Source organism: Anastrepha obliqua, chromosome 1 (genome assembly GCF_027943255.1).
Source record: "Anastrepha obliqua isolate idAnaObli1 chromosome 1, idAnaObli1_1.0, whole genome shotgun sequence".
NCBI classification, from domain to species: Eukaryota; Metazoa; Arthropoda; class Insecta; order Diptera; family Tephritidae; genus Anastrepha; species Anastrepha obliqua.
The window spans coordinates 27,666,266-27,791,237 of record NC_072892.1 but is presented as its reverse complement, the minus strand read 5'-3'; the positions used below and the strand labels follow the sequence as shown (position 1 = coordinate 27,791,237).

Below are 124,972 nucleotides of genomic sequence, written 5' to 3'. Positions count from 1 at the left end.
AACAAATTACTATTATACTTAGTTTTCATCAGTCATCGTTAAATGGCAGTCTTAAAATTTTTCCTGCAAATATTGCGCGACTTTTATGCAGAAATGACATTTAAGAACGCGTTGCACTTACAGTGCTGACATATTTGCGTTTTTGAACGCTATGCTCATACTGCAAACGTATGTTGCGCATTAAAATGCGTTTCTGAATATACCCCAGTATTCGACCAATAACGATTCTCAGTTGTAGTTGCGACTATATAATAATATTTTGATTTACATATAATTATCTTGACATATGCCAAAAAACTCTGTATAGAAGAGTTTGTTTGGGATTCGTAAGCATTTTTTTTTTTGAATTTTCCTGTAATAAATTATGCTAATATTTTTTCAAACTCTGGTAGCGATCCATAAAAATTGTTTTAAGATTTTGAAATTTGATTCATTTATTTTGCCCGCACGATATGAGATTAGAGTTTGTGTGGGAGGTCCCGCGCCCCTTTTTCCAATAACTAATATTTTTCGCTAAAGTATGACATTCGTATTTCATGTATGATAACTGTATGAAATTTAAGTACTCACATAAAAGGTTTCAGAGAAAAGCTATATGAAATTTCAGTTTATACGGGAGGTGCCACAACCCCTTTTCCAATACCTATTGCGTTTCACCATAAGAAGCTTATTGACAATTTGTGCAACTGTATCAAAAGTTCGATTATCTTAGCTGTTGTAGCTCCGAAGAAAAGTGATTAGGAAATTTCAGTTTATATGGGAGGGGCCACGGTCCCTTTTCCAACACCTACCTTTTTTCACCATAAGTGCGGTATGCGATATACAATTTCAAAATTCGTGCCCAGTTTCAGTTTCCTAGCTTGTCAGATGCCACGTCTTCTATGCATCGAGGTTAATATTTAACTTAAAGAAGTTATTTCCATCAAATCGGTGCCTAATTCGAGGGAACGGTGCACTTAAAAAAGGGGTTTAAATATTTTTATGTATATAATGATGCATTTTGTGGAAGACATTCTTAAGAAATTACGTGATATAAAAAATCGTACAGGTGTAGCTGAAATATTAATTGTGGTATTTGATTTTAATTTCCTGTTTTTTATGTACTTTTTGGATTTTTTCGGTATCTCGGTAGTGTTGGCTTCCAATGCCTCATACGAAGCTGGTTTAACCACAAAGCATTCAGACTTAACATGCCCCGACAAATAAAAGTCCAAAGTCCCACGATATTGGTGGCCAATCCACTGGTCGCAGACGAGAGATAAATTGCTCGGAGAAACGACAACGCAATAAACCGATTGGCTCACGGGCTGTATGGCAAGTAGCGCCACAGGAACCACAGGAGATGTTGTGAAGATCACGGGCTCCAATTTCCGGCATCAAAAAGTCGTTTATCATGGCGCCATGGCGTTCGCCATTCACTACATATTACATTGGCGCCAGCCTGGTGTTTGAAGAAATATGGGTCGATGATTCCTCCAACCAATAGGCCGCTGTTCTTGAATGGCTTCGGGTTGCTCTTCAGTCCAAATACGGAAATTTTGCTTACTGACGTAGCCATTAGTGGGCCTAATCGCTGAACGGTTATGTACACCATAAGTTGACCTGAATGCGTGATGAAGAGTTTTCACAGAACGTCGATTTTCGTAATTCAATTGTACAATTTGTAAACATTGTTGAGGCGCAATTCTTTCCATGATGAAATGTGAATGAATGCTGAAATAATTGTGTATTTAGTTTGGAAATAGTCACGCTTGATCTGCTAAAAACCCCCTATTGGAAAAAGGACCTCCAATCTGTACATATTTCATGTCAGACATTGCAGGTGTGGTTCGACCGCGGTGAGTTCAACGAAATTACGAAAAATTATTCCCTGTCAATACTAAATCAAAACATTTTAAAATAAAAAACTCACAAGAAGTTTGGCGCACATACTTCAGCTTTTTTTTCTTGCGTCCATAAATATTTTTTGGAGTTTTTGGAGTTTACTCCTTAAGGGGTAACACCACTGTAGAAATTTCAAAAAATTGATTTTTTTTTATAAGCTTAAAAATTTCTTTGAACCTTTTAAAATACAGAACAAAAAGTTTTATACGTTACCGAAGTCTATTTCATAAATATTTTAAGCTTTTAACCAAGCGCTAGTGACTGCTACCTAACGACTTCTCCAAATTTCCAAACTTTAAACGCGTTTTTCTCAAAACACGTTTTCTGAAATTGGCACGCAGCATAACTCAAACAATTTTAAATATTTTTAATCAGGTTTTTCACTACGTCTGTATAATAACCTTCTTAAGAGAAGAGCGTAGGGGATTTTCGATAGATTAATTTAAACGATTGTTATAATTATTTAAGTGCCGTTTTTTTAGTCCAAAATAGAGTTTTTTCCTTCAAATGCTTGCTAATTCCACAAAAATAAATATTTTTTAAATCCCCTACGTGTTTCTCTAGCTATTCTTATCTAGATTAAGAAAAAAAATGTTTCTTTGTTCCAGATTAAAATTTGCACCCTCTGTGATGCGTGCCGCGGAGCTCCTTCAAGAGAAACCACATTACAAAAATGTCTCCAATGCCGCCATTTTGTAAAATTTTTCGATCAAACTTTGTAGTTTTGTATTTTAGTATATATAATAAGTAATAACTTCCCAAATCAGAGGGATTGTTTCCCCTTTCCTTCTATACAAAAAAATTCTTTAAAAATCGTGTTTATTTTACGCGTGTACAGTGGTGTTACCCCTTAAGAAACGATATATAAGGCCCACGGTATGAAAAAAATATGAGTAGTAAAATCGTGTGAATCACTGGCGTACGCTGACGGAAGTGACGCATTGCCCTTTTTCTATATTCTAGTGAGAAAAAGCACTGCCTACCTTGTGGCGCTACTTTGTTGGTGCAAATTTGTAGTAAATATATTTTCCTTGTGGGTGCAGATTTCTCGTGAGAAAAAGCACTGCATACCTTGTGGCGCTGGTTTGTTGGTGCAAACTTGTAGGAAATATATATTTCTTGTGGTTCCTAATTTTCAGTGAGAAATAGCACTGCCTGCCATGTAGCGCTTGGTTGTTGGTGCAAACTTGTAGGAAATATATATTTCCTTGTGGTTGCTAATTTCTAGTCAGAAATAACACTGCCCACATTTTGGTGCCTATTTCCGTTTCCTATCTAGTGCTTGGGCGTTCGTTGAGAACCTACATATACCAGTGATATCGTCTGAACCTTTGGAGGAGATTGTCTTCAAAAACCCTTACAATGTTTCATCTGCCAATTACACGCCAATGAACTACCGCTTAGACATTTGTTTGAATACATTGATGGCTCTACGTCTGAAAGCTTTAACGGTGAAATAGAGAAAAAATTGAAGGATTGTGAGAAGCTTTCTTTCGTCAATTATAAACCAATTATATTCACACTACCAGATATATCCAGTGAAAAAGATTTAAGTACGGATCAAAAATACCTATTTGATATTTGTAGTGCTATTATAAGTGGACATTGCAACGACAGCTTAAAAAAGAAAAACCCCCAAAAAATTGTTCATTCCAGGTGGCTTACTATAGCGAATAGAATAAATAAATTTATATTTTTCCAGTAATATAGAAAAGGTCTTCATTTACTCCTTTTGCATATTAAATATATTTTTAAATATCACGGTAATCGTTCTTAAGGAGCAAACTCCAGTCGCGTGTCGGAGCTGACACACACACCTCTTTTTATTTTTTGTTTTCTCTTACGTAGTAGTGCAGTGTTTTTAAAACAAAGAATAAGTTATTGTGGCAGGGTGGGGGTAGTTGAAACAGGGTGGGGAATATCGATGGTGCCAGAAAATATCCTGCTTCAAACAATATTAACGCAACCAATAGCAGGCAAAAATTCAGAACCACTACAAAAGAAGCAACCAAAACCGTAATCAGAAACAACAGGAATTACAACGTGCTTGCCGATACGTATCCGATACTCCTTAATTTCCAAGGCGAAATTTTTGCCTTAGTAGACACAACCAGCCAAATACAAGACTTAAAAATAAAAGACATAATTTCAATTCATACGTCAGAAAAATTCTCTATAAAATTATTTTTAAAACCACAATAGCGGCAAACAACTTTCTGTCCGATCACACAATCACTCAAGGTTTGTTCTTAGGATGGCCTTGGAAGTCCATGGTTAGAAGAGTTTCACGGTACTTTGGCAAGGAAAGCTTCTTGAAAAACGCCCTATGAACCATTCCTTTATATTCATTAGATGCATTACGCTATTTGACAGGGAAACGAAGAGAGTGGTTGGACGTAGGGAACGAATTCCCATATACTATTATGCAGAGTGCAGCAATACGGGTTGTACGAAAATAGATGGTATAATACATACAATTATGTGCAGTACAAATGCCTACTTACCGAGGAAACAAAATATATGCTCCTACTTGGAAAAGGAGGACCGGTTAACCGTATCAAAACCGTGAAAAAAATTATAAGGAAAGAAATTCTAGACAATCATCATTCAAAATAACATTGACTTATTGATACTTACTACGTAACAAAAAATGAAGGAATTTTTTCACGACAAATTTTCTTTCTCTTTATTGTCTATTATTTTGTAAAAAAATTAGGAGTAACAATTTAGACAGTTTTCTTAGAGATTGATTGTTGTCCCAGGCTTTGAAACTCGCTCGCTTTGCACGGATGTAGCTGGAACAGCCAAAAACATTTGCGCCAGTTTAAATAATTTCGGAAATAACGCTTTAAAATAAAAAACATTTTAGTAGGTTTGTGCTTATTACAATATATACTCAATTTTTAATAAAAGTACACTTTACTCTTTGCCAAAACCCGAAACATCTTGATGAATTTCCGATAAAATTGTAGCTGACAAATCGATTGAATGAGAGTTTTCCAAAACATATGTATGTATTCAATGTAACAGTATCACATCAATACTATATACATAAATACTGTAGGTATACATTGCATCAGTAAAATATTGATACTTTGGAAAGCTATGCCTTGCGACAATGTTGACGTTTTGTAACATTTTATTTGCTTTGAATATTTTTAGAATATTAAAAACTAAATGTTAAATAAAAATATCTTATAATTATGAAAGCAATTTCATTAACACTTACCTCTCTTCGTTTTCCGGGATTTTTTCCTTTGTACATGTCCACATATTGCATCAGCTTAGTGATACTTTGGTTCCTTTTTGTTGCGTATCAAGAAAATTAACGATACTTTTAGGAACACGATACAGCGCCCAAGATTTCAAAGCTGCGATTAGGAATGTGATACTTTGTTCGAACACAAAGCAACTGTCGTTTTGGAAAACGCCCAATGAATGCAATTACAATTTAGAATTTTGTGAAATTGAGTATTTATTAGAGTTGCTAAAACAATATCGATGCTCGATACATCGGTTTCTGAGAGCATCGATGTTCGATACATCACTGCCTGTAACATCGAAATCCATCTCTAATTGCATAACTTCGATTGATTTGCGACGGTTTTCGCCTTAATTTCATTGTTTAAAGATCGCAAAATGCAAGGCCTGGGACTTTCAAGTTTAAAAAAAAATCCAGCAGTAAGTTACAAGTTTTATCTTTCTGAGTTAATATTAACCAGCATTTAGTTAATTCCGTTATATATTTGTGTCGGAGCTGGAGCACTTGGTGCAGTGTACTACACATTACGTTTAGCTACACGTAACCCTGATGTCACATGGAATCGTTCATCAAACCCTGAGCCTTGGCAAGAATACAGGGAGAAGCAATACAAGGTACTTTTATCCAAGATAAAGCGCTAATTCTAATTATAATTTCATTTTCAGTTCTATTCGCCAATAAGGGATTACAGCACCATTAAATCTCCTGCTCCTAAATATGAGGAATAAATTGTGTAACAAATGAATATAGAGTTGTATAACTTACATCTACAGTTCCGAAAGGAGGAACATTAAATAACTGTGTTTTATTGCTACGTTAGAATATTACGTCATTGAAAATGAATTAAAGCGTTCTACTTCAATATTAAATGGTCTAAATTGTTAGTTATTTCCCGGAACGACTTGGGGGAACTCGCATATAATTGATGTCAACAGATAAATGTTTTAAATAAACACAACTTCGCTGTTTCTAAGGCAGGCGGTTATAGATTTTCCCTACGTATAAAAACAGTGTACTCCAAATTTCAATGAACTATTTCTGTAATTATTTGATGCAAAACATATTCTTAATCCATGAATCCAAAAATAGAAGCAATTACAAACACAGATAGCAAGAACTTTCACGTGAGAAGACAATTCTGATATGGAAGCATTCATATCCTCGCATCCTGGATAAATGACCAACCACGGATTCAAAACCCTAATAATTTTAGTTAAAATCATCGAAATGGTGAAATTGGTAAAAAAGGGGTTTGCACAAGTAGTTAAACAAGGACTCACCGGATGTATACAAAAATTGTAATTATGCGATATGGAAGAAAATTGTTTTAGAAAATAATTTGTTGTTGGCATTCCATCAAAATTTTAACAATGTATAATAGTTAAATTTCTTTTAACTATATTTTTATAAAATATATATATTTAAAACGATATTGCTATGTAAAATACTAAATTTCCTTTCACATCGCATTACAGAACACATTAAATATCTCAAATGTAAGGATTAAATAGTTAACTATACTGATTCAACATAAAAATTTGCAAGAATTAAAACCTAGGCCCCCTAAACTTGCGTCGGTGCACGTATATTTTTATTTGCCGCCTTTACTAGAGTTCATTGAGGAAATCTTGCTATAATGAACGCCGTGGGAACGAAAGCTTTATATTGAAAAATCGCCAAATTATGTATAACAAAGTTAGTAAAATTTATTATTTACTATAAAATTTGCAGTTATTAAATTTATGCTTCTTTAAAATTAACTAGGACTTACATTTTTGTAATAATTGTATTTATTTAGACGGACCTTAATTCATGCCGTTCTGAAAAAAAGTAATTATTTTATTTTTCACAATCATCAAAGTTTAACCTAACTGAAATAGCAAACTGCAAACCGTCACAAAAAATAAGTTTTTTTTTATAAAAATCACAATGAGGTCATATTTTCGTAATGGATACGTTTTGTTTGAAATTCGTGGTTTAATAACAAGATTTTGTTCAGAATGTAAACATTCAAACGACACAAAAAAAAAGAAAATCACTTCTACATTCAAACCGCCAAATCGTAAGAAAAAAAGAAAACAGCTGTTCTACTTATACCACCTTGCGCGAATGAGCTTTTGTTTTATGCATCCAGCAGTTTTACGTTTAGCTAGAATTTCCCAGCAGGCCGGGTATTTTTTAAGTATATTTCACTCAAACCGGGTACATCACCTCGACTAGCAAGAAAGTGTGACGACACAGCGAATTTGGAAGACGCAACCTTGTATTCTATCATCCTAGTTTATTGTGTGTAGCTGCTTTCCACGTTATTGAATGACCTACTTAGCGCCTGCACGGCTGGATGCAAAAGATTACAGCTTATTAAATTTTGTGTTATCGAACGCAACTAAATATAAATTAACATAACGAAGGCTTGATTTGAAATCAGTACATTATATTTTCTGTTTTTATATATTTTATTCTATTCTGTTATTGTATTAAATAGATTATGTATAATTCCATATTTCATTAAAATTTATTAGTTTCCTCATTATTTTTGAAGACAATTCGCGCTCCCATATTCTTCATAGTATTAGGTTGGCTTCCGGGAGAGTACTTTTTACTTTTCATTCCGACCTTTGAATATAGCTTTCCAAACATTATGCTCTGTTACGGTACTTAATTCTATTGTTGATTGCTAGCTTTGATTTGACCGTTAACAATTGGTAAAAAGTATGGATGCCCCATTGCCTCACGTGCAGTCAAACGTTCAACGTGATCATAACGCAAGAGCTTGTCAAGAAAATCAAGGGCCTCTGGTGAAACAAGATGTTGATTATCCGAGTGAACAAATCTTTCCCACCTCTTACGTGAGTGTCGCTGTAAAATATCGTGGAACCGAGGGTCCAACTCAATATTGTATTTATCTAGATAGGCATATAGTTCTTCAGTGCCCAGCACCTTGGCGATACGCACTAGTTGGTCATAGTTATCGTGTCCGTGAAAAAATGGCTCTTTACGAAAAATCATAGAGGCTAACATACAGCCCAAAGACCACATATCTAACGAATAATCATACATTTGGTAGTCAACAAGCAACTCCGGGCCTTTAAAATAGCGCGAGGCTACGCGTACGTTGTACTCTTGACCTGGGTGATAAAATTCTGCTAAACCCCAATCGATCAATCGCAATTTGCGATTTTCGTGGTCAATCATAACGTTATGAGGTTTTACATCGCGATGCATAATACCCATACTATGGCAATAGTCTAGAGCCTTTAACAGTTCAAACAAATAATAGCGAATCTCATAATCCGTTAGCGTTTGATATAATTGCTTAAAATCAGTGTTGTTTACGTGTTCGAAAATCAAAGCCGGTGTACGTGAAACTGGGTCTTTCACAACCGCCAGTAACGTGATAATGTTAGTGCCACCACGCAAATTTTCCAAAATTTTTATTTCACGCTTAATTTTCTTCTTCTTCACTGGTTTCAGGATTTTAACCACACACTTTTCAGTAGATGTAATATTTATAGCTTCAAATACTTCTGAATATTTGCCGCGACCCAACTTTCGAACGAGCTGATAGTCATCTTGGTTAGCCCAATCTACTACATAATTCTCATAATCCCAATACTCGTCTGGCTTGTGTGCGTTCACATCTGTATAGACTCGGGCAGCGCTTGGTAGGGTCATTTTTGAAGTACAGAGAAGTCTTTTTCGAATTTTTGTGATTTGATTATAGCCGATGCGTGATTTATAATGTTTTTCTTTAATAATACCTACGAAATAATCAGAAGTTAAATGTTTCCAAAAACAAGGAGATTTTCGTCCTAAGCCCCTGGAAAGAAAGAAACAAATACAGGTTAATTTATATTATATTAATACGAGCTCTGAATATACAGTCCGGCTCACTTGATAGAAGCAGTTATTTTATAAAATTAACGGCAAATTGGAGTAGTATTTAACCTTGCAACAAATAGTTTTCTAATAATAGACTGTACTTAACACGAAACTTGTAAACATTAAAATATTATTTCAGCCAGTGTAGCAGCAAAATTATTGCGACCTTTTTTTTTAGTTTTCAGTATATTTCGTGTGAAGTACAGCCTAGTTGCTAATTACTTGTAAACCATTTGTGGTTAAGTCAATTACATATTTTTTAATTTGCATCTAGTTTCATAAAAATAAGTGCCTCTAGTCAAGTGATCCGGGTTGCGAAATAGACTTAATATAATTTAAAACATAATAAACGACAATTCATAAAAAAACCACTGTGGATACATTTATGAGCATGAAACTAACAGAAAGACATCGCGAAAGATGTCGCCGAAAGACACCACCGGAAGAAAACATTTTTTCTATAATTTAACAAATTTATGTACCAAAGAGGCCTCGAACCCGGACTCACCTAATCATAGCATATAACAAAGTGCAGAAAAATTCGATTGCGATCGCTCGCAATACGCTCCTCCGATAAGCGCTGGTACGAAAGATCTTTGCAAGCGGTCTCTCACAGACGTAATTAATAGCGATCGTTCGCCATTCGCTTTCTTAATATAATATAAAAATAGGCAAAATACGAAATATTTTTATTATCTACTTATTTAGTATTTGCAGTGGCTCAAAGTTATAATGGAACAGTAGGGATTTATAAATTTATAACATAGTGTTAGAATAATAAAATTATATTTAACTCAAATAATCTACGATTTATAAAGTAAAATTGATTTACACTTAATAATGACAAATTATAAAATATTTAAAAAAATTAAGTTCAATATTATCCGCTTAAATTGCAATCAATTTTATTTTCAGTTCGAATCCATTATTTTGAGTTGCGGGACTCCATGAAAGTTCATGTCGAATCGAGCACCGACTACGGTTTTAATATCATTAAGCGATACAAATATTCGACGAACTTTGAAAATAAGTTTAAACCAAGTCGCCGGAAAATCTTTTCTGAGTCGGATGAACAATGGATACCACAAATAATTAAAAAAAATCCACGTAAAAGTACTCTAAAGCGTCAGACGCAAAGAAATATCTTGGAAAACAAGTTAAAACAAATATGAAGGAAAGCGCTAGAAAACTTGATATACATAGAAAGTCATTTTAATTTACAGCAAGATAATGATCCGAAGTATAAAGCTCACGTTGTGCGATCTTGATTGCTTTACAATTTCCCTCATGTGATGAAACGCCATCACAATCGTCTGTCTTTGAACACGTCTGGACTCATTTGGAGCAAAAGTTTAAAAATTACAGCGTACATAATAAAACGCGAGTTGCTGGCAGCTTTTAAAGATGAATGGAGCCAAATCCTGTCCCTATTCTGTCAAAAGTTGGTGGTGTCGATGCCAATCCGGCCGAGAGCTGTCATTTAACAAAAAGGACTTCCAACTAAATGTAATATTAACACCATCCTTAATAAAAGCTTTTTTTTTATCATTTTTGTTTGTGTTCGATTATAACATTTGGTCTGAATTGTGGTTTTGTTGTAAAAATATTGTTTTATTTAATGTAAATATGATTTCTGTTTTTGGTTTGCAGATAATTAATGTACATTAAATATAATTCTAAAGATAAATATTTTGGTTAATAGAATCTTTGTTGGTGAATTAATGATGAACTGTATGATTTCATATTGTTTCATTAATAATTTGAGCCACTTTAAAAGAATTGTGCTTATATCATAGTATTATTTTTTCATTATTTAATAACTAACACTTAGTTTTAAAATTTTGACCATCATTTTATAAAACTTATATATGTATACACATGTGCACATGTATGTATTTCTTTGCTACGCATCAGGATTATAGTTAACTGATTTGGTTTACTTATCACGAAAGTGAAACAAATTAACATACGTATGTATATTAAGGGAAACCCCAATCATAATGCGTTTTTATTAGGACAGGTAGGCTACATGTGGCCATACATACATACATACATATGTAGATACGTCCTTACAAACGGAAGAATTGAAATATAGGGAAAAAAACTAAATTCGGAAAATTGAGGTATAGTAACGTATTTTTAAACTAATATGAGAATCCGGACATTGCCGACATCTTCCCCATATAGTTGAGAACAACGATGTTGCATGGCAGATATTTTTTCGCGTTTGTTTGGGTTATGAATTTTGTTATATAGCATACATATACCCTTATATATAATATATGCCCACTGATTAAGTCACTTCTTTATTTTTCATCCTCATTTTTTATAGAAACACTGTTTCATATTTGGCATATTTATACGGGAAAGGTTTTTTATAGCTTTCGGAGTCCACTTTGGAAAACAGACTTCAGAAATCAAAACTTGAATATAGATGCAATGAAAGTTACCAGTTAAATGTACCTGGAAGATCAGTTAAGTGTTAACACACACCAGTGACAAAAAAACTCACACTAAGGATGGAAAAGTAAGTGGTGAAACAAATTGACCAAAAACTGCAGAGCAGCTATAGAATGTTAGTCACATATCTGGGCCACAACGCCAGGGTGTGAAAGTAGGTCACGAAACAAGAAAAAAGCCATTACTATCGCAAGCTAACGATGACAAACGACATTATTTAGCTCTAACTCACATTCCGTACTCAGTGGAATATTGAGACGATGTTTTTTTTTTGTTATGAGACAAAAATAATGCTATGGACACAACAAAATTCGGAGAAAGCCGCTAAAAGCCCTAAAAATCAAGATCAATCAATGGTATGGGGTTATATTTGTAGCAAATGTGTTGGTGCAATTAAGATTATTGCACACAACATGACAAAAGAAAGTATGTAAACATTCTACAAACAATTTGAATCGATGTGTGCAAAAATTGGGTTCACTGGCCCAAAAAATCCAAATAAATTGTTATTCAAATTATAACAACATAATGATCCCAATTAAATGTCATACATATGCAGGTCTTGGTTACTATAAAGTTGCTCAAAAGTACTAGATACTTTTGCCCAAATCCCAGATATCAACCCTATTGAAAATTTATGGTCGCATTTGAAAAATAAGTGCCAAAAAGATGTCCTACAAACAAAAACGCAACAAAGATTCCACAAGAATATGACCTAAAAGCCTAATTTCATCAATACTCAGGAGGTTACAATCGATAATAGGTACTGCAGGCGGCATATCAAATATTAACATAAAAATAGAGTTAATAGTTTTGTTTTTCTAAATCGACAAAAAGTGACGGGCGACGTTCCCGAGTCAGTCGGTTCTATGTAACCGGAACGAGCCGGGTTTATATCCGGCCAAGCACTGTCACTTCAGCAGCATTCCTCGTATGTGTATGGGGAAATTTTATGCTAAAACAACAAGTCATCCGACGTGGTCACCAATAGGGAGAAGAGCTTTATAATCCACTGGACCCTGCTGGTTTTGAGGACTAGTAGTTTGACTTGTTAAAATGAAAGTTAACCACTATACAAAATTATCTCACGAAAAAACTATTTGGGTTACAACGGGAATTACAAGTAACATGGGCTCCTTTGCGCTCCACTTGAGAATTCCAAACAAAAGAACGCTACTACCGGGGCAGAAAGAAATTCTAATGAACAACGAAAGCATACAACAATATTCTAATATCTTGATTTGGGCTCCGGGTTTGAGGGAAAAATAGAACTGGTAAGACGTATTGATGTGCTATCATTTGTCTCGAGCTGTACGTTCAATAATAGCGTAACCAGAGTGGGACTGACGCGATCCAACTTTTCGAAACATTTTGAAACGGGTGCATACCACCGAAAAACGCAAAAATACTAAGGATAGCGTATAATCGAGTTGGACTAATGAGAGTTAGATCTTTATTGTGTGGTAAAAAGGAAATTAAACATACCCTATTATTATATTTACTTCATGTTATTTCGACAATTTTCGAAAAAACCACTTTATGTATTACAAGATATGGATTTTCAATCTGAATTTTTAATCAGCGCATAAAAACTTTAGTACCGTTATGATCAGCATAGAAAATTCTACCATTATTCTCTGAATTTTGTTTGGTAAATCTTTCTGAATTTTTTAAACGAACATAGATTTGGAGTTGTGTGAACTCGCCCTTTCCTTTATACAAAGACCCACGAGGCTCCACAAACTCAGCCACATCTAAAAATTAAAACAAACATAATTCCCTCCTTAAATGACTCGACACCAAACAGCGTCGATCGTTCCCACACCACCTAAACTAAACACGTTCCTCCAACCACCCTCTCACAGTTTGCGGAACAATATTTAACCAAGAATGTGCAACTATTCATTTAGTGGAAACACGTACCTGAATATTGATAGTATAAATTTTCCCAAATACAGCCTTTGCTTTTGATTTGTTATTAGAATAAGCAGAGCTTTGGGATTTCCACAACACAAAACCACTGATATGACGCCTTTCAGCAACGTAATCACATCCGTACAAAATTAAATACTTGCACAAGTTACAATATGACGAAAATTTGTCGATAACAATATTTCGCAAAACGATATAAAACGTGCCACTTCCTTTTACAACTTTAAGGAGACACCAAAAATAATAAAGTAACGCAACTCCGACTCTTCTGAAAAAAAATACAAGGTAATACCGTCGTTCAGAAGCAATAAATGCATTACTCACCCGTCAATATATTCAGATTTGTCTGCTACACACTTGGAATTATAACTTCAACCTGAAAGTTGCGTATGAGCACAAAATGTATTAGACACTATTTCTTTTTTACTAAATTATCAAATTTGAAAACTATATGGTGTTACCACATGTAATAAAGGAAAAATAGAATATTAATACGTAATTTAGCAACGTTTTAACCTTTCATTTGGAATATCTGCAAAAAAGAAGTACGAGCTGGAAAAAACGATACCTTCGGTAATGCCGATTACACTAATCTTGCATTGTTATCGCTGTGTTTTACGTGGAGCTTACACTATTGTGTATATAATCTATAATCAGTAATAGGTGCGTTCCAGCGGAAGTTAAGCTAAAGGTATATATATACTCTAATTGGAGCAGTATTACGTTCATCCGTTTTTGTGCTAACACCGTTAACAAAATTGGAGTTAAGCCAATAAACCAACCGATTTGCCGCACATTCTCAAACAAAAAAAAACTCTGTTAAGAACAAACAGAACACTTTGATTTAAAAAAAATACTGAAAATTAATTGAATGGATGAATTTATTTTTCAATTAAACTTTTCTCCGTTATTCTGATTTTCATCTCAAAATTCGTGTTGTTGCTTGATTGATTATATTTTTCATTGAGGATTCCAAATATTAACCTTTCAATACACATAAACGTCAAAGAAAAATAGCTAGTTGGCTTACATTCGGTGGCAGATGTCTTAACGAATTAGGAACGTCGCGGCGGTAACAGCCGCCCAAAAAAATATACGTATTATACGACATAGACGGTTTTGCAAGTTTTGTAGATTTTAGTCAGAAGTTAAAAGAAAAGCATTGCAGTTTCGTAACAGTATTATATCCGTTGCTGCAACCGACACAATGGATTCCTTCTGAAGGGCCTATGACAAGTAAACTGAGCAGAGTTGCATTTCCAAACTGTTTACACGGCTACGTTTTCTTTTTTCAAACTGATATATTCTCACCAGGCGAAAGAAGGTTCTATTGTTACAAACAAATCTAGGTAAATTACTCTATTTCATTATATTTAATATACATTTTATTTCATGAAATGTATGATGTGAGGGTATGCTGAATTTTTCTGGTTCAATTTTGACGTGAAAAAACCAAAATTTGGATAGCACATGAATATGGGTATATATAACGAAGTAAGAAATCAAAAAGGTTTTAAGAAATTGTCTCATTTCACACACACTTTTTTAATTTTCTCACATAACATATATTACAAATATAAATTTGAAACTAATGAATTCTCATATTTCTGAAGACTGCAAGAACGATGACATTCCTGCAAAACGGGTACTTGTTAGTAACTGCCTAATAGAATTACGCACAGAAGTCGATATTCAGCGCTCGGTGTTAGTTTATCTATATGTACATAGGTACGTCTCTATTTTAATTTATGTATGCGCATTCCTTTTTTTTGTTCTTGTTGTTTTCCCCATAAGTAAGATCTTCGAATCATAGAAATGATCTCTTATAAAATATTATATAACTTGATGTACTTTACTTACCCAATAGTGCAATTAAAAATTCTCCAGGCGAACATGGGATATGAAAAGATAGACTATTTGTTGTTTGCTTGCTGCTGCATGGAAAATTAAAGAAAAGTTAGTTGAAATGTGCAATGTTCCATGAAGTTAGATCAACAGCTTAATGCTAAGTTTCCACCGCAGCCGCTATCGTGTTCTCTGCCGCTATCGTGTTCTTAGCGCAAACACGAAACAAAACTCCTGTCAAATCCCATACAAAATTAAAACACAACTCCATACCTAAACTCACTTTCAAAGCGTGTTTTGTGGGTTTGCGTCTAATTTAAAGCGTGTTTTGTTGGGTTTGCGTCTAATTTAATTATTAAGTGGTGGCAATGTTGCTCATTTTCCTCATTTATTATTGCATTCTTATCGAAACATGGCAACAATGATTGCAATTTGTCAATATGACATTTGATTGACGGCCGCCGTAGCCGAGTGGGTTGGTGCGTGATCACCATTCGGAATTCACAGAGAGGTCGTTGGTTCGAATCTCGGTGAAAGCAAAATTAATAAAAACATTTTTCTAATAGCGGTCGCCCCTCGGCAGGCAATGGCAAACCTCCGAGTGTATTTCTGCCATGAAAAAAATCTGCTCATAAACATATCATAAAACAAAATGAAATAAATGTATAAAAAAAAAAAAATTTTTTTGTGATTCGAACCAAGGATTTCGGATCGGAAGCCCACATTGCTAGCCGCTGGGCTATCGCGCTGTGCTGTCGCCGCAAAATAATGTATCATAAATCTGCTTACCATACCAAAGACCATACACTTTGCAAACACATTTCGGTGGAAACAGTTGACAGTTCTCCCAAACACAACTCCTGCAAACACGGTGTTTGCTTTTGGTGGAAACGTAATATAACTCCATAGTACTTAATAAACTAGCGGGAAAACTATTAGGATATCACATCTCTTCCAGCACATCGATGTATCGATATCGATAGTTACTACTCCTGTTGCGTATGCTCCGATATTAGGCATTTCTCCTAAAATACTTGAAAGTAATATGACATTGGGTTAGTAAATATCAGAAAATTCATTAATGGAGTCGTGAAGTGAAGTGATATTTCACATAATTTTGGAAGAACTTTAGGACGCGTCAGATAAATTCGATGATGACTGTGTCATATATATAAGTAAAGAACACAAACCAATTGTATTAAAAAATACTTTCTGATTGTAGTGGACACATATGTATATAGATCAACGATGAATTAGCAAACATTTTACGATTTCTTAGGGGCTTTTTACCAAATATGCGTTGAGATATTTAAAGATAATGGACATTTAATAGGCGATCAGAAATGTGTTTACTTACTACTAAACAATGGCCGGATTACGAGGGGTGGATGGAGTGTTAAGAGACTATTCGATCAATGCTGCCACTCATCATATGGTGCGATGCGAACACGTACAGGGAGGATCATGGATCACATGGATCTTGTTTTACATGGGAAGGTTGCCTCCGAATCTTCGTTACCAACCCACAGGTTTAAGTAGCGTGAGTAGTGGTCACGAAAGAAAATAATGTTCTATAAGAAAATCTAGGAACGCGGAGGAATTGCGCTAGGAAAAACTTGCCCAGTATGGGCTTTTATTCCAGGATAACTAATTGTATGGCAATAGATCATACCGGGCAACATAATAAATAACAGTCCCACTGTTACCTTTTGATTGCACCTCAGGCAATTTAATGAACCCTTATGCATCGGGTGTTGAAAATAAGGAAGTCGTCTTAAGGAGATTAGGCAATCGATAAGAGGAAACTTTAGAAAATTTTGTGAGAAATGCATCTCTACCGCAAATTAGGCGTTATTGAGGTAAATTATCTAGGGTTTATCGTGGACGTTAAGCTAAAATGAAAAGCCAAGCTTGCGCATAAGAAAATCTTGAGGCTGTATCCCGAAAGCCAATGATAACAATCGAGAACTGCTCTAACAACTGTGTGGCCAGTCCTGACTAAACTTGAGCGCTTAACGCGTGAGTATATATAGCATACACCGCGTCATATAGTTATTGAATAGCCTAAGCAAGGCTATTGAAAATCTAAAGTTACGAATAAATATAGAAACCTTGAGTTCGCCGTTCCTGTTTATCTAATTCCCTAGAGACGAAAACTCGAAAACCGCGAAGGGATGGGCTGTAGGTTATGATTGGGCATGGGAATAAGTTTCCGTCCTTTCTTAGCTAAAGTTACGAATTATTTAAGCAATTAAATAATGCATGATATTATGTGAAGTATTTGTTATTGGAATCTACAACTTTACTTCATCTTCCAGGTAGCATACGGATTCCTCTGACGAAAAATTCGAGCTCTTTTTACTTGATCCATTCATTGAGCCAGTTTGCGATGCTCTCGTAAAAAGTGAACCGCTCTCCAATAAGGGCGGGCTACATCGATCGGAACAGATGATAGTCCGAAGGTGCAGTGTCTGGCGGCGGTGGGTAAGATTTCCTAATTCACTCTCTCTAAATATTTCTGGACCGATTTAGCAACGTGTGGCGTGGCGTTGTCATGCAACAAAATAAGTTTGTCATGTCTACCGTCCATTCCGGCCGCTTTTCTTTGAGAGCTCGATACAAGCGCATTTGCTGCAGTCTGTAAGTATCGCCAGCAAGGCCGTAGAGAGCATATCCGGGCTCCGGGGGAAAATTGCAAATGCGGGCCCTTTCCAATTATGTCTAATTCATATAATTCAAATTACTCTCGAGTCCGGGCCTCCATGAGAACTCCGGGTGAAGCATAGGCCAGTAGCGTGGCTGACTGTATCGAAAGCCTTGTTTAGATCCATCATCAAGGGTTCGACACGCGTAGTCGAGTATCTTCGAATTTTTTCGGTGCCCCTTCGCTCTTTGCCGCATTTGCACGTGAGTGATAAACGTTAGAATTACCACATTGGAAGCGTCGACACCACTATTTACAAGTTGCATTTGATGGAGCGTGATTACCGTAAATATTGATCAATATACGACACGTTTGAGCTGCACTTTACTTTAAAAGGTAATAATGAAGCATGTCAACTGCGATTAAGACCTCACATATACACTTTCAAATCATCAGTATATTACTAACGCGAACACAAAAATAGTATCAGCAGCGACACCTCTTATAAGGGCTAAAACTTGGGTATTCGGAATAGATTTCGATCCAGCAGCGACCACAAACACAAGTCGAATATTGTTCAATTATGGCTCATCTGCAGGCTTATCCTGTGGTTAAAACGATCTCAATGTAATAGAGAGTTTATGGAGTGTTCTTGGGCGAAATGTAAGAGAGCATCACATAAGCGACCAACAGCACTTAAAAGGGCGTTACAAGAAGAGTTGGAGAAAATAATACTCGAATATATGTATAAAAACACTTGTAGGCTCTACACAGACTAGGCTAAGATACGTTTTAAAACAAAAAGGTTATCCTACAAAATATTATTTAGTAAAAATCGTCATAAATTTTGAAGATTATAAAAACTCACGAAATGAACGTGGTGTTGTTTACTGCTGTGTTTTGTTTTTGTTGTAAATATTGATGTATTTTTGAATGTACTTATATATAGAATTAACGTTTTTTTTTTAAATATAGCTTGTATAAAAAATGTTATGCAATTTTTTTGAAATAAATGAATGCACGAACTGGCTATTAGCCACTGTATGTTCTTGGCGGTTCTTTATGACCAGTTATTTTTAATCCGTTACTTTCCAGTTTTTTTTCCAAATCTGAGCGCCATTACTGGGTTGCTGTTTTTCTCAATTCGCCCACATTCACAGAAAACTTGTAGTCTGAGTCGACTGAGGTGGGCAGCACTTTGGATTGTTCCATTTTTGAAAGAAACTCGCCTTCAGCGTTCGTTCATCTAATTTCAAACTCTGTGGACATGACGGTTTTTGACAAAATATGCCATAATGCACTATTGTGTATGGTTTTGAAAGACTGGCCATTAGCAAGGATCTGAAACAATCAAAACATAAAATTAAAAACAACAACATTAACGTAACGTAGTAATCATTTTATTTATATCACTATATCGTGTTCACGGGGCTGATAATTCTATACTATATAACGTACGCAAATCTTAAGCATCTCATAATTTCTTATGAAAGAATACAGTGACAAAGCTGGCAGTTTCTGCTGCAAAAATTTTTATCAGCCGGAAAAACAAACTTTATTTCTGAAACTGTAGTAGGTTTCGAAAACTCTTGGATTGCAACTACTTGTTTATGCTAAATTTCTGCATTTCTACCGCTTCAAAAAGATGTCTTAGAAACCTCAGCTCGCTTTTGCCAAACTCACATTTCGTTGGGTTAATAGCGAGGTAATTTTCGAGAAGACGTTGAAATAGTCCACTCAAACCATGTAGACGTAGATAAAACAGAAATGTATATTCTGCTTAACGAAGGCGGCAGTTAGCGAGAGTTTGAGCATAGTTGACAGCCCTTGCTGTGCATATGAAAACAAATTTTGTTGTGCAGGCATTTGAGATGTTACCAATAAAATTCGCTACATTATATCGATATCGCCTCCATTTGTAAGTAGTGCATACTAATTTTAATACCACTATAATAATTATACAAAGTTCTATCCTTGTTCCTCACCAATTACACTTGTATTGCCTTTTTGCAATTTGTTCGTTCGAATGTCGAAATTTCAATGAGAGTGGAAACGAACAAAAAAAAAAAAAAATAACGAAGAAGAAGGGCTCTTTAATATTCCAACCAGCAAATCACAAACAAAATAAAAAATAAGTGGTTTTGTGATAGGTGTATCTAATATTTTTTTTTATATGTGGTTAAATTGAGTATACCATACACAAACATACTGTCATAGATAATCATACTGTTTTCGAAATAAAATTATTTGATCGACCATGGTGTTATCTCGGTTGAAAAAGTGGCTGTCTACTGAACTGGAAGCTCATTGCAAGAAATATATGGCATAACATATAATTTATATATTGCTCTGCTAGAGCAATGAACTCTTTTCATTGTCAATTTATAATTTGAAATTTGTATAAAGGTATAAACTTCTTCTGTGGAAATGTGAGGAACTGACATGGTAGAGAATAAGTGAGGTTTATAGCACTGCTTCAATTAAGGTAAACAGCTGCTAAATTGTGCCAGCTTGTTTGACAACTTAAATTGTTTGTTTTCAAATTTAAATATGTTTGCTTTTGTCAAGTGTAAATTTTGTGACGGCTTTTCGGAACTGTTTACCAATATAATACACTTTTTGCCGTTATTTTACGAATATTATAAAAGCTTTTGGAAAAAATCGTTGACTGCTCAATTTAGGTTAAAAAGTATGCCCAAAAATTATCTAAATTGATTTTCTTTACAACATTCCCGTCACTTTCCGGTGAATTAGAATTCTACTCTATTTAGGTAACAATTTAGAGGAACACACACATATCACTAAGTTATATATTTATTACTACATGGCAATGAAAGATCACATATGGCAATATATTGACTGTTATAAGTAACAAGAAATAAACATTTGCCTGTGGAGATGTGGGGTTAGGGTGCGATATTGGCGGTTGCCAAGCAATAATCAGCAAGAATTTAGCAGTGTAATAAAGTAAGTTTTGATAAGATTACGATTTAAGCATTTAAATAGGAAGGTTCTTCTCCATATTCTTTAGAAAGATGGGACGCAGTATTGTGGAAAGTTTACGGTTTCTTATGAGACAGAATAAGCCCCCTTTGGAGGCTTATATTATTCCGACGGACGATGCTCATCAAAATGAATATATTTCCCAGCACGATGCGAGGAGAGCCTTTGTTAGTGGATTCGATGGGTCTGCCGGAACTGCAGTGATTACATTAGATAAGGCTTTATTGTGGACCGACGCGAGATATTATGAACAAGCCGAAAAACAAATTGGTGCGGAGTGGGAACTTATGAGAGATGGTTTGCCAGCAACTCCTTCTATTGGAAAATGGATTGCAAACAATATACCCAAAGGAAGTGATGTTGGTGTGGATCCGAAACTTCTTTCATACCGTCAATGGGAACCCATACAAACGGAATTGACAAATACAGGTAATATCACAGTTCATTTGCTTCTGGTAATTAATTAGGAGGGATAGTATCGTTAGATCTCTCATATGTTGCTTATTTCCTTGTTTGGAGTGCCGAATTTAAAGTGTGCCATATTAATGGTATTTAATTCCCGGGAATTTTAGGTACATACTGTGTCGTATGAAACATTAAGTGGTCACGTAGTCATAATTTATCAGTCTGTATGTTATAACCTTAACATATATAAAAGTGGTCTATCGGGTTTACTTGATGCCGTTATGTACATTTAACCGTTATGTGAACAAAATTATAATATCCTCCAGGACTAAGAGGGCCCTTCTTACACCCTTATGGAGAGTGGTAAACACCGTAACTTAACCTAAACTGGTCACAAGTTCGCGAGTATAAAAATATTTTTATTTATTCAATCCATCATTAGGAAATTCATTATTTGTGTACCTGTGTCAATATAGTTTAGTTCAAAACATTTTGACGATTTACTATGTTGCCATATCGCATCTGTATGTTACTTTTAATGATGATGATGAGCAAAAAAGTTAAAAAAATAACAACAATTGATATATTAAACAAAAGTTAAGGAAATTTGCTATCATTCGTTACTTGCTGCTTTACATAAATTATTTTAGAATTTTTTTGCTTATTTCTTCAGTCCAAAATTGTTATTTGACGATATTCCGAATAAAATGGTGTGTTTTTCAGACTCAGCGACCTGTTTTACATAGGAATTGTATGGTTTTGTTCGTAGGTGTTTTTTTGTCTGTAAACTAGTGTAATCAATATTTAATTTTATTTTGACGTACTGCTTGCCACTGTTTGGCATAGAATAAATTAGATTTCTGATAATTCTTTTCAGAACAAATATTTCTTATCGCTGTTCTTCCCGATTTATACGCTTGCCCACAATCTGTTAGATATTCTCACTCATAATCATTTATTCATTCGTAATAACATTTATGGGTAAATTATTATATAGTATCTTTGTTTTAAATTGCTTAAAATAAATTATTATTTTTAATTCTTTGAATCTAAATACCTACATAGTTGTACAACACTGAATGTACGTATAAGTATATACAGTCTGCTTATATGTAGAAACGTGGCAAAATTCTAACTTAGAGTTTCGTTATAAAAAACTTTAAATGCTGTCAAAATAGGCGTATTCTTCTCGCAATACGCGTTGTACAATTAGTTAGTTTTCTTAGAAAGTTAAAAAGCGTATTTTGTTTTTACAAAATTAGTTCCGTGTATGAAAATCGGTTTGAAGCAGTGTTCCTATGTACACGCCCTAAAGGTCCAAAAATGTTATGTGCATCTGCAGCAAAATATTTGAAGAAGTCGAAAACGTTAATAAATAAATGGGTGCATCGGTGTACCGAAGCTAAAAACTTTGAAGACATCACCGGACGAGGCCAAAAAATACTTTTTCAAAGCAAGATCAGAAGATCAAACAGATTGGGTTCCTACGGTAACAACCCAACAGGAAATTGCTTGCTGAGCATCTTACTATGCTCCTTAACCGGAAGCATTGTAGCCTCTTGTGGAAAAGTTGTAGAGGAGACATCCCGAGATTGTTCTGCTGTCAGTTTTCTGACAGGTCTAAAGCTTAAGTTACTGTGAAACTAGTATCAGACCAGATAGGCGTAGCGTAATTCAGAACCGATCGGCATATTGCTTTAAATGCCACTAGCAAGATTTCTTTGTTTTTCGACTAAGTGCTACCCGCTAGAGATTTGAGGACCTTGTTGTAGTTTTGGAGCTTAGTGGCAATTGCAGTTGTATGCGCTGAGAAGCAAAGCAAACTGTCGAAGGTTGGTATTGGTATATCGTTGACTTACACCTTATTTGGCGTATTATCAAGTTAAGTTAGTTTAAGATTTAAGAATTTTTTATTATTATTAATTCTTAGACAAGACTAATCCTCTTTCTACAGGCCCTTAAATTAAGTTTACCTAATCATTTAATAAAGATGAAAGCTCAACTAGTTATAAAAAAGAATGCATTCAACTTTTGTGGCCACAGGAATGACATGTATTGAAACTTCAAAGTTCAATATCTCTCATAATATAAATTTCCGCTACTTCTAACCAGCCAACTTCTAAAACTATAATAACAAATCTTTTATAGACTGTACGTTAGTTTCTGTAGAGGAAAATTTGGTCGATGTAATATGGGGAGATCAACAACCTAAGCAGTCTTCCAATCCCATCATTCAATTAGAGCAAACATTTTCTGGTTTAACGGTTGCAGAGAAATGGAAAGACATTAAGAATCAAATGCAAGAAAATACGGCCCATGCGCTGGTGGTGTCAGCTTTGGATGAAATTGCATGTAAGTACATTATTTTAAAATAAATTACTTCCAGTTAAGCTTAGATTTGGATCAATAATTTAATGAGAAACGTTTTAAAGCTAATTTACATGCTTCTCTATTATGAATAATCGAATGCAGGTTTGGTTTGAAATGCAAAAAAAGGTGATTTGTCAGTTTATTTTGGAAAATCTATCTAAGTATTTAAAATTTCCGTTGTCGAGTTTTTTACTCTGTATAAAAGAGTTCATTCGTTGTGCTTTATTGTACAAGTTTTGGTTCAGTGTTGATTTCGAACAAAGTCGTCTAATACAGGCTCGTACTTTGGATTTAAGTTCTGGGGAGTTTTAATTCTATGTAAATTGCTTAATAGAGATATTCTTGCTAAGACAGTTGAAAGTATTTTGTAAGGACCAGTTTGAATTCTAGAAAAAATAAACCAACCGGAAATGGCTCGAATAATATTAAATATTAGACAGTTATTTTTGAAATGTTACGAAAATAAAGCGAAAAGTATAGTTGTTCCATTTTCGTTTGTTTGTGATGGATATTTATGATTCAATTATTAAAGGTTTGCTGTATTGTGACAAAATGTTGCATTTAAGAAGGGTGGAGAAAGGGGAACAATTAAAGGGTTGCTTACTTAAATGGAAACGAACTGCGAACGGTTTAAAAAATAAATTAAAATTATTATTTTAAGACACATATTTTCATATATACTTATGTATATATACTACTGTGTCCAAAAAATAAGGTGACATTTGATTTTAAACTGCGCGCTTTGAAGGATTAGGAGAATTCTTTTTTTTTTTAGGTTGGTAGTACTGTGAGTGACATCTATGTCAAATTTCATGTGAAATATTCATTTACTGTTTGAGATACGCGTCGTTTTGTGAGCTGCTAAAAGTGAGTTTCTCGTTTTTTGCAATGTCGAAATTTGTTGAGCAAAGAATTTGCATTAAATTTTGTTTGCGGAATCAATTTTCGGATACGTTGAGGATGGTGCAGAAAGCCTTTGGTGATGAGGCTATGTCTAAAAAAAATGTTTACAAGTGGTATAGTGAGTTCCAAGCCGGTCGTGAACGTGTCGAAGACGAAGAGCGGCCTGGGCGACCATCAACCTCAACTGACGAAGCTCACGTCCAACAAATCAAAGATTTGGTGTTGAAAAACCGTCGATTAACGATTAGAGACCTTGCTGATGATGTTGGCATATCGAAAGGCTCAGTCAATACCATTTTGAAGGATGTTTTGGGCCTCAAGCGCGTCAAATCTCGACTGGTACCGAAAACATTGAATTTTTTGGACTCGTAATTCGTGATCATTTCATCAAAAACTCAACCCATATCGTTCCGCAACCACCGTATTCACCTGATCTGGCACCGTGCGACTTCTGGCTGTTCAGCAGGCTCAAAAGACCGCTCCGGGGACACCGTTTTGACACGATAGAGGAGATTCAAGCCGCAACGAAGACGGAACTGAAGGCCATCCCGGAAAGTGACTACAACCAGTGTTTCGAAAATTGGAAAAAACGTTGGCATAAGTGCATTGTGTCGGGAGGGGATTACTTTGAAGGGGATGAAATTGATTTGGAAGAATAAATAAAGAATTTTCAAAATAAATACAATGTCACCTTATTTTTTGGACACAGAGTATGTAAGTGGAGCGTACAACCTTTTTTGCTGCTTGGCAGAGCTCCTCCTCCTACTTGTGGCGTGCGTCTTGATGTTGCGCCGCCTATAATTTTAAACCGACACCGAACGGCAGATGATGTTTATATGAGGAGCTTTATCATGTCGGAAATACATCCGGAGGTTTGCCACTGCCTGCTGAGGGGCGGCCACTAGAAAACACTTTCTACCATTTGGTGTTTCGAGCATGGATATTCGAACCTGCCTACTACCGAATGGTATTCATGCATCAATCCATTTGACTACGGTGGCCGCCTGGGGTATTGCATTTGAAGCACATAAAATAAGTGTGCCCCAAGAATGATAGAATACAAGGTTGCACCTTCCGAATTCGCCGTGTCGTAAGAGTCTATGAATAAACAAGCAAAAGGAAGGGGAATTACTTGCTTGTTTAGTTTAAATCTTTCAAATCATAATACTACCAAGGCATTCACTGAATTTTCACAAATATGTAATTTCTCCTACTTTTGTTTGTTTTGTATTGCGAAGGGGGCTGACGTCAGACTTCCCAAAATCGCAAAAAATTAAGTAACTGTTTCTTAATGGCGCCGCCTTTGATACTCAATTCGCCTTGGGTGTGTCCTTTACGTCCCGGATTTTTACCATTCAGAAAAAATCTTAATCTGCAATCCTTGCGGACATTTGTGCAATATACATTACACTTTTTTTGCCCATTGGGGAAAAATAATTTGTTGTTTTTTTTGTTTTACTTAAAAGGTGGTAGATGAACAAATGAAAATTGAACTTTGATATTTCCACTTTTTTTCAAGGAGAAGTTTTTACTTACTTACATCACTTCTTCAGCAGCGGGATCTATAAAACATTATTGAACCCTCTTTGTGCGAAAGTCTTGTATTTATACAATAAATATATATTTAAACATTAAATGTAATATTTATTTATTTTTCAGGGTTTTTAAACCTCCGGGGGTCAGATATTGATTATAATCCCGTATTTTTTGCGTATTTAATTGTTGAAATGAACAATATTAAGTTATTCGTTGACAAAACAAAACTTCCGGAGAATTTTGAAGAATATCAGAAACAGAATGATGTTCTTATTGATATTTATCCATATGACTCTATTGGAAGTGAGGTGGAAACCATAATAAGTTCATTATCAGAGGAGAAAATATGGATTTCTCCAACCTCAAGCTATTACTTATGTTCTTTGATATCTAAAAAGTTAAGAGTCCTTGAGGTAAGAACATTAAAGAGAAATAACGGTGGACTTGTAAATTTCTAAAATAATGTGTCCTGTTTATTAGATCACACCTATAGCCCTTAACAAAGCAATTAAAAATAATACCGAAATCGAAGGATTTATTAACTGTCATATTCGTGATGGAGTTGCACTTTGTCGATATTTCGCTTGGTTAGAGGATTCTGTTCAGAATGGCGAGAATGTTACTGAAATTTCTGGAGCTACAAAATTAGAAGAATTTCGATCGTAAGTATTTTTTGGAAAAACTATATTTTATACTTAAAAATATTAATTTTAGGAAGAATAAATACTTCATGGGCTTAAGCTTTGGAACGATAAGTGCCAGTGGTCCCAATGGTTCTATAATACATTATCAACCAACTGAAGAAACCAATCGACGTATAGTTAGCGAAGAAATCTACCTCTGTGATTCGGGGGCTCAGTATCTGTAAGTAGATATATATTTATGGTCTCAAATTTACTATTCCACCTTAAGACTCTTTTTTTTAAACACCTCAAAGCCACATTAAATAGTCTGGGTATTGATGTTGACGGCTTGTTCTGCGACTCGATGGCTTGCTCTTTGGTGCATGGTCTGCGTCTTGTGAACGATTGATTTTCGCTGCTTCGGTCTTTGCTGGCGAGAAATTCTTCGTACTCCTTCACTACTTTTTCGTATTTTGCCTTGTCATCAACATCTTGCTCTTGTACTGTTCAAGCGGCCTCATTCTTCGCAGTCTCGTTAGAATGAAACTAGTCTTCTAGTACTACGATTTTAGGACGGTGCTGTCTGATTTGTTTGGTCTCGTATGAATCTTTCGCCTATGGCTGGTTGATTCTCTCGAGTCGGTGTTTGTTTTTGTTGTTGATTGTATTGTGCGTTTGTCTGGTTGGGGAGTACTATGACTGGGGGCTGGTTTTTTGGCTAGAAGCCATTAGTATGTCGTCTTCCGAGAAGGGTATTTCGAATTTATCCGGATCTTTAACAAAAAGATCATGATTTATTTGGTTCGTAAGAGAGTTTCGCGAGACCGAAGTAAAGCTCGACCGCAAAATAGTGTGCCCACCACGGCAGCGCCCCTTAACGTGGTACTGTCGGTACAGTTACTCACAGAGATGGTCAACTGTCGATTAGGAAAACTTTGTTCGCGATGCACATGTTTGAATTTCCTGCACCATTTAAACCTCAGCACGATTCCAAGAACACCATGGCTTGAGAGATGGTTTGGCTTTTGTTTTCGGAATCTCTCCAAGGATCTGACTATGCCTACCTAGGTAGTACTAGGAGGAGTTTGATGACACTTTAAGTAGAATAAAAAATGTTAAAGTAGACCATTTATTTGAAAAAGGGTCTGCGAAAAATTTGATAACATTTGGGAAAGAAAGTTTCTGATACGTTTTTTCTTTTCTCGAAAAAAATGTCCTCTCAATAATTTCCGACAATATGAAAATTTAAAAAAGCAGAAATACACCTTGGTTTCAGAACAGACTATTAGCGGCATTGTTTTTAAAAGTTTTTGTATTAAGACCATTTGGTCTACTTGAATTTACGTCTAGCTTTGAATCCTAATAAACGATGCATTATTTAGGGATGGAACAACGGATGTCACGCGTACATTTCATTTTGGAGAACCGACAGAATTCCAAAAAGAAGCATACACACGCGTTTTAAAGGGCCAGTTGACATTAGGATCCACAATTTTTCCAAAAGAAGTAAAGGTTAGTACTTATAAAAAATTATATAATTATTAAAAAAAAGTTAAATACTTTAAATATTTTAATAATATAAATTAGGGTAATGTCCTCGATACAATAGCAAGAAAATCACTTTGGGATGTGGGACTAGATTACGGACACGGAACAGGGCATGGGGTTGGATCATTTCTTAATGTGCATGAAGGTCCTATGGGAGTGGGAACTCGTGTTATGCCTGATGACCCCGGTTTACAAGAAAATATGTTTATATCAAACGGTATTATGTGGTATTTCCTCAAAATAGGTAAGTTTTAAAGTTTTTTTTTATTATTTTTTTGGCAGAGCCTGGATATTACCAAAGTGAGGAATTTGGGATTCGTATTGAGGATATTGTTCAAATTGTCCCAGCTACGGAAGGTTATAATTTTGCTGGAAGAGGTGCTTTAACGTTTAAAAATATAACATGGTGTCCAAAACAAACGAAGATGATCACAAAAGATCTACTTCTAGACATTGAGGTAAATTTCATAAATAACACAGGACCAGCAAATCCACACTTTTCATATGAGACTGGTTTCCGATGTAATTTTTTGCGCTGAATACGATTTTGACGTCCAAAAGAGTGTTTATGGCCTTTGTAGTGCAAGATTTAAGCTTTATTGTGAGTATGGATTGAAGTCTCTAGCTCATCAGGCATTTGCAAAAGTGGAGCTAAAAACACCCAACGACTTGGTTTTATGGGATTTTACTGCCATTGTACATCGCACAAAAAGTTTATCGGAAACTAATCTCATATGAACTAATCTCAAAAGAAAACACATGTAGACCTATGTAGTTGATCTATGTATTAAATAAACTTATTTCTTTATAGGTAACCATTTTAAATGATTATCACAAACTGGTTTGGGAAACCTTGTCGCCGATTTTACGTGAAGAAGGCGATGAATTTACCTTGGCGTGGTTGGAAAAAGAAACCCGTGCCATATAAATGTCAATGGAATTTTGTATACGATGAATAATAAAGATTTTATAATAAATATTGCCGGTCACCAAAGGAATACGAGTATTATTTTAACTGAGTTCCCATATAGCAAGCACTAGAATAGCAAAGACAAATTTGCTCCTAAAACAACTACAGCAGCGATAGTAGGTTACTATTAGAGTTATAATAACATTTGTTTAGAAAAGCTTTTTGGTATACTTGAATATGCGTCTAACTGCTATCTACCAAATCACTGATGTCTCGCATGTATTTCACTTCGGAGAACCCACATTGTTCCAAAAAGGAGCTTACACACGCGTTGTATACTGCCAGTTGACATTTGGATCCAAATTTTTTCAATCAAGCGTAAAGTTTAGACCTAACAATACTTTATAAGAAAATAGTCAAACCACTGACGCAAAGATTAACGACAACCACCATTTTACTAACTGCTTTACCTCAGAACCACTGGATCTCTACGAGGCATTGTTTAACCCTAGTTTCCGCGCGAGTCAATCGTTCTTCAGCGCGATTTATAAGCCTTATTCAAGAGCACATATGTGTCAATGCATTTATTTGGACTGTAGAATGGTAAAAGCAAGCAGTACTAATGAAATTTTTAAGAAAACATTTATTAGAAAAATATTTTTCATTACAAGAATATTAGAAAACTCAAATGAAAATGGTTTTCTACCAGTCCAAACATCCGTGCGCATCCACAAAAGATTTGCTATTTTCTGTGTAAAACTGGGAGAACCAATTGCGAAAGTTTTTTATGGCAGTATCTTCCTTTACAAGCCGTGGTTTGCTGCGAAACGTTTTATGGTTCCACATAACAATGTCCCGTTCAAACTGAAATAGATATGTAAATGCAATAATAATACACAGTGAAAAGCAAGAAATTTTATTACCATAACGCTTTCGGCAAAAATCAGTAACTTCATAAAAGGTCCCACAGCTTTGTGTGCATAGAATCTATGAATCACCTTCTGTACCAGCGGTTCAACAGGTGTTACAGTTTGCAGTATTTCAATACGTCCGAATGTCGACGACATTAAATGCAAGTGTACGACTGATGGACCAATCTATGATATAAAAGGTTGTAATTTAATTAATTGGTATAGATGTATATACTACGCAATAACAGGTATGAATAAGACCGGAGTACAAAAAAAAAAAGCAACTTATATTTGGTGCAGCTTTCTATGTGGCAATGTGTGCGAAAATATTTTTTACTCTGAGTAGTCAATAAATACCCTTTTACCAGATCCCCTTTTAGTTTAGTTTATTTGTATTTATGTACTATCAACTTTGACAATTTTGTTTAAGTATATCGTGGGCCACATAACCCCAAGGAGGGTTGAAAAATGTATACCTATTTCGTGAACTTAATTTTGATTCTTTAATGCATCCACTAGTACTTTAGTTATGCTTTCTTTGACGTGAAATATTTTACCGAAAGAGTTGAAATTGATAACACTTGTACGCACGCAGTAACCATTCCATCACCACATCTCCCCGCCCTCTCCCTACATCCCATCGGTCCTCCCCTTTCACCTCACTTCCTGCTCACTCCCTGGGCAACCATACCAACCTAACCACGAGACACCTGCAAACGTTATCAACCACTACCTGCGTCGTATTTTGGGCACTCTTTAGCCCCGTTCAATATCGAACTCGGACTTGCTAACAAAAGCTAACCAACTTGACGTCGCGACTGAAATTCGAAAAAGGAAGTGGCAGTGGATAGGCTTAGAAAAAGTGATGACAATGTTGCTACGCACGCTCTGCGTTGGAACCCCTTCCAGCAAGCTGCCGAGGAGTGGGTAGGTGACGTACCACCTGGAGACGCTCAATAGAAGATGAAATGAACTTTCTTCGTCTTACGTGGAACGAATGGGAGAAATAGCTTAAAACCGTGTCCGTTGGCGATTAGTCACCCTATGCTCCAATGTTTAAGGAAAAATATATAAAGATATGAGGTAAAGGTACTTATGAATCGCTGAAATTTGCAATGCCCATGATTTGGAGGGAATAAACAAAAAATAACAGATGCTGTTATTTCTGTTTGGTAATGTTGCTGGTACAAATAACAATAATCGAAATAAATGGAATTTTCTTAAGTTTTCATTTACTAGAAGACCTATTTATTTCTCATTCCAAGCGAATATTTTTAAGAGGTTAGGGGTAGTCAGAATTTTCAAAAAATTTGATTTTTTTTTGCATTTTCTTAAAGCATAATATCTTTAAAATATTGTGTGAAAAGTGAATCCGACAAATACTTTTCGAGTTATTAAACAATTAACAAAGGGCGCTCGGGTGCTCCGGAGTGTTCGAGAGCAAGTAGCTAGCAGCAGCTGCAACTTTAAATGCGTTTTTCTCAAAACTATGTTTTTTGAACTGGTGATTACTGGTGTCACGCTTTGTAGATTTCAATAAAATTTATACTGCTTTTGAGAAACATAAAAACCTCGTGTCTGATCACCGTGATGATCACCGCAAGGAGCTTCTGGAGAAACGGGCTCCACATAAACAGCGATAACTTTTACAATTATTAATTTTTTTGTTTGAAAATTTGCTAAAGTCAAGTCGAAACATGATTTATTAATGTTGCTTTTATTTTTGTAAAACAAAGCAATTGACTAGCACAACAAATTATTGAAAATCATAATTTTTTCGGGCCTCTAACTACCCCTAACCCCTTAAAGAAGAAGAAGAGCTTCAAGAAGTGCAAGTTTTTACGTCTCGGAACTAGAGAACAAGATTTATTTCCTTTCGTTCCCCCGGCAGTTGGTTCTACATCACCGGAACAACCCGGAGAATGTTTAAACTAGTACAACAACAACTTATTTCCTTTTTTTCCGCTGACGAAAATTTAGTATACAATACTTATTATTCAGATGGTTGCAGAAAATAAAATATTGTGAACATAATCAGATCGCATCTGTTAACTTAAAGACTGTTAACTTATTGTTACCTCAACAAAGTAGTAAATACCTTTATTTTGTTTTCTTTTGGAAGAATCAGGCTAAGTCACAGCATTAAACTAGAAAAGCTCAGTGGAAGCTTCTGAAAGAAAATAACTATGTTTTCAGTTTATTTAACAAAAATGTTTAAAACTGAGTATTAAGACTTTCCAAGTGTCGTCCCATTAAGGACACCATAATCTTTTTTGGTGCTAAAGAAAAGTTTTTCTATGACCAAGAAAGCTAACAACTCCGTGAAAAAGCGTGTCTAATGCTTTAAAGATTTGGGCTGTGATAAGGACATCAAAAACATTACCTTCACAGCCGCCAATCATTTCGAATAACTTTTCGTTTACAGCAGAACATATATACAGTGGGAAATAGTTCCCAAGGGTGATGGGATCTTTATATGGCATCAGGCTACTAGAGATCAGGTATTACTTATATAAGAGTGTACGAGTATTTTGCACCAAATACCTTTTTTTTGCAGCCCCGTGTTATTGATTAATGTAATGAAAAGGTATTATACAGAACTGAAAGACCGAATTCTGTATTCTCTTCTGTAGTGTTTATTATTGCGACTCTAAAAAAATTGATTGAAATTCATTGCTGGTTTGAAATTTTATTTATTAAGATTCAGGAAATAAGATGTTCATTAAGTAAAAGATCCAGATGCAAAATAAATTTTAAATGTATTACCTGTTTTGCTTCCACATCTAATTGCAAGAGATTATATTTTGGAAGCAATTGGATGGCATGTGTTAAGTGCAGTGATGCGATGTGTGTTTTCGGTACAAATGAAGTTTTCCACCTGTAAATATATAATTGCATAAATAGATATGTACACGCATAATTAAAGTAAAATTATTATTTTGAGAATAACCTAATCTAATAAAGGAGCCCATCTTTATATACCTCTGGATGTTTGGAGTGAAGTGTCAGAGTCATAAGCATACCACATGTGTACCTACATATATTATACTTATATAATAATAAGTGTAATTTTGAAATAAAAATCAAATACAAAATTTAATATAAATGGAATATAAAGCAGAATTAAAATTTTCCTATAAGTTCTCAGAATTAGTCTTGATAAGTTTGGATTTTAACGCACAAGTAAGAAATGCCGAATATCAGTAAAAAAGTAAATATATATATATGTATATATATAATTGGCGCGTACACCCTTTTTGGGTGTTTGGCCGAGCTCCTCCTCCTATTTGTGGTGTGCATCTTCATGTTGTTCCACAAATGGAGGGACCTACAGCTTCAAGCCGACTCCGAACGGCAGTTATTTTTATGAGGAGCTTTTTCATGGCAGAAATACACTCGGAGGTTTGCCATTGCCTGCCGAATGGCGATCGCTATTAGAAAAATGTTTTTCTTAATTTGGTGTTCCACCGAGATTCGAACCAACGTTCTCTCTGTGAATTCTGAATGGTAATCATGCACCAACCCATTCGGCTACGGCGGCCGCGGTAAAGTAAATAACCTATTGTAAAAAACATATATTGACATGGTTGACCACGACGAAAAAATCAGTTGGCGTTTCGAAACCACCTTTAATAAATTCACCTTAATGAGCAACCCTCAAGGGTTCACATTGAAGCAAGGATGATAGATTTTCAAGGTTCGCTCATTAACTATGGTGAAAAAGAAAATTGTGAGGGGGACTTCAGCTGCCATGTGAATTGGGATATGTTTAACAAAATCTAGCTCGTGTTAGTGATGTACGAAAAAAAAAAATAAACACAACCAATGCTCATGTCATGGCATTCGTATACGAGTATCACTAACACAAGCTAAATTTTGTTAAACACATCCTAAGTGACGCCAGTGATGCCAAATTTGCTCAGAGCCGAATAACGGTCTGCTACATAGACCACCTCTAAAAATATTTGCTCCATGCACTCGTCTAACCAATCGTTGTTCAGATAGCAACGAAGCAAAATGACCAAGACTGTGTTGATTTTTTGTTTTATATCACTAACAGTCTCAATTTTTTTGTAAACACATCCCAAGTGACGTCAGCCCATCAGCTAATTCTGTCTGCACATTTCAGAGTGCAATTTGTTATTTGTTTTTTCTCTTTCTCATTCTGTTTTTATAGGTAAATAAATGCTTGTATGCTCTTTTAAAATCAGAAATAAACTACCAAACGAACAACATATTTTTTACATTATATTTTTATTATTTATAAATACTTACACCGCCTGCCAATGATGTTGTCCAAACTTAGCCAGTGCACTTTTCTCTGGATTTTCCACACCTGCAAGCAAGCATGCTCTGTGAACAGCGGAAAAGTGGGCCAGATCAGCCCCATTTTCGGGTATTTCTAGAAAGAAAAAGGAAATGGTGATTTCTTAATGCGTGACCTTTAAAACTCCTATATAATATCTTATAGTGCAGTTAGTGAATAACGTAAACCAGCGGGCATGTAAACCCAGCTGACACAAAAGGCTGGTTATTGGAATTTTAAGAAATTCACAGTAATTCAAAGGCCTTTTTTTTTTGGTTTTATATGGGCGTAAGTAATCAAATAAATTAATTAAACTTCGAATGCCCTGTCTTTAGTGATAAAATTAGTACTTTTGGAAAGGATATTTTAATATGAATTTATTGAAATTTTTCTCCTATCTTTAAAAAAGATTATTTACAAAATTCTTATGTACGAATTCGTGCTTCTTACTACTAATTTGATCAAAATCCTCTTATTTATTAGTCTATAATGTAAACTAAATGAAATAAGACTAGCGTATTAGTATACATTTTGAATTTAGAAGTTTTCCACTATATTCTTCTACTATAAAAGCAAAGAAGAATAACGCAAAATGCGGACCGAGCCCTCAATCTTTCGTTGATACTCTATTTTCAAAACATATATATAGTAAGCTGTATAGACGTTTAAGTAAATTAATGATTTGATTACTATATGAATATTATCTTACCTTGGATATGACAATTCACGTAGAATTCATTTCGACCATGAAAAATTAACTCCTTTTTTTCAATAGAACTAATAACAGGCAATTCCCACTGAGTGTTTTCTTTTTCTGTATGATACCACACGAAGATATTATCATTTATTTCTCGGCAAATCCATTTTCGAACTTTGATACCTTTGGGTTCTGAAATTACAATCGTAATATTATAAAACTATTGAAAACTACAACATCACACAAACATAACTTTAGTGCTTTATCTACGTCGCACACTGGCGTAATTCTGTCGTCCTGATTTTAAATGTAGGCATCTGCTCTCGAAGTCAAACCGAAAATTAAACAAAATGTGTCTGTCCAGTGTATGAGTTTTGTGCGAAAGAAATGCGGATGACCCCTTTTAATCCTTTGCACTAAGCAAAGCTGATAAGGCGTTAGGTCGATTTCAAGTGTGAACCTGAGCAGTCGTGCTACAGCGTCCGAGTGATTTGAAGTGTTAAATCAATCATGCGTCGCTGCTAAACTAAAAAATGCCAAAAGAGGGGAAAAACCACTAAGCCATTTGCGATTTCTGAAAATACTTGCCGAACAATTGAGAAAGTCATATCGCCAGCAACAAGAACAAGAGTCTACGTGGCATTCCTAGGAAAGCTTTCCAGGAAGCTTTACATAATGCCAAAAGGGCCAAAAGGGAATTCAAGGTTTGTTCTGGTCGTAACACGCCTGGAGGTAGGAGGAAATTCCATATTACGGAGATACGTGTCCTGATAAACCTAGGATGCATTTTGGCTATTGTTTCACTTATTATATTTACTATCACACCAAAACTAATTACAGAGTGTAATATTGATCAAAGTTTGTTGTTTTCGATATATAAATGAATAAATTCGTGAAATTTTATTATTTGTATACGCTTTTTTGTTAAATGTTTTTGACGTACCGGTAAAATGTTTACCTAATTTGGCCGAAATCGTCTCGAGTTGCTGGTCGAAAAAGGCATCTAGCGCAGAGAGCTAATTTATTTAAAAAACGTTACATTTTTTGTAGATTCGTCTTTCTCTCATATTAGAACGGGTTACTCGAGGACAATGACCCATGAAACAAACAAAAATGTGATAAAAACATCGGTATATCATACGTTAGGATTCGAGTGCCGAAGTAAGGCCGAATAAATGCCTAACATTCGGCGAACAAATATTTTTTCGAAATTGACTTGCAAAAATACCGGTTTTGCTGTTTAGTGTATTTGCTAAAAAATGCAGAAAATTTTTAAAATCAAAAATATTAAACTTCAGGAAAGTAACAGTACACGACAAAACCTCATCCCAATCCTTGAAGAAAAAATACTCGAAGATAAAAAAGGTGATAAAAAAATTACTCCGACAAGAGGAGGAGTGCTGGATAATCCAATAAAGCTGGATTATTACAAAAATTAGTACAGGTAATAGCGTCCAACTTAGTTGTTGGTAAGAAAAGACCTAAATCTAAGGGGCTCGTGATGATGTTTAATTCAGCCAGTATTCTTGTGATTGGCGCTTACATGTTATAAACGGTGAAATTTCTGCAATTTACTTCATCAAGAAAGGTAGGACAATTAATTCTGCCGGAAATGATGTCGACCATTAAAGTCAATTAAAGAACTAATCCTTTATTACGAAGTGTTATCAAGTGAGTTTGTTGACATCATGATAAATAAGGTTTTGGTCTGCAAAATTTAATGATTGTAAAGAATATCGAATGAATGACTTCTGCACTGACCCCAGGGGACTTACATATATTATATGAATTTGTTATTATGGATTATGAATAAAGTTTCAAAAGTGTATTGGTTACAGAAATTTTGAGTTATTCGACGAAAAAAAACAGCATAATGGAGTTTTTATATGCATGGAATTAAAACTTTGAATCGAAATAAATCCCAAGGCTTTTAACCGTTTCTGTATAGAAAGTCAACCCTTGAAGTTAAAAATCTGAAAATAATTATATTGAGGCTGTTAAGCAGTAGGTGTTCAGTGGCAGTAGGTGCACTTTTCAAGAAACACGAAACGGACGCGCATATCCATATTCATAGGCCAAAGTTAAGGCGTTAGCAAATTATCACAAAATACCAAAGGATACTTTGGATGACAGCACATTGACTCGATCAATGGATAGCTTAACTATCGCTAAGTCAATCTGAAGTAACCGAGATTGAATGATAGACGTGGATTGTCTCTTCTTCTTCCTCAAAAACCCTAACATCTAAGGTGGAACCAAAAATGGTTAAAATGATGCGAGCTAGGAGAGTGCCGGACTACGGAGAATCCTTGTATTACTGATCCTCAAATGGGCAGCTGAAGAGAAGGCGATGAAATGCCAGGTGAGTACTCAACATCATTTAGTCTTCGACTCTGCACCGGAAATGACAACGGATAAGCGTGACAGGACAGGCGATGGCTTGTTTATTCTAGAAATTTCTTCAGTTGCCAACTAAGAGTCTGGCGCGCAAAAGGAAATAGTAGCATGCCAAGAAAGACGAAAGTCTCTGGACCATGACTGCAGGCTCATTCTAACTGTTCGCATTCCAGAAAAAGAGGGGCAATTCCATTCAGACAAGGGCAAGCTCTGCTTTATCACCTTTAACGCTGGGCTATCGTACTTCAAGCATACGATTACACAATCCAATTCAAAAGTCAGCGAACAACGCTACTACACGTGTTCTCTACAAGTTGCCAGTTGGAGATGACTTGGGTTTCGACGAAAATGAAAGTAACTTATGGTGCTCCGTGTAGAAGCTATATATTACGTGGCACTTGAAGATGCTAAACGCTGTACTCCTAAATAAGCTTACCAAGGAAGTCGGCACACTTAAACTAGTAAAGTGAACAAGAGAACGACATACAAAAACCGCTAATTACAGTATACAAGGAAATGAACGACTGCATGAAAAAGCGAGTGGAAGCTAGGTGGACTAATCTGACCACGTGCAAAACACCAAAAGTCATGTGTACAACAAAGTACAAAAAAACTGACTCAATTCGTGATTACGCTCTCACGAAAGGACTGCAGAGTTATTAATATGGAAAAATGCAGGAAATGCAGAGAGGATGTTGAGGAAACTTGAGAACACCTTTTGTGCGATTGTCCGGCATTATTAAAAACGCGTTTAAAATGTCTCGGAGCCCCACTGTGTGAGGGTCTGGAAGATGTCTCAAAAGCGGATCTCCCAGCTCTGCTTAGATTCGCCAAAAGCGTTGACATCCCACATGATGTCTACTTTCAGTATTCATAGAGGTCGGTCCTGGTATCGCTTCGGACCAAAAGGTCTATGCGTGGCTTAATGCCAACCAAACTAACCTAAGCTAAGCTAGTAAAGATATATATGTTAGAAAGCTGGCCTGAGAGCTTACCAAATACGGCTGAGTTCGATGAATTTTATAAACGAATACTTTGTGGATCAGTACACAATGGAGTAACATTGGTTCAAACTGATTATACAAAAATCGTATTACCTGGCTAATGTGCTCTGAAGCTGCTTTCGTTAGTTATTTGATCAAACCGAACAATAGCTGCTGTTCGATTTTTCATGTCAAATGTCCAGGCCAGCATGGTTCTATTGCTCTGTTGTAATTACCTCTACAAAAGTAAAGTCTATTTATTACTTCCTTCTGAGGTATGCAAATCAACCTTTCACTCTGAATCTAAAAAGCGCTCAGTTTGTATTGGCTTCCAAGCCTGCACATAATTATGACATGCAAAGCCAGTCTTAAAAATTTTAATTCGCTTAAACGCAAGTAGTCAGAGCTTCCAATTATCGTGGATCCGTAATTGTAGCTGCTTTCACACTGAGGACTAAGTTGTCCTACCGACACTGCGAATATATAACCAAGGTTTACTTTTGTTCCCCTTCTGTCAATAGGGACTCATATCGCATGAAATACTAAATACAACTTTCGAACTCTGCATAAAAGATTATATTTAGGAGAGGTCTTATGAATACTCTAATTGGGTGATACTTGCCTGTAGAGCTGTACGGTATATTCACACATGTTCCGTCACTTCCTCTAAAACTCCATTTATGAAAGGGACATTCAATATTATCTCCATTTACCCGTCCACCGACTCCCATATTTGCACCGAGATGGGGGCAATACGCATCTAGGACGTTTACTAATCCGTCAACTGTTCTGAAAACAACGAAATGTTCTCCCAGACATGAAACATATGACACATTCTGTGCTTTTAATAAAGACGACTCTAGAATGCAATACCAGCCGTTGGGATATGGAGGAGGCAATTCCTTTAAGCCGATTGAACGTGTTCGACGAATGCGGTTTATATCGTCTCGTTTACTAGATTTTAATTTTCTGCGAAGACTCTCAATATTTATAACAGTTGAATAGCTTACACCCTGCAAAGACTGAAATAATAAAGAGTTGTTACGATTTTCATTTGATGCAATTTTATTTAACACGAACAAAGTTTTTATTTACATACTCTCGCTACAAAAAGTCTGCGTCAAGGACCAACGAAAATAGCTCATTGAAAAAAAACTTGTATATAGTTTTTATAATTTTTTTTTTTAATTCATTCAAGGCTATTTAGCTTTCAGTTTTATGAAAATAAAAGAGATAAATATTCCATCAATAATATACAAACAAAACAAAACATGTATTCGGCTTCAAAATCCATTAGAAAAAGTCTGCGTTTCCATTTCTTTAAATTTTGCTTTAAATGCTAACACGACAGCACAGCACGAAAAGGAGTTGCCTATGATATATACCGCGATGTCTGAATTTGGTATCCCCGCAAAACTAATACGGCTATGCAAGATGTCCTTGTTCAATACCAGCAGCGTCGTCAGAATCGGGAAGGACCTCTTCGAGCCGTTTGATATCAAACGAGGTTTTAGTCAAGGTGACTCGCTGTCGTGTGACATATTTATCCTGATACTGGAAAAGATCGTGCGAGCCCCAGGACTTAATCGCTCAGGCACATTTTTTTATAAGAGCGTATAATTGTTGGCGTATGCCGATGGTATTGACATCATTGTTCTTAATAACCGCGCTGTTAGTTCTACCTTTTCCAAACTGGATAAAGAAGCAAAAAGAGTGGGTCTGGTGGTGAACGTAGACAAAACGAAGTACCTCCTGTCATCGCATCGAACAAACAGTCGGCCCATTCGTGTATCGGCACCTACGACAGTTATGATTTCGAGGTTTTAAGAGACTTCGTTTATTTAGGTATTGTGTTAGTGATGTACAGAAAAAATCCAAGAATGATAGATAGTAAAAAAGAAAATTATGAGGAGAAACTTCGACTACCACGTCACTTGGAAGATTGAGGGGAATTCTGCACGATCTTTTCACATGTATTCACACACTCGTTCAGTCAATCATTGTTCAGACGGCAACGAAGTAATATGAGTAAAGACTGTGTTGATTTTTTTCGTATATCACCAACGAATCTCAGATTTTCGTAAGCAAACCGCTGTCATGACCCCGTTTTAGGCAGCTGATTTTTCAAATTCGCTGAGAGCCGGTTAACGGTCTGATATTGGTCACACATTCGGAATGTTTTTCAGCATGCCATGTCTACCAGCTGATTCTTTAAAATTTGCTGAGAGCCGTTTAACGGTCTGATCTTGGCCAGAACTCTGCCTGCAGTGCTAGAGTGGCTAAGTCCACTATGGTGTAGCAACTAAAGTTGTTCTTACAATTTTGAATCGGATGGCCAAATCTTGTATTCTAGCATTCTTGCATACTCTCTGTTATTATATGCACTTTAAATAAATTTCCTACAATTAAAATAAATTCGGTTTTGAGTTTTAATTCGGCAAAATTTGTAGTAAAGGCTCTACAAATCACCAACGAACAGCATACGAACATGTGGCTAATAAAAACGATAGAGCTTAACTATTGATTTCTTTTTAAAGCGATTTTTTTATTCCGGCTACAGGGCTTTGATTGGTACAGTGAACTTAGATTTCGTAGGTCTACAATGTGACATAAGCAGTTAAGAGTGGAGCCACTGATTTGTACAAGACTCGAAGTAACAATACTGGAGTCAAGAGCTCTTATTGCTGACTGGCTATTTGAAAACAAAAACTGTTCATAGTCATCGTTCTTGTTTACATTTTTGTTTGCATTTACTTTCGAAAACTTAAAACTTGTATCCCTTTTATGTTTTATTTTTTTGAAAATAATAAGAAACGTGGCTTTAAAGTTTAAATACATACCTTTCTCCAATTACAAGGAACCAAGAAAAGCCAATAAAATGTAACTGCAATCAATATTATGATAATTGTGGTTAAGTAGCTCGTGATGAATGAACGCAATTCAGGTGCAATTGCACTGTAGTTTGCCACGAACATATACATTTTCGGGCGGTAGTCTGCATCAGCTGGTGACGATATCGTTAAAAATGATGTCTAAGATGGCTGAAAGAGAAATGGGGACATTTTAATAACACAGCTCTAGCTTTAGCTGTAATCTAAATTCTAAAATGTATGCAAACACCCTGTGCCACTATGTTCGTTTACGCTAATCTCCGAAACCACCTCACCGATTTAAATGAAATGGGTGTGTATTATTATTAGTTCCAACGTTTTTAGTTTTTTTTACAACATTTTTATTTTTTACATCTTTAGATCATTTCGTAGACTTTTGGCCCCATTGTAGATATCTAATTTATTTGTATTGATTTGCAATAAATTGTTTTCTGCTGATTTCTGAAACCGACCAAGCGAAGCTTGAGAGATGAGATGCGTTCGGACCCTATAAGTAGCGCTGTTGACCCCGCAGTACCTTCAGTATCGTTTCAACGCTATTGTTATTGATTTTTACTATATTGGTCGTACACTCATTTTTTGTAATGTGAATTACTCTCAAATCTGAATTATACTTTTGGCGCTAACAGTTAGGCAGGCGAATTTTCATTTCCATATTTCTTTCTTTGTTGACCGCGTGTTTATCTTAATACATAAATTTGCATGTCACTATGTTCATTTATGCGAGGTCATATGGCACTTGAGGCCAGCTTGCGAATAGGCGAAACGTTCCCAGTGACCCAAAAAGTAGTGAAATACCTAGATATTCAACTTGACTGCAAGTTTACTTTCTGGGCCTAGATATGGCATGCGGCCACCAAAGCATCAAAGGTCACGGGAAGGCTAAGCAGATTAATGGCAAACATCGGCGGGCCAACTCAGAGCAAAAAAGGCTAATCAAGTCGTCTACAAACTCAATTCTTCAGTACGGCACCGAAGTATGGGAAGATGTGCTAAATTGCTAAGCATTGGAAGCTGTGCAACGAACAGCGGCGCTCAGATTTGCCTCAGCTTACAGTACTGTCTCTAGCGCTGCAGTCTTTGTGATCAGCGGGGAGATATCCATCGACCTCATGGTTCGGAACGAATGGGTGAGTGGGACTCCAAGAAGATGCCAAACAGTGCCGCGGTGGCAAAGTTGATGAGACACTGAACCGAGAGGCAGATGGACGACGAAACTCATTCCATCAATAGGCAACGGGGTCCAAAGGAACTTCTGAGAAGTGAATTACTTCTTATTTCAGTTTCTCTCGGGCTACGGATATACAAGAGATACATATACCGCATGGGCGAGGTAAGCGATCCTATGACGAAGCGTCGAGCGATGACCCTGAACACTCGTTTTGTAGTTGTGACAGATGACTCGCGAAAAGAGATGCTCTGAGGAAGCAGATTGGCAACATCGCGCCGAGCAACATAATCAGCAAAGTGCTCGAAGGCGAGGACAGCAGGAATGCGGCAAAGAGATACATTGGAAAAAAAGTTAGACCTCGACACAGTGCAACAAAGCGAAGCCTCCCAGACAGAGACACAAGAAAGCGAGCCTATAGCAAAGAAAGCTGGCTAGACATACGATTGAACTAGACATGGGTGGGTAAAATTGATCTTTTATGGATGCCGCTCTGGGCCCTCCCGAAGTAATGCCGAAAGTAGTCCCGGGAAGGGTGTCTCTCCAGAAGGAGAGGAGGGATTGTTTTAGTGGCCATACCACTCAACGTAGTAGACGATAGTCGCTGTAAATGCGAAGGCATTTTGAACCCTACCTCACCCACCAAAAAAAAAAAAACAAAAAGAGTATATGTAACACACATGTGTACGTACACATATAAACGTGCACCGTTCGAAATGAACTCAGAAGTACCTACCTACATTTATATGGAAATCTTTATGTATGAAAATAATGTGTTCGTTTACGCTAATCACCGAATCCGCGCTAGGTATAAAAAAATTGCGCCTTCAACGTTATTCGAGGAAATTCGATATATGCAGACATGAAACATAAAAACATACATAGCTATAAATGCATTTACCCAGCCAGCATTTATTATCGCGGAAGTGGGGAAAAAGTAACTTGAAGATAATGAATTTCATTGCGGATATTATCTTTCATTCTACCTTCAGCAGAAGCTATTTCGCGCAACCGTACGTCCACACTGACTCACGTGCTGCACTATCGAGAGTAAATTCTAAGTGGAAGGCACAGACGCGTGACATAAAAAGTACTTCCAGATGTTTTTCTTTTTATTTCTAGCTTATTATAAAAAAATTGCCAATATATTTAATTTTGTTTATAATATTTATTAATGTCTACACCTTAAGACGAATTGTTAACACTTTGTATGGGAATTAGGAGTTCAATTGAAGTGGTGTAAATTGCTGCATGGATCTTCTTTTAACATTTCCCTCATCCATCTGTTGCAATTTGTCGAAGACTCTCAATATTGCAGGAGAGGGCTTTGATAAACCACCTTCGGTAAGGAGATTTACCCATTTAAATTCCACCTCCTCACATGTATGCATTTTTCTCCCTAATGTTGGGAATCTGAGAGTGCAGTATACTCAGATGTATCCTGAAAGTTTCTTCAAACCGACGTGCAAAAAATGCGCAACAAATTTTATTATTATTGCATTAATAATTAAAAAAATTACATGATACATTTGGCCAATTTTTCGTTTTTTACGATGCGTGTATTTTTTGGCGTCTCGGCAATACTGTTGTTTTAGCAAGCGTATGAGGATTCGCTGTAGATTCTATTATGCGCGTGATCACTCGGTCAACAACGAAAACAGGGTGGTTCATATAGTGTTTTTTATATCTTAACTTATTTTGACAGTGATAGCCGCTTCTCGGTGGAAAACTTGACAGAACGTCGGTACCATATTGCCTTTCGCTTAAGCAACGTTGGAGATATTGCAAACATATTTCGAAAGCCAGTGTTATGTTGTCCAATCGGTGCGTTTGTTGAAAAGAAGTCAGAATCATCTTTTTTGACGAAGTCATTGTCGAAGCCATCCGCGACAGCCACATCAATAAAATCGTGCATGAAAATAAGCGATGCCCGCTTTTGGGCAAACGAGTGTATTTCGATAATTTTATTGAGTTGCCCATACTTGGTGCACGCATTGATCCTCCTCACATGAATTAGTCCTGGCATGAATAGTAAACGGACAAAAACCACCAAAAGTCTAAATTTCTGTCCCTCCGTCTAATGTTACAAGCTATTTCTCTTATATAATAGTTTAAGAGATTGTTTGATTCCACAAATTAAAAATTAGAAATTAACAGCCAACAAACATCTCAGTGTTTTGCCGACGTCTATTGTAAGCAAGGCAAATTGTACCTATATTAAAGGTGGTATCGGCAAATCAAATTGTTTTTTTTTCTTTCGCCGTGTCCATGAATGAAGCAAGGCGAATTAATTTTTTTTTTCTACTTTGCCAATACTTTGGTTTGACAATTTAACGTACAAAACATGTTGTTGGTCTAGTGCCACCACCTTTAATGAATACGCTTTGATTGTAAATAAACCGCTGTCATATTTCCTATTAGGTTAGCAAATCATGTGAACTTTCACATTTAAATATAAAGTGAGGGACAAGAGAGGGGCAAATGTGTACTGCTAGTCATTTGAAATTGTCGTGCTGGCATTTACAGTTTTATCCATGAATCTTCTTCATATTACGTAAGGGATCAAGTAGAATACATATGTACATACATATATGAATTTCTCAGAGACTGGTAAATACTATTGTAGATTCTAAGTATATGCTAGGTACATATGTACGTAACTGCTTTAATTTTTGTTGCAAGTATCTCGAATAAATCAAATATGAAAAATGGAAATTGCAAAAAATCTGGCCATACTATGTTCTCCAGTTACGTTACGTAGAGTCCAAAGTGGATTTATTTACTTAACATTACATTACTTATATTTACATTTCTTAACCCTGAAATAATATTTGTATATTTTGTAGCCAGTTGCGTTTGATTAGCTGTTTTTCTTGCTGCCGAATTGCTGCTGGAAAAAAAAAATTCCAGAAATTAATTATTACAAATCATCAAAAGGTATCAGGCACGCGAGTTTACCTCTTGATTAAGTTAGTCCAGTGCAGTGAAAAGAAAATGACAAAGTATCGAATCAGAAATTAGTGGAATGTATGGTCAACATAAAATTTTACTTACTACTACACCCATTTAAGACTATTGCACGTTTCAACGTTGTTGGCTTAAAATGCCTACATAAGGAGTTTGCAAATACATATACATATGTATATATAATATTAATTTTTGTATGATAAGCACTTGGCTTTTTTATTTCCGTTTTGGTTTTGGTGAATACTTATATTTTCTGATACAGAACTATTATCGATTATTACTAAATAATTAAACAAAATTTGAATGAAATAAGTTCTACTTACTTAATAGACTTTCTGAAGAATATTCTTCTTTCTCAAAGTAGTTTTAATTATTTATGCAGGAGCTCGCTCGCGTATCACAACTAAACTTTCCGGATTTTGTCATCAAACAAATTATATCTTAACGATTTTCAAAAAATAATGGGGTTTCTGTAAACGTTCATTTGAAAATTCGTTTTTTTGTTGTTGTTTATGTTACAAATTTATGCGATATTTTTCATTAGAAATTCAAATTGGATTTGTGTTAAGAAATTTCGTTTTCATTGCTTTTGCAGTAGTCAAAATATAATACTAACGTACCAGTTTGTGTCAACATCTTCGATTCGTTTACATTTCGCTTAAACGTATGCACATACATACATATTTATACATATCCTACTGTGTTTTTTGCATTAGGGATGAACCGAAACAAGGTTTTTCCCGAAACAAAGATATTTAGTTACAAAATGCAGCAATTTAGAATAATTAATTGTGTATGCACCGTCTACCGAGCATAAACTTCATGCCTCGACAAATGCGAATTTGTTTTGTGTTCTTCGTTTAAGCTGGTGGTTATTAGTAAAATTTTGGCACAAATGGGATTAGTTTGTAACCTGTCCCTTTTCTACTTGTTTCTTTTTCCCGATGCGTAATTTTACCTCAATTAAATAAAGACTTGCATAGCAGAGTTGATCTGCAAATAAAGCAGATGCAATTCTTTCGGTTTAAAATCGGGTTTGATCGAAAATATGTATGAATATTCTTTTATTAATTTTTAAAAGTTTAAGGGGTTAGGGTTAGGGGTAGTAAGAATTTTCAAAAAATTGTTTTTTTTTGCATTTTCTTATAGTTTAATATTTTAAAAATATTGTGTGAAAATTCGATTCCGACAAATACTTCAACAATTAACAAAGGGCGCTCCGGAGCGTTCCAGCAAAAACTTTAAATGCATTTTTCTCAAAACTTTGTTTTTTGAACTGGTGATCACTCGTGTCTGATCGAATGATTTTGTTTTTGAAAAATTTCGATTTTTTTAAACAATTAATTGTCGGTATTTTTCTCGAAAATCTGAAAAATATTTCTTGAGGCCGTCATATTGTTAATTTAAAAAAAAAAACTTCGATCAGGCACAAGATTATCTATTAATAAAACTAATTTCTCTCGTCCGATTGATTTTAGATGAATCTCCAAAGACTTGTGATGATCACCGCAAGGAGCTTCTGGAGAAACGGGCTCCACACAAACAGCGGTAACTTTTACAATTATTAATTTTTTGTTTGAAATTTTGCTAAAGTCAAGTCGAATCATGATGTATTTTTTATTTTTGTAAAATAAAGCAAAAAAAAAAAAAAATATTGAAAATCATAATTTTTTCGGGCCTCTGGCTACCCCTAGCCCCTGAAAGTAGTTTGAGTATTGCAAGTGCTACTCCTAAAAGTTCCTGTTTTGGACATCAGATCTTTTTATTCCCATTACTGAAATTTCTAACTCGATACGTTTCCATATATTCGCGAACGTACCCACAGCAAGGCACCCATATGTGTTGACAATTAAGTACTCTCTCAATTAGTTTAAGGAGCTGGTTTGGGATTGCATAGGGTCGGCTGACTTTTTGTCTTTGAAGCGCTTAACAGCAAGGAGGTCTCCTAGGACGGTGATTTTGGGGAAGTTATTGTACCTTAGGAAATACTGGCGGCGCCAGAAATTGTTCAACTTCAGCTCGTTTGAGCAAAAACTCTATGACCGACGCAACATCTGCAGATATTTTCTAATCGAGGCGTCGCAGGCTCTTAAAACACAACCCATGAGATGATATACTATATTCAGAGCTCTTTTTGCTAGTTAAATGTCAGATATCACAACTGCTGGCGCTTCTTCCTCAACTGAGTCTACTTTTCAGTTACTAATTTGGTTGAATTGCTCCTCGCAAATTGAAAATATGTATAATAGCCTGGTGATGTCTATGGGTATATTCAATGCTCACTTCCCAAGACGCGCATCGGAAGAGTGCACTGCTTATAAATGTAAGGTCGATAATGGATTCCATTCCATCCTTTCTTTACGGGAATTCATCTGCAGTGCTTAGTAGTGTTCTTGAATGCCAGATTTTCCAAACATAGACATCATAACCCTTCTAGGGTACATCTTTTATCTATACCCATTTTGCATGTTTATTGGGCAATGACTGCCTTTCTGGACTTGTATTCTATGTAACGGCCTCGCACAATGCAGAGAGCATTTCGTAACAATTCAAAACTTGAAAACCGTGTAGAGTATGGACCTGTTCTTAGAGTATGCGTGCTGATGGGACGATGCCGTTATGGATGTCCAACAATCTCTCTTGAGAAGAAAAGAGGTGAGGCTTATTGGCTTAAAATCTTTTGGTTTCATATGCGAGGTCCTGCCTCCTCCCCATGAACGTATCGCTCTCGCTGCAAGGGGCGATGTAGGAGACATCCCCTGAGAAATTACCTTCAGGTTCCACCATGGTACTTCTTGATATCTTTGATGTCAAGGAGGAGAAAGTCTGCTCTGTGCGTTGTTCACTCTGTCTACTCGATCTTCATTGTAATGAAGTAAAAGCCGCAGGTTACCACAGTCCGCGAGAACTGAGAGCGCAACTTTGTTGAAAATAAAACCAACGTTGCGCTGCTTCTCATGCTAACTCGGACTATTCTTCAGTTATCGGTGAATAGTTTTTCGTGGCCATGTTGGATAAACTCCAACATTTTTTCAAATGGGGATGGTTGAGCTGGCACGCTGAACAGACAGAAGGTCTGCTCTAGACCCCAACTGCCCCACAGAATAGATGACTTCTTTGCAAAACTTGACAGATCGCTCATCGGCGCGCGATTCAAGCTTAGTGAAGGCCGGTGCCGAGCCAAGGTGTCTCGTAAGTAAAGCCTGTAGACTTTACATGATCCATTAGACCCGATTTCAAATTATTTGAAGATGTGTTTTCATCAGGGTGTGTCCCGTCGATAATCGCCTGCATCAGATATTTCTCCGACACCTTATTTGAGGCTTTGGGGACTGTAACTTTGGGAGGTGTCACAGGGAGGTGTTCATGTGTCTTGAATTTACTCTGGGTGCTGTGCAGAAACCTCTGTCTGTTAGAAGCATGTGTTTCCCGTCGCTTCCCTTTGCGCTGGTCGCTCGACGGACGAGAATTTCCCCATTTTAAAAAAGCCCTCTCATTGCCTCCCGGGATTACGCTCAGCCTCTCCACTATCTTGGGACTGGCGTGTTGTTCCCCCTGCGTCTTTACAGAACGAATGTGCCTCTCTAAGGCTTTGGAGCAATAGGGGTTGATTGAGGCTGGCATCCGCTGGAACTCCGACGAAGCTAACGCTTGTACGCCTCCACGTCTACTTTTCGCCTGTTAAGGACTCATGGCGAACCACATTGACCTGCTTATTTAAATCGCCCGAGCTGGGCCTATGCAGTCGGGTCTTCTGCGGTTTAGCTTTCCTACCTGAGGGCGCAGAGGGCCGAGGAGTCTGGCTATTAGAGTTGATGGTCCTCTCGGCCTTCTCAAAGCTGTTCCCAGGAAGTGGATTTAGGTTTCTCCCCGTGTGCAACGGCGGTATTTTTTCCCGTGAGGGGATCCGATGCTTCTTGTTTAGAGTTAATTTTCATCTGGTCCTTTGGCCACGTACTTAGCTCAGGTAGAAGTAAGGATAATGGGAATCGGAACGGTCGTCTATGGCAGAGCCCTATACCGCTGCAAGACCACCGTTACTGCCGGGAGTGGACTGGTATACGGGCGTAGTGTTCTGTTCGAGGTAGGGTTACCTCTTGTGGGATGGGAATCCTCATCGTACACTGGGGTCTTGATATGAGAGAGGCTTGGTAAATGCTCTGCTAATTGCTCGACTCAATGAACCTTGGTACATAATATATTACTCATTGTCGTCGTAGCCGAATGGGTTGGTGCGTGACAACCATTCGGAACTCGCATAGAGAACGTAGGTTCGAATCTCGGTGAAACACCAAAATTAAATTAAAATTAAAAACATTTTTTAACAGCAGTCGCCCCTCGGCAAGCAATGGCAAACCTCCGAGTGTATTTCTGCCATGAAAAAGCTTCTCATAAAAATATCTGCCGCTCGGAATCGGCTTGAAACTGTAGGTCCCTCCATTTGTGGAGCAACATCAAGACGCACGCCCCAAATAGGAGGAGGAGCTTGGCCAAACACCCAAAAAGGGTGTACGCGCCAATTATATATATATATATATAGGTATACTATACTACAAAAACCTTCTCAATCCTTTAGTTTTTTATATAATAGATAATAAATTGGTGAAACAATCAAAGAAATGAAAAAGATGATGAGTGGCCAACTGGATGTAAATCAGTAAATGAAGAGTGACTTCACTACCATATCCAAAATCTTTAATATATTAAACCTAACAGTTGGGGAATAAAAGAAAATGAAAAAACAACTAATTCAAACTGGAGTTAAACCTGACGTTAACGAGCAGAGAAGAGAGCAAGTTCTACCAATGGGAGCCACTCGGCGGCAGATTGTGCTCCACAGCCAATAGAAAAGCGATTTCGAATGGTATCTCTTTCAACTCAGCTAACGCTGCCTTCTGAAGGAAGGGTCCTACAAGCAGAAGAAAAAACAACAAAAGAAGGTAGAGCAAACAAGGAATTGTTGATAGGTATAGATGGTCAGGGATGATAGATTACCACGTTTGATCATTCGAAACAAAATTGTTAGTCGTCAGTCGTTGTTTAGACTGCAAGGAAATAACATGGGTGGGGACTGTGTTGATTTTTTTATATATCACCAACACAATCTTAGTTTTTTCGTAAACAAATCCCCGTCAGATCCCCACTGACGTAATCAAATCAGCTGATTCTTTCAATATCGCTGAGAGCCGATTAACAGTCTGATGTTGGCAACATCTCAGGATTCTGTACATCGTGATAGATGGCGGGGTTTATAATAATCAAGAGTAGACAGCGGTCGCTAAACGATAGCTCCAAAAGCAAATGCACCCTTATGGAATTCTTGTAAAAGGCTCAGCTGGCTATTCATACGCCGATATTAAAAGGCATTAGCGATAATTACAGACCACTCTTGGTCAACTGTTTGACCTTCAATCTTTTCGTTTCTAAGTAAATTCTAATGGACATCCACTATCTATACGGAGTCACATCCAAAGAGGAAATATGCACAGCTTTAAACTCAAACTTCAATTTGTTGAACATAGAGGCCTTTGCTATGCGTTTTCTACGAAAGGTCTTTGGAAGGATATATACAGCAACGCTACTTGGTGGGTGGGTTGTCGAATCGATGCCAGCGTCAAAAAATTGCTCTAGTAAGAAAAAATTACATTTAGCAAAATCTAGTAACAATGCCCTCAAATGTCTCAAAATTACAAAACTTTAAGGAAGAAAGTACTGTTGATGTAGTCGAGAAGAGCAAAGAGATCTAGGCTGGAGAACTGCTTCAGGCTATCCCCAAAAGGCACACTGAGAAACCTCAAGCGCCTAACCGCCAGAGCCGGACATTTATAAATAGAGTGTTCAATAGTCTCTTTTTTACAGGAGGGCTGTACGAAAGTCCAAGCTTCTCCACATGCGCTAAGAGTTTGGAAATTGGTTGCCAGGGGATCTCCAGCACGTGAAGCGTCCTGCTTCTGTCATACTGAGGTCAAAGTGTTCTTCAGATATCACACGATAAGATAGAACTCTATCTGTCTTGCGCTTTTCTAAGAAAAGAATTGCGCAGTTTCCTTTTAACAACGGTCAAGGGAACACCGATATCTGAGATGAGGGTAACTGAAACCGGTTCTATCGATCCTCCTGGTAGGCTCAAGAATTAGTCAATAGTTGTTTCAAAAATATTTGTAGATATCTGTCTCTTTTTCGATATTAAATTAGTTACCATCCTATTGTTCTCGACTTATCCAAAGCTTTTGGTAATGTTAATCATGACACCCTGTTCAATACTTATCTAATATTTTGGTTTTGATTCGACATCAATAAAATTGAAAAGCTAGCTCTCGGAGAGATGTCACAAGTCCCGTGTGGAGATTACTTTTTCTGTCACAATAAAATCACTTCCGGAGTGCCGCTACACATCCTGGGTCCTACTATTTTCAGCATCTTTGTCCGTGATAATTGTCATTGTTAAAAGATGATTTCAAATCAGCCTTGATCAAGATGTAGTGCTTAAACTGAATGATGATTTAAAAAGAATAATGATCCGTATCAAAGAAATCAGTTTTTGTTTGAATATAACTAAGACTCAGACACTCCCTGTATTATATGTTTCTTTTGACTTGAAAAGTTTCTCACTGATACATAACATACATATACATATTTACATATGTACGAATATGTATTCTAGATTAGATGTTTTTGGGAAAATGTTTGCTTACATCTAGTCAATATAATCATCTTTTGCATGTAAGCAAATATAAATATAATAAATATTTTGAAGCCAGATGCCCCATGTGGCAAAATATGAAATATTTTGCATTTACCCAATTCGAAACTGTTGAAAGGAAGACAAGAAATATTAAAACCAAAGAATATACAAAATTATTATTTTAGCAGCTTCACCTAACCCCAAGCCAGTAACAGTAATTTATATAACAGAATTTTTAACAGAACTCAATCATTAATTTTGGAATAATTGTCGATGTGCGTTTTTAGTGCTGTAACCGGAATGGGTTGGTGCGTGTCTACCATTTGGAATTCAGAGAGATCGAAGGTTCGAATCTCGATGAAAGACCAAAATGAAGAAAGAGTTTTTTCTAATAGCGGTGGCCCCTCGGCAGGCAGGCTCCGAGTGTATTTCTGCCATGAAAAAGCTCCTTGTAAAAAATATCTGACGTTCAGAGTAGGCTTGAACCGGAGATACATACATATGCGCTTAAAAAACGCAGCTATTATATTTCTTATGTTATTTTTTAATTTGTTGAATATAACTATGACTCAGACACTCCCTGTATTATATGTTTCTTTTGACTTGAAAAGTTTCCCACTGATCTATATAACATACATATACATATGTACATATGTACGAATATGTATTCTAGATTAGATGTTTTTGGGAAAATGTTTGCTTACATCTAGTCAATATAAGCATCTTTTGCATGTAAGCAAATATAAATATAATAAATATTTTGAAGCCAGTGCGACCCGGAAAATACTAATTTCATGTACATATCAGTGCCTATCAGTAAAAGTTCCATTGAATTCAGTTTATTCGTTCCGTAGATAATCGTGTTTAAATAGACAAACTGGCATACAAATGCATAGAATATTTTGTTTTTAAATATTCCTGATACATATGTACATATAATCTTTCGGACTAACTACATCAATCAGAAATATTACATCAATATCAAATTCTCAGCGATTATTGTAAGGATTGTTAATATAATCTTTTATTGAATTAATTCAATTAAAAAAGGTGTTTATTATTTGAAAATTACAAAATATTTATGCCATATATATATGTATACATACCTTCAAGTCAAGTCGTCCATTCCAGGCATTTGCAGATAAAATTTATTGAACATGCATGTCCCTAACGATTGAACAATACTAAGGAGAACGGGACTATGAACTGTTTTGGTAGGGAAAACTCTAAAATATTCATGCATAATTTATAATATTTGTATGTGTACACAGGTAGTGTAAACATAACTGCGAACCCTACTCAAGCTATGAAAATTGTGCTTGCATTGCAAATTGTCAGTAATAAAATAACGATTTGAGAATGAAGGATACAAATCTGCTAATTTCAGACACTAAATTGCAAAGAAACGCTAAGTTTGTTAAAAATGCTTTTATAGATTCAGCGTCCATTTCGAGAGCAAAACATTTTTCGTTTGATTCTATTGACTACGAAGATGTTGAGCGGCATGATCAAGTAAGTTATATAGCATAAGGTATGAACGAACATATATACATATGTATGTATGTATTATAGAGCGTGCATATTTTATAAATATATCTCTTATAACCGCCGAGCTTATCCTCTAAATAGTGCTGTGTGCCTTGGTGTTGTCCTACAAGTGGCACTTCCGAACGGCAGATGATATTTATGAGAATATTTCTCTATGAAAGAAATGTACTTGCAGGTTTGCTATTCCAACGCCGTTAGGAGAAACTTTTTCTACAATTTGTAACGCACAAACTCACCCAGCTACGGCAATCGCAGAGCTACGTTAAAAACTAATTTGTATGTAGTATACGAATGGCTACTTCCATAGTGGAGAAAATTCAAATTGATAGAAAAATTCGTTTCATAAGTTTTACACTATGGCTCATGATTCAATTATTAAGGCAGTAGTCTGCTTTAGAAGCCGAAAAAAAGCGTTTTTTTAGCAATTTTTTTTGAAAGGGAAGGAAATGATTGCGGTAAACGGAATTTTAAGACGATAGTGTACTATATTTAAGGTTTAAAAAACAATATTTATTTTTAAAAAATATTGAAATTTTTTAAAGTTGTAAGTATTTTTCTGGAGCGCCTGGAGTCTGCACTTGTAAATCGGTGCCGGTGATGGAGGTCGTGCGATGCATCTGAAACAGTCGCACCAAATTTTTTTTTAATTTTTATAAGTTTCTTTTCTTTATGAACTAAAAAAATACCGAAGAAGTTATAAAATTCCAAATTTTTTCGAAGTTTGAAAAAAAAATTCACTTTTTTAAGAAAAAAAATTGACTTTAAGTTACAAAACAAGTAGTTTAAATAATACTTTTGTCCAACTTTTTTAGTTCAAATAGAAGATAATTTAATACTGAAGCTAGATCACTTTGGTTTTTTTCGATCGGACATATATTCTTTTTGCTATCGCCGGCACCGTTTTCTAACACTTGTGAAAATGAAAACTCGAGAAAACGCGCTTTAAAGTTCTTCCTGAGCATTCGCACCTGCTCGACGCTCGGCCACCAAAACTGCTCTAGCTTCGAAAATATGTCGAATTGGCCTCTGGAATTTTAAAGACATATTCTTGGATAGTTTTGGAAGAGATTTAAAACAAAACAAAAAAATCGATTTTTTGAAGCCTGTAAAGCAGACTACTGCCTTAAAGGTTTGCTCACTTGTGGCATTCGAATTCTGACACTGCCTTATAAAAGTTCGCATTTAGGAAGGGAGAAGAAATTGGACAAATTAAATACCTTTCTGGTGAAAATTGTAACATAAAAGTGTTTTGTTTTTACTTAATTTATAAATAAATATATGGTACAAACGGAAACTGCCAAGTATGCTTAAAAAAATGGTTTAAGTTAATCCCAAAAATAAATTTGTAAATTAATTTTTAAATTCAAAACTGAGCGCGAGGTTTCGCCAATATGACGCTATTATGTTAGCTAAACGTATGAGCCTTATGAGGCTTATTAGCCTCTATTCTATTGAAGGAGCGGATTCAACATAAATTAGTTGACTATAAACAAACTTTGGCGGCCGCCGTAGCCGAATGAGTTGGTGCGTGACTACCATTCGGAATTAACAGAGAGAACGTTGGTTCGAATCTCGGTGAAACACCAAAATTACGTACAAAATGATTTTTCTAATAGCGGTCGCCCCTCGGCAGGCAATGGCAAATCTCCGAGTGTATTTCTGCCATGAAAAAGCTCCTCATACAAATATCTGCCGTTCGGAGTCGGCTTGAAACTGTAGGTCCCACCATTTTTGGAACAACATCAAGACGCACACCACAAATAGGAGGAGGAGCTCGGCCAAACACCCAAAAAGGGTATACGCGCCAAATATATATATATATATATATATATATATAAACTTTGAACATACCCACGGCTTACTTTATTATGCTTTGTCCATGTAAGTTTTGACTTTTGACCACCACGTTACGATTATTTTTACATTCTTAACTACTTGACAAACTACCTGTATTTATGTAAATTAATTATTATTATATCGACGGTGGTCATCGTAGCCGAATGGTTCGTTTTTGACTACTATTCGAAAGTGCACGGGTTCGAAACCTCAGGCACGAAACACTAACCGATAGAAAATGTTGTTTGCAATAGCAGTCACCCCTCCAAAGGCAGTGGCAATCCTTCGAGTGTATTTCTGCCGCCTCTTCGGAGGGTGTGATTAATATTGCCAACTGAACTCTTGTTGGTAAACTATGTATTTTTAAAGCAATCTGGTAAGTACTTCCGCAACCTGAACACATCGGCTCAGATTGTCAAAATGTTGATCTTTCACGCGCATTGCCCCCAAAAGATGTTCTATGATATCTTGGACATATCGAGCAACTTTTCTTGCATGAGCACATCCTTTTGATAACTACATGTTTTTCCTACAAATTTTATTTCTCCTCCACTTTTATTTAAATTTTCTAGAGTTAGTATCTTTGTTGTCTATCTTTCGATTGCAGTAAAAATATTTGAGTGTAATGTGAATTCCGTTATGACAGAGGGCCTGAGTTGAATGATCAACCCCGGCTGTCGTTGGTATTTTAGTCTAACGAAGTTTTGACTACAGATGCCCCATGTGGCAAAATATGAAATATTTTGCATTTACCCAATTCGAAACTGTTGAAAGGAAGACAAGAAATATTAAAACCAAAGAATATACAAAATTATTATTTCAGCAGCTTCACCTAACCCCAAGCCAGTAACAGTAATTTATATAACAGAATTTTTAACAGAACTCAATCATTAATTTTGGAATAATTGTCAATGTGCGTTTTTAGTGCTGTAACCGGAATGGGTTGGTGCGTGTCTACCATTCGGAATTCAGAGAGATCGAAGGTTCGAATCTCGATGAAAGACCAAAATGAAGAAAGAGTTTTTTCTAATAGCGGTGGCCCCTCGGCAGGCAGGCTCCGAGTGTATTTCTGCCATGAAAAAGCTCTTTGTAAAAAATATCTGACGTTCGGCTTGAACCAGAGATACATATGCGCTTAAAAAACGCGGCTATTATATTTCTTATGTTATTTTTTAATTTGTTGATAAAATTTAAATGCACATATAGGTATATGTATGTAAATTTTTTAAACAATCTGACTAAAATAAAATCATATTGGTTTATAAAAATGTGCTTCATTAAATTGGAGCAATTCACTTTCATTGTTTTCTCCTTTCGTAAGTTTTACAGAGATCACAAGCTTCTATTGATATTGTTTCGAGTACTTGCTGTTATGCCTATACTACGATCGTCACCGGGCTGCATGACTTTTTCCTGGAAATCACCTGCGACAATTTATGCTTTTATTTTTTGGATTTTCATGACCATTGTTGTTTTAATTGTCGGCAAAGAAAGGATCCAAATTCTTTATACTACAAAACAGTTCGATGAATATATATATGCCGTAATATTTGTAATTTATTTGATACCCCACTTCTGGATTCCTTTCGTTGGATGGGGCGTAGCTGCAGAAGTTGCTGAATATAAATCTTCTTGGGGAACATTTCAGGTAAATTTATAATACATAATACCTATGGTTTAATATGTAATATAAATAATATATAATGTGATATAAACAAAGCAAAGTAAGAATAAGTTGAGAAGATCAAATATTACGTTAATAACGAGTAACACTAATATTAAGGAACTACTGAGTGAGCTGGATGTTGAAAACAAAAATTTGCGACAGGCTTTAAAGTAATAAATTACGTTGAAAACGAGAATTTTCTCAAGACCAGTTTTTAGACACTACTATTAAATATACCCCACGAGTACCAGTGTCGGCGACTGCCGTAGGGGATGGCAAGGGGAGGATGATGTATGAGGTTAGGTTAGGTTAGGTTGAAGCGGTTGTCTTGTGGGACACACTCAGGCTCATAGCCCATTGTGATGCCGCGTGGGGGAGCTTTCCCTATATCTCCTAAAACCATTGTGCGCTTTTCAAAAATTTTAGACGATCTCCTATTTCTGTGGAACTGAGATCTTCCAATTCGTTAAAAAATTGTTTGCCTAGAATAGCAAATCTCCGTCTGGATAGAGCAGGACAATGGCACAGAAGGTGCAGGATTGTCTCCTCCTCTTCCTCATCAAGACAACTTCTACAGAAGTCGTGTGCTTTTACACCCATCCTTTGGGCGTGTCTACCTATTAGACAATGTCCCGTTATGACTAAAATCAGTGTGCTAAGATTGTGTTTATTTTGGCTTAGCAAAGATTCTGTGCGTTTAGAACTAAGAGTCGGCCACAGTTGATGGGCGATTTTGCAGGTGGCTTCATTGCACCATCTTGCGTTTGCTTTCCTTACGATTTCTTCAAGGATAAGTAGCTTACATGTTTGTAAGGGAATGCCTATGTCATTGCCTATGCACTCATCGGTCAACTTGGTGCCGAGTCTCGCTAGTTCATCGGCTCTGCAGTTACCCTCAATGTCGCGATGGCCAGGAACCCATATTATCCTTAGGCGAAATGACTCAGCCATCTCGTTAAGAGATATGCGGCATTTCATGGCTACCTTGGAGGTTGTCGACTGTTTTGTGAGGGATTTTATCGCCGCCTGGCTGTCAGTGAAAATGTAGATGTCATTTCCGGATATCGCATCACACTGTACCAGTGTCGCGGCTTTCGTTATTGCCATCAGTTCGGCCTGAAAGACACTACAGTAGTCGAGGAGACGAAAACTGAAGGAGATCCCCAGATGCTCGGAGTATACACCTCCGCCCACCCATGATGTATGAGCGATGACGAAATTATTTTACGTCAACCGCATCAAGCTGCTGGTGAAATTCATGAGGTGGCCAATATATAGGCCTCCAAAACAGGTGTAGCAAAGAAGTGAGAGCCAACATGCCTAAATCTCAGCCCCGCCTGAGCAGGGCAGCTAAGTAGATGGTGCTGAGATGATTCCACCTCAACCTCTATGCAGCCGGAACAGAAAAAAAGTACAAGCAATGCAGAGTCTCACAGCACGTATACCTGGCGAACAATGACCGGTAAATAGACCCTCAAAATTCAAGAGCTGAGGCTCTTAGAATCTCCTTCGAGCGCATTCGATCCATAAGTTGTCAGTTCACTAATTTCGCGGGTAAACTAAGTACTTCACTGAGGACCTGTCTAGCCAACTCATTTGTTCAGCAATTCCCTGCATAAAGAATTTGGATGTGATTGGAAGAGAAGCCCCTACCAGTTTTGGGCGCACCATCATCGAGCCAAGAGCCCTAATTGCTGCTGGGCTGTCGCAGTAGATATTTACTTCGCTTACAATAATTACACAAGTATGATAATAATTACATCTGCATGCCATATTCGTAATCCCTTTAAATTATGAATTAAGTCAGCAAAATTAAGAACCAAAACTTTAAATTTAATTCGCAAAATTTGTAAAATTCAACGCGGAACATACATATTAATGTTTTAAAGAAACGTCACAGAAAAATAAATGTGACTATCATCCAAAGCAAATCTATTAAAGGTGATGTTGGTAAATCAGCTGAGTTGTTTTTTTTTTCGTTCGCTGTGTCCATGTAGATATCAGCACAGAATAAAACAAGGCGAATTACAATAATTTTTTGTTTTCTACTTCTCCAATACCTTGCCGCGATAATCAAACGTACAAAACATTGCTTTTGGTCTAGTGCCACCACCTTCAATGAATGCGCCTTGACACAGTTGAAATATATCTCGTATTGGTTTATAAATAAGATTTTTAGCCGTAACTTGTCTCCCAAACCTTTTCTTTGCGAAAATGTAAGCTTGGAAAATTACCAGAACGAAGTTATAAATACAGTTCTTAGTAATAACTTGACTCCTTTGTTTTCACTACAGTTAATGGCAAAACCTGGTAAATCTTGGTTAAGCCCAAGCAGGGTGAAAAGATTTCAAAGGTGAGCTCTTTAACAGACTGCTCGGCTCTGAGCGAATTCGACAGAATCAGCTTATGGGCTGACGTTACTTGAGGTGTGTTTACAAAAAACTGGGATTGTGTTGGTGATATACGAAAAAAAATCAACCAATGACATTTCGTTGCTGTCTGAAGAACGACTGATTGTACGAGCGTGTGAATATATGTGAAATTACCGTGCAGAATTCGACTGAAGTGACGTGCCAACCGTAGTTTCTCTCACAATTTTCGTTTTTTCGATACTTATTGGCCGCACCTCGTAAATCTATCATCCTTGATTAAACCGTTGTTAGTTACGTCAGCCAAATAGCCGATTCTTTAAAATTCGCTCAGAGCCAGTTAACGATCTGATCTTGGTCACACATCTAAAAAATTTTTCACCATGGGTACTCGGCAATTGAATTCTGACCCCTCATTTCACACACTCGTCTGATTATATGTATTTAATATTGAATTTTGTTTATTTTATCAAAACAGTGACAGAGTATCACTTATGAAATTTAATTAAATAATCTTCTAAGTGCATTTTCTTCATATTTTCAGCTCATATTTTATCGAGTAACTGGCACATCTTTGCAATTTCCTCGTCTAAAATCTACAATCGTCGTTGTATCAATTGGATGTTTACTTTGTGCATTTCTTTTTTTGTTTGCTTTGTCGTTCTTCTTAGAAGGTAAGTTAGCTTAATATTATTAATCTACGTTTCATAGAAAGGCTAACGGATTTTGATAAAATTGGTTACACTGAAAACCAATTTTATTGCAGTCAGTTGTGCCGAATTATGGAAGCTAAACCAGAGGAAAACGAATTTCGTGAACTCTGTTCCTTTGAAAATGGGAAAATTTTCAGAGCTTGGTCCGAATATGACTGAAATACCACAAAACCTAGTTTCAAATAAAAGTAATTTAATTGGTTATGCATTTTACCAGAGCGCAGGGGCACAGATTCGAAACTGTTGAAATTTATATACTTCGTTGTACACGGTAGCAATTTAACATATATTCGATGGCATAAATGTAATAAATTTTCACTAAGAGAAAATTGTCTGATCACATTATTTTATTCCTGTACGAACTTTCATACAATAAGCATCATCCAGTCTCATCACAACTCTTGTTTTACGTTGCTGGATCTTTCTGGACCTCTAATATAAACCCATTATGGTATAAACCCATTATTCAATAATAAAAGGTTTGCTCAGTAAGCAGCTTTCTCATTCCCTCTTGACAAATCGGCTCCCTTAGCAAGACACTGGGTTGCTAATATAGCTCTAGAAACTTTGACTAAAAGTGGAGGAAAAGTAAAATTTGTAGAAAAAACATTTCATTTTTAAAATGGACTGCTTACGAGCAACAACTCGCTCAAGAGTTTTCATCGGTATGTTCAGGACTATGATAGTATGACATGGAATACATACCGCTTAAGTCAGGAAATGATAGAGTATTTGACGCAATCCGAGATCGAGATGGAGAATTTACAAAGCTTTATTTCTTATGATGTGGTGATTTAAACGGAACTCATGTTTTGCAAAGAGCTAGCGTTTGCTAAAGAGTTACAGCAGGGAGAATTATTGAATAGTCCCGACGCAATCGATTACATTGCAGACCTCATTATAAAAAAGTTGTCAGAACTTGTTTCCAATGAGCCACCTTCCTATGGATGGATGAAGTGTCCAGAGGAGGCTTAGAAAAGCACAGTACCAGTATGAAAGAGCTTCTCATAAAAAACCATCTACCGGAATCGGCTTAAAACTGTAGGGCCTTCCAATTGTGGAACGCGCGCTACAAATAGGATGAGGATCTCGGCGAAACACCTAACAGAATTGTACGTGTGAATTATAATTCAATAATTATTTATTTATTTATTTTTAACAAAATAGTTTCATATTGGCGAAACATCGCGATTGGTTTTAAATTTAAAAATTAATTCACAAAATAAAATCTTGGATTATGTGAAATAATTTCTTGTTTTAATATTAGACTTGGCAATTTCCGCTAATCACTTCTATCTATACCATTATTTACATTCAAATATTAATTAAAATTTATTTTTTAAACCGTTCGCAGTTTGTTTCCATTTAAGTAACAAAATACTATTTTGCTACCATTTTTACCAAAAAGGATTTAATTTTTTCCTTTTTATGCACCTTCTTAAATACAACCTTTTGTAAGGGAGTGTCAAAAATCGAATGTTAATAATTGAATCATGGTATAAACCCAGGAAATTATAGAAAAGTTTTTTCCTACTTGCTCTCGACAGTCTTCGAGTAAATTTCTGCCATAAAAACCATCTGCCTTTCGGAGACGCCGCAAAACTGTAAGTTCCTCCATTTACGGAACAATATCAAGACGCACACCACAAATTGGACTGGCGAAAAGAACGTTATTCATTAGCTTTATCACTGTCAGTCGCGTTCCATTACATAGACGATGTTGATTAAGGCTCAGCATCATGATGATGACTGAGCGAACCAGAATTAAATTTCGATGGTCACGTTGAGATCATTGATATCTTTGTTATTTGGCGCCAACATTGCTCGTTCGCTCAGCCATTTATGGCTTTTGAGTTATTGAACCGAATGCCCAACAATTGCTTTGAAAGCAGATCTGTATTTTGGTGCCACAAATTTGTGGATTTGAATGACGCGTTTAGTTGATCAGCTGCAGTTCGTGGAATAATTGGAAGAATCTACCGAAAATCAGTGAACACCAGAATCATGGCTTCACCAAAAAGGTTTTGGTTGTCACGAAGTTCTCTCAAAGTTTTATTAAGTGACCCCTTGTGGGCCATTGTGCATTTGTCCCAAACGATCAATCATAAATTATTTGAATTTGAGGGGAAACATGTAGATATGACAATCGCAAACACTGTGCGAATTTTATGCTGCAAAGAAGATGTGACAGAACCCCGGAATGTATTACCCCAAAGCGATTACCGCTACGCGGTAAGACACACTCAGATGCCCATTAACAGTTCTCAGTTGTTGAAAAGACAGTTCTCTATTATTTAACCAGAAATATCCACCAACAATGTTCGAAGATAACAGCACTCGTTAACAGCGTGTTTCAAAAGGGACGTCTAGATGTCAGTAGTGAATAATTTCTAGATGGCAACTTTTTTATGTCATTTGATATTTGTCAAGTAGACAGATGTACAATTTTGCACGATAGAACAACGCGTCAAAATATAGAAACTTTTCACATTTCAAAAAACTGGTTCTGTGGAGGATAGAAAAAGGACTGGCAGACCAAAATCTGGACGTTATGTTGAGAACATTGCTGCTGTAGCGCAAAGTGTTTCTCGACGTTCTCAAAAATTAAGCACTCACGAATCGGTTGTTTGGCGGTAGACTGTTTGGCCTGTAGATGCGCTCATGGTGGGCATTTAAATGACATAATTTTTCATATATTGTGAATAAAAATAGTGAAACCTGACAGAAACTAAATGCTTACATGTTTTATTTCAAGACAACATCTAGGCACGTCTTTTGAAATACTCTTTAAATTAGCTTAACATAGTCTGTAAGAATTCAGCCATTTTTTATAAAAATAAACAGAATTAGTTACTTTTTCTGAAAATCTATATACTTTTTTTGCGTCATTTAGTTTTCGAGATTTTGGTTTAAATACTATTAATTAATATAAATTCTGCACAAATCCACGTTAATGCATGTAAGTATTAATATGTGCAGCATTTTTTTTCAGGCTATCCACTTTGGCACACGCTAGCTTATTACCACATTATAATTACGATTAATATGAATTGCGCTTTATGGTACATAAATTCTAGAGCAATTAAGACAGCCTCGACAAGTTTAACAGCCTGCTTCAAAAAGGTAATGGATTTGAAATTTCATAAAGAGATTATTTTGATGACACATGTAGGGAGCTCAATTTTTACCGAGAGAACTACTCGCGCACAACAAAATTCTTTACGAGTGCACTTTTTATTTTATCATTCTTGGCTTTCCACTTCGTTTCGCTTGTTCTTCCTCTTCTTTTCAATTGTTTGCTTTCTGTACTGACGTCACGGTCCTTGGGATGGCGAAATCTTGCATTATATTATTCTTGTTTGATACCCAAGGCGAATCTATTAGAGATTGTATCGCTTAACCAGCTGATTTGCTTTTTTCATTCGCCGTACAAATCCGGATGTCAGCATAAAATGAAATGAGAAAAAGCCGTTCCATTAGGCCTATAGTCGTATGCTTCTAGCTCCAACTTCATGCCAGCTGTGCAACGTAGTTCGTCCTTTCCTTTTTCATTTCTACTTTTGTCGTGAAATATCTAATGTTGTTGGTGGTCTAGCGCCATCACCGATACCATAATACCATGAAACCCGATTCATGGCACTTTATTTCGCTACGTAAACTTGGAGTATTGGTATTTTGCAAGATATATTAATGTGCCGACTGCTGACTGGTACTGCTATAATACAGGGTCCGGCACTCGAAGTGTAAGCAATTAAAAAGGCCATAAATTTATTTTGGAAAATTACTTTTATTCAATTCAAAGTTAACAGTATGTGAAAATAATACAAAATTAAGAATCAATTTACTTTTGCTTGATATGAGCATCTTTTGCCTTGACTATGGCCTTGAGACGGTCCGAAAACTAATCACAAGCTGCCCGAATGCGACTTGCAGGTATTTCGGCCCACTCGTGGACACTGACTTTTTTCAGCGCGTCGAGAATGGTGAATCTTTTAGTTCGGACCTTGCTCTCCAAAATGGCCCAAAGAAAATAAAACATCGGATGCGCATCTGGTGGATTTGAGAACCACTGTGTGGGCGTTATGAAGTTCGGAACGTTTTTTTTTAGCCATTCTAGGTTCATTCGAGCTTTGTGACACGATGCCGAGTCCTGTTGAAACGTCCATGGTCTGCCGCCGAAATGTTTGTCCTCCATGACGTTTTGCGATGCTACCAGTATCATTGTAATGAGTAATGGTGCGATAAACAAAAATTTTATTCACTTTAAAATGCTCGAGAGCACGAACAATCGCTGGTTGTGATTTTCTATCCAAATATAATGTAATCACGCTATTACGTTTGAAATCCATTACTGATTTTCTTTTTTCGCGTTTACTTTTGACAAAATGCTTCCGCACGCTTGTAAACAATACTATGGACTGTTACTTAGCCAACTAACAGACAGCTGCGCGAGCGGTCTGAAGTTGGTTACACTTCGAGTGCCGGGCACTGTACATGTATCACCAGTGCACACAAATAAAAACCTTTGGGTTTTTCTTAATTTATACGGCGCTTCCAGATTCTAATTGCTGCCGTTTGTAATCGCTCCTACACCGACTCTACGTTCTTGCACTTTTCTCACCCTTCAACTCCAACTCGAAGCAACTTAAACAGCCATTGCTATATAGCGACCAATCTATGCGGCGCGGAACTTTTATTTTAGTTTCAATTGTTTTCCTCTTATTTTTAGTTATCAGTTATTAAAAACATTCGTTGCGAAAAAAGAAGCTCTTATCAAGACCCAAACCGAAAAAGTAATAATTCAAAACAAAAATACTAAAGCAACGTATACACGCTGCTTTTGTTGTATCAACAATCCTTACGCCCAGCACATACGCTGCGATTGTTGTATCAACGCGTTGTACATGCAATTGCAGGCAATGCCCCACAAACCGCACTGTTTGCGCTGCCCGACAGTTGGTCATATTATACCTCACAAATATCTCTTTATGTACATATGTATATACTCTCATGATCTCCATTCCCAAGAAGTAGAAGGTAGAACTTCTGTCGACACTTTCGAGGCCGTTTGAAATTTGTGACTAATTACAAGCTGATCTTCTTTCTTTTGTCAACTGACGATTAAGTCTTGCTATGAGACGTTAATTATTGTGATGAATCAATTTGTACAGGTATCGCTTAGTAGTGAATGCTTCGAAACCGATTTTCTTTAAAACTTCGTCCAGCTTTGTGGTCCACGCGTTCCGGATTGTTTCAGCCCATATATCGTCTCTTTGATTTTTAGCACTCAATCTGGGAACCATTTATTGATACACTTTTCAGGCTGTTTCATGAATACTATACTGTTGCGCTCGCTATTGCGATACGCGCTACAAAGATCCATCTGATTAGAGTGCTCTATATTATATCTTAAGTTCTGCAGCTAACGCCAAAAAATACTATGCGGATTGTGGCATAACGTAATGGAGAAAATGTCGCAGTGTAATTTTTGTCAAACTTCTGGCTACAGTCACGGCCAAAGCAACTAAACCAGCTTTGAAACGCCCTGATTGGCTATTCTTGCCATGCTTGTCCCATTCGCCTTCTCGTTAGGTGGTATGTCCCGCACCTGTCACGCTTATAGATCGCGTATCTTCATTCGAATATTCACCGCTTTCAATCCAGGCAAAAGTATTGGTTTCTTTTGATTTCGCAAGCATTTTGCCTAATATTCATATTATTGTCCACTCCGTACAATCTTCGGCCCTTCTCGTCCAACAAGCGCAGCAGACTCTTCCTTAATCGGAGGCGGAAGGATGGACGAACAGGCAAACATGGATAAATCGACTCCTCTGATCTTCCTGAGCGTTTTGATATACATATATTTCTCTCGATTCACTCTATATCTATGTATCTCGATTCTTTATACTGTTGTATATAACTGTTATGTGTACATATTATTATACCCTTGGGTACAAGTGCCTGAGTATATTAATAAGAACAACAAAGTACTGTTAACTATTTTGTAAACAGCGTCGTTGCAGTCTGATTGTTCTACTTCACTGGGCTTTACTATGCTTCGCCAGCACTTTTGAAAATTTAAAGAGAACTTTATTCAACGTTTTGTATGTACATATATCTAATAGTGATTACGGTATTTCAGTCTTTCTTCTCTAATTTTTGCAGGAAGTTCTCTCCAGCTATTCCGCAAACGTAATTTCAAAATATCGAATGCTTTGGCTCAATCTAAGTGAACTACTGCAGTCATTGGGGAACGCGTATGCAAGAACATATTCTACCTATTGCATATTTATGTAAGCTAACAAGTTACATTGAACGCAATTATAAGTATTTTAATAAAAAGGTAATATATTCGTTACCGTTATTCGGCTCTGAGCTAATTTGACGGAATCAACTGATGGGCTGACGTCACTTGGGTCACGAAGCGGTTTGTTTACGAAAAAACTGAGATTGTACTAGTGATTGTACGAAAAAAATCAACCAACGACAACACTTCGTTGACATCTGAACAACGGCTGGTTGGACGAGTGTGTATTCATGAAATAATCGTGCAGATTACGGCTGCAGAATCTCCCAAGTGACGTAGCAGACAAAGTTCCGCCTCAAAATTTTTTTCTTTTCACCATAGCTAAATAGCAAACCCGGTAGTCTATCATCCTTGACATCCTCTGTTATGTCAGCCCGTCAGCTGATTCTGTCAAATTCACTGAGAACCGGCCAACCGTCTGATATTGGACACACTATTAAAAATCTTTTTATCATAGCTTACAGTGCAAGCTAAAAACTAAGTTGATTGCTAAAATTCCCACAATCACACATTTCAATTTGGCTAAACCAGCTTGATTACGTGTCTTATGCAATTTGCGTATTGCGAACGAATTTGATTTGCAACTTATAAGAAATAGGGGATGTTTTTGTTGTGTAAATAATGAGCAAGGTAGAGATTATACCATATTGACGAATTTACCTCTTAATATAGTTAATTTCCCTTTATTGCTACAATTTTGAACATTTTTATTAGATTTAAAACGAAAAGTTGAATTAAAATTCATTAATCCTTTAATTTTGAGTTAAGCGCAAATTGTAATAAATAATTAAGTTTTACGGTAATAAATAAATATTTTTTATTTGTGTACATAAATACTTTGTTAGTGCAACATTTGCATTAAAACCAAATATATATTATATTTATTAATTAATTCTTCAATGTTTGGTTCAAGTTCATGAGCAGTTTGAATGTCACTAAAGACCCTGATTTTCATTTCTCGGGACTTTTCGAAAATTATTTAGTCTACAGTCATACCTAAAGGAGTAAAGTACCTGAAGTTACTACCCAAATGCCATCCGGTTTCAGTCCCACTTTCAGTCATGGAGCCGTCGGTATAGAATGTTCCTATTAAGCTTCCCAAGACAGTGTCCGGATCTCTCTATTGCTAGCTTGTAAGAAAATTAACGATATAATGTTTACCAAAAAGATTCCAGGCATCAGTTTGCCATTAAGTGCACATGGTTACCATATCCTTAGTCACATTAATATACTGAAATGCGATCAAAAGAATGTCCTCCGTTTTACTCTCAAATTCCTAAATTTCGCTGAATTTAATCAAGTTTCAACTTTTTGGGCTTTTGATTATCTGTTATCTGGGCAATAATTCAAATTATAACTTAGTGTACGCTTATTATTTAAAAAAGTTTCTTGTAGTCTATAAAAAATTATGCGTTTCTAGAATTACCTATTTTTATTTATTTATGTACATATTTACTAGATAAGACAAGGCTTTGCCGAATATTTACATAATTTTCCTACCAACTGAAATTGTTTTAATATACTTTATAAAATGGTACTTGCATCAACTTTTTTGTTTATAAATTATTTTAAATTTATTTCAACTTTTATAAATTTATAGGTTGGGTATTATTCATGAGAGAAATTATTAAATGTAACATTATCTAAAATTTTAATTTTTTTCGGTTACTTGCAGGTTTGTTAATATAGTAATAGCGGTTTATGGAGCTTTTGCTGAGATTTTCGACCATACGGAATCGCCCACTGACTCGTATAAGGAGATCGGTTTGATAGTTGATGGGCTGTACTGTTCAACACTTCTATTTATTTTTTGTGATTGCTCACACAACGCTACCCTCGGAGTAGCAAAAGGCATTCAAAAAGTATTGCTCGAGATCGATGTGCGCCAGATTGACAGGAAGGCGAAGAGTGAAATCGATATTTTCATTTTTGCAATTGAAATGAACCCAGCCATCGTAAGTTTGAAGGGATATGTCAACGTTAACCGCGAACTTTTGACTTCGGTAAGCCAAATTTCTCGCTAAAATTATATTGTACTTAGATGCTCGGAACGGTGCAAAAATCCTTTTTAGGGACCCATATTAGAGGAGCTGTTATGAGAGGGTACAGAACACTGGCTAATTTTAAAAATATTCCTTTATTATCTTACATTAAAAATGTATAACAAAAACAAATTTTATTTGGCTTGTTTGTCAAACTTTAAGATACGCGTAGTCTCGATGCACTAAAGTAAAAAACGAATGCGACAAAACCTACGTGAAACCTACAAAACCTGGAACTGTGTAAAATCATTTAATATCTCTATATTTGCAGTTTATTTCAACTGTAACGGTATACTTGCTTGTCTTAATACAGTTCAAGTTCACATTGAACTAAGTCCATTAACATTTCAAATTACTGGAATCGGAGGTCACTAACAATCGCCGGTATGTATGTTGTGAATAGTTTTTGCCTTTTACTCGTATTTTGTAAGCTGAGAAATATAATATTATAATTAAGTAAAATGGGAAAATATATTACATATCGCACTTGTTACGTTAAAGCGTAACAACTCGAAAAGAAAAGGAAAAGAGTAACCACTCAAAAATTTGTTATTTTAGCGCAACTACTAAACAAATAAGAATGAAACAACCGTTATATTGTTTTTAATGATATTTTCGTGCAATTACATATTTTTTCCCTTGTAATACCTATATTATGAATATTTACGGAAACAGTTTTTCGTCTCTACTGAAAATGTTCAGATTTTGAGTTGTTACGCTTTAACGTAACAAGTGCGATATGTAAATATTTGATGATGTACAAATGTATTTATATCAGACTTAAAATACTGAGTTACTGTTATTGTTGCCTTGCCCTGGCAAAAAAATATAATAATCTGTTTCTATTTCCAGTTTGTTTCAACAATAGCGCTATCTTGTTTGTTTAACTTTTCCATTCGCTGGAAATATTCTTTTGTCAACTCTTCTATCACCAGAGAAATATAATATAATATTTAAATAAAATGAAAATTTTAGTCTTGAATATTAAAGAATATGTATTTGGAAATGGAACGAGATAGCCAAGGGGCATTCATTAAAGGTGGTGGCACTAGACCAACAACAATGTTTTGTTAATTTGATTGTCAAATCAAAGTAGAAAACAAAGAATGAATTTGCCTTGTTTCATTCTGGGCTGACAACAAATCAGCTGATTTACCGATACCACCTTTAATAGATTCGCCTTGGAGATAGCGTTCTTTAAAGACTTTTATGTATGTCCGTTCGCTTTTTTGTGAGAAATTTCAAACATTTTCCGATGAAATCATACTTCCCGATGAATTGGCCAACTGCGGATCAGCGGTTCCCCACAGGGACCAGAGCTAATGATTTGAATCAGTTCTACAGGAATCATGAATTGGATCAACGATTATGTAAGCAATTTATATAAAGAGTCATGGTCCAGTCTAGTATGCAGCAAACTGCAAAGTGCTTTGTGCAAAGCCCGAGCAGAAAACTCTCAAACTTTCTTCTAAAACTTGTTCTGCGTTTGCTAGAGCAAGACTACGAATTTTGGGTTCCGATGCAATAGAGTGAGTAATATTCGTTCTGCCAAAGTCGAGGATATTTTTCTTTCTCTCTTTGCCTCCTTAACTATCTACCATTAAACCTTTCAGAGCTTTAAATACAATGAGCTTTTGAGCGTTTTTGGAGTTACCAATCTATCGGTGCTTCTTGGCTCGCCTTTTTCAAATTTCATAAACCATAGAGTCAGGAGCAAATACCCTGTCAAAGACTTGAATCTCGATACCTATATTACTAGCCTCAAATGGAACCAGATTCAAGACGACTTTCTGTATTACGATTACGTAAAGAACAATTTCCTCTACTGTGCCCACGCTCTTCGACCGCCCTGGCATCAGTGATTGTCACGGTAAAAATTCTGTTTCAGGTATTATGGCTGTTGCTGAAACATAATTGAGATGAATTGGTTACTCAAACCTTCCTGCCCATTTGACTAGCCTTCGTCAATAATATTCGGATCTTGTCTCAGTTAAAATTCCAAGGTACTGCCTATAAACTAAGGATTAATCTCTTCCGATATACAGCTTCTGCTAGTCATCGATTCGGCTGCAGAAACAAGTAAGGACGTCATTATGGAAGTTTCCAATGTGCAAATGCGCAAGTTGATATTTATTTTACTTTATTTATTCAATAGTAATCTAGAAATACAGCATTTCTTACAGACTATAAAAAACAGTTTAATGCTAAACAAATATGTTTTATTGTAACAATTCGTTTAAAAGTAATTTCAACTTATACTTTATTTATTTCATTTTAATGTCGAAAACATAACATTTGAAACAGATTTCAAATAAAGAAAATTGGAGAATACTTAGAAACTAGTTAAACAATTCATTTAGTAACATGGTAGTATTTTGTGGAAGAAAAGTCAACGCCAATAGGATTTGAAAGCGAATTAAAATCATTTCAAAGTTTTAGAAATCGGAGATTAGAAGCACAATTAGTTCCACGGCGAATCTATTAAAGATGGTATCGTTAAATAAACTGACTTATTTTTTTTCTTTCGCCGTGTCCATGTGGCTGTCAGCTCAGAATGAAACAAGGCGAATTCATTCTTTGTTTTCTACTTTGCCAATACTTTTCTTTGACAATCAAACGTAAAAAATATTGTTGTTGGTCTAGCGCCACCACCTTTACTGAATGCGCCTTGAAAATATCATGATTCTGTAAGCTTTGCTGAAAAATGCTTAATTTAATTTTCTCGAGTGGAATTAATTTTCCCGAAAACTAAAGTGAGGCAGAGCATAGTACTTCTACTGCCTAAGGAATTTAGATTAATGAACAAGGTCCGACCTCTATACGATGGAATTAGATCAGTTAAAAGCAAAGAATGCATAGCATAGTGGGCAAAGACTTCCTGGACACGCTCAAGTCTACTAGTATGACATGGGTTATATGGCATCCAAATAAAAACAGTGAGTTCTAGCTTAGAACGCACTAGAGAGGTAATATGACAGTATTAGAGTCAGCGAACAAAAGCAAGTACAGAAAATGGCATTGAAATGGTGTAATGTCGTTGAAAAGAGAGTCTACAGTCAAATACCACACAAGATCAGTAATATAAAGTAACTGTAACCAATAAATATTCGATTGGTCGCTTGGATACTTCGGTCTCGTACAAGGCTAAGGAAGCTGACACAGATATCCTATGCTTTGTCTGGAATGTGCATTAACAATACTTCGCTAACAATATTCGACTGTTACCGAGAATCAACGACACTGGACAGTTGATAGCTGAAAGCGAATCTTGTAGTGTGTTACAAATTTGTCATAATCGAGGTCATACGCTTTTTTGCCCTATCCCAAGGCGTACTGACCTCCACCCAGCCGCACGCACACTTCAGTGCTGTAGTCGTGTTCCAGAGTCCGCGGATCAACATTAGCGATCTGCATCACGAGGTAATCTACGCCACCGGCGTAAAACAGACATATTCTCGACCACTACCGCCCTTCAACCGGAGACAGTATTTCGGCCCTTAATATCGTCATCTCACCGGGTTGAGCAAGGTGGCCCAGACATTGCAGTAGCTGCTTTCTAGACCGTTAACCTGTCTAGCGGGTCCGGAATAGCCAAAAAGCACTGTCAGTCAAGTATTCCACCAATTTATTAGGAAGGATTTGTGGACGCCATTCGCCCAACGCTACGCACGTTCCACAAAGATATAAATACACTCATTACTACCTACTATTTCGTTCGAAGATTCTGTCGGCAATTAAGCATTTAAACTCGCCAAAATCAGCAACAACGTCTTTTACTCAATAAGTGGTGAGAAATAATTAAAAGGTACGAATGGTGAAACATTCGAAATTCGTAAAACCACAATTTCTTCCTTTACTTAAATATTATTTTTGTTAAGGTATGTAAATAAATAAGTGCTTCGCCTGTGCAAGTCTTTCAATAAACTTTGTTGTTCCTTTGCTTCAGGCGAATGCGGCCTTTTGAAATGACTCTAAAGTCAACAGAAATTCTTACGGTATGAACTATAGTAGCTACACACTTTTGGCATCTCAGATTGATGAAGAACGTAGATTGCGTCATAATATGCAATTTGTAGCCTAATCTGAATTATTTATCAAACTATGACATTTTATTGTGAAGGACGACATCGGCCAGCTGAAATGCCGGAAAAATCAATTTCATTATTTTCAATTATTGGAATCCGATCGTCATATAAAGTAGGCGCTTGAAGAATTATACCAGCAGTTCCCGCTAGTACGGCCAATGTAAAAATCCACAAGAAAAGGCGATCTAGCACCATAGCAACATACTTCCAGTCTTCTTTAACCTGAAAATTTAAATTATTAATAAGCGGATACCTAATTTATGTATTTATTCATATTAATTTGTTACCTTTGTAGAATCCTCTAACAATTTTGTGTGCTCTGCTATAAACCGTACACAGAAGCAGCTTCGATGTACTTTCGCCGGGCATTTTGCGTGTAAGAAACCTGGATTTCTATGTATTTGAACCTTGATCTCAGACGTAACGTCACTGAAAACGGGCACGGTTTCTGAATCTTCTGCCGCATGCTGCGTTAAAGGAGGTACAGATCCATGAATTTGGCAACTTCCCCCAAATGGGCCGCTTCCGCTGCTTCAAATTATAAGGTAAAAATATTGCATCATATTTTGGCTGAAACTATTTAGGTAAGTTTAATGAACTACTCGAATAGAGAAGTTTGCCAATATATGCCTACTTAGAATTGGTTATGAAGAGCTTTTTAGAGGGGAGCTAACTAAAGTTTTTGGACTAATGATTTGTAGAGCCTTTTCTAAAAATTCAATTGCCGGTGTTGAATTGAAGCACCAAGGCACGTAATGTGCTAGTCAAAAAAAAAAAAAAAAAAAAAAAAAAAAGATCATAAATATAATATCTTTAGGGAGTGCATGTTAATGTGAATGCACATAGCGGAAATGGGAGATTCGCGCGGACATAAACGGCGACGATGTTGTTTTCATGCCGTCCTGAACAGTGGCATCTTGGATAGTACTAGTATAGACGATAGAGTTGGCTTTGGTGTCTACTGTACGAAGTCAAAAGTAAGCGTTTCGGCTCGTCTTTCTAATCCCTGCAGCGTACTCCAGCCTGAAATTCTAGTCATTAATGAGGTAGCTGTCTGGTTAGGCAAAAATGTGACTACCTTCAGAGAAATTTGTATTTATTCCGGTAGCCCAGCAGCTATTAAATCTCTTGGCGGTGTTGCCACCAACTCGCGCATTGCTTGCGCCGGCCAAACATCTCTTTACGACATGGCGGAATATTTCTGCATCCATTTGATATGGGTGTCAGGGCATAGTGACATACCAGGGAATTGTAAGGCACTCGCATCTTTCTTGATATGGACATTGTAGGTAAATATACCCTTCTCAACCTACAAACTTCGTGGTGTAAGTAGCATTGCCACTTCAGCCAACACGAGATGGGTTGATAGTCTGACATGTAATGCTACAAAAAAAGTGACGTCAGGCGATCCAAGGCACTATTTGATCGATCAAGGAAAAACGTCTCTATGTGAATTGTTTTAATCACAGGCCACTGCCTCCTTGGTCGACACATTCGAATATTTAACGTACTTCATATCGACTATTGCAGACGCTGTAAAAATGAAGAGGAGGAGGAGTATGCCACACATGTACTCTGTTACTGTCACGCGTGGCACGCCATTAAGTTTAGATACTTTAGCTCACCGTTCTTAAATGATACTGATTGCCTCGGCAGGCAATGGCAAACCTCCGAATGTATTTCTTCTATGAAAAAGCTCCGCATAAAAAACCGTTTGCGGTTCGGGGTCGGCTTAAAACTGTAGGCCCCTCCATTTGTGAAACATCAAGATGAACGCCACAAATAGGAGGCCAAACACCCAATAGAAGTGTACCCGCCGTTTATTTATTTATTATTATTCTTTAGTTCAATTTTACTGAATACTCACCTTGTTTCGAAGTTGTATTTTGGTCTTTTTATAAATAAGAATTGTGGAAGCAAATCGACGAAAACGCATTTTACCCAAGGAGCCATACGGTGAGTTTGTGGAGACCGAAAGTGCACATTCAGAACGACGACAGTAACACAAATGCTTCAATAATACATAAAAATTTCAGTAATTTAATTTAAATATTTTATCGCTTATATTACAAATTTTATCTCTCACCTAATTGACACTAATATCATTGCAAATATGAGATATTTTCCCAAGAGTGGAACAACTAGCGAGGTTGGAGGTATAATTTCAACTACCAAGAGGAAGAACACGTGCAAGCTGATAAGTATCGAGATTGACAAAGTGACCTACAAAAAATATAAATATAGATATAAGTTATTCATATTTTTCTTTATAGAAAAATAGGTAGACAACTAAATTTAAGAAGTTACGATTTTGACATTTTCAGTAAAATTAGAAAGTTCAAACGGAGTTCTTAACATCAAAGCTTCAAAAGTTATCTTTGAAATTTCATACCGCTTCAATATACATACATATATGTATATAAAAATACTTACAATGGCAGGTTCCATTTTTATGAAAACCTTTTTCTGTACCTCTTTAAAAATTCTCCTTCTTCTAGAATGGTGCGATAACTGCTTAAGCGGTTTTGGCCGAGTTTAACAACGCGTACCAGTTGTTTCTTTCTTGTGCTAACCGGCGTCAGTTGGACACACCAAACGAAGCGACCTCCAACGCAAAGGAGGTCTTGATCTTATTCTCCTATCACCGCGAGAAGCCTCATCAAATACTTGCACAGCCGAAACAACTTTGAACTGGATGTGGTAGACTTTTATGGCTAATGCAGTTTTTATAAAGCAATGAAGTATTCACTAATGCTGTACTCGCTAAGCGAAAACTTTTTATCTGAAAGCAGTAAGGAAGCAAGCGAGTTCAAGCCGCTTTCTTTATAGCCGTTTAGTTCCCAAGCGATATGCTTGGACCAGTGCTTCCAAGGCTATTTTTGACGTGATAACGTCTTATAATTCGATTTAGCCGGCTGCACGCACGAAAAAATGTGTCGTTACCTTGCTCATTTGTCGTTACCTTGCTCATTGCCGTTACCTTGAATGAACTGCAAGCGAAAGCGCGGAACGAACGACAAAGCAAACCAAGCAAACGAGCGGCAACGTTCGACATCATGCTCTCTCCTACTTAAGTGAGCGGATATATGTATGTATATGCGCATATGTACATATATAAATTCACGTACTTGTATTTGATTATTGATTATTATTAATTTGATTTACTTGAAGAATTTAAAATAAAACCAAGTTTGTTAATAATACCTGTTGTTTTAATGTTATTATTATTAATTTTTTTATTATATATGAAGGAAAAAATGTATGGTATAATAATATTTACCATATACCTTATAAGATATGTTGTATACTAATATATTTATATAAACATGCATATACATATACAATTTCGCGCAATTTTCAAAAAGAACAAATCTATATGTAAAGATGCATACAAATCATATGGACATATCAAATATACGAATCTATTCCGTACGCAAGCAAATGTAAGCTAATGTGCTTGAACTGCAAGCGAGAGCGCGGAACGAACGACAAAGAGCACAATCGGCCCCCGCGTTCGGCAACGTTCGACATCTGGCTCTGTCCTACTTGAGTGAGCATATATATGTATGTATGTATATGCGCATTTGTATATAAATTCACATACTTGTATTTGCATATGCCTTCTTCCTATGTGCATGGTAATGAACCAATTCTCTGTTGAGAATAGGACGATGATAGAAAAAGTAGGAAATGAAAGGGAGTGTTTCGAGTGTAAAGTGTCTTGAAAAAGGCAAATCGACGATGATGCCTCTTAGTGTTGTTGACTTATTAAGGTCTGATGCACAATCGAAATTGAACATATCTTTCATGAATTTGATAAATGCTTCGTCATTTTTCACGTTTGTGTAAATGTAACTTGACCTATTCCATTGCAATTCTATCAAACAAATAAAATTAAAATTTTGTTTTGAAAATTGCAACCATTCCATCAATATTTTCTTATGACGTTGTCACTTAAACTATCGTCAGTAAACCGACTTTACAGACAACCTCTTTTTATTATATTTTGCATTCATTTAAGCGAGATGCTTTGAAAAGCAGTGGAATGACACAACAGTTTGGGCAACATGTTATCATCAATCATTTTTCATACTTTCAGTCCGAATGCTTTGAAAAGGAATGGAATAATATTATAAAGCGTTTTTCAATAGGTGCGCTTCAACTTTTTTCCGATAGGGAGGGCGAACGACGCAATATTTTTTATTTTTCGCTTGTCATTTGTTAACTTTATTAGTATACATTTCATCATGGAACGCTACACACTTGAGCAACGATTGCAAATTGTGCAAATTTTTTATGAAAATAATCGTTCTGTTGCTGCTACTTTAAGAGCATTACGGCCATTTTACGGTCTTCAGTGATGAAGCTCACTTTTGGCTCAATGGCTTTGTCAACAAACAAAATATGCCTTACTGGACAGAAAGCAATCCACACGTGATTCATGAGGCACCGTTGCATCCCGAAAAAATCACTGTTTGGTGCGGTTTACATGCCGGCGGCGTAATTGGCCCACATTTTTTCGTTGACGAGAACGATCGCCACGTTACTGTGAATGGAAATCGATACCGCGACATGATAAACGATTATTTTTGGCCGAAATTGAATGGTATGGACTTAGACGATATGTGGTTTCAACAGGACGGGGCCACAAGCCACAGAGCACACGCTACAATTGATTTGTTGAAGAGTAAGTTCGATGAGCGCATTATTTCCAGAAATGGACCGGTCGAATGGCCGCCGCGCTCGTGTGATTTGACGCCTCTAGACTATTTCCTTTGGGGTTATGTGAAGTCATTGGTCTACAGTAACAAGCCGGCGACGATTTGTAAGCTCAGAGCCAATATTGAACGCGAAATTGCTGGAATTTCGGCCGATTTATGCAAAAGAGTGGTCGAAAATTGGGTTCAACGATTGGACTTCGTAAGATGTGCACGCGGTGATCATGCAAAAGAAATCTAATTTCATACTCAAATGTATATTTCAAACTCGATAATAAAAAAAAAATTAGTTAAAAAAATCAAACCGTTTGTGTTTTATTCAAAAAAAAAGTTGAAGCGCTCTTACTGAAAAACGCTTTATAACGATTTGTCAAAACGAAAAAAATGCAATGCTGTCAAATAGATGCAACGTTGAATTCAATGGAAGTTTTTTGTTTTACTGACTACTCACTAGGTGGTTGGTGAATCGAAAAAAGCTATTATTTATTAGAAATTCTTAATATTGACGAACCTAGTAACAACTGGGAATTTCCAATATCAGTCAGCCTAGTGCCTCATCTCCCAATATGAAAACAAAAGTCATCTCGCACAGGGGGAATTTGTTCAAATTCTCATAGGTCTTCATTTTATATACGTTTTACGTTTATTTTCAATTCTATTTTATCTAAAATCTATTTTAGTATGTCTATTACTGTTTAAAATATAAAACTTGTTTTCAAATTAAAGTTTGGTTTTAACAAAAAGGTGTTGAGTCGAAGAAAAAATTATAGTTTTGTCACTTGATGAATTAAATTACCTTTTCTCCGCTATCCGAAGGCAAGTAGAACGTCAACACTGTCAAAAAAGAAATTCCCATACAGGGAATTATTATATTAACAGTGTAAAATAAAGTTTTTCTTCGCATCGTTATATTGAATGTAATATCCAAGTAGGGTTCATCACAGCAGGTGTAGAATTTTTCATTTCTGCGGGAATACATTTTTGTATGATAAATAAAAAGTTTATAAAAAAATATTATTTTTTAAATTCTTAATTAATATAATAAATAAATAGATAACGATATTTAACAATAAAATGTGCGGTATAGATCTAAATAGCCTTATTCCTACAATCTGTATTTATTCTGCCTAATCCTTCTGCTCAAAGAGTACCTTTAATTTTTCATTTAAAGGAACCAAACTTAGAATCAGCCAAATAATTTTGTTTACTTGTGCACAGAATATTTCAGACAGTAGTCGTATTCTTACGTACGAGTATTGAGTTACAAAAGAACATTCGTTTAAATGTCGATTTACATGTAAAGCAACAACATCGCTATACGACTTGGTGTGGGGTGCTGCAAAGTTCAATTATGCTGATTGTTCATTTAAAGAACTTGGAATATCTCGATTCAAATATGAAAATATTTCTCAAAAACAAATAAACTAAAATACGAATGGAAGAGTAAGTAAACCCATGGAATAAAATTTTTTTTGAAATCTATAGAGCGAACACTTTTTTTAAGAAGGCAAAAAATGAAAGAAGAAGGTGAACGCGGGAGAATTTGAGGTTTGTTTAGGTCTTGAAGGACTTGGGTTCTTGGGAGGTAGCAGTAAGTAATAATTTTGCTTATTATTGCTCCAAAGTAATTAATAATATACGTTTTTTTAGGATGATTCAGAGAGGACATCTTTATGTTTGCGGGGAAGGGCAGGATGCGTACCTTGCTGCAGGTGTATAAAACAACGAAGGATAACAAAAATCGAACGAGTTCCTGTTCGCACTTCGGTCTGTATGAGGAGCTAACGGATGAGATATTTGGCAATGGCAAAATTATCTCTGGCGCACATACGATGCATTTAGAGAGGGACCAGTGCAGATGTTAGACGATGACTCGGAATCATCAATGACATCATCAACGTTGCTGTCGCAATGCGTACTGGGATCGAGATATGTATGTATGCACCAAAAGGTTCAGAATGATAAGAGGAATCGATTTAGCCGCGCTTGTCCGTCCGTTCGTCTGTCTGTGGTGGCCGCGCCGTACTGTTACTGGAGCTATATTTTTTATGTACATATACATATAGTGGCTTTTAGAGCTGCTAACAGGTATGCCTCTGAACGTTGTCTATTTCATCGATCTCCGGTAATAAAATTTTAGCTCATTTATTGCATGAACAAGATATTACAGACAACGATGCTTTACGGCCGCCATTTGTAAACAAAAACAGTTGACTGCTGTGACGTCATCCACACTCTACATTTTTACTTTTATTTGTGTTCTGCTGTAGGTTGAGAAAAGATTTTAGTGTTTTTACTTCGATTAGTTGTATGTTGCAGTCCAGTTTTCATTTCCAAGAAAAATTAGTCGGAAATAACGGATCAGAACTAATTAATCTGTGCTGCTGTGTGGTGGCCATTCGTAAAGTGGACCACCACAGTTTTTTATAGTTCCACAATACGAGTAGCAGCTACATATCATAAGACTTACGTCCCTTGCTTTCCCGTGCGTTTTGTGCACTTTGATTTAAAGCCTGGGTTGGAAAACAACGAATAAATACATTTTTGTTTTGCCATTTCAGAGTACATTTTGTTCTGGAATTTTATCCCATCAGAAAATATCCAAGACAGCATTAACTTACGTCTCAACTAAACAAGAGTGAATTCTCTGTGCATCGACAGAGACCTCTGTAACTCCTCTGAGACCTCTGTAGTTCCCGTGAAGACAAAAAAAAAAAAAATTTGCCTAAGCTGCAAAAGCAGGAATATGTGAAAATACTATTATTTCATCTAAGTAAAATGGAAACTCGGCCTAATATTTATAGAGAGTCTGACCAAACGAGATTTTATGGACTTTTTTTTATAGTTTACAATTACCTTACCTGACAGCCGGAACTTCAAGAATATCCCACTCGACAGACATATAGAACTCCGATAGGTCTACGCCTACATCTACTATATTGTTGCCTTGTTGTTCATCCATATGTCGAAGGTCAACCTTTATGTGAAGAAATATAAATAGGACAAATGTTTAGCTTTTACGTGGAATATATTATCTCAGTAACAATCTCTCTACTAACTATGCGAAACATTAAATGTTGATTCCCTAAATTACTAAAATATTGTCACTAGTCTATTCTAAAATAATTTGTAGGCATTTTATTAAGTCAAAATAGATACATGCAGATATTTACTGTACGCGCTCAGTGTGCGACCCGCATGTCTTTACCGTTCAACCACAATTCAAAAACTTTTTCTCAATATTTTCATAAATATGAGGTGTGTTCAAAAAGTACCGCGAATTTTGATTTTTGGCAGGTTACTTATATTCGAATTTCGATTTTTGTGCCGATATGTTGGTACTCATGTCTCTCACTCATGCCGACGAGTTCGGACATTTTGAATGTTGAGTTAATTGTTGACAGTTGCTTTGTTTGCACGTGTTTCGGCTCGTCTTCGATGTTAACCTATTCTCAAAAAGATTAATCAAAGAACCTGTATCAAATTTTGTGTAAAAAACGAAATTAAGTGCGCGGATGCATTCCGAATGTTGACTGTGGCATACGGAGAAGCTACTTTGGACCAAAGCAACGTTCATCGGTGGTACAAAATGTTCTCTGAAGGCCGAGAAAATGTGAACGACGAAAAGCGTGCCGGACGACCGAGCACTTCAACAACAGACGAAAAAATTGATGAAGTGAAGAAAATGGTATTGGCCAATCATCGAATCACCCTTAGAGAAGTTGCTGAGGACCTAGACATATCAATTGGCTCGTGCCATTCGATTTTTTTCAATGATTTGGGGAAGAGACGGGACACCGCAAAATTCATACCAAAACTGCTCAATTTCGAGGGTCATAACTAGTGGGTCATAACTAGTGACGAATCGTGGGTTTATGGTTATGACGTGGAAACCAAAGCTCAATCATCTCAATGGAAGCTGCCACACGAACCAACACCGAAAAAAGCGCGCCAAGTGCAGTCGAGTGTAAAAGTTTCGCTTACCGTTTTATTCGATTGCAGGGGCGTTGGGCATCATGAGTTCTTGCCACAGGGTAAAACGGTCAATAAGGAATATCACCTGCAAGTTATGCGCAATTTGCGGGAAGCAATCCACCAGAAACGCCCGGATTGGTGGAAGAACAAAAATTGGCTCTTGCATCCCGATAACGCCACTGCTCACACATCGTTGCTTGTGCGCGAATTTTTGACCAAAAACAGCACGCAAATGATGCCACAGCCACCATATTCCCCAGATCTGCCACCCTGTGACTTTTTCATGTTCCCGAAACTGAAGAGGTTCATGGGCCTCTTCGCGATAATTTTGAACACACCTCGTACATAGCAAACAGAAAAATATCAGAATGTATTGGTTATGTGAGTGTTGTCAAATTGACAGCTGAGAACTTGGCTCTTCCTGATCGGTAGACACATTCCCTGGCTGGTCTCCATTGATCACTTGACAACTTCATTCCCTTCATTGTCATTATTGACTTCGCCAATTTCTGTAAGCCCAACGCACCACGGCTATGAATGACAGAATATAATAGAAGCTTCTATCATTCCTTCAACACGGCTTCAGTTTGTCTCTTGTCATAACTGTGCTGAATTTCCGACCACTTCAGCAAATGGGATCAGTCTCACCTAGAATGTATCGATCGCAGCGCAACTTGGTTTGCAATACAAGATACCTTACGAGTATATTTAGCTGCCGAGATTTCGAGTGTTTTGCATTTGTGACTCTAATAGTAAATACAAAATGTATGTTTCTTATCAAAGCTGCCTTTCCATCCAAAGTCAATCCTACTAGTAACCGAGAGATACGAAACTGAAGGCGAATTCCGCTTGCTCGTTGTTGTTGTTGTATCAGCATAAACATTCCCCATAAATGTTTCGGGGAATGCTGCTAGAGTGACAGTTCTTGGACAGAATAAATCTTGTCGCTCGTTGTCGTTCCGAGTACAGCTATTACTTTTGAAAGATCGGCAAAGCTTCTGATTCGCAGTGCAACTGTTTCACTCGCATTGACTCGTAGGCATTCAAATGTGAGCCGCGATCGATCGCGAAAACGAGCATATTTCAAACCTTTGAGTTATCTCTGCTGTAACTAAAATAACAAGCGTCTTAAAATCAGAAATTTCTATGGTACAGTACAGTACAGCATTTGATCTCCTCCTTACAGGAGTTTAGTAATTTCGTTTTGCACTATGGCGTCGTCAGAGCCTTGATCGCGTGTTGACTATCGGAGAAAATGTTAATATCTCTCTCGCTCCCGCGTTCCCTAAGCATTTTGCATGCCTGCAGGATCGCAAAGACTTCTGCTTGAAAAACACTAGCAGCATTCGGCAGTTTAAAGGAGATAGATAAATTGGTTGATTTAGAGAAAATCCCTGCTCCGACTCCTGATTCCATCTTGGAACCGTCAGTGAGGACAGACGTGCAAGCTTCGGTGCAGATTTTCCCCTCGATCCAATCCTGTATATTTGGAATGATTTGCCCTGGCACGACCCTCAAACTCTAGTTTCGGGAGAAATTCGGTGTTAACTGCCCGAAAATGCTACCATGTCCCTTGAGAGATTGCCTCCAGAGGCCAACCTCCTTTAACCTGATGGCACTTTGAGCTTCGATGGAAATAATGTAAAAGTCGATGAGAAGTAAGTGCAAAACGACATTCAGGGCAGCACTGGGGCAAGTTTTACATGCTACGGTGATCCCAATGAATGCAGTACTTTGCACGCTCCCAAGTTTAGTGATATTATAGCCCTTCCGAAGAGCTTCCCACCAAACCAAGCATCCATACGTTAAAATTGGCAAAACCACGGCGTTGTACATCCACAGCATGACCTGTGGATAGACCGAACATAGATTTGCAGGAGTAGAAGGTTATGCTGGCCTTCTTTACCCGATTTTCAATGTGTAGCTTCCAATGGAGTTTGGAGTCAAGTATCACTCCAAAATACCTAACTTCCGATGAAAGCGGGAGAACGTGGTTGTTTAATTTGGGAAGTCGAAAGGGTGGAGATTTATATTTTCTGGTAAATGGCATCAGCTCCGTTTTGTCGGAGTTGACTCGGAGGCCGCAAGTGGCAGCCCAGCGACTGAGTACAGCCAATGACCTTTCCAAATTCTCAGCTATGACTGAGGGAAATGGTCCCGATACCATTAGGACCAAGTCATCGGCGTATGCTACTACCTTAACCCACCCTTATTAAGTATTATCAGAACTTCGTCAATAGCAACTAGCCAAAGTAGAGCTAGTTGTTCCAATATCTTACTACATATTAAACTCGCTGATAAAAGCAATTAGTGAATTAAAGGACTTAGTCTAAGGTTTATTTCGACTCCAAGCTCAACTTCACCACCCACATAATTTATATTGTTTCTAGTTCTTCGTTTTCTGATCCCTATACTCTCAAACTGTTGTACCAGAACTAGTTTGGTACAGGTTAGAATACGCGGAAGACCGTTTCATGCAGTATGTATTAATATATTAGAGTCGATGAAATTCGTTGATTCTCTAACGTCCTATCGTTCTCTTTGCTTACTAATAAATCTCGTCTATGCGTGTTCTGTTGTCTATGTGTTTTGTCTTTGATATTTGTGTTTAGTTTAATTTCAAGAAATCAACAACAAGTAGATACCTAAAATTTTAGAAGTATAAAACAAGTAACGAAGGCTAAACGCGGTCTAGGTCGAACTTTAGTGCACGCGAACTGTCAGCAAAATTGTGCTGGCTGATAATTTATGAATCAAACTAACCTATACACAATGAGAGAGCTTGTAACATCAGACAGGCAGACATTTGTGTCGGATCTAATTAGGGTGGAGAGCAATACGTGCACCAAATTTGGGTGAGTTTTATTAAGTTGTTGCGGTGGACTCCGTAGCCGAATGGGTTGGTGCGTGACTACCATTTAGAGTTCAGAGAGAACGTCGGTTCGAATCTCCAAATAAAGAAAAAGTTTTTTCTAATAGCGGTCGTCCCTCGGCAGGCAGTGGCTAAACCTCCGAGTGAATTTCTACCATGAAAAAGCTTCTCATAAAAAATATCTGCCGTTCGGAGTCGGTTTGAAATGGTAGGTCCCTCCATTTGTGGAACAACATGAAGACGCACACTATAAATAGGAGGAGGAGCTCGGCCAAACACCCAAAAAGGGTGTACGCGCCAATTATATATACATATATATATCGGTATGTATTTACCCGAAATAGAGCGTGATCCCATCCACTTTTAATTTTATTTTTATCGTATTTTTTTCTTCGGTTCATTACTTATACCGAATTTTAGTAATTTTGTTTAATTTATAACAGAGATATCTTTTTTTTTTTTCTTTTTTAAAAATTACCATTATGTGGGTGTGGGTGTGTGTGGTTATTAACCGATTTCACCCATTTCAAATACCTAACTACCTTGGACAGAGAGTAGAGATGGCTTGTGTCGTTAATACCAAAATTCTGAGTAAAGAGGAAATTACTCAGCTTCACAGCTAAAGGGTGTTTTTTTTAGAGGTTAGGTTTTCAAGATGAAATACAACGTATATAATTTAATGTTATGGCGAAGAATTTAGCTTTATTATAAAGATAATTGTTTGCCATTATGTTTTAAAAATGATTTCGGGCAAGTGGCCGCCGCGGCTGGCTCGAATAAATTCCAGCCGAGAGACCCAATTTTCGACCACTTTTTGCAGCAATTGGGGCCGTATGTCAGCAATAACGCGCCGAATATTCTCTTTCAAGACGTCAATCGTCTCGGACTTATCTGCGTAGACAAGCGACTTCACATAACCCCACAAGAAATAGTCCAGCGGTGTTATATCGCACGATCTTGGAGGCCACGCCACAGGTCCACGGCGCGAGATAATGCGCTCACCAAAAGTTTCCTTCAATAAATCGATTCTTGCGTTGGCTGTATGGCATGTAGCGCCGTCTTGTTGGAACCAAAGGTCGTCCACATCAACATCGTCCAATTCAGGCACGAAAAAGTCATTAATCATGGCTATATAGCGCTCTCCATTGACTGTAACATTATGGCCGGCTTCATTATTAAAGAAATATGGGCCAATGATTCCCTCTGCCCACAGAGCACACCAAACAGTGACTTTTTGAGGATGTAACGGCGTCTCAGCAATGGCTTGTGGATTATGTTCACTCCAAATGCGACAATTTTGCTTATTGACATACCCATTCAACCAAAAGTGAGCTTCATCGCTGAACAAAATTTTCTTGTGATGCGTCGCGCGAACCGAACCATTATTTTCGTAATAAATTTGCACGATTTGCAAACGTTGTTCAGGTGTAAGTCTATTCATTATGAAATGGCAAACCAAACTGAGCATAAATCAAGTGACAGCTGTCAAAAAGACCATCTACGAAAAAAGTAGTGCCAACTTGAAAACCTAACCCCTAAAAAAAAGCACCCCTTAGATCGACGTCTTCCGATACAGCAACGCTATCGAAGCTGTCGAATATCGTAAGACATCTATCTGCACTAAAAGCCCTGCCTAAGGTAACAGAGGCATGCTCTCATCACTTTATTACACAGGATAATAATGGAATTAGATACAAAATAATTTTTAATAGTAAATGTGAAAGGTACCGTACTCGTATTAAGCAACCGTGTTTGCAGCTAACTTTTGCAATGGTTTGTGAGCAAACCGAATAGCCAGAATTGGCTATTGGATCTGACTTAAAGGAGGATCCGCTGAAGTCATAAAAAGAACACCGTTTTCCTTAACAACTTCATTGACAACGTGCAGGCAGGCTAATCCCTCACCATTTTAATCCTTCCTATATTCTTCAGATCATCAACAAAGCACTTACAAACTACAATCAAACGATTATAATAAATCGAGCTATGCCTCGTAATCTCAAACACGAGATTACAACCGGAAACTTTCAACTACTGGGATATCTAAGGAAAAAACAAATTGGTTTGCTTGCATCGAAACCTGGGACTTATCGCTGTAGTACTGAGGGCTTGATATATCTTGACGGGGATCACTGCAATGATCAACATTTCAGAACTGAATATATTTCTGCAGTTAGGAGTAATCGTAACCGAGATCGCGAAGACTCACCTTTTCCATAGGATCTGCGGGACACAGATTTTTAAAAGAGAAGGACTACACTGCTCCCACGATTAGCCACTATACGTATCAAAGCGTCATTGTGATTTTCTCCATAAGGTGAAATCGAAGCATTTCACTTTTGGTAGAAATAATAAAACTTGGTACACGTGCTGCTCTCCACCTCATAAAGTTTCGTTAAAAATATTACTGAGATCAAAAAAACGCCGCTAACTTTTTATATATTTATATATTAAGACTAAATTTCCGTACATCTACCTGATAAACAAAAAATCTACGCTCAGTTGTATAACAAACATATCTTCTTTTTTTATTGGCACAGTAATCGCCTAAGCGATTTTGGCCGAGTTCAACAATGTGCGCCAGTCATTTCTTTCACGTGCTAACCGACGCCAATTAGAAATGACTGAAGCCAAGTCCTTTTCCACTTGGTCCTCCCAATGCAGAAGAGGCCTTCCTTTTCCTCTAGTTCCCACCTCAGGCATCGTATCGGATACTTTCATAGTCGAACCTATCCAGCGGGACCAAGGAATCTTAACTCGCGCACCGTCTTCATGCCTACGCACAGCTCATCGTTCCATCACCTTCGATATTCACCGTTACCTATGGACGTTTACATAAATACTTCTTAGAATCTTTCTCTCGAACTCCCCCATGGCGGTTGAATCAAGTGTTGTTATCGTCCATTATATTGCGCTATATAATAGGATGGTTATGATGAGGGACCTATATACTATTATGCGATTTTAGTTCACCGGCCTTTACTGCTCAATCGCCTACTTAGTCCAAAGTACCACTTGTTGGCAAGATAGACTCTCCGTTGGCTCTCAAGGTTGGTGTTGTTATCGTTGTAGATGCTGATTTCTAAGTAGGCGAAGCCCTCCACTTTTTCAAATTTATACCTGTCAAGAGTGGCGGGGTCGCCGAGACACGTGACAACAGGAGATATTTCGTTTTGCTCTACTTCACTTCCAAGTCCTCCCTTTACGCTTCTCTATCCAGATTGAAAAGTCCTCGGTTTACGCCAGTAACTACCCCCTCTTATAAAAATTATGGCACTTCGATTCAGTTCTGCAAGTCGCATTATTTTCATCAGATTGAAGAACTCGCACAATAGAGGGTCGCCTCATTTGAAACTCCGTTTAGTATCAAACGGCTTTTCTTTCCTTTTCGAGGTATCGAATTGATTCTAAAATAACTTTTTAATAAACTGTCTTAAAGAGAAATAAGAATGCGTCCAGTTTGTGATATGAGAATCCTGATATTTGGAAAAATTTCATTTATAGTTCGTTTTATCTTATGTTCAAAGTAATTATTGGAGATATGAAAGGAGATATATGTGAGGAAAGCTATAGTTAGCTCTACAAAAATGTATGAGGTAGAAATATCTGCCAAACATCCCCAAAATCTTAACTTATGGTTAAAAACTAGATTATCGCACCTCCGCGAACTTAAATATCCAATGGTTTATACATTTATTAAGAAAACTTAAGAAATATGTGTGTATTTTCATTTCAAACACAATAGTTTTCCCTTTTTTGACCTTTCTTCAACTTTGCCATTATTTTTACACACTATTAAAGGTATCTTAGTCCTGAATTGATGCAAAAAGGTAAGAAATGGAAAATCGGTGGTGATGTTTGACAAATTTCATATTTTCATTCTTCTTTTACTCGACCACACCTACAAAAAAAATAATATCACTTTCCCGGTATTTTTGAGTGTCGAACCGTATAATTGCTGCATAAATTGTTCACATACGAAATTCATTAAATATCTTTCTGCACTTCACATGATCATATCTTCTTCTTCATCTTTATTTATGTTTATTATCTTTTTTGATCCCGATACCCAGGACTCTTTCCATCTCTTTGGTGGCCTCTCTCGTGGGTATGTGTTGTTTGGTTTCCCGGTAATTTTTGCCAAGCGGTCGTCGATCATTCTAAGGACATGTTGCTTCCAGTCTCTTCTTGTTTTACGGCTCCATTTTACTATATCGAGTATTTCGCATATTTCTCTTATGCTTTCGTTCCTCATAAGATCTCGTAGAGTGTGGCCGGTTATAGCTCAAAGAGTTCGCATTTCGATAGTTGAGATAGAACGTTCTGTAGCTGTTATGTCTGCGCGTGTATCAATGGCATACGTCATTAGTGCTCGAACGCAAGTTTTATAAGCCCTCTCTTTGCTTTTTGTGCTCATTACATTGACTTCGAACTTATTCTATCAAGAGTTTTGAAAATGTGATCTTTGCTCCCAAGTAATTAAACTCCATAACTTGTTCAATACTTTAGCCATATGTAGCAAGTTTACACCGTAATGAATAACACGCTATAGTAAGCGATTTCGTCTTTGTTATGAAAATAATCATATTTTATACCAGGTTGTTCAATAAGTTTTGCGGTTCGATAAGAAAACCACAATTTAGGGTTTGAAATACACTGTATTATTTAGTATAGTCTCCCTGAGCATCAATACACTTGTTCCATCGACATTCCAAAATATGAATTCCATCCCTGAGTGAGAATCTGGAAGGGCTGCAAAATACGCTTCCACAGCTGTTGTGATGACCTCGACATTTGACGCTTGCCTCGCATACATTTTTTTAGGTCTGGAAACAGATGAAGCCGCTAGGGGCAAAATCTGGTGAATACGGTAGATAGAGCATTAACAATTCGAACTTTAATTCATTTATTGTCCTAATGAAAAATATTCTTTTCTTTTACAAACTGCGAATTTTTTCAGTTGGTTTAAAAGATTACAATAATATTTAGAATTTATTGTTTTACCAGTTTGCAAGGAATCGACAAATAAAATTCTTTTCGCATCATAAAAAACTGATGCTAACATCTTCTTGGCCGATTTCTGGACACGAACTCGTTTCGGAGCCGAAGAACCAGGTTCACACCACTCCTTAGCCTCCACCACCCCACGTCTCATCCATAGTCCTTTCAAAAACGCTCTAATTGTTGTTGAGAAAGTCACATTCGAAATGTGTTTTTGTTCCATTGCTAGCAAATGCGGCACCCATTGTGCACACAGCTTTCTGAAACCTAATACTTCAGTCAAAATATTGCTTACACTGCCTAATGATATGCCTAGGGCTTCTATTAAATCTCTTTGCGTCAACTGACGATTTTCCAATACGATTTCCTGTATGCTCTTGATTTTAATACGATTTCTGGTGGTGTTGCTGCTTTGGACATCCTTCGCGAGGATCGTCTTCAAGGCTTGTACGACCACGTTTAAATTCAGCAATCTATATTTCTATTATACTAATTGATGGCGAAGAGTCCTTATATATGTACTTTCAACAGTCGTTAATAAATTTCCGTTGCTTTTAAACCTTCCAAAAATAAAAATCCAGTCACCGCACGATACTTGAATTTTTCATTGTAGAAAATATTGAGAGTGGTCGATACTAAATGGCTTGTAATCAAAGAATGAATTAACAGATTGAAATAAAATTTCACATACGTGTGAAGAGTGCACCAACATAACAAAAGGAAAAAAACGAACCGCAAAACTTATTGGGCAAACTGGTATACTGGATGCCTTTTCGAATTCAAAAAGTAGCCTCTGCAAATTATCTTCTGAATCTGATAAAGGGTTTTTCAATAAGGGCGGGTAGATGTTGAAATGGAATAAAATGGCGTTTGCTGTGTGGCACGTAGCCCCGTCCTGCTGGAACCACATGTCATCTAGGTCCATATGGTTCAATATGGGCCATAAGAAATTGGAAGGGCCACCCCGTCTACCGAAAAATGGGCGCAATGCGCGCAACGTTTGCGTTAATGAACACTCATTTTGATAATAAAGTTTTATCATTTGAACGTGCTGTTCAATCGTGTTACCTGCCATGATAATTTGACATAAACAACTGAATAATAAACAAAAGATTTGACAGATGTCAACAAAACCAAATGGCTGCCACAGGGCGCCAAAATCGACCCGCGCCAATTGAAAAACCCTTTATAAGTACGGCGTCGTCTACATAAAAAATATCTTTATTTCCATGTTTGATTATTTATATCCTCTGGAAACATTTTTAACGTCCCTTATTATTCCATCCATTACGAGGTTAAATAGTATGGGGCTCAAACTGTCGCCCTGACGATTACCAGTTGCAATGTGTAGATTCGTACTTAATTGTCCGTTGGATTTAATGTACGTTGTATTGTTTGCATTCAGATCGGCGATGTTGCTGTGCACTTTTTTCTGTCTCAGACTTCTATTACGCGCTGGAGCAAGACTCGATCAAATGCTTTTGTTAGATCTACAAAGCAAAAGAACGCAGGATAGTTGTATTCCCCGGCTTTCTTAGCTATCTGTCTTAATATAAATATTGCGTCAGTTGTTGATCAAATTCTTTCTTTGTTTTCTTTTGTTTCCAATTTCTTCAGCCACAATCGTGGTGAATAGTTTTTGTACCGTATTCAGAAGTGTTATTCAACAATAATTGTCCGATTGTCTTGGGATTGTTATGCTTTCTTTCCACTCCTGTGGAACTTTGGTTGCGCGCATTATATTTAAAAATAATTTATATAGCTTAGGTGTAATTTCCTCATGACCATATTTTAGCATTTTTTAGTAACATCGCATCAACGTCACCGATGTCAATCACAAGAGTATTTTTGTAGTTAATAAAAATTTACAGCACCAAAATTTTCGATCTACTCTCCAAGTTTTAGCCCATATTGCATTTTTCTTAAATTTTTGATGTAAGTGTAAGCAATATGTTTCTCACACAAGTAATTGTGTAAGCTTTGTCAAGTTCTTGGTTTAGAAAATATCGTCACATCCAAATTTCCAAATTTTCCCACAATTTTCAGTTAAAATGGTACACTGGTGTATAAATGGCAAATGGCATAGGTATTTCGTTTGTTTTTACTAATGTCAAAACACTTTTCAACCTTCCTAAAAGATTAAAAGTAAGTAAGTATATTGGCGTTATCCACTAAGTATATATGTGCATAAGTACATACATACATCGGAGATACTTAATTTATAAAACATTAATGCATATATAAATCAGTTTAAAAAATAAATCTAGTATTTTTATTAATGAGATAATCGATATTTTACTAAAAAATTTTACGAGCACCTTAAAACCGTCATATGTCCAACTTCCTAATTTTAAGATGCATGTTTGAACGTCATATGGGAAATATTCAACATCGATTGAACAAGACGATTTATAGACGACAGGCGGTTGCCATATAACCAATCCATTACTATGGACTTTTGCTTTTGTCATAAGCGTGACTTCATAGTGACCATCAGCACTGAAAATATATATATATACATATATATATATATATGTTGAGTAGTTGAGTATTCCTAAATAGCTAGTTCAAATACGTTGTATTTTTGTAGCTTAATATAACTACAGTATGTATATAATTTGTTAATTTTGAATATAATCTATAGATATGTATGATATTAAGACATATGGTAAAAAAATGTGTATGTAGATTTAATATTTTCTTTCGCATGGTGCTTCATAAATATTCGAAATAAACTAAATTGCGAATGTCGCGACATTATTTTGCTTAGTACGAAAATATCTGTATGGAAAACTTTCAAAACAGTGAACACAACTCAGTATTTCACAAGTACGAACCCTAGTTACAGTGGCAACAGTACAGCGAGATGATGATGTGACATTTATGGGATTGATATGAACTGCCATTTATTGTATTTGCCCTCTCTTAAATTATTTTAGCACTAACACATGACTACAAAAGTTAAGAACGGAATTGCCAAACATCGAAATGTAAACATTTGAATGCATTGCTATACAACATTTCTTCGTTGGTAATTTGATACGGTCGATTGCTGAAAAAAAAATCTCTTTTTGGACAGTCGCTTACAAACTGGTAACGTACGTCTATGTGCGTCGATCTGCCTCAGCTTTGATTATTCTTGAACAAAGTCGATTTAAGTCTTTAAGTAAGGAAAGAAGAAAATCCGTAATGGATTTTAAACGTAATAGTTGGATTTCATTATATTTCAAATGGCGAAAGAATTGAAAATATTCGACCGTAGCATTTGCAGCATATTGAAAAGTGATCTCAAAGTTAAGCCTTACAATACCCAAAAGGCGCCAGATCTCACACCAAAGTAGCAAGAAGTCAAACTTGAGAGAGCGAAGTAGTTGCTTCCCTTGATCGAAAGCAGTCACTTTCCGAATATTGTGTTTTCTGACGAGAAAATTTTTCAAATTGAGCAATTCGTAAACTCCCAAATCGATACGGTTTATTTGACCACCGTTCATACGAAAATTTGAGTCATCGGTTGGCCACCAGGAGGCAGCACACGCTGCAGGTAATTGTTTGGGCTGCTGTAACCGTAGATGGGCGCTCTCCACTCGTTTTCATCGAACCTGGCATCAAGGTAAATGCGAAATATTATCGGGAAAGTATTCTGAAGGTTGCTTTGAAGTCATGGGCAGACAAACACTTCGGTGGTAGACCATGGACGTTTCAACAGGGCTCGGCACCGTCACACAAAGCTCGAGTGAACCAAGAATAGTTAAAAAACATCGTTCCGAACTTCGTAACGTCCACACATTGGTTTTCGAATTCACCAGACGCGAATCCGATGGATAATTCTCTTTAGGCTATTTTGGAGTGCAAGGTCCGAACTAAAAGATTCACCAGTCTCGAGAGGCTGAAAAAAGCCATTGTCCGCGAGTGGTACAAAATACCTGCAAGTCACATTCGGGCAGCTTGCGATTCGTTTCTGGACCATCTCAAGGCCATAGTCAAAGTAAAAGGTAGTCACACATTTTTTACTTTGAATTGAATAAAAATAATTTTCCAAACTAAATTTATGGCCTTTTTAATTGGTTACAACTCGAGTGCCGGATCCTGTAGATTTGTTTCGAAGTTGCAAAGAAGTTGTGTGTCGTGCAAATATCTACTTCCATATGGTCTCTAGCTGGTTCCAGTCCTCTTAACCGAGGAGTTTGCTTTCATTGTTGCTTCGTCCGAGCAACAAAAATAAATTTCCTGTATCGTGCAAATACTTCTATATGGGCTTTAGCTCGTTCCATTCCTCTTAGTTTGGATCAGATACATTTTGCGCCAGAATAACCTTACCTGACTATATCTGGCCGAGTGCATTAGAGCACAATGTTTCAGCCGTAAATAATGCTCTTCGAGCAGCAAACCTATTCTTCTTTTCTTCGAGCAAGTCGGCTGCTTTACTAGAGGAGACAATTTTTTATTAAGTTACAATGTAAGTCAGAACAAGACCTCCCATATGCACTAAAATTACACCAGCACCTTGCGACCTTTCAAGATTAGAAGGTAGTATCACATCATATAGTTTCTACCTTTTCCACAAGTTACCACTTTTTGAGTATCTGTAATACCTGACAATTAATCGGTGCCTTTAAGGTACATATATGGCTGCAGGCAATGATCTACGTGTTCTTTACTAGTCAGCGATGGTACAATTTTTTAGTAATTTGAGCTAATTAAGTTCGCATCAATGAGCGATAACGGTGGATTGAAGATGTGTTTGTAATTTGTAAACGTTTTTCAAAATATATATATATTTTGAGCTATGTTTCTTAGAGCATATTTTTTAACATATTTTGCAATAAACGAATAATTCGTTGTTCAGAAGAAGTTTGAAATTTGGATGAGAACTTGTGTAATTTTTTTTAATTTGCACAAAGTTTGAAGCTTGGATTTATATGAATTCTGTAGAAGAATGAACTATATTTTCATTAAAAAAAATATTAAAATTAAATAAATGAAATAAATAATACAATTTTTGTGAATAACCTTGAGTTTACACAAGAAAATGATCTCAAGATAATTGAAAGCTGTCAAAAAGAAAAACGGTTCGCGTAACTTATACTTTAACGGATTGGCCAAATACTCATTTGCCAAATTCGAAAAAATCATAGACAGAGAGAGAATTGTGAATACATTAGTAACAAAACTGTTCCGTGTAAACGCCAAGTAAGTCCCTTTTCTATATTTATTAAACGCACTGTAAAATGTTTTGTGCCCAATGGACGACACTTCGACCTATAGGAGCTTTTGCATGCTATACATGTTTTAGAAGTAGTTAATACTAGTCCTATTGACTGGCACTGCTACCTTAAATATTTTACATCAGGTTTTATTTGACCTAGATGTTCCCTGCCTCAGGTTGGGCATCGATAGGAAGCCAAATACTTTCAGTAAATTTTCCGCCTTGCGGACAAATTTCAGAATATCTGCAACAAGAGCATTCTTAATTTCATTCGGATCTATATCTTTGCCAATACAATACAGTTGCACAAGATATGCTCTGTGGTTTCATCCCCCTCCAGACAAGGTCTACACTCTGTCTCATTCCTAATGTGCATTTTTGAGAGATGTAATTTAAGTATCCGCCGTAGCCGAATCGGTTGGTGCGTGACTACCACTCGCAATTCACAGAGAGAACGTCGGTTCGAATCTCTGTGAAACACAAAAATTAAGAAAAACATTTTTCTAATAGCTGTCGCCCCTCGGCAGGCAATGACAAACCTCCGAGTGTATTTCTGCCATTAAAAAGCTCCTCATAAAAATATTTGCCGTTCGGAGTCGACTTAAAACTGTAGGCCCCTCCATTTGTGGAGCAACATCAAGACGCACACCACCAATAGGAGGAGGAGCTCGGCCAAACACCCAAAAATGGTGTACGCGGCAATTATATATAAAATTTATATATATTGTAAGTAATATATTTAATTTAAGTAATCGTGACGTGTCAGAAAAACAACTATTTTCTTTATGTTTACTTTGCGCATGTTATGCAATTCCCTATTGCAGTTAAGGGGGAAGTCTACTGTAACAAGGGAAAAAACAGGCTTATTTTCCGGATTTTATTTCTAACAAAATATTGCTCGTACATAAAATCTATTTAAACTCTTATCTTTATTATATATTTAAGATTTTGAAAAAAAAATTTTAAGTCAAAATATTCAAAATGGCCGCTGTGGCACTTCTGGAAGCGCAGGTCCGCTTTTCTTAGGTGCCTAAACGGTGTACATGAAATCTTACGTTTCGGTGATCTAAAACCAAAAAAACAAAATATTGTTATCATATACATAGTATTGACTCTCGTCTGACGTAGGATTATGTCGATAAAAAATTTTGGCGTTGAAAAAAAAATTCTTGAAATTTTTTTCTTTTTTTTTGCCTAAAATTGATGTTACTATTGTTTATAACAATTTAACAAATAACGATATCAAAAAAATCCTATGTCAGACGAGAGACACTATTACAGAGAATATATAATTAAATTTTTAAGCTGATTCATTTATCAGAACTCGAGATATCGTGTACACCGTATACAAAAACTTAGTTTCGAGAAAAATGCGTTTAAAGTTTCAGGTGCCGCAGGTACGCGCTTTGGAGCGCTTCGGGAAATGTCGAAATTTCAACGAAGAAAAATTTAGCCAGCTGTAACACATATTGTACCTTATTTAAGAGGGTTCAAAGTATTTTTTAAGCTAATAAAAAAAATCGATTTTTTGAAAAATTCACAGTAGACTTCCCCCTTAAAAGGTCTTATAAGCCTTTTGGCTTGACGGAGTTCTTGCGTGACTTCGCAACTTACTGCTTACCCTGCATTTAGATTCTGCTTAGTTGATACCATAGTATGGTTCAGAAAATCTGCTGCCGACCCCGCCCTTTATTTTGTTTTATTGTTGCACTAAGTTGGTTTAGGTTGTTAAGGCATTCGTACACTAGTTTCGATTTCACAGCATGTGAAGCTAGTGCTTTTAATGCAGCTTGACTGTCCCGAGTATATACATAGCTATATGTGCAACCTTATTGCCCCGCTTATAATTTTTTCTCGCACAAATTGAAATTGTTTGAATTTCAGCCTTAAAGACGCTAGGCGAGGGACCGGCAACCTTTTGAATCGGAAGAGTCTAAAATTACAGTTTACGAAATTTTAAAATTTTTAAAGAGCCACAAAATTTGTTCTTGCTAACAATAAATCGTGGTCGCATAAATAAAGTTTTTTTGATAAAATAAAACTAGTTTATTTATTCATAAGAAAAAATATCTACTTATTCGTATATAAGTAGTGTTTTTCACAGCAAATTAGATAATATATAGTGTAGATGTCATTTATAGATTATTACCTATTTTTATGTAAACAATTAAAATAATTAAACATTTACTTACAACACTAACTTTTGCTTCAATAAAAACAATTGGCCAAACAAATTCAATGGGAGCGATGGCTTTGCATGGTTTTAGAAAGTTTGGATAAATTTGGCTTATAACTTGTTGTTTTAAGTTTCAAACCCGACTCTAAATTTTATTTGTTAGTTGGCTTCTTACTTTACTTTTAATTATATTCATGCAGTACTCCAGAACTATTTTTAAATGTTTGTTTTTTTGATAAAATAAATAATATTCGCGTATGGCATGCGGAACCCGCAAGGGAGCAGAGGCCGCAGTCGACCAAAAAACACTTGGAGAAGGTCGATGCTGCGGTGTACCATGGAAGAGTCTTGTCGAGGCCCTATGCTATCGAGAGGAGTGAACAAGGAGGAGTGCGGCTCACGAGTCGTAAGTTGCCGACCCTGGCGCTAGTCCATTTGCCCATTGGTTTGGACATTTTCCTGTTTGGACCATCGATTCCCGTATCGACTCCAGTATCATCTTCCATGCATTTCAATATTTTTGGCGTTGCTATTAGTAAATTTTAAGCAGTTTGCCCCCTACGAACGTATGAGAAATATGATCAGGTTTAAAACTTTTACGAGTTTGTTAGCAATGTGAACCGCTGTTTTCACAGCCGTTTATCTGTCCGTACAAACGCTGATTTCCCGCAATGCACAATCGTTCTACGCTTTTTTGACCCTTAGGAGTTTTATCACTGATTTAATTTCTGTTACTTCTTCATGCAAATTTCGAATCGCACTTTGAACGAATCTCGAATCTCTCTTCGATATTCTTTTTTTTCAATTAATTTCAAATGAGATTGTAGATTGGCAGCGATTTTTACAAAGTGACAAGAATATTCTAGGTTAGAAACCAAATCATTTAATCATAAATTAATTTAATCGTGTATTTAAGCAAAATCCTCAGACACTAGTGCGACAAGTGCACCACTTCATCACTTAACTCTATGCCTAATTTGCATTGATTGCAAATGGCATGTGGCAAATATAGCTGTTTATGTTTTAAATTTAGTTAACAATTTTTATAATTTCCCAGAGTTCGTAACATTATTCGGAAAATTATATGTAAAGCATGAGTCCTATTCGGTAGTTCTTGAAATGAATCTTGCTCTTATTGGGAATATCAAGAAGCGGGATAAGCTCTTGCATACATGCACAAGTCAAACTTGTTAGCTTGTTAGTTATTGAAAGATACGACGCTTTATTGCTTGCGCCATTACCCTCGGGATGAGTTCTTGATAGTATGTAGTATACAAGCCATCATGAGTCATTTATGGTCAAGGTCAAGGGAAATTTATTTTAAAAATCGGTCAATAACCACACCCACCTCACATATAACGTTATATTTCAAAAAATAAAATAAATATTTTATACCACTGCTATAAACGAAACAAAATCGCTTTCATTTGGTACAAATGATGAATCCAGAAAAAGAAATACAACGCAGTAAGTAAAATTTTGGAAAATTTGCGGTGCATCGTTCACTTTTCAGTACGGAATGAATCCCGATAAATTTTCCTTCTGTCCATCTGATCCGACAGGCAATAACTCTCATTGTCGATAAATTGTTTTGATTTCAAAAATTAACAGTCAGCCGAAAATTAATTTTATTAAAATGTGCGCGGTCATGTATATTTTGACACCGGCTAAATTTAGTTTTCGTTATTTGTTTTAGGTAGAAGGACAATGCCCTTAGTACAAGATAAGTTTTTATTGAAAATTTGTGAAATCGATCAATAACAACACCCACTTACAATTTAACAGTAATTTTTAAGCAGGTAAAAATTGTCTAAGTTCTGTGGGAGCAAAAGTTTATATAGCCGTGCACATTTCATTAAAATTTAATTTTAGAAATCAAACAAACTCACAGAGAATAGTAAATGAAACATTTACTTAATTATTATACTTGCACTCAAATAAAATTTCATTAAAATGTATGTTGTTACATAAGTTTGGTCCGGACCGAATTTAAGACTTCCTTACTAGTTTATTACTACGTTGCAAGAGAGGCAGCAAAGGTTGCCTATCAAAATAGATACATGTATGGGTCCAAGACTGCCTATAATCGTTGATGAGAACGAAGAATATATTTTTCTTTTTGATGAGAATGTAAGCTTCACGATACATGGCTTCCATTCTTATTGTTAAAAGCGTTAAATGAAAAAACTGTAAGATAACCTACCTTAAACCCGTCATACGTCCAACTGCCAAATTTGAGAACGCATGTTTGCTCATCAAAAGGAAAATATTCTACATCTATTTCACAGGATGATTTGTAAATAGCGGGAGGCTTCCATTCGACTAATCCTTCGGAGTAAATTGTAGCTTTTGTCGCTAGTGTCACTTCGAAGTTACCATCAGCACTGTTATTATATTCAGCAATCAAATTTCGATAAATTTTAAATTAAATGGAATACGGCTATTGTGTCATTAAAGACTATCTGCATTAATATATCGGATCAAAAAGTAAGGAGTAAAATACGCGTGCTCTTCAATCCGGAAAGTGTTGTGTTTCCAGTTATCATTAATATCTGTGTCTACTTTAAAAATTCAAGTTCAAAACTGCGCGTCCGTTTTTTGAGGAATAAAAATAAATTTAGCGATTGTAACAGTGTCTGATTGTGTTGAGCAAAGAAGTTGCGGAAAGATATTTATGCCGCTGAAATATTGCGAATAATTCAGGTCTTCGGTAATGTTACAAAAAATATTCAATTGGTACAAACAATTAAGAGTAGATAAAGAAATTGATGAACAACATGAAAAAGACAGCAAATTTGATGCTAACGAATTGGTGATTGACAATTAGAGATCTCATTCATACGGTTAACATTTCATTTGGGTCATATCAAACTATTTTGAAAGATATTTTGTGCCTGAAAAAATTTTATCTCGCTTAGTGCCGAAAACACTAAATGCGCCAACTCACACAACACTAATTCTTCGAAAGCATTTCGCTGAACTTTCCATAAATATCGTTCCACAACCACCGTATTCGCCTGTTTCAAGAGGCTAAGGCTTAAAAACTGAATCGCTGCGCGCCTAAAAGGCCATTCCGGATTGAATGTAAATGGATTACTCAGAAGATGATGAAATAGACTTAGAAAGCGGGTAAAAGTTTTAAAAGTAACAAGCTTTTTTACCTTACTTTTTGATCACATAAAAAACAAACTTAAAATATTTAAAGTTTAATTCTTTTAAATATAATTGAGTTAAAGTTCCTTTTTTATGTACAATTTCTCTCAATAAACGTTTTAATAAATATCAATATCTTGTAGTAGAACACAATAATAATGTAATTACAAAGCCCAAAGCCTTTTCAAAATCGGCTAAATCGTCTCAATCTTGATATTCTTGAAGTCACTGATCATTAATATCTAACGCATTCGATATCACAGAAACTAAAGATTTTTTCACTTGCTCTCAAAAGAACTCCTAAATATGGGAACTGAGTGGTAGTAAATTAAACTATGACGAATTGAAAAAAACTGTGATTATTTAAATAATATTCATATGCATTGTTATTTAGTGGCGACGCAAAAATTGGTGTGGCTCTCGCCGGCGCCTCAATATTTTTTTATATGAAAAAATTGATTTTATAAGCAAATGTATTATCACTTTATTAGGAAATATGTATATGTGTTCATGTAGAATGTGTATATACGCACGAATTATCTCATCTGAGATTACTGGTGGTTAAAAGTCCTTCCTAAAATCAGTCTCAAAAACAAGTGATATATAATATTTACTTTAAAAAGAAAGTTAGCCTGCTGAAGGGCCTTGACTTTTTTATTGTTCGGAGGGAAAAGTGTTTAAAGGCTTTGGCGCTGAAGTAGCCAGAATCGGGCCATGCCCAACATTAACAGAATTTAGGGTGTGGTCTAAACATATTTAAAAAAATGGCGAAATCACGAAAGAACGGCAAGCAGTGGACGAAACTACTAACTACATACTTAGGAATGCAACTTGACGAAATGAACGAAGCGTCTGCTTGGCTTGCGCCAATAACTCAACTTCATTACAGCCAAGGCGCATGACACGGATTTTCGAATAATACCCTTGATAGTGTACGAGATTTGTTTTATAACAAAGGAGTGACTTTTTATTTTTCTTAGCAAATAATTAATGAATTATTGTAATTAATCAATATTTACTTAGTCCTGCCATAAGTTCTGTTAGAAGCTAAGTCTATTAAGTTAGTTTTATTTAATCATGTAAATACAAAAAAAACATTTAAATTATCATTCGAAATAGTCAGCATTTGCTTTTATACAAGCCTTCAAACGATAAGACCATTCAGTTATTGCAACATGCACCGTTTCCATGGACATAGACGTCGTTGCTCGAACCAAAGATTGTTTCAGACTCTCAAATTTCTGTGGGGCCTTCGAAAGATCGCCAATCTTCTGCGGCTTTGAACAGAGGAATATTGTTTTTGAGCCACTGCTGGGTGGTTTTTGCCTTACAGGCTTGAGCGGAATCTTGCTGGAAGATCTAAAGCTCTCCATTGAAGAGAGTACTGCTCAACTGCTTCACCACACCTTCTAAAACATGCTCCTGGTAAGTTTTGATCGGGTCTTAATGCCTTTTTCGCAGAAATGAAGAGACAAGACACTCCGCACCAAACCATTACGGAGACTGGACGCTGGCCAGGCTGAACTCTTGGAACAACATTTTTTGCGTCTTTAGAAGTTTTAGCATAGATTTCGTCGTTTCGCTTATTAAAAGCTTCTTCAACAGTGAAAATTTTCTCATCTGTGAAAATATTAGTTTCATGGCCGTTGTATCTGTCGAATCAAACTTTCTTCAAGCGCGTTGGCAAAGATGAGCAGGTGAGTGACAAAAATCTTTCATGTGGAGAGCGCTTCTAATTAGGCTTGACATGGATCTGGTCGTTACATTCAATTCCCTGGACATGATTTTCTGTTTTCCAAGGGGGTTTCTTTCACGAATAGCTTTAATGGCAGCACTGGTTCGAACCACGCGAGGACGACCGCTGAGTATAATTTATGAGTAAAAAATGCATACGAACAAAAGCAAAAATAACAGAACTTTTTTCTGCGAATTCGTTCTCGACGTATGCATTGTAAAGTTTGTCTTTATGGCAAGACTAAGTATATATTTTGCCCCCTTCAAAGTAATCCCCCTCAGATGTACAGGGTGGCTGATGAAAGCCGCTACCAAAAAAAAAATTGAATAACTTTTTTTCTTTTTAAGTTGTCTGTTCCATTTTTGTTTTAATTTGCAGATTGATCTTTAAAATTTATTAAAATTGAGAACTGGGACACGCAAACAAGAATTTGGATAGTCCGCCGCTATCACGCACTGGAGTCCGTAGTTTTGGTACAGAGAGAGTACAGGCGGATGTTTGGCGGCGATCCCCCGAGCAGATGGACCATAATGAGACTGGTGAATAATTTTGCTGAGCAAGGAACAGTCGCAAGAAGGCCTTATCATCAAAACCCACCAGTTCGGACGGAGGAAACGATCGCTGCTGTAGCTGCAGCTATACAAAGCAATCCAAGGGTTTCAACAAGAAGCTTATCTGCTCAACTTGGTGTCAGCCGACAGTCTTTGCAAACAATAATGCACAAAGATTTAGACTTATTTCCCTACAAAATTCAAATGGTTAACAAACTGAATGCAGCAGACTTGCCGATTCGCTTGGAATTTTGCCAGAAGATCCTGCAAATGGTGGAAGAAGACCAAAACATGTTAAACTGCCTTTTCATGTCTGATATGGGCCTCATCATTCGATTTAAACGGCAATGTGAACAAACAAAATTGTCGAATATGGAGTACTTCTAACCCACAGATACTCCACGAGACGGAATTGCATCCTCTTCGCGTGACAGTGTGGTGTGCGGAATTTTTCTATCCAGAACTACGCCGAAAGAGAATTCCTTTCAACTCTGTGTGGTTTCAACAAGATGGGGCAACGTCTTACATATCCCAGACTGTTATGACAGAGTTGCGACGAAAATTTCCCAATAACCTGTTTTCAAGAAACTCCGAATTTCGTTGGCCCCCCAGGTCGCCTGACCTTACTGCACCTGACTTTTTCTTGTGGGGTTTATGTAAACAAGAAGTTTATAAAACTAAGCCAACAAATTTGGATGAACTAAAACAATCCATTCGGGCAACAATTGCGGCTATTCCTGTCGCAACTCTCAAAGCAGCAATGAACAACTTTTTACTAAGATGCCGCACTTGTGTCAACGAGCATGGGGGGCATTTAAATTCAATTATTTTTAAAACTAGTTAAGCTACATTTAATAAAATTTAATGATCTTCAACTTGAATAAAAAAATAAATGAATTCCATACACTAAAAAAAAAGTTATTTGAGTTTCTTAATGTAGCAAAATTCATCAGCCACCCTGTATTACACTGCCAGCACCTTTTCCAATCCACAAAGTATTGTAGATATCTACTTGTTTCAAGCGTTTGATCTATTTTGGTGATGCGTTTTGTATTGAATCTCCTTCCATTCATGGGTCTTTTAAGTTCTGGGATCAGGAAAATATCGTAGGAGGCCATGTTCAATGACTACAATATGGTAAGATTACATAATAAACAAAAATCGAATCTACCTAGAAAAAATGAGTTCCTAATATTTATAATTTCAGAATATCTTTCAGAATGAATTTAACGTGTTTTGTTGTTCTATCTTCTGTGAGAATGCACAGCACATACTGTGCCCTTTCATCGATATGATTAGCCGCTTCCCTATCACTTCCTCCCGATTCCTTCTTTATTTACGTGCAATGAAAGAAAAAAATGAATGAAAAAATGTAAGAGAATGAAAAACAATTTGAACCTAAAATTTTATCAATCCATGCAATTAAAGCAGCTTGGTCCACCATTTCTTTAAACTACCTTATATCACTTCATGAATATATTCCAAATAGAATTTCTTAAGTAATTGTAAGGAGTTATGGTTATACACATTATTAGGTAAAAAAGTAACATTTTCAGGATAAAAACAGGTTTTAATTTGCAACTACTCTGGAAATAGCGAGATGGAGTGTATTTAAGAAGTACGTCGTCACAAGAGCGGTTGAATTGGTCAGCACATTTTTATATTTATAGAGACACGGTCAAAATAAGTGTGGCCAAATTCTTGGCATCGGAGCATTGTACTGGGCTTCTTCGATGAATTTCAATTTAATTTTATAAATAGAATGGAGTTCCTATTGAAGCCTTTGAGACGCACTGACTCGCTCTTGTTCAAAGAAATTTCGACTTAAATACAATCCAACAATAAAAACAAAGATAATCGATAGAAACATACCAACAAAAGTGTCAACAAGAAAGTGCTAAGAAATAAAAAATTAACAAGTAAGGAGTGCAAATTCGGTGCGGATCGAACTTTATTTACCCGCATATGTTTTGGTAAAATTTAATTGGGACCGGCTGTTAATTTTTAAATTTAAACTCATCGGCATTGTGAATTGTAGCTTCATCTCAACATCAAATGGGCGGACGGAAATTTAGTCTTACATATGTATATAAAGTGGGCGAGGTTTTTATCCGATTTAATTATCTAAATGAGGCGAATTTTATTAAGCCGTTATCGAGAGACACGCATTTAATAAAAATTGGGCGTGGCACTGCCCATTTTTCAAAATTTTGCTTGTGTTGTATTAATTTTCCTAGATTCATCATTTGTACCAAATTTGTGTAAATTTGAGCGAGCGTTGTATTTTAAAAAACCCTTACCAAAATTAAGGAAATTTGTTACAAAGGCTTTCTTTAAGTCGCATTGAAATACACGGATGTAAATTACAGAATTAATTAGATTTTTCTTTTCATTTGTATTTAGATATATGGTATATATATTTAATTCCTGATATTTTCGGTGAAACCTAGGTGAACTTCTTTTACCTTTGGGGCCAATTCTTTAAATTTCTGATCTCATTTGAATCGCATGCTGGGGATAGGGGGGTTTGATGGTAAAGGTGATAGATAAACTAAGCAATTGCTGCTTAGGCATAAAACTAAAAGTTATTTTTCAGAAATATTAATTTTATATAAATAACTGAGCAGTACTACAAGGTGATGTCCAAAATAAAAGAGACTGAGCTAAAATAGAAACGATAGGAGCTTTGTTCTCATAACTTCGAGTTTATTTATTCAATATAGGCTCCTCTGGCCTCGATACACTGTTTTGCGCGATTTAAAAGCTTTCCGAAAGAGTGTTTATGTTCATTGACCGGAATCCGGAATGTCCTTCAGGACGTCGGTAGAGATGGTGCATTATCATGCAATAAGCGCCAGCTTCCTCCTTCGCGGAATTCAGGGCGAATTCGACTAATGCGTTGCAACGAAACGCCAAGATAGAAAATTGCATTAACGGTTTGGCCCGTTGGCATGAGCTCCTTATGGACAATTCTCTTGGAATCGTAAAAATAAATGAGCATCCAATTGTTTTTTGACTTCTCCAAACGCGATTTTTTGGGTGGTGGCTCGCGTGGAGCCTTCCAATCGGCACATTGACTTTCACACTTAGTTTGAGGTTCATGTTGGAAACACGACGTTTCGTCACCAGTTACAATGTTGTAAAGGAAGTTCTCGTCTTTTCTCACCTCTTTAATGAGCTCTTTCGAATGTTGAATTCTGAGCAATTTGTGGTCCTCAGTTAACTTTTGCGGAATGAAACGTGCACAGTCCTTTTGTAAGCCCAAATGATCAGTTAAAATGCGATAAATGGATGTTTTGGAGATATTCAACTCCGATTCCATGAATTTCAACGACGATTTTGGATCATTTTTGATAAAATTTCGAACAATTTCGATGGAATTTTCGGTGATTACTGATTTCATTGTCATTTAAGCTCTCACAATCATCTCTGAAACGTGCAAACCACTCATGAACTCTGGCACGGCATAGACAATCATCGCCATAAACTTTTTTCATCAATTCAAATGTTTCAGCAAACGTTTTATCGATTTCAAAACGAAATTTCATATAAGGTCTTTGTTCGAAACTCATTTATGTACCGATGGCACAAACATACTAACACGCAATAACTTCGCTTCCACTGAACCAAATGTCACCAAGCTTTCACTGGAAGTCAACTAGAAATGTAACTTCCAACACACTAACTCATTAAAAAGATGGCGCCATCAAAAACATTTTTAAGACGCCAGTCTTGTTAATTTTGAACTTCACCTTGCATTTCGTTGATGTTGTTCCACAAATTAAGGGACCTACAGTTCTATGCTGCCTCCGCACCTCAAAATAATTGCATCTCAACATTTTGACCAGTTTTCACTATTTTTATTTTCCTTTAATTTTTTGTATAAAAGTATATAAATCCAAATTTCAAACTTTGTACAAAAATTTAAAGAAACCAACAAAGTTTCATCAAATTTTAAAGCTTTTAATTAGAAGTTCTAGAAACATGTTTGTTATACAGTGGTGTAGTCATCTGCGACACTGTTGGACTGGAAGATCTGTTGTTTTTACTATTCGTACACATATACGAGTACTCCCGCATAGTAGATATAGAGTTCCGGTGAGAACGCAATCAATTGGGCTTACGCGCGGCAATTATTATAAATAGAGGCACATAATAAAGTAATAAAGTCACTTTAAACAAATTTACATTAAATTAATTTAAATCAGGAAGAATCCAGGATAGGATTTTTCCCTCCACATTAATTTCTTTCAACTGTGACAACAAAGTAGCATCTCCTACAACAAAGCTCTCTGGCTGCTCGATTGTACTTTCACATCAGGTTTTAAAGATGGTCATGAATTGAAGGTGGAACGAAGTTTGCATAACCGTTTTGTCCATCGATAGCTGGGACAATACCGTAGTGCCATTTGGCATTAACCCCAGAAAACTGGACTATATATTACATGTGCTCGATCCATTTGAGCTGTTCCTTCAGGCCAATACCAGAAGGGCCGTCAGAATTCGGAAGGACCTCTCCGATCCGTTTGATACCAAACGATGTTTCAGACAGCGTGACTCACTGACGTGCAACTTCTTTAACTTGATGCTGGTAAAGATCGTGCAAGTCGCCCGAGTATGCCGATGATATTGATAACAACCGCGCTGTTAGCTCTGACTTTTCCAAGCTGGATAAAGAATCAAAGCGAATGGGTCTGAAGGTGAACGAGGCCAAAACTAAATACCTCCTGTTATCAAAAAAACACTCGGCGCGTATTGGCACTGTTGGCAATTATGATTTCGAGGTTGTAAGAGACTTCGTTTATCTAGGTACCAGCATTAACACCGATAACACGATTAGCCTTGAAATCCAACGGAGAATTTCTTTTGTCAACAAATGATACTTTGGACTAAGTAGACAATTGAGCAGTCAAAACCCCTCTCGACGAACAAAAATAGCGCTTTATAAGGCTTTCATCATGCGCAGAAGCTTGGACGATGATAATATCCAGTGTAGTGTCCCGAGGAGTGTTCGGGAGAAAGATTCTGAGGAAGATTTTTGGAGCTTTGCATATTGGCGACGGTGAGTATCGAAGGCGATGGAAAAATGAGCTGTTTGAGCTATACGACGACATAGACATAGCGCAGCGAAAAAATATCCAGCGGCTTCATGTCTTCATGTCAAGAGGAAGATATTTTCTGTATTGGAAAGTTCAGGTGGAGAAGGACTTGGTTTCAGTTGGTGTATCCAACTAGCGCGTTTCGTTAAACTCGGCCAGAAGACCATCAGCGAAAAAATGATGAAAAACGGGATTTTCTTGCAATTTTAAACTTGCCTTTGGGAACTTTTATTGAAGTATTCAAGCAAATTTGTGGAAGACTTACAAGTTTCTTTGCTAATTTTGCTCAATGATCAATCGCTGCATTGCACTGACAAAAAAGACATCGCAAAAATCATATTCTTAACTGAAATGATAGTTATTATCGTATGAAATGTGGGACAAACAAGCAGGGCAACTGGAAAAAATAGTGCATTTTAAAATTTCTCAATTTTTGAAAGATACGTAAGACAGACATTTAAAAACGAGTATAGCAAAAGAGGACGGATCATACGTAATAATGAATGAAAGCGCATATATTCTTTTCGTAAAAAAATAATTTAAAAAAACGTGCTTGGGATCATCATGTACATTTAAAAATTTTAAATAAAAAAGTTTTAATTCTAAAATTTATTTCTGGATCTGATAAACGACACTACTTTCTATAATATAAAGAAATATTGAGGATTAGTATCTTTTACATTACACATTTTTTTCAATGCCAAAAGTGGTATAAATATTGTGTTTACAAAATTGCCCTTTTTGTTAAATGAGGGGGAAAATATTGAAGTAAAAGGTGCAAGTGAATTCCATAACTGACTACAGAATTCGATAAGTCATAAGTTAGTTCAAATAAAAAATACGTTTTTTTTATTTTGGATTTAAAGTTAAGAAAAACGTTTTTTTTTAATATTTAAAAATTCATGTATATCCAGGTGTAAAGGATGGGAACAAGAGTTTTTGAAAAAAAAAAATCAATTCCTATGTTTTGGGATACCACTTTAGCATATACATGATAAACTAACTTAGATAGACCATTTCTTAAGAGACTATACATTTCATAACTAGAGTTTCATCGTGTCTGCTCAACTTTGGGCTTCCTGTACGGCTTAAGGTAACGCAATTTGAAAACTTTTATTAAGTTTTCTGATCCTACGTCATGTCTGTCCATCGCTTGCAAAAATCAAATATGTAACTTAATTTATTTGTATTAATGCCCACTCCTACTACACGGTGACCAGAGATGTAATATCATAACACTGAATGTATTGTATGTATGTATCAGCTGGAATTACAGGACATCATCTATCTATCTATCATCAGACGTAAGAACAATTTTGTGTGTATCAGATGGCACCATGTCGATTATAGTAGACCGTAGCCGAATGGGTTTCTGCTTGTCGCTCCTCGGCGGGCAATGGTAATCCTCTGAATGTATTTCTGCCATGAAACAGTTTCTCATAAAAAACCATCTGTCATTCGGAGTTAACATCAAACTGTAGGTCCTTCCATTTGTGGAACAACATCAAGACGTACCACAAGGCGCATACCGGAGGAGGAACTCCGCCAAACATCCAATGAAGGATCTACATGCGTACATGTATACTCGTATATGGGGTCGTACACCACAGTAGCTGAAGTCTTAAGACTTAAGATAAAAACTAAATTGTTGTTTAGCGTTCTAAATACTATATCGCATAATTTTTTAATTTTGTATTTATTCCCCTTATTTCTTATTTAGATTTATAGATAAAATGAATGCTAAGTTTGCTTACTGGTCTTTCTTTTCGGCTTAAGCTACTATACCATACGACTACAGATACATACATATATGTAACAGGTGATCAGATTAGAAGTACTTTTGACAGATCACCAGGGGATACTGTCAAACTAAATACATACTTTTTTTCATTATTCATTGACATTTCATCATGGAAAGACTTACGCATCAACAACGTTTGCAACGTACAACGCCCGATTAGCAATGAGGCCCATTTTTGGCTTAGTGACTACGTCACCATTAACAAAATTACGAATAATTTTACATTATTGGATGATACTCGACCGATTAGACCATGTAAAGCCCGAAGTGAAGAGAATATTGCGACTGTAAATGGAAGTTTTGCCGAAGAACCGGAAGACCGGTCTCAACAACTTGGACTAACTATCTTGATCTAAAAGCGGATAAAGAAACAGCTAGTCCATTTTCCAAAGCGTCATAATTTCAGTCGTTGGGCTCTTGAAAAACTCGCCGAAGATCCGAATTATGGGACCCGAATTTTGTAGAGCGATGAGGATCATTTTTGGCTTAAGTCGCAAAATTACCATACTTGGGCTGATGAACAACCCGAAGCCATTCAAGAAGCTTACATTACATTCATTGAAAATAAGCGTTGGTGCGGTCAACCATATTTCTTCAAAGATGAGGCTGATGCCAATGTAACAGTGAATTGCGAAGGCTATCGCGCGATGATAAACGACGACCGGAAATTGAAGCCCGTGATCTCCACAACATTCGGTTCTAACAAGACGGTACTACTTGCCATCACGGCACAGCCCGTGAAACCATGGATTTACTGCGTCGTCGTTTCGGTGACCAATTTATCTCTTGTCTCGGACCAGTGGATTGGCCACATTCGTAAGATATTACACCTTTGGACTTTTATTTGTGGGTGTATGTAAATATGTCTAAATATTTTGTGGATAAACCAGTTTCGATTGAGGCATTGAAGGCCATCATTACTAAAGTTATTTACGAGATACCGACCGAAGTCCTCCAAGGAGACATGCAAAATTAGTGTTTACGGATGGTCGAATTACGGATGGTCATAAATAGTTAAACTAAAAAATGATAATGATTGCCCAATTAATTTCAATTTTCGTTATTTTATTTCAATTTAAAATCCGATGCCTCTAAATTGATCACCCCTTATATAATGTATGTATTAAATTTCTGCTGTTATCATCCTTGTGCTAAATGCGTCATTTAGAATCATGAGTTTGGTTTCTTGATGCATATAAGGCAATTTTTTGATTATGTCTTATATCCGGCGAGCAAAGTGTCGCTTCTCTTCGCCTTTAAATTTCAGAGCATTGAAACGAGGACATAATCCAGTCAAGGTGATAGCGCCGACTCATACTTTTGGCATCCTCATTGGAGTACATCAATAACCCTTCTAAATTGGAGATTTCTATTAGAAAATGGCAGCAACTCCTTACAGGTAAAACTTCTATCAGCAGCTAAATGTGGCAAACCTATTCAAAAGTGCTCGGGATATAAATATGTCTATATTCCTGAAAGGCTTCAGTTTCATGCCAGTATTAATTTTCTTTGTTCAGAAGCTTTCACAATTATTAGATATGCAACACTGATTGTGGCTTGTTGAACATTTTTTCTTGATCGCTTACCATATATCATAAAAGACTTTTCCTACCAAACATAACTAAATCTCAGAAAATTGGCAAGTTAATCGAGAAAACTGTTTTTTGGTTTACAAACTTGGCAATTTCACACAAATAAATATCACTAACGAGTGAAGTCTTTATACTACATTTTAAATTTAATTAATTTCTGGCGCATAGTGACTTTATTTTATATTAGTGGTATTCACACCGGCCTTATTAATTTGTTAGTCGGCACTTATTATGAGTATTTTGCTTTTATAAATTAACGAACTTCCGCACTACCGAGTAACAAAACACCAGACCCAGTCTTGTCTGTTTGTATTGTATTGTTATAAAGTGTTTTTTTTAAGTAATTATCAGTAATAAACGCGATTTCTTCTACATCATTTGCAGTTAAGCTTTCAACAATTTGGATTTTTTCTGGGGATTTTCACTTTTCAATAAAACTGAATCAACTGGGAATAAAAAGTGCTTTCACAGTTAAAATATTTACTGAAATACCTACTAACGAATTACCAAAGTAACAGTCCCGGTGTGAATACCACAATTATAATATGTTATGCTCATTAAATTTTCGTGATCAGCGCCTCCAAGAATGTCAAATGCGTTTAGAAAATTTACACTGCATTCATAGTTCTCCGCGACATTGGTTACATTAGAATCTCGTAATATATAAACGTAAAAAATAAAGTTTGAGTTACTTACTTGTTATACAAAACGATGTCTGGACGCCATATGTGATCTGAGGGTACATGTAACATATGTACTCCACCATATTCCTTTGGTTCCCATCGTAATTTGTAGTCATACCAAGACTAGAAAAACACATTTTCATTAGTACAAAATGTAGAAATACTCTTTAATATGATCAGTCAAAAATAATAGCGACAATTTCGGGAAAGATCTCACAAATCCTATTGTAATAATTGCGATTTTTCCAACGTTATAATTCTAGCCAGTAAATCGCAAGAAAACAAATTTAGCTGTTATAGAAAAGTCACCTTATGTGGGTTCGCCTTGAACTGGACTCTTGAATTCTTCTTTTCTCCTCCTTCTACATTCAAAGAACGCATCGAAGCTTGGTATTATTCTCACTTTTGCATACTTTGATAACACTAGTTTCGCAGAAGGCTCATTTCCGAAACTTGGACGCTTCAAATTATAGATCTATTTGGCTACTGGATTCAGTAGGAAAAATACAAGAAAAAGTGATTTTCAAGCATCTGGAAGTGCTGTCTACTCGTTACGTTTAACGTTAAAAACGTATTTAATACAGCAAATTGGGTGAAATTTCTGAAATTCCTTTCTTCTCTTAAGACTCATAGGAAGGTATTGGGTAAAATTGAAGCAACTGAACAAAATACGTGCCAATGCGAAAGTGTAGCTATGACTATCCAGTGGTTAGAAAATAATAGGCCTAGTCTAGCGGAATAAAATAGAAGAGAGTCTTTACTTTGGGCCACAAAAAAATTGAACAAATAAGCCTCTATGAGGCGGCCGCCGTAGCCGTAGCAAAGAGAACGTAAGTTCGAACCTCGGTGAAACACCCAAATAAAGAAAAAGTTTTTACTAATAGCGGTTACTAATAGCGGTCGCCCCTCGGCAGGAAATGGCAAACTTCCGAGTGTATTTCAGCCATGAAAAAGCTCCTCATAAAAAATATCTGCCGTTCGGAGTCGGCTTAAAACTGTAGGTCCCTTCATTTGTGGAATAACTTCAAGACGAACACCACAAATAAGAGGAGGAACTCGGCCAAACACAACGACGTATGCAGCGCGTTTAAAACTGTAAAAGTAATGATCCCGGGTCCAATCCCTATGAGTATCTTGGCTAAAGAGGTGGTTAAATTGTCAAGCCACTTACATTCAGTAAATGTAGCTCAGCAAGCAACGCCGAGTAACAAATCAGCATCTAAAAATGGCAACAGAAATGAGGCAGCTCATTGAATGGCCGTTGGCCAATGCATACTAGAGTTTAAGGTCCCGGTAAAAAGGAAGTGGATTTCTATTTGATCCAATTTTTGGGAGCAAACAGGAGAGAGAAGCACTTCGCGACTACTGCGGAAAAGGGAAGAACGAGGATGTCCACCATGCCCTCGTTGAGTGTCCACGCTTTATGGCAAATAAGAGCAGACTTCAAAAAACTGTCTGCGTAAAGAAAATAATCTTTAACGCGCTCTTGCAGAGTTTTTTGAAAATTTAATTTATTACGAAAACTTCTGAGGTTTCAAGAAAAATACAGAGTTAGTGGAGAAATAAGAAACCTTAGATAGTCTAAAACTATTCATACAAGTACATGATGAAAAATCTTTTGAAGTTGAGCAAACTTTAAAATTTACTATGATTGGTGGGGAAGTTTCTAATGTAATCCACTCAAGAGCGTTTTAGTTGTGGTGTAACATCATAAATCATTGGGAGATTGTCCATTGCTTGGGGAGGGGAGCTATTAGCAAAACCTATTCTATAATTTTATTGCTCCGTGCTCACAGTGCAGTATTGCACGAACCCTGCGGGTATTGGTATAATTCCTAATTGTTGACACACTTGCTTATAGAAGTATTATGTATTATGTATTATCAACGTAAATACTCACCTGCTCAACCCATAGATTCGTTGTCATTATTTGGTTTTTGAGATTCTGCAGAAAATAATTTTTTTTAGTACATTTATTTTTAAGGTATTGTCAGTGAACTAAATAAGTTTAATAATAATAATAATTAAAACAAAAGATATAAAAACTTGGCTTTTGTAATTTCTTCTTAAATATTTATTTTAATTTTGAAGGTTGGTTATTTATTATAATGTCATTATTTAAATGTCCACGTAGCAACTTAAAACGGCAATCGTCGTTTTGAGTGTCTTGGAAATTAGCTCCCCTAAGTAAATCTTTGCGTACCCTGTACTCCAACTTTGGCTCATTTTTATTTTATGCTTTAAGATTAAGCCTAGTGGACTAATTTACAGAAACAATAATTTTATAATAAATATAATAATTCGTTCAGAGGGGCAATAACTCGACATAACTAACATATGAAACCTAGTGCTGCCATGCAACTCTGTATCCCATGTGAGGCTTGTTCTTTTTATCAATAATTTTTGTAACTCCATACCAAATTAAATCAATCGGTCGTTAGCCGTCAATATCTTCGCACCTTTACATTATGTTACTTGGATAACTAAAAGCGACTATTTTACTATAAACACAAATAAATTTTTAATAAAATTTTTAAATTTGTGTTAAAGCAACAGTTTAACGATGCTCACTACCAGTGATCGGAAAATTACAAATTTATCAGATAATACATGCATTCTGGCGTATGGGCACTAGACTGGCCGCAGCTTGTATGGAGAAAAATAAAAATTGAAAATCCAAAAGTTTTCGGGTCGTTAAACATGAGGTTGGATGCAATAAAGAACGGTATATTTTTTCAGCCCGATCCGATGATGTCTAACCGTGCCCATTTGATCCCAAAGTATGGAAAATTTGAAAAAATCAAAATTTTTACTAATTTTTTTTCGTTTCCAATTTTTTTGTTCGAATCTTATATTTATTGATGTGATGCGATTTTAATTAATGATCTTGTTTACTTTATTGCGGCATGGCCCAATTTATATCGCGAAATCCACCTGACAAAAGGCGCTTTCAGCACACATAACAGATTAGTGATACGTGGAAAATATGTCACCGTCAGTTGAGTAATAGAAATTGTGTTTTATGAACGGTGTGTTGAGCCAGCTGCTAAATGAAATAATTATTTTTAAATTTTATGCAAAGGTACTTTTTAAATAATTTTTCACACTTCACTATAATAATAAAAATAAAAATTTGTTTCATAATCAACACGGTGATGATTGTTGATGATTGTTGTGTTCGCTGAATACGCTAAAAGTTTTGAATTTTTACTCGACATTTGAATTAGTAGGCTTTGACATTGTATTCTTATTCAGTGTGCATTTTTTTCTCGATATTTGAATTGGTAGGCTATGGCATTGCATTTTTATTCAGTTTCAGCTGTCTTATGCGTTTAATAGTACAAAAGTAATAAGTTAGTGAAAAAATGAGTTCAAAATCATTATCCGGCATTCCGAAAAAAAGATTACGTTCTGAGCAAAAAATATTTCTTGTGGGTGAATGTGAAAGTGTTATTTTGGGGGCCAAGTTGCCATCAATGAAACAGGTGCTCCAATTATTGTTTTCAAAATGAGGCACGAAAACTTGACTTTGGAAAGCAGTATGAAATACACGATTGGTGGCACGATTGAATTTTGGAAAAAAGCTCAAATTCCCTCGGAGCAAGAAAAAAATTGTATTAAAAAACTTAAAAATCTTTACGAGGAATGGAGAAATTTACAAAAACATTCCAAGACTCCTAACGAGAAGTGTCGTAAAAATGAAGCAGAGTTTAAGGATAAAATTGAAAATTTCATATTTGACATTGCAGCCATGGATGCCCTAGGTATAATGAAAATGCAGGAAGATAAAGACTTTCTTTTGCTCCAAAGAAATAGAGGATGTCCAGGTAGTATATATGGGGCCGATACTGTACTCACAAGAAAAGAAAAACGCAAAGAGCAACGAATGGAAAAGAAAGAAAGCGCGTTGAAAAGCATTTAGTTCGTAGTAAGTTCATTAAAGTTAAGCTTTACTGGTTCTTTTTTTAATATTTGATACCATTTGAAGCTAATTATCCTCTTGAAGTCTCTGATACCGAGGATGCTGAAAAGGATATTTCAGCTGGCGAAGAAAATGCAGCAAAAGATATGAATGAAGGCGAAGATACAGACGGAAGTAACATTAATTTACTACCGAAAAAGGCAAATCGAGGAAAAATTAATTTTATTGATGATAGAATGCTTGCATGCATGGACAAATGTAACCTCTCAACAAGAGATGCCATGCATTTGGTGAGTGCAACGGTTGCTGCCTTTATAAATACCATGCAAAGTGTTAATGGAACGCCGTCAATAAAAATGGAAGATTTAATTCTTAATCGAACAACATTACATTCGATGAGGAGAGATTATTGTCGCAGACAAGCTCAAGAGATTATTAATGGATTCAATGTAATGGTTTTACTGAATATGTTTATAAGATTTTGGATTCTTGACCTTTCTTTTTACTTGTTTGTAGATTCCCGACGTTTTTGTCCTTCACTGGGATGGCAAGCTGCTTGCAGAAACACGAGGCACAGAAAAGAAAGATAGATTGTCTCTCGTTGTCACAGGAGAAAATATGGAAAAACTGCTGGGAATTGAAAGTTCAACGGGAGATGCAGTAGCTGCAGAAATACATAATTTTTTGTGCTCGATGATTTAGTGGAAATTGTATCATTTGATACAACAGCTGCTAATACGGGAGTTAATAATGGAGCAGCGTTCTTGCTTCAAAAAAGGTTGGGCCGAAATCTACTTTTCTTTCCGTTTCGTCACCATGTTAGTGAGTTGCTAGTCAAAGCAGTGTTCGAACTAAATTTTGGCAAATCATCACCACCGGAAGTTCCTTTATTCAATCGTTTCTCTTCTTCTTCTTAATTGGCGCGATAACCACTTACGCGATTTTGGCCGAGATTAACAAAGCGCGCCAGTCGTTTCTTTCTCGTGCTAACTGGCGCCAATTGGACACACCAAGTGAAGCCAAGTCCTTCTCCACCTGATTTTTCCAACGCAGAGGAGGCCTTCCTCTTCCTCTGCTATCACCAGCTGGTACCGCATCGAATACTTTCAAAGCCGGAGCGTTTGTATCCATTCGGACGACATGACCCAGCCAACGAAGCCGCTAGATCTTTATTCGCTGCGCTATGTCTATGTCGTCGTAAAGCTCATACAGCTCATCGTTCCATCGTCTACGATATTCGCCGTTGCCAACGTGCAAAGGTCCAAAAATCTTACGCAGAATCGTTTCTCTAACAGCTGGAAAAACATTAATTCTAAGTCATTCAAAAGTGGAATATCGGAAAATGAAGTTCGGAAAGTCTTTACAATAGCTGAAGTGGAAGTATTTAAGAATTTTTGTCTAACTGCATTTAAATAGTCACCACACTCGTGCCGATTATAAAGAATGACTACAATTATCGTTGCTCTTTGTTGGAGAAGACGTACTAAATTTTTCACAAGTACGGTCACCTGGTGCAACATCACACGCAAGGTTTATGTCGAAGTACCTAATTATATTGCTACAAAATGTTTCTGTTTCGCGAGCAATTCATGTTAACGACTTCAGAGATAAAGAGTCTAAGAAGCGTTTGTATTTTTTTAACCTGCATCTACGTTCCATATTGGTTTCGTTGTGTGGATCCAATAGCTGCTCCACAAAATGACCTTAAGCTCATTCAAGATGTTATTGTATGTTTCGATAAGAATGTATCCAATGCCTTTTTACATAAAATTAAAAATCATTTATGGTATTTGTCGGAAGAGGCGGTTGGCCTTTCATTTTTTGATGATCAAATTCCTTCACATATTAAGCGAAAAATGGTGGAAGCAATTACTAGCGATAACCAGAAGGAAGATGCTGTTCCAAAGAGAGTTGTTGCAACAATGTTAGAAATAACGGTTTACGCCAGCAAGAATATAAATGATTTTATTTCATCAAGAACTAAAACATTCTTTACCCGCTTAGGAATTGAAACAAGTTTTTTGGAATCAGATCCTTCAACATGGCAAGAAAGTGAAGACTATATAGCGGGAAAACGAATTTGTCAGCATTTGTCTGTAGTTAATGACGCTGCAGAGAGAGCATTGAAATTGATCACAGATTACAACAGATCGCTTACTTATAATGAAGAAGACAAACAGTACTTACTGCAAGTTGTTGAGCACTACAGGCAATTGTATCCGTCTTACACCAAAACATGTCTCATTAAATAGACAATCTAATTCTTTAATTAAAATTTTATTAAATTAAAATAAATTATATAAATATGTAAAGTTAAATTATATATATATTACGTATATACATATTAAATTAAATTAAATTATTGTACATAAATTGGAAACAAAAAAAAATTTTGTAAAAATTGTGAGTTTTTGAAATTCCATACTTTGGGATCAAATGGGCACGGTTAGGCATCATCGGATCGGGTTAAAAAATTACACCATTTTTCATTACTCCTAACCTCATGTTTTAAGACCCGAAAATTTATGGATTTCCACAAAAAAAAGTTACGGCTAGTCTAATGGGCACATATTAAAAAAGCGGTGGTAAAAACTGTTTTTTTTTTGCAATTTTAGCTTTTGAACACCAAAATGGTCTTCAATGCACAAAAATAAATGGAAGACCAGTCCCATATATAATAAAAAAATCATGGGTTTACAGACCAGTTACCCGACTATGACGAAATACGAATAGTATTGCTAACGAACAACGTACTGCTGAAATACGGTGGAGAAAAGCTGCTCCGCTAATTGAAGCAACTAACATACAGATTATGAATGTTTGCCTGCCGATTATTAAAGCCCGCCATGAATTAACTGATTGGATTTTAGGGGTGGGCTCTTTAGCACACCGTTATTTGGCTTTGAGCGTATTTGACAGAATCAGGTGGTATACGAAAGAAATCAACCAATGACACTCCGTCGCCGTCTTGTCAACGACTGATTGGAAGAGTGTGTGAATAGGTGTGAAATGATCATGTAGAATTAGGCTGGTGAATCACCCCCGTGACGTGATAGCCGAAGTTCCCCTCACAATTTTCTTTTTCACCATAGTTAACGAGCAAACCTTGTAGATTTATTACAAAACGCAAATCCATTTCTTTGTCGATTGTAAAGCCGCTTTCAGCAGCATGAATAAAGAAACGAAATAAACAGGCTTTGTGATGAATGAGGGTAAAATAAGTATCTCGTGTCATCAAAGAAATAGTCGTGTCACTGCATTACTATTAACAGATAGAAGAAGTAGAGGTAGTAAAGGAACTTTTTTCCATTGGAATCAGCATTAACACTACCAATGGTATCGGTTTTAAAATTAATTATAATAATAGTGAATTTTTTTTTATTGGAGCTGCCTCAATGTACAAAATAAACAATTCACTTAATAATGGTATATCTTCGAACCTTTAACAATTCAAACATTCTGGTTTTGCGTACTCACCACATCAATCAGTTGCGACAACTTTAGTTTTATACAAACTTTGAGCACATCTGTGGTGTTTACGACAGGCCGAACAAGTTTATTGTAGTTACTCAGCAAATCGTCATAAAGCCGCTTTGCATCTGGATTCCCTGCAACAGCACTATGCACCATTAACGCTGATAAAAACCATGCTTTTACTCTCTGCTCACTTCGGGATCTCATTGCGGGTACTGTCATTTATAATGTAATTGCATGTAATCGTTTTCTAAATTCAAATAGAAAACATAAGTTAATTATTGACTACAGAAAAAATGCAAGCTTTGTTTTAAAGGCATCAACTATACTATATAGAGAGAATATACATACATACATACATATTTGTATGTCATCATATTCTAAAATATTTCAAAGTACATAAATAAAAATAGGTTTTCGAAAATTTTTAAAAATACTATCTGCTCATTCTAATGTGTGAAAAATAGAAGTGGGGAACTCCTTTACAGAGCGATGACGTTTGGTGAGTTATTGAAGGTAAACATTTTTTTCATTCATATTTGTGACCAAAGTTGCTAAGAAATATTAGAAACTACGCTTAAACCTACAAGCGATGATAAAATAAAATTTCAGGGGCAAACATTTTTTTCTGCCATGTTGTGTCGCATAATGGGCCCTTTTGAACCTTTATTTGACAAATATCTAAATTTCCTGTTAAAAAGAGCTAAAAATTTCATTACGGATCTACCTCGGAGATCGGATTTCTGTTTACTTTTTTTTTAGTTTTACAGTAGCTTAGCACTGTTTTGTGCTGTTACAATTTTTCAACTCCCACGTTGCCTCCCTCGACAAGCACTATAATATATTATATTTTGTTGATTACATTATCAGACGTCGTAAACATAAAGTTTTGATGAGTCTAAAGTTCAAAATGAATGTAAATCTGCCATATTGATCGACAGTCACCCTTTTGAGCGGGTGGCAACGTTTAAATATCTTGAATCTATCATTTCTGCGGACGCAAAATCCAAACGAGAAGCGAGTGCGAAGCTCCAGGCGGGAAACCTGGTCTTCTTTCTGTTATTGAAAGGTCTAGGTTCTTCGTTTCTTTCTAAGCGAACGAAGCAGAAACTCTGCAAAATAATAATTAGACCTGGCGTTACTTATGCTTCTGAAACCTGGGAGAAGCGTAAGGCGGGTGAAGGAAAACTTAATATATAATACTGAACGTAAAATTCTATGCCGCATTCTTGGGCCGGTGGGTATAAATCACGTCACCTATCGATTTCGTTTACAAGTAAATACATATATCTCTATAAAAAAATTTTGTTTCGTTTTAACAGAGACGATTACCCTTATCCAAAACACTTATTTATGGCTCTAATAAACGAAAGCAAATTTACGTGTACTTTTCATTTGTATTTGATAACACTGATTTAAAGTCTTCACAGTTATCGAATAGTTCATTTTACTCCTTATTAGATTAAGTCTGGCAGAATGAACAACTTGGTTGTAAAATATTCTGTTGATAAGTTTTGTATCTTTAACATCGAACTTACAATTTTTTACCTGGTTCGACTGGTAACTTTGTGAAAATTTATGCAAAAAGTTTAGGTCGATTACTTGCATATGACAGAAATTCATTATACCATTCAGAGAAAATGCTACTGTGAATCATGCTCAAAGCTTCGGCATCTGATCTGCCTTTTCATTAATTGGTATACCAGAATGACTCGGAGACCACACCACATAAACATTTGAGAATTGATTGGAGAGCCTCGCGTGAAACAGAGCGATTCAGCGATTCAATTGTTTTTTAAGAGCTTGAAGGCTGTTTGGCTGAAGGGTTCCACAGCCTCGAAAGGAGGCTAATCACTAATCTCGGTGTTGCTAAAACGTCCAAAATTTTTTTAAATACACAAGTGTAACTGGATGCGTGACTACCATGCGGAATTCAGAGAGAACGTAGGTTCGAATCTCGGTGAAACACCAAAATGAAGAAAAAACATTTTTCTAATAGCGGTTGCCCTTGGCAGGCAATGACAAACTTCCGAGTGTATGTCTGCCATGAAAAAGCTTCTCATAAAAAATATCTGCCGTTCGGAGTCGGTTTGAAATGGTAGGTCCCTCCGTTTGTGGAACAACATCAAGTCTCACGCCACAAATAGGAGGAGGAGCTCGGCCAAACACCTAAAAGTGTGTTCGCGCTGGGTTTCGTGCCAGGATTGTTAGCGATTGTTTCATATTGAATTGAATTGTTTTAGCTTTATAATTTCTTTGGCTGTGAGTCACATTCCTGTCTCAGCTGTAGGGACCTTGTGCGCGAGCATATAGAGTAGGTTGACTGGAGTTGACGGGGGACACCCAAACTTCTCCGAAGGAAAGAGTTTTGAAAAGTTGTAATTTTTCTAATTGTGGTTTTGCTTTTGTGTTACTTATATCGTATTTCTACACTACTATATTTTTGTCCTAACGAAACTCCTATGCAATTTTAAGGTTACTTGATGGTGTAAGCCTGCTTTTATCGCTGTCAGCAATTTGAAAATATTAGTATTGTGTTTTGACTTCTCAATTACATCAGCATAGTGATCACTTACTGCCAAAGACGAGCTAATAGCTCTTTCCAACAACCTTATACTCGACCTTCTCGAAATTGTTGTTGAGCAAAAAATTGGTGCTACGAACTATATGCATGATGCTACATTTTTCTAGGTATTTACTTCCAATCGGTACAACACTCCGTTTTTTTACAACAGTTTTAGCGGTCATATTGATTGTATACTGGTTGTACTCGTATATTGATTGTACTTGAACGGTTTACTTTTGGAAAAAACGAAATGGCTCAACTTTTGCAACTGATAGTCACAGAGAATTTAAAATTCTCGGGTATTATACTGATGAAGCACCCAACTTGAAATTGATTCGTTTATACTTGTCTATTTGATCGTCCTTTTTAATCAGCATGTGGCAGCGGAGAGATTTCTTATCAATATTCGCATATCTTGTCACAGAAGCTTTTATGTCACTGTTGACATAGGTTTCATTCGTTAAATAAATCACAACCCATACAAACATATGTTTCAAGTAGTTCCTAAGTGGTCACATATTTATATGTATGTATATGTATACATGTATAAAAACATGAAGTACAGTGGAAAGTAAAAGTAAGTACATGCACAAGGATTTTTAATAGTAATAAAAATTAGTACTACTTTAATAAAATAGGTTTCTTTGTTCAGTTTTCAACAAAACTCGAGAAATTGCGAGTCGGTTAAATAGGAAATTAATATATTTAAATAATATTACATGAAATACAGAAAACGAAGTGGTAACATTGTATTAACTTCCGCACAAAATGTGTTAAAGTTAGGCCAAACTCATTGGGTGGACATATAACCACCGAAAAATTTGCCAAGCGAAGGGTTAAAGAAAACACCCCTCAACTCATCAATACGGCAACTCATCCTTCGTCCTTATACGTGTGAAAACACTACACGTTGATAAGCTCACTCTGCTTGGTGTAGAAATTTATCAACTACTCTCACTCATATGTACATTGCCGAATTCAGAATTCAGTTTTAATAGAATAAAACTTTATTAAAGGATATTATTTGTTAGCTAATAGAGGTAACTTTAAGTACAAATAATTTCATTCTCTCTTAATACACCTTTTTACAACTTCAACAGTAATACTACCTCTTATTTGATGTTGTTTTAGTTACTATAGTGAATATACTTGGCACAATTTTGTTTTATTTAACTATTACATTAATATCGCTGAAAGTCTTTAATTTTCCACTTGGTATATAAAAAAGCTGTTACATGTTAGCTCTCAATCTTGTACTAGTTTGACAATGTTATTTAATACGAATTCATTTATCCTGAATTCCTCTTTATATTGAAAGGTATTTCCACTTAAGTAGTGTTTTAATTGTGAGGATTGAATGCGTGGAAATGAGTGAGTTCATTAAAAGGAAACTTTTTTTATATTAGAATATATGATTGTTGGTAGCAAGTCCTAGTCCTAATGGCGATAGCATCTGAGCAATAATAACATTTCAAAGTATTTTGTTTTTGTAAAAAGTTATTCTGATTTGTCAAAATCCTGCCAAGGTGCATTCGTTCTATGTGGACGGTATAATACGCAGTGGGTTCAAGCCATAAGTGCCTTACTTTACTATTCACTATTCAATTTTATGCTCAAATTAAATTATTTTGCTGACATCACAAATATATATCAACAAACTGGTCATGAGGCGGCACGAAGGAACCGAGAAGGCAGACTTTTATTTGACCAACTCCATTCTTCGGCTTTAACGAAAATAATATGAAACAGGAAACCGAAAAATGGATCCAAACTAAAATCAGGGAACACTGGAACGGCCCAAGCGGCCTTAATCGCTCCAAAAAGTTGGTCTAACCCTAGATAAAAAGGGCCTCAGATTACTCTGTGGAGCACTGACAGGTCACTTTGCCTGTAATAAACACTTTAACACAACAGGGTTATCTAACTAGTACAAGATCATGCAGGTTCTGCTGTGATGAAGAGGAGTCTATGGAACACTAAATCACCAACTGTGAGGCATTAGGCCACAGGAGACACAGAATCCTGGGCTCGTACCTGAATTTGAATTTGAAGAGGTCGAGCCAAGAAGCACCAGGAGATTTGGTGGCTCCTAAAACACTCAGGCTAAAAAGCCCATTGTATTTAAAGCTCTGGAAAGGGGGTAGATAGTCAAGGAGGGAGGGAGAAAAGTATCAGAGAAAGAGATAGGAAAGAATAGTGACAGAGATAGAGTTAGTTAGCCCTGTAAGAATTTTCAAGATTCTTTGGCGAATCTGTAAATATCCTCCAGTTTTAGAGAACGAATATCACTCATTCCCATGACATCGGAACCCAATACCCGTAGTCGCGCTCTAGCAAAGGCAGGACACTCACAGAGTACCTACTAGAGGAGAAAGACCTACAATTGCTCCCTCCTAAGGAGCTGCTTCGATTCCTCGGTATACTAAATAATGATGTATAATTAAGTACAATAATTAGAAGCGCACAATTACTTACTCAATCTGGTCGCAGTGCATAAAGGCCTTAGCCTAACCCGTACAACCATTACCATTACCATCTATTGGGTTGGGGAATAAGTTCGTAGCGTTTTTATCGAAGACTTTTATTTAAACAAAAAACAATAATTATATCAATAAGTGAATCATTATATAATCACCGTTGCTGTTTACAACCTCCCGACCAATTTGATGATGCCGTTCCACCAAAAATTGCCTAGTCTGGTGTCAAAAAGTTGTTGAATCAGTTTTTAAGGACCCCTCTATTATCGAAGGTAACGCCCTTCATATGGCTTGACAAGGAGCGGAAAAGGTGGTATTCGGTCGGTGCAAGGTCCGGAGAATATGGCGAATGCTGAAGGAGTTCCCATTCGAGCTCGGCGAGTGCGGCTTTGACGACTTGAGCAACATGGGACCTGGTGTTGTCGTGAAGGAATATGGTTTGACCATGTCGACTAGATCTTTTCAGTCGAATAGCCTCATTCATGCGGTATAGCTGCCGTCCCAGTCGCACCAAACACACATCATGATCTTCTTTGGATGAAGATCCGGCTTGACTCTCGGCTTTGGCGTATCTCCTCGAGCCACCCACTCCTTTCTTTGCTTCTTATTGATGTATAGGCACCATTTCTCATCTCCCGTGACAATTCGGTACAAAAAGCAATGCTTATGACCGCGTGTTGCTTGATGTCGGACGAGATGCTCAGAAGCTATTCGAAGGCGACTTTCTTTGTTTTTTTTTTTCGTTGACCTCGTGAAGCAGCCAGGCTCCCAATATTTTGGTAAATCCCATTTAATGAAGGTGATTGAAAATCGTTTTATGATGGCAGTGCATTTTTTCCGCCAATTCACGGACTGGTTTGGCGACCGTTCTCCTTTAAAAGCGACTTGAGACATTCTTTTTCGAATTCATAAGGCCTTCCCCTGCGGGACGTGTCATCGACGTCAATGTCGACATTTTTGAACTTTGCGAACCATTTCTGTACTGTAGACTCACCGTCTTCATACACGTCGCAAATGTCGCGGTCTGCTTCGGCAGATTTTTGACCTCGATAAAAAGCAAAGAAGAGCAGTTGTCGAAAATGTTGGCTTTTGGGTATTCCATTTCTAAGCCTCATAACTAATAAAAAATTAAATAACTGAAAAATACCATTAACATAGTTTTGTAGAGCGGAAAGAGTTCTATCGAATAAATA

At 36.4% G+C, this 124,972-nt stretch overlaps 6 protein-coding genes and 1 long non-coding RNA gene across 20 annotated transcripts; 3 read left to right on the top strand and 4 right to left on the bottom strand.

The window, feature by feature from the left end:
* Positions 1 to 4,569: 4,569 nt before the first annotated feature.
* Positions 4,570 to 5,362, bottom strand: LOC129235551 (uncharacterized). Its single transcript, XR_008581591.1, has 3 exons — positions 5,114 to 5,362; positions 4,808 to 5,030; positions 4,570 to 4,730 (listed from the first exon to the last, which is right to left on the bottom strand). It is a non-coding gene; the product is annotated as an uncharacterized LOC129235551 (long non-coding RNA).
* Positions 5,363 to 5,429: 67 nt separating this feature from the next.
* On the top strand, positions 5,430 to 6,015 carry LOC129235550 (cytochrome c oxidase subunit NDUFA4). The gene is made up of 3 exons (XM_054869454.1): positions 5,430 to 5,565; positions 5,614 to 5,760; positions 5,812 to 6,015. Exons 1-3 carry the CDS (start codon positions 5,524 to 5,526, stop codon positions 5,872 to 5,874), a joined length of 252 nt encoding a protein of 83 aa, XP_054725429.1. The 5' UTR covers positions 5,430 to 5,523; the 3' UTR covers positions 5,875 to 6,015.
* Positions 6,016 to 7,559: 1,544 nt separating this feature from the next.
* On the bottom strand, positions 7,560 to 15,407 carry LOC129235548 (casein kinase II subunit alpha). Of its 9 annotated transcripts, none has more exons than XM_054869451.1 (5): positions 15,281 to 15,335; positions 13,745 to 13,796; positions 13,412 to 13,688; positions 8,908 to 8,966; positions 7,560 to 8,840 (listed from the first exon to the last, which is right to left on the bottom strand). In XM_054869451.1, exon 5 carries the CDS (start codon positions 8,819 to 8,821, stop codon positions 7,811 to 7,813), a length of 1,011 nt encoding a protein of 336 aa, XP_054725426.1. In that variant the 5' UTR covers positions 8,822 to 8,840; positions 8,908 to 8,966; positions 13,412 to 13,688; positions 13,745 to 13,796; positions 15,281 to 15,335; the 3' UTR covers positions 7,560 to 7,810. The 9 variants fall into 9 exon arrangements, with proteins under 9 accessions (XP_054725426.1, XP_054725422.1, XP_054725423.1 ...); XM_054869447.1 differs by lacking the exon at positions 15,281 to 15,335 and adding an exon at positions 13,937 to 14,032; XM_054869448.1 differs by lacking the exon at positions 15,281 to 15,335 and adding an exon at positions 13,937 to 14,032 and having other exon boundaries at positions 8,912 to 8,966.
* Positions 15,408 to 20,771: 5,364 nt separating this feature from the next.
* LOC129236378 (xaa-Pro aminopeptidase ApepP) lies at positions 20,772 to 29,295 on the top strand. Of its 2 annotated transcripts, XM_054870735.1 has the most exons (10): positions 20,772 to 20,876; positions 20,941 to 21,341; positions 23,466 to 23,669; positions 26,250 to 26,539; positions 26,607 to 26,788; positions 26,841 to 26,990; positions 28,132 to 28,261; positions 28,337 to 28,514; positions 28,580 to 28,755; positions 29,109 to 29,295. In XM_054870735.1, exons 2-10 carry the CDS (start codon positions 20,945 to 20,947, stop codon positions 29,223 to 29,225), a joined length of 1,824 nt encoding a protein of 607 aa, XP_054726710.1. In that variant the 5' UTR covers positions 20,772 to 20,876; positions 20,941 to 20,944; the 3' UTR covers positions 29,226 to 29,295. The 2 variants fall into 2 exon arrangements, with proteins under 2 accessions (XP_054726710.1, XP_054726711.1); XM_054870736.1 differs by lacking the exon at positions 20,772 to 20,876 and having other exon boundaries at positions 20,889 to 21,341.
* Positions 29,296 to 29,830: 535 nt separating this feature from the next.
* LOC129236376 (cholesterol 7-desaturase nvd) lies at positions 29,831 to 53,417 on the bottom strand. Of its 2 annotated transcripts, none has more exons than XM_054870732.1 (8): positions 53,319 to 53,417; positions 41,342 to 41,542; positions 39,124 to 39,523; positions 35,134 to 35,313; positions 34,394 to 34,520; positions 32,885 to 32,996; positions 30,131 to 30,304; positions 29,831 to 30,071 (listed from the first exon to the last, which is right to left on the bottom strand). In XM_054870732.1, exons 2-8 carry the CDS (start codon positions 41,480 to 41,482, stop codon positions 29,910 to 29,912), a joined length of 1,296 nt encoding a protein of 431 aa, XP_054726707.1. In that variant the 5' UTR covers positions 41,483 to 41,542; positions 53,319 to 53,417; the 3' UTR covers positions 29,831 to 29,909. The 2 variants fall into 2 exon arrangements, with proteins under 2 accessions (XP_054726707.1, XP_054726706.1); XM_054870731.1 differs by lacking the exon at positions 53,319 to 53,417 and adding an exon at positions 45,851 to 46,163.
* Positions 45,406 to 69,675, top strand: LOC129236377 (gustatory and odorant receptor 22-like). Of its 2 annotated transcripts, XM_054870733.1 has the most exons (10): positions 53,151 to 53,213; positions 53,344 to 53,426; positions 53,484 to 53,724; positions 56,918 to 57,244; positions 60,176 to 60,305; positions 63,337 to 63,467; positions 66,510 to 66,637; positions 68,327 to 68,654; positions 68,965 to 69,077; positions 69,546 to 69,675. In XM_054870733.1, the coding sequence occupies exons 3-9, from the start codon at positions 53,572 to 53,574 to the stop codon at positions 69,025 to 69,027; spliced, it is 1,260 nt and encodes a 419-aa protein (XP_054726708.1). In that variant the 5' UTR covers positions 53,151 to 53,213; positions 53,344 to 53,426; positions 53,484 to 53,571; the 3' UTR covers positions 69,028 to 69,077; positions 69,546 to 69,675. The 2 variants fall into 2 exon arrangements, with proteins under 2 accessions (XP_054726709.1, XP_054726708.1); XM_054870734.1 differs by lacking the exons at positions 53,151 to 53,213; positions 53,344 to 53,426; positions 53,484 to 53,724 and adding an exon at positions 45,406 to 45,497.
* A 3,087-nt stretch (positions 69,676 to 72,762) lies between these two features.
* On the bottom strand, positions 72,763 to 122,540 carry LOC129236432 (acetylcholine receptor subunit alpha-like). 3 transcript variants are annotated; one of them, XM_054870822.1, is made up of 11 exons: positions 122,412 to 122,540; positions 118,740 to 118,986; positions 113,241 to 113,285; positions 111,354 to 111,463; positions 98,930 to 99,110; positions 80,358 to 80,473; positions 78,293 to 78,461; positions 74,865 to 75,001; positions 74,646 to 74,789; positions 73,066 to 73,309; positions 72,763 to 73,000 (listed from the first exon to the last, which is right to left on the bottom strand). In XM_054870822.1, the coding sequence occupies exons 2-11, from the start codon at positions 118,956 to 118,958 to the stop codon at positions 72,803 to 72,805; spliced, it is 1,563 nt and encodes a 520-aa protein (XP_054726797.1). In that variant the 5' UTR covers positions 118,959 to 118,986; positions 122,412 to 122,540; the 3' UTR covers positions 72,763 to 72,802. The 3 variants fall into 3 exon arrangements, with proteins under 3 accessions (XP_054726797.1, XP_054726800.1, XP_054726798.1); XM_054870825.1 differs by having other exon boundaries at positions 73,066 to 73,306; XM_054870823.1 differs by lacking the exon at positions 98,930 to 99,110 and adding an exon at positions 91,663 to 91,843.
* Positions 122,541 to 124,972: the final 2,432 nt, after the last annotated feature.

Bases quoted from the DNA above. Each gene is read 5' to 3' on its own strand.
- LOC129235548 (XM_054869445.1), bottom strand. From the start codon at position 15,315: ATGTTCGCCTGGAGAATTTTTAATTGCACTATTGG. The intron at 8,967-15,280 runs GTAAGTAAAGTA...CTTTCTTTCCAG, and splicing joins ATTTTTAATTGCACTATTGG to GGGCTTAGGACGAAAATCTC.
- LOC129236378 (XM_054870735.1), top strand. From the start codon at position 20,945: ATGGGACGCAGTATTGTGGAAAGTTTACGGTTTCTTATGAGACAGAAT. The intron at 28,515-28,579 runs GTATTATGTGGT...TTTTTTTGGCAG, and splicing joins AAATATGTTTATATCAAACG to AGCCTGGATATTACCAAAGT. The intron at 28,756-29,108 runs GTAAATTTCATA...ATTTCTTTATAG, and splicing joins ATCTACTTCTAGACATTGAG to GTAACCATTTTAAATGATTA.
- LOC129236432 (XM_054870822.1), bottom strand. From the start codon at position 118,958: ATGACAGTACCCGCAATGAGATCCCGAAGTGAGCAGAGAGTAAAAGCA. The intron at 113,286-118,739 runs GTGAGTACGCAA...TATTTTCTGCAG, and splicing joins TGTCGCAACTGATTGATGTG to AATCTCAAAAACCAAATAAT. The intron at 78,462-80,357 runs GTAAGGTAATTG...GTATTCCCGCAG, and splicing joins CTTGAAGTTCCGGCTGTCAG to AAATGAAAAATTCTACACCT.
- LOC129236377 (XM_054870733.1), top strand. From the start codon at position 53,572: ATGAAGGATACAAATCTGCTAATTTCAGACACTAAATTGCAAAGAAAC. The intron at 53,725-56,917 runs GTAAGTTATATA...TCCTTTCGTAAG, and splicing joins ATGTTGAGCGGCATGATCAA to TTTTACAGAGATCACAAGCT. The intron at 63,468-66,509 runs GTAATGGATTTG...TAATTTTTGCAG, and splicing joins TAACAGCCTGCTTCAAAAAG to GAAGTTCTCTCCAGCTATTC.
- LOC129235550 (XM_054869454.1), top strand. From the start codon at position 5,524: ATGCAAGGCCTGGGACTTTCAAGTTTAAAAAAAAATCCAGCA. The intron at 5,566-5,613 runs GTAAGTTACAAG...ACCAGCATTTAG, and splicing joins GTTTAAAAAAAAATCCAGCA to TTAATTCCGTTATATATTTG. The intron at 5,761-5,811 runs GTACTTTTATCC...TTTCATTTTCAG, and splicing joins ACAGGGAGAAGCAATACAAG to TTCTATTCGCCAATAAGGGA.
- LOC129236376 (XM_054870732.1), bottom strand. From the start codon at position 41,482: ATGTATATGTTCGTGGCAAACTACAGTGCAATTGCACCTGAATTGCGT. The intron at 35,314-39,123 runs GCAAGTATCACC...TTGTAATTTCAG, and splicing joins TATACCGTACAGCTCTACAG to AACCCAAAGGTATCAAAGTT. The intron at 34,521-35,133 runs GTAAGATAATAT...TTTTCTTTCTAG, and splicing joins CGTGAATTGTCATATCCAAG to AAATACCCGAAAATGGGGCT.